Below are 144,179 nucleotides of genomic sequence, written 5' to 3' on the forward strand. Positions count from 1 at the left end.
ATTCCGCAGCGTGCCATGAATAAAAGAATTTGCTTTGACAAATACAATGAATGTGAATGAATGAAATAGTTGAAGACACTAAGCCATAAACATATCCATGTTTCTCACGTTCCTATCAAAGAAGAAATCCCTTGTTACCGTAAAAATTTAAATCTACGCTTCATGGCAGGAATGCCTCAGCCCATTGCATCAAGCATCTATTCAGTTTGAGACACAAAGACAGGAGCAGTGGGATGTTGTCAAAACGCCACATAAGCTCTTAGAGAACATACAGAGCATGGGGTAACAGTGTTAGTTCAGAAAACACTCACGGAAGCAGTTTTTTGATACATTTTCTTAGTGCTGACAAATGACCAGTCATGGCACAAGAGCATGTCAGACACTATAAAACAAGCCCAGTAACTGCACTCGCAGCCTTCATGCAATGAGCTCGTGGTGTTTGTTTATTCGTTGTTCTGATGTTTCATTAATGCAAGTGATGAAAATATAAATGATGTAAAGCTGTGAAAGGAAAGAAAAATTCCTTAGAGCTCAAACAAAAGGGAAGAGGGATTTTTTTTTTTCCACTGAAAGGCAAACAGCGCAGCGCTGTTAGACTTTACACCGCTGTTCAAATAAGATTTATTATTTATTGCTCCTGTAATCTCAAAGCGCAATCCAAAATGAAAAAGAAAGCGCATTTGTGACCAGTGTCACTTCACTTGCATACACTCTCAGAAATAGGGGTACCAAAGTGTACCAAAAAGGGTACATATGCTTGTCGCTGGGGGTGTTCCTTTTTGAAGGACATTTCTGTACCCTTTAGGCTTGGTACATTTTTGTACCTTATGAAATTGTACCATCTGAAGTACAATCATGTACTTTCCTAAGACATAAATGTACCTTGAAACTATAGTACAGAAATGTTCCCTTGAAAAGGGTACAATAGGGTACCTATGAGGGTACCCCCCCAGCGACAACCTATTTCGTACCTAAAGAGACAAAAATGTACCCCCAATAGTCCAAAATATTTGGTTATTTAACCATTTATTTTCGATAATACAATCACATCAAAGCATTTAAACAACCACAGAAATACATCCTTGATTACATTCGTATATTGCCATAGGACATGTCAAGAAAAATACATTCATTTAAAAAAAAAAAAAAAAAAGTAAACAATCACATAAAGACATTAAACACCTGAACACAATGGAAAATGTGCTTGCAATCACGTCACACAGAATACCTCAAGGACACAAACAGTCTATCATCAACTAAATACGTGTCTAGAGCTTGAAAGTCTAATTCATTTCCTGGATTGAACAGGATCCAGTCATTGTCAACTGCCACTTGGTAAGCATGGAAATGACATTCATAAGTGCAAGGAAGTAACAGTTTCCCACACAATACCCAACAAGTATCAACATTCAAAATATACTTGATTTTAAGGAATATAGGTATGGCTTTAGTGTGTACATGGCCAACTACAAAAACATCCTCAAGTTCATATTTGACACTGCTGACAGATATAGCAGACACACACTGAAGCACTTTATCCTGAAAATGCACATCTGTAAAACTTTTGTTCATTTCCAGAGCATTCTGTAAGTCACCTGGCAGAGATGAAAATGGCACACTGACACTTGTGCTGAGTGAATGTTCAAAGTCAACAAGCAACCTACCTGAAGAAAACTCCCAGCACTGTTTCATTTGATGACGATTGTTAAGAGTTGCAGTGATGTTTACAAAGTTTTTGCATTTACTCGCTAGATTTTTGAAATATTGATGCTTGCTTTCATATCCCATACACCACAAAGGGCGAAGAGGACCATGCATCAAAATCAGCCTTGGGTAGTGAATAAGGTAGTGACACTTGGGTGGGGGCATATTTAATAGAGTTGGTTAAGTACCCTGGTGACACTTACTGGCAGGGGTTTGTCTCCCTGGTCTCCTATGTTGACAATGCAGTTCTGAAGAAAGACAAGTGTTTTCTTGAAGTATGCAGGGTAGGTCATGTTGAACACGAAGAAGGTGGAGAATGCTGAGATGTAGGCCTCATCCAGCGAGCGGCACGAGCAAACATCCACTCCTTCAACTGTTACAACACAGCGACACTGTCTTAAGAGGGCAGTTGTCCAACTCTTATCCTTCATTCGAATGGTTGGGTATGGACTCGTGGGAGTATTCTGCAGAAGAGGAAGAAAAACATTAGTATACAGTATGTTTAAGCAATATGTGCCAAGTGGATTTTCAACAGATTCCTCAAATTACCTTCTTTATTTGCTGCAAAACAAAACTGTCTATTCTGATAACCTGTAAACATGGCCCCTACTCCAAACAAAAAGCCAATGACTGTTGTGGTAGTGTTTGATAAGCTGCTAAAGTTTGACATAATATTCAAGGGCAAAAGCAATCACCCCTGACAGTGACAGTACCTGTGAAGAAGAATTTTCCTAAGGGGACAATAAAGGTCTATCTATCTATATAAACACCAGACAAAATCCAAGAGCACAGCAGCACTGTGGATTAACAGCAGTGTTTCCCCTACATTAGCTTAGCTGTGATGCTGAACCGCAGCTGAATTCAGCTCCATGCCAACAAAACACCGAGAATGAAACTTGTGGCCAAAGGCTATGCATCATGCATTTACCTCTCCAAGGATGATGAAATCTTCTATCTTCTCCTTGAAGATGGATGGCAAGAGAAGTGCCCCCTTGAAGTCAATTCCTAGGTCATACAGATGCAAATGCACTTCATTAGATTTTGATAGCATGCAAATTCCCATTAACATGCTCTTCACATGACACTATGGTACATCAATTATCTTTGGAAGAGAGAGCAAATGAATTGTCACAAAATTTACTATTTGTATGAGGTCAAATTAGCACCTGTAATGTCTTCAGCCAGTGCATTCTCTCTTGCCTCCATGTAGACCTTCTTCAGTGGCAAATCCTTGGTCATTTGAAGAACAGCAGTGAAGTTTTTGCTAAAGCGGCGACAGATGTTGTCTTGGCAGGGATGCATTAAATCAACCTCATCACACAACTGGAAATGAAAAGAGCAGAATAGACAAAAGAATGACATTTTACATTGAGGATTTAAACTTTTGACATGTTTAAAGACACAGACTGGAGATAAATGTAAAGTGCTTTAACCCTTGAACAAAAAATTCTAAAGCTAATAAACAGATTGATTAATCAGTTAGTACAGAAAATAATAATAATCAGATTTAGAGACAAAAAAAATCATTAGCTGTTTCCCCAATCATCTTAACAATTCTTGGGTTGCAGACAGTGTCCCTGCACAGAGCTTACAGCTCTCATATTCGAAAATCCCAAATCCCACTAAGTAGGTGAAATGGTACAAATGTGTACCTTCCATTGTTTAAAATCCCTTTGAGCGGGAAACAAGTTAGATGCGATAAATTTTGCTTAGAAAACATTTTTGTTAATAGCTATATTTACATACTAGCATGTTTTGAGAAATTATTGATTTTTTTACATTGTTGTACACGGTTACTGACTATTTATTGATAAAACACTGGAATACGGCGGGCAGACAGACGTTGAACATTCCACCAACAGTCTAAATAGTCCACATTTGTACCTTTCTTTGTTTAAAACTTAGCTAACTGCTAGCATTCACCCATGTTAAAGCTAGCTCTTCGGACTTTTGCTAACTCTACTGTAAAATTACACGTTGTAATTTTTATAAAAACACAAAATCACACCCGACTTACCTCTAAACCTTTGCGCCTCGTCGTCTGACACATCAACGCCTTCTTCCATCAACTTTTTAAGGAGCTCCTCCATCGATAACCCCCTGAGAGTCATTTTCTGTGTCAACGCTAGTCAGCGCGGAGGCGGAGCACTCATCGCTGCTGGCTTTTCAGCCTTTGGGATTAATGCGCGTTGCGAACTTGATACATGGAAATACAACATTGTGGTATTAATGCGCAGTTGTTTAGAAACAGTTATGCTGTCTTGGCGGACTATATTTGTAACTTACAAAATGTAGTCACCGTAACATAAAAATCTGCTTGACATTTTAACTTCCAAAGAACCTCGGTTTAACTTGATGTTGCAAATTCCATAAAAACCTCACAATTAATGAACAATTCTAGGATGTAGTTAAAGCAAAAAAGTAAAGTCCAAACATAACAGTAAAATGATTTCACGTTTTTGAAAGATTTAAAACATTAAAAAATTATAACTGGAACTTAATAAAATGGAAATGGACCAGTTTTTTTTAACATCATTTGGTTGTGCCTGCATGTCATTGTGTGTTTTTTTTTTTAAATATAATTTAACATAACTTACACAAAGGTAGGTTACAGATATTCTTTGCATCATAGGATAATTTACGTACAGAGGAGAGGACCAACAGATTTGATTATAACATGTAGCTTTTATGAGCACACTCACATCTCATATGAATTTTACAATTAACCAGGCCCATCCAGATTTTCCCATGCTGACCCATTACCTCGTTCTGCCACTGTCACTGCAGTACAGGTCAAAATGGTACAGATTTGTACTTTATTTCAAATTGTACCTTTAAAGGGGCATTTCTGGACTTTTAAAGACCAGTATTGTACTTTTAAGGGAACATTTTAAAAAAATGTACCTATAGGTACAAAAATGTTCTTCTCTCGTACCTCTATTTCTGAGAGTGTATCTTATTCATTAAATAGCTTTTTGTTTTGCTCATCAGTGAGAAGACAGTGGGTCATTTGGGCTTTTAATTCACAAAACCTTTTGTAATGCTCGGTGCTTATGAGAATAAAGCATGTGCTCTTTATACCATACACAACCCTACAATAAATGCCCTGCACAGTGTTTCCTCAAGCACCACTCACATGATTTTATATGACAGCGCACATATTTTCCAGTTTTCTATGCTGTATAAAGTGAAAGCAAACAGAACATATGATTCGCAAATTACATGTATTTGTAGCTTTAGTGCAATTTTCTTTAACTATATTTATTCACTGAGTTTCCAGCAAAGTCCAGACTTGGTCAAAAAGAGAGAGCGATCACACAGAATTGGAATTATTTAAACAATAACAATAAAACATCTGTTGTATGTAGGTCAGTTACTGGTGTGTTGATGGATGTAAGTGAAGTGTGAGCAGATATCAAAGGAAAAAGCTAAACCAAGAGTTATATGGTGAGGGTGACAGAGAGCAAGACAGAAAGAGGAGTTGGCATAAATAACCTGATAAAGAGCATTGGTTAACATTGCCGATCCCTACCTGCAGGAAAGAGTGGAGACAACAGGAAGAGCACTGACCCTGTCAGAGGCTTTTAACAAGCCTAGCTCAGTCTCTATCCTGTGTTTTGGGCATCTGCATTACATTTATGGTATATCTGTCCTGCAGGTGTTGTGGATATCCTACATGCTTAGTGAGACAAATGAGTGCATTGCCAAGTTGCAGCTCACTCTGTGTGTACAGGATTGCCCTGCAGTTGCTTTGATGTCACTGACACATGGCTCTGTTCAGCTGTGATTAAATTAGCATATCAGAAACTTTCCTTAGGGTCTTGGAGAGCTCAATAAATCTTTTCTGGGTGTATTTAACAATTCTGTTATTGATTCTGGGCTTTACTGACTGCAATTGCACAAGTAGATAAACTGAGTAAAGCCAGACTGCTCCTTATTACTAATTATACCTTTTTGGCTAATACTTGCATACATGGAAGACTTTATATAACTAAAATATATCCGAGTCTACTCTATTCTTGTGCCAAATAAGACGTTATTTAAAATGTTGAAAATCAGGACGCTTTTGGGTAAATTAAAGACATTATGGATTTCTCCTATATCTTTGTTTTTTTACTGTTGTTGGTTAAATACTTTAGCAGCTTTGGACTTTCGACACATCGAGAAACCTTCACTCAGATGAGATTTGCAGGTAAAGTACAATGCATCAGCCAGTGGTGTTTAACAAGGATGCAGAACAATAAACCAGCACCAGTTTTGTTTCATGCTTGTTTTTTTATACTGGTTTTACTGCTTGTTTCATTAATTTATTAATGTAGCCTAACTGCCTGGTGTTGCAGTCCAGATTTATCACAATAACAGATGCACTTGGGGATCTGCGGGTCATGGTGGAGAGCCTAAACCACCGCAATGCCTAAACCACTTGTCAACATCTTCACGGTTAATGCCTGCAGTTCTTGCTGCAGAGAGGGTTTCGGGAGTCTTCACTCTGAGGTCAGAGTTTCTGTTCATAATTTTTTTAACCGGTAGAACCCAGCTGCTCCTTTCACATCAAAAAACATTCATTTGGTATTAATATATAATTAAATGACAGCTTCTGGATTTTTTTCTTTTATTCTGGAGGGGGTGGGGGATTAAAAGAAAGCCTCTTTGAATATGCCAGAAAATAAGTATGCCACATTGCTTATGCCGAGTTATCTCACACCTGTGAAACAAATTGTTTCATGTAAAGGTCATTTGTAGAGACATTCTAATAAAATGTTTGGCTGCAAGCCCAAGATTTAAAAAAAACATTTGTCTTGGTCCCATTATGACAGATGTACCAAATTACCTGTCTTCACCTTTGTGTATTGGAATCTTGTATGTACATATTTATATATAGGTACGGGGTAGGCTCATATGCATGTATGATTAAAATAATCAATTTTACTGAGATTTTATGGTATTTAAACACTTATGCAAACAGTACAATATGATGGATGATATCAAGCGGTAGTCCCCAAGTGGGGACTATGCTAAATAACTAAATGCTACTAGTCTGGCCTTGACTAAGGTGTACAAACACTTGAATAATCTAGCTTCCACTGGCATCACTAGTGGATGTTACACTAGTCATGTAATGATATTTCTGACAAAGTTGACTGCAGCTATCAGAACACCGACAGTCGACCTGGTAGACTTGCCTTGTTTGTATTAACACAAGATAACAAGCCACCTGGTTAAAGGTCTTAGGCATTGTTAAACGTGTCTGGCATTTCTAAAGTAATTTTTAACCTACAGTTTTATATTGTTTTTGTCAGGTTATTTATTACATAATGGTATGAATGATGGTTGGGGGGTGGCTGTGAATCTTTGACCAGAGCCCCAATAGACTCTAGAATCACCACTGGTGGAAACCTTAGGAGAATAATTATGTGTCTATTAAAAACTAAATAAATAAAAAGTAGAGGAACTGGGGAGAAAATTCTTAAATGTTAAAATATTTCACAATACCAGATTTGGCCTTGAAGAACTTGTCAGAATTAAACAGCAATTTATCTTCGACAAGCTGCTTTCATGTCAGCATCACCTCTGTTATCATCCAGTAATTTAATTCTGCTTATCTGTCTGTTTTGGTTGCATTTAGATCCTCTGTTGAATAGCAAGATAAAACTTTAAAGACGGGGATGTTTTTGTCTTGTGTTACATCCTCTGGAGTCGCTTTGCATTCCTCTGACATCAGCAGGCTATTATAAAGAAATGAAACTCCTCGGTCACAGAGTATAGTTGACAGAGTGAGACCAGCTCCCTTCATCTTTCAGCGTCAAATTGATTTCAGTTATTAATTTCTGACTATTTAGCCGTCAAACAAATTAGTGTTACTTAGTAAAAGGTAATGTGTCCGTGTGTCTTATTAATCTTCCCCCACTCATTTTGTCTGATGCCCTTTCATTAAACAAAAATAAAAAATGATCATAAGAGCTTTAAATATATAAACATAACATCATTTAATTTACTAAATTAACAATAAATAGATAATAAATATATGATATGTAAATAATATATTTACAACTCCATTCAAATCTGCAATACTGCAGAGGCTGAAATTTCTGGTACTATTTTTTTCTTGTTTAACCTGCAATCGTGTCTGTGTGTACACTCCAGCCATTTTCTGTATGGCTGTAGCTTGCTATTCAAAGATGGAAGAAAAAGCAAATTGTGCACGTGCAAGCTGGAAAGATGTTGTTTTGTATGCCCTCCATGAGGGTGCCCTGTTCACCAAAGTATTTTTCAGCTATAAGATGCAATCTGCTTCCCTTTCAACAAGTGCAAAGACGACTTGTTCATTGGCTGAGGACATGCGGAGGGCACCGTGCCACATGGCTTACAGTCGGCTACGTGAAGAGTGTCAGACCACTGTTACCAACCTTGGAGGAGGCAGCTGTCTCCCAGTCACTCAGGGAACAAAAGTTCCTTCCAGATGTTCTGGCGCTTCGAGCTCGGTCTGAATTATAAAATCTGAATATGAATAGGGAAATGAACTGTAAGCTGGTTAATTTCAATAATTGTCACTTGCAGTTTGAAGTATTTGCTTTCAGATCTAAATTGCTGCATAAAAAATAAAAACCTCTGTCAGCCACTCCACGTAAGCTCAATAAATTCATTTTTATGCACTTTAGATTCATGCTATGCTCACGCTGATCTCTATTTATTTTGATTAAAGTGTCACATCACATAGTATCATAATAGCAGACAGCATATTTAATACATTTTACAGCCACTACACACGTGCAGAGGACAGGATACCTGCAGTATGTGAACACTGAGACTAATTTAAGAAATGAAATTGGTCAAGTCAAAGGTAGATGATGAGATCAAATTTCATCAAAGGTGTCATCGTGGTCAAATAATTAAACAGAAGTTAAAGAACAGTACTTAGCCACTTAACTGATCTATGACTCATTCAAGCATAAAAAGGCACCTAACCAGTGTTATGTTCAAACATAACAGACAACTTAGCAAAGAACCAGTTTTAAATAGCATCTTTAGCCACTTTGTTACAAGCAGCATGCCTTAAAAATACATCATTTGTCTCGATGAATTGCTACATCTATTTTCTTTTACCTATCAAAATATAAAGACATGGCTTCAGACTTTTGCAAAGTCCTATGTACCTTAAACAAATTTTGCTCTTGGAGACCAATCTATTTTCTTTTTCTAAGCAAGGGGATGACAGCTATTAATATTAAATTGACATACGCTGCTGCGGTCTGTGGCGGGTTTTTTACTATTATTTTTTATTTACTTGCATTACTACTCTCCCCCCATAATGCCTTTGACAGCCTCCAGTATGGTCACAAACTACAGCACATGGCATCCAGCCATAGGTTAGCTGTGTGGGTTGGAGTTGTAAGAGAGATTGCACAAACACGCTATAACAGAGCAAGAGAGCAAGACTGTTTGCAGTAGGAAGTGCAACTGGGCTTGGAAATCAAGCAGAAAATGAAAAATAGCGTATAATTTACTGGTTTGGCTAATGAAGGAATCTTGTGAGACTCCTGAACATTTGAGCCAATTGTTTTGACAATTACATACATTCTTCTCTTTCATCCTCAAACAGATCATAGAGCACATTTATTTTCATATTCACTTCACACCCACTTTAAAATACACTCTGCAAACATTTACCTACTTTGGCTCAAAAAAAATCTAGTGACCCACAACAAAACAGATCCATAAGCGGCAGTTTATGGTGCTCTACAGTAAATGTTATCAGGCAAGACCTGCACCTTTGGAGGATGCTACAGTTTCAGTGCATTATACATTAATCTGTATGTTTGTATAATGATGGGTGAATCATGAACTAAAAGTATCTGCCCAGCAGGTCATCTGTCAAGGTTCCTGACAGTACCAGCTGGCCCGTTCTGGCTGCCAGGGGCACAGGCAGGTTAGAGGGTGGGCCTCCCACAATCATGGTTCTCCTTTCTATATCAGGGGCTGGAAACACAGCCAAGCCTCAAGTTGTGGTGAGCCTTCCTCCAGAACAACAGCATAACGGATCCAAAAAAAAAACAGAAGGAAAGGAGGAGCAGATTGCCCACGCAGCCATTCATGTCCAGCACATTATTGCAGGTTCTGAGTTCAAACTGGGTCAAGGATGAAATATCAGAATCACTGGGCATACAAGATCAAAGGTGTGCGCAAGTGTGCGTGTGTGCATATTAGCCAGTAATGGTATTTTGTGGGGAGTAAAAATGATAAAAGTGTGAGATGATAAAAAATAAATAAATAAATAAATCAAAGCCTCCTGGATATTACTCGCAGGCAGAAGATGAGCGCGTTTATGGGTTTTGTCTGATTGGTTATCTGTGGCTCTGCCCTTAACTATTTCCTGCTGTCAGCATGTGTGAGACAACAGGGCTATTTGCTGATATGTCAGTGTCAGTATTTATAACAGCTAAATTATGAAAAATTCTCATTTTTTCAAAAGTAAAGTTAAAAGATGTGAAAAACACCCTTCGACCCCTGTTTTATAGTATATATTTACTTGTTTGTTTACTCAGAGTTGCCATAGTTTATCTCATCTCCTTAATGTTTAGAAGGTTTTTCTCTGTTTCAGGATTATTACGGGTCCAAAATGGGCAAAAAGTGGTAAGCAGTCACGTGTCTGCAAAGCCTCTATAGCTCTGATTGCTAAGCACGAGATACAAAAATCACTGACACTGATATGTTTTCTTTTTCCTGCCGCATTTGGCTTGGCTTTCTTTTGTTTATGCTAAGCTAATCTACGAGCTCTTTTGTTGTTCACGCTGCTATTATGCCTCACATCAGTCTTGGAGGGCAATTTTAAACTATTAACTAAGTGTCTACGCTAACTCAAATTCAATAAATACATGTACGCACATTCATCAGTGTAGCAGGGCTTGCAGCGAATAAAATTACTTAAAGTGGATATGTGTGCACCGCAGAATCTATTCTGTTTTGCAGCAATATCAGAAAATATTCCTTTCCTCACTTCAGGAATTAAATCTCATTGTAGTCAGCCAGCCAAGCTAAAACCCCATAAAGTCAAAATTACATCTTAAAAGTAACAGCCACAGCCAAATCCTGCACCTTGAAGGAGGGTATGATTAAGCATGTCCAAAAGTAAGGCTCTAATTTTCCTACAAAATTACCCGCTGTGAGACACTTTCGGAAAGATTTAAGGCCTGGCAATTAACTTTGGTGATGTAACACAGTCTTCATTAGCTTTAGTATCGGAGGATTTTCTCAATAGATACTTTTAAGAAATGGAATAATCATGTCAAGCACTTTCTAAGTAAAATCAAGTGAAATGAGTGAAATCGGTGAGACGGTGAGGGAGGCTGGAGTTTATTTTGGCAGCATATCTGTGCATCCCACCGGCACCGAGGGTGAGAAGCCAAGCAGTTGGCAGTGAGGCTAGCCCAGGTAAAAACTGAGGTTGCATCATTAATTTATCCCAGTTTACATTGTGGCAGATAGTTCAAAACTTGCTTCTTTCTTTTTTTTTCTTTTTTTTTCTTTTTTTTTGGATCTCCTATATGTGTCTTTTCTCTTCCCTCTGGCCCTGACCAGCTTGGCCTTTTGGTCACTGGAGGCAGGTGGAGTAGCAGGTCAGAGTAAGAAGAGAAAGCGGCATAGATCCTGCCAGTCACAAAGGGCCCAGAAGACTGAGTGGCCAGGCCCTGCAGGACAAACTGGCAGATGGCTGCCTCAGGATAATGACCAGGTGACATCTGCAGAGTGAACAAGCCATCAGGCTAACAGACTCACCTTGACCCACCAGGGAAGCCAAGCTGGCCGTTCTCCTCCTCCTCCTCCTCCTGTAATTCCCTCAGGTTACACCCACAGCCCGAGAAGTATAACACAAGTTTATTGATTTACCAAGTTTCACAAGTCCCCCAAAAAAGAGGTGTGAGAATGTCCTGGGAAAAAAAAACATTAACAGATTTTACGTGGGTGTTTGAAGTGAATTTTCTTTTATTCTCTGGAGAGACTGGACTGTGAGTAAATTAGCCTCTGAATCACTTTTTTTCGCACTGTTATTCTAACCCAGAGTCCTTAAACACCAGATTATTGTCAGCTAAACCAGGCTACATGCAAAATAAAACTGCTGTTTTCCCCTCTATTTTGCTTACAGTGTTGCTACTGACAAGTGATTTTTTTAAAAGGCAAAGCTTGCCTTGTCTAAAGACGAAGACATTGACTACGTGAGGCTGTGCACAAAGGTCATCTTTTGACAGCGCTGAGATCGTGAGAAGGTCAGATTCTCTGTGCCATTTAGAAAAGAGGCAGTGTGATACCAACCTGCCAATATAATTCCAGCACGTCTTTTTCATCTCAGCGTTAACACCATACATTGTTTACTGAATAGTTTACTGTGGCTGCATGACTGCTGGCAAACTGAGGTTTGGAATAAAGTTGGGAAAAACTTTTGAAGGGGCTGAAAAAGGAAGGCGCGTGCTCTTGAATGAAAATGAACTGAAAATAGCACCGCGGCTCCGACAGTTGTGTACACAGAGCAGGGGGGGGAAAAAACCTGGAAGACATAGTTTTTGTGTTTTCATATTCAAGTGACAGGAACTTTAGAAGAAAGCCAAAACATTTAAAAGCATTTGGAGAAGACGATGAATAACTTGTAAACACTACAAGACTCCGAGAGTGCCCTTTCGCAACAGCGAATACACCAAAATGAATAGGATAACAATTGTACATGATGACATGCGTTATGGAAATTCTTGACTCTCCACTTCTCATTTGGCAGAATAGAAATGTCAGTTTAGGATCAGATAGTGAGCCAGTTAATTTGCAGGGGTAGTAGATGGAAAGACTATGAGCATTAAGTGTAGTGGAGGAAAATGCTCTGCATACTAAATGCAATAATGACTTGATGCCTGTATCATTTGGAAAATGCATAACATTAAGTGTGGCTAGCGTTCTCTTAACTAAAGAGTAAGAAAGAGGAATGTCTGCGTATTACTTGAAGTAAATGGTAAATGGCCTGTATTTGTATAGCGCTTTACTAGTCCCTAAGGACCCCAAAGCACTTTACATATCCAGTCATCCACCCATTCACACACACATTCACACACTGGTGATGGCAAGCTACATTGTAACCACAGCCACCCTGGGGCACACTGACAGAGGCGAGTGGCCTCATGTGCTCAATATTACATACGGACGTTTTTTTAACCAAGGACCAAGTATGCAAACTTGCTGCTGAAATATAAATATCTATTACTTTTGGAGCCTTTTTTCAGGACCTTGTTATCTTATATAAGTGTAAAGCTACCGTTCCAAATCTTTGCATTAAATTGCTGCCTTTGCTTGTTTTCGCTTAGTTCACTTAGTTGCCTGAGCCAAGCCAGTAGACTGTAGTGAACTCATACATAATATGGAAGAAGCCATCATCTCTCACATATCTCAGCCAATTAAACCTATCTGCAGTCCAAATTGGTGCCAATGAAATCTTGTGACTGCATTCAAATGATGATGGATTGTGTGGCGTTTGCTTGAATCAATTACACAAGAGCCGGGTGAATATAAATGACTTGGTGAATGCAGCGCGTACTGTACTTCGGCGGGGGATAAAGAACTGTGTTAGGAAAGCAATGTATTTATTTGCTCTGTAAATAGCTTATGTGGGTTGCTGTGGACTGTTAAAGTGATCTTTCCCAGATATGCTAATATAGAGGAATCAATAAAGTATACAGAATCTGCCATCCAGTATTTCACAAGTGTTATTTGCTTGGAGCCAACAAAGTTTTGTCAGCATGTGTGTTAAGAATATTTTAATAAATGCTGTTTAAAGTCATAGCTGTGATTCCTCTTGTTAAGCATATGCTCACTTACTAATACTGCTCTCATTGTACATTATTCCTAGCAGCTGATGTGCTGATATTGATCAAATAGCCATGTAATCTGTTTCTGCTCTCCATCCAGTCAGTCGAGAGCTCTGTTCCACACCTCTCCGTTTTTGTGCTGTTCCCTGTCAAACTCTGAAGAGACACCAAATGACTTTCACTCTCAAAGTCTTCCTAGCTTCACTAAGCTCTTCTAGCTTATGCGCACTGCTTAGGATGCATTTTCAAGCAGCTAACCCACTTTCTGCTCTTGCTTGTAGACAAAAGGGACACTTCTGGGGTTTCACTGACTTTTGTATTCAAGTGTGGCATTGCGAGACTCTTTCGAACAGCTTAAAGTCTCAGACAATGAAGTATTATAATGGTATTAACATAAAAATCCATGGTCACCTTTTGAGAATGGCCATGGTGCATAGGGTGTTTTAGTTATGATGGAGCCGCTTCTGGAGATTTCCGCCAGCCGGGGAGAAAGAAAAGCCCGTAAATACAAAATAGAACGTCAAAATAAAGAACAAAGCCCAAGTTTATATTCTCGTAAGGACTGGGTCAGTCCAGTAACACAAATATGCATCCTGTCATTATTGGTTTATACTGCATGCATTTCAATCCTGGGCTCTTTCCCTTTTCTCGTGTAGGATTTGATCCTCCGTCTCAGACAAATAAGCAAGGACCAGCTCTGTCAGTATCTGGATCCCATCCAGACCCATCCAAACAAAAATACTCTCTCATTACCTTCTCTGCAGGGAGGTGCAGAGCGGCACTCTGATCCACTGGCATGCTTAAATCCATCTCTTTCATGTGTCACTGACTTGTTGTTTTGCCTCTCCAGAATTTGAGTAGTAACCCCTTACAAGATTCCTTCAGCCTATTACACAGTGTTTTAGTTTGATGGAAGCACAACAGGTGAATGAGTGACAGGTGTGTCCATGCAGATTTGACAGAATTAGGAGAGTTTCCTCAATCATCAGCTTTAGGGTAAATATCAAGAGTTCTGACGCTACAATCCTGACACTGGTAAACAGGCCTGCCAGTTTACTGAAGAGTCTTCAAACTGATAATTTGAACTGACAGTGTTTATCATCATTTAAAAATTCTCCACAAAATCCAAAGAAACGATATTGATTAATGAATACCACAATCAATACTAAACATACCACAGCTATCAGTATCTGTAAGGAAATCAGACTCTGAAAGGGAAGTGCTTTTAAAGCGTTAAATATATTGCATAAGCTGGCTGATAAATCAACTCTGCTCCCCTCTGTTTTAGGGGAGGAGCTTATAAAAACATGGTGAAACAGAGAGCAAAGCACATGAAAAATAAAACTGCCCAAACAGCAGGGGTGTAAGCTCTGTCTGGTCAAATCCTACCAAATTATCAACAGCAATTCTTAACTTAGTAAGGATTAAAACACTAAACTACACTACCAATAACTACCAATAACACAGGATAAATCCATGGTTTCTGGTAAAGAAAGACCAGACTCTCTGTAAAACAGTATAGTGTTTATCATTAATATTTATTTAGTGCTTTCTAAGTCAGAGCTAATTTAAAGAAGTCATCATGTTGGTTGCAGACTTACAGGTAGCAGTAGACATACCACAGCTATACGTCGTGACTTATGATCTAAAAACTGTCCCAACTTTCATATTAAAGGCTTGAGGCTTTGAGTGTGAACACATCAGAATTGGCATATTTCAATATATTTGGTGTAATAACTGTTTTATAAGAGTATCTGTCGGGCAACGCAGCTACACCGAGACCAAATTGGATGTGAAGTTTCTTCTATGATCCAAATGGAAAAAATTTTTATCGTGATGGGATTTGTGGAATTTATCGCTCGGGTCATAAGATGTGTCTGCATTTCCCTCAATCGTTCTCGTAACGTTGATAGCAGTTGATAGAAATCATCTAAACATGGACAGGTGCACGCTGGTCTGTAGACACATGTTGCTAGGAAACATCGTGTTACAGATGAGGACATGATTGTGTGTGACTTCATTTCACCATTTCAGTTAAGAAAAAAAGACTCCATAGACTTCGACACATGCCTTTGTTCAAGCTTCTATGGCAGCACTCGCTGCAGTAGTAACTTACAAAGAAATTCAACATGTGCGCTTTACGCAAATCAATACTGAATTTCATTAGGAAAATCAAGCAAATGTGCCAGTATTGATTTGATTCCTGACATATTCTATGTATATTTTTAGGTGACAGCTCAGGAGATATCTTAATCTTTGCTCGAGACCTTCAAATGCCAAGATTCATTTCTCTCTGCTCCCTTTGGAATGATGTTATTATGGTTCGAGAGATGACAGTTGTATCAATTATGCAAAAGGTGAGGGTGTAAGGAAGGGATCTATGCAAATCGTGTTCACCCCACAGACGACAGTGAAATAAATGAAAATGCTCATTTCAAAGTGGGGAGTTCAGCTAAGTTCCCATCAGTCAGGCTCCTGCAAAGTCTGTTAGTGTTGACTATCAAGGAAGAAATGGTGAAGAAGACTCTCTATATGTATCTATGAAGGCAGGCTCATAAATATTTCCATACGGATACTGTATGGACACAGGAGGCTTATACTCATATACAGTTGAGAGTATAAGCTCTATATATACAAGCAGAGGAAAGTGGTTTCAGAAGCTGGATGATCCACTGGCATGTTTTTCTTGCGTGTATCCTTCCCTGTTCCTCTATATCCTAATCCTCTCCCTCTTTGTCTGGAAATCTCTGTTATAATCTGGTCCCTTTCTCCTGGCTCACACACTGCGCATTCTCACATCAACAGCTCCACCAACAGGTGAAAACATGCCAGTCTCAGATGAACACTGTCCAAGTCGATGTGCATTTACAGGCAGACTCTGAATTGCAGCAGCCACACATTTTCAGGGTCTATGTTTTAAATTTCCTGTGAACTGTGACATTTTTTAGGGGCTGATCAAGTGGAGGAAGACTATTTATAGTCGTTCAACACGCAGCAATGCCGACTCAACAGCGTCAGGGGATTATGGGACAATGCACTTTGGGACAGAGCTGCTTCAGTCATTGCTTCCATAAGTGAACTGAAATGCTATATGCGGAAGGCTCGGTAAATGAGCTTCTCGACATTTGACTCTTCAGTGGGTATCTCCATACTGGCTTTCATCTTCAGTCCTGCATAGAGCCGCAATTAAAAATAATTGAGACCTTACAAACGCAAATTAAATTTCCCAAATCTTCCACCGGGAGGCAGCAGTGAGACAAAGTGAGTTTATCTTGTGGTGATCTGTGATCTCTCACAACACAGGCAAATTTGAAGGACAGGGTGACATATTTAAAATATTACTGCGCAACATGCGGATGCTTTTATTCTCAGCTTGTAAATGAGATGCACTGGGCATGTCCACATCATAACCTTGGAAATATATCTACGGTGCTGCAAAAAAGTATATTTGCTCCCTTCTTTTGCGCATTTGCCATACTTACATATATCGAACTATCAATCTAATATTAGACATTCCAAGTAAATACAAAGTGCAGTTTTTACGTAATGACCTACAAACCTACTGGCCTTATGTGGATGACCCCTTCTTACATCGTGAATTAACTGTAACCACATTTTTTTAGAAAGCTGATTTCACCTGCCACGCTGAAGCCTGATTACTGCCAGACCTAATGGACCACAAAATCACTTCAGTACAACCTGTCTGACAAACTAAAGCAGGCTAAAAGATCTCAAAAAGCAACACAACATCCCACGATCTAAAGAAACATCCAGAGGTTTACACAGGGCCAGGTTTGGATAGCTTTTTCCCTTAAAAATGAAAATCAACATTTAAAAACAGAATTTTGTGTTTACTCTGATTATCTTTGCCCAATATCAAAAGTAGTTTGATGATCTGGAACATGTAAGTGTGACAAATATTCCTCAAAAAAGAGAAAGAAATCAGGAAGAACACGAATACTTTTTCACCACATCGTAGGTATACATCATCCATGCTAATGGTTAGTAAAAATACTTGCATGAAGCCACTTCATCTTCTTGTGAAAGACCAGATTCAGATCATATGTTTTACTGTTCATAAATGCCTTATCATCCATTTATATTATTTTTGATTTAAGGTTCAGCAAAATAATCATGTGATTACTACAAAACTGCAAAGTATTGGTGATAATTTGTAATCTTCAATAAAATTACAAATAAAATGTATTTGGGCTCATGCTACGCCGCATAACGTTATCTTTTACAATGACTATGTAGTCACTATATAAGCCTTGTTTCACGTCAAGTGGAAGATTAATTTACACTACCTCACTAATGAGAAGAGTTTAGAGACATTATTGCAATTGTTATAGCCTGGTTACAAATGTTTGGCATTAAACTTGACTTGACTTTCATTTCAGTGTGCATAATAGACTGGGATATGAAAATATTTTATCAGGGCTTAATTATATTTGAAGTTTTGTTATGGTCTTGGGATAGAGGGTTTTTTTTGCAAGAGTGAAAAAGTAATTATAGTCCAAGTAATTTTAAGCAGTGAATAGTTTCTGGGTATTTTACATGCAAAGTTACACAAATTATATTGTAAGTACTCTTAAGTAATACATAAGCAGTACATAACTGTGTAATTTGAAGTAGTGTGAAACTTCAGGTATTTTAGTCTAAAGAATAGTGTTTTCCTACTGTAAGTACGCAGTATTTACATTTACTTGTGAACTATTTAAAGCTGATTACAGTATTATTTGTGTCTCCTTTCCTGTAAAATATCAATAATAATAATAATAATAATAATAAACTGTTGGATTGTTGCTCTATATTATAAAGTGCTACTCGCTGTTGAATAAGAAAGAGAAATGAACATCTCTGCTGTCATTTGGCTCTAGCTGTGTGCCCATGCCAAGTATCGCAGCCAGGTGGCGCTGCTTCTTTTTCACCCCAAAGCGCAGCCGGAACACGACGTGGCAGTTTACTTCCTGTGTATTTTTTTAACCGTATTGACATCCGTCTTTCACAGTCGTGTTATATCTTAGGTCTGTTAAATAGACTTCCTCAACCTTTGTAGTAGCTTTTAATCCATTTTCTCCGTACATGAAGAGCGGGCTGTAGGAGCTCAGCAGCCGAGGAAGGAGAGATGATGGCTGTGCTGCTGTTGGCGTTAGTCGGGGGGCTGCTGGAGGTCTGCAGCGGCGTTTCAGCCAACAGAGGAGGCTATCCCTCATTCACAGACGAAATCCCTTTCAAAATCACCTGGCCTGGCGCTGAATTTACGCTGGTATGTCTCCTCTTTTAGTGTCACTAAAGAAACGAATCTGCCCTAACGGGATCGGGAGACGTAAATGTCACTTTGTTTTAGACTTCTTTCTCTTTCTGTCACACAAGACCTGAGTTGAAGTAACAGATGTTTATCTCCCGCCCGCAGCCAACTTCAGGTGCACTTTACAGTGAGGAAGACTTTGTCATCTTGACCACAACAGAGAAGGAGAAGTACAAATGTCTCCTCCCTTCACTGACGGCTGGAGAGGAGGTGAGCACTCCTAACACTTTCTGGGAATGGCACAGCTGTTTATCTAAAGAGTTATGAGAGCTTGCCACTGAACTAGTTTGCACTAGCAGAGCTAGGCACGGAGCAATTTTGTGTTGTTTCTGCACAGGTGATTATAACCTGCCTGCAGATGTGAGGAAAAAAGATAAATTGTGATACAGTTGCGTTAAAAAGTGTGAGTCATTCCACAGAATTCTTCAGGACCTGAAGTTGTTTGATCAATGTGATATGTCCAAACTGTTACATACAACATGTGAACAGCATTGTTTGCTAATAGATTTTTTTTATATTTATCTGTAGTAAATTATCATAAAACAGGCAAAACATCCGAGGTGCGAGAGCTTGCTCCTGTTACTCTGCGTCATTGTTGTCACGTTGGTGCAAACGACAAAAACTGTGACATATCCTGTGTTACCGATTCTCACTGCTGCCTCTGGGAAAGTTTGTGCTGAACGAAAAGAACTCACTGTGGTACTTACTCAATAATAAGGGCTCAAAAAATCTTGAAGGGGGGAAAAAAGGCAATAAAAAGTGCAGCTTGTCCACCGACCCCTTTGTATCTTGAGAGCCTGTGACGCAGAAAATCTTCATGGTGTGAAGACAAAATTTTGCGTGGTTTCATTAAACATACTAAAAGCATTGTGCCAAAAAACCATCTGATTCTAAGGGTTTATGTGGAAAGCACTGACTGTTTTATCTTTTTATATTCGAAACCAGAGACTATGTAACTGTGCCGTGACACAGCAACCCTCATAGAAGAAGCACTATAGAGCTGTGTTAAGCGATAAAAGGTTGCTGAAATATTTGTGTCTGTAATTCTGCCTTGAATGAAGACCAATACAACCTAATAGGAGGGTATGCTAAAACATCAGTTACAAAATGCTAAATAAGCCGTTAATAAAGGTTTCAGTTTCCCTCCTTTCCTAGAGTTAAAAAAAAGCATGTGTTATCTCGTGTCTCTCATCACTCTTGTTGCATTTGTTTGGTGCTGCAGGATGATGAAAAGGAGTACGGCGGGCCCAGTCCAGGTGAACTGCTCGAGTCGCTATTCAAACGAAGCAGCTGCTCCTACAGGGTGAGACTTTTCCTTTTTCATCTCATATTCCTCCACAAAGAGACTGAAACTGCATGCAGTTTAAAGTCACAGTCACACTATAGTAGCAGAGCATGACAAAAATCATGTTGTTTGAGTGTATTGCTGAGCATATATTTATACCAATGTAGATTGAGTCGTACTGGACGTACGAAGTATGCCATGGAAAACATGTAAGGCAGTACCATGAAGAGAAGGAGACTTCTCAGGTCAGTGCTTTGAGTTATTTGAAATATTTTTAGACTGGAATGGAAAATGTGCACTCGTTACGGTTCGCTAAGCTTGCATGTTTCCACAGAAGATCAGTGTACAAGAGTACTTCTTGGGAAATATGGCTCAAAAGAGCCAATCAACAGAGACAGGTAAGTTTCTATATATATGTATATCTTACACTGCTTTTTTTTTTTTTTTTTTTTTTTTTTTTTTTAATTGAACGTTAATCATATTTGGCCTTTCTTTTTTTTTCTTTTTTTTCAGATCAAGCTGAGAAGACAGACGGCGTCAAACCGTCCGAAACCAAAGCAAGTATTCTACTGAGTAACCAAGCAAATCTGCCAGTCTAGTTTTTCAGTCTCACATATCTTTCCTGTTGCCTTCCCCTTTTTCTAACGTCAGGTGCCCACTAAGAACATTGAAGGTCAGCTGACTCCCTACTACTCAGTGGCGATGGGAAACGGGACTCCGTGTTTGCTGAAACAGGACCAGCCTCGTTCCACAGCCGTGCTGTACGTCTGCCATCCGGAGGCCAAGCACGAGATCTTGTCTGTCGCTGAGGTCACCACCTGCGAATATGAGGTGGTGGTGCTGACGCCTCTGCTTTGTGCACACCCAAAATACAGGTAAGATCTGTTAAGATGGTTACACTTTAATAGAGTGCGACACCTGTATTTAGTTTGTTTGTTAGTTTGTCTTATTATATTTAGACGGTGGCCCTGAGAGGTCAAACTCGCTGCAAATTAAGAAAGCACCAGCAAATAGAAAAATGCTTTAATGGCACACAAAACAAAAGAAGAGCTGTTTTGTTATAGCCTTTTATTTGGCTGCTGATGGATCCGCATGTTTTAAATATCATGCAAAATTCTTGCAACAGATGCTGTTTTGATGCAACGTCCCCCGGGATTTGTTTCTCCTCTCGGTCTTTAACTGCAGATGTTTAGCAGTTTAGGTGAATGTGTTAACTATGGGGGCACTGAGCTGTTTAGTTAAAGCCTGTTTTTGGCTGCTGTAAAACAGTAAGGTGTCGCTTGTCTTTTAAAGCAGACTGCAATGATTTGCAGATCATTTTAACCTTATATTTAACTGAAAGTTGTATAAAGACAACATTTTAAAGGAAAAACTCAAACTGAGACTTTTTATTTTTCATATATTTCCCATTAAATACTATAAAATTCACCTGCTCACGTCACTTGTTCGCAGGTTCAAATCCTCCCCGGTGAACGCCATCTTCTGCCAGGCTCTGGCGGGCTCCCCTCTGCGGCCTCAGCGGCTCGCCCAGTTGGACAAAGAACAAGAGGAGCAGCTTAAACCACCTTTCGGTGCCACATCTGAGCCCAGAGAGGTAAGACGTGCAAAGATAAACGGTGATCACCTGAGCACACGAAACGTGGCTTATTTACATTTGTGGTATATCATAGGAGGAGACGTCAGCAGTGAGAGAAGAAGCCTTCACCTCCACCCACAAACCCATGACCGTCGGAGGGCAGTCTCAGGTCACTGTTGGTACCACGCACATCTCTCGCTTGACAGACGAACAGCTAATTAAGGAGTTCCTGAGTGGCTCGTACTGTCTGCACGGGGTGAGGCGCATTTATGTGTTGGAAGCTGAGCACTGATACGTAACCTGCTCAGGGAACACTAATCATCTTAACATGTGCGTTTCAGGGTGTAGGATGGTGGAAATATGAATTCTGTTACGGAAGGCACGTCCATCAGTACCATGAGGTAAGCGAGTGAATTCAAACTTGGAAAAAGTAAATAATCAAATGCACTTCTAGTACCTTTTTAGATTGTACGCTGGCTATAAAGCAGTAAGCGAGAGTATTTTCTGTATCAGCCAGATTATCTTTTCTTTGTGTTGTAGGATAAAGAGCAAGGGAAGAACATTGTAGTGGTGGGGAACTGGAATGCAGATGAACACCTCGACTGGGCCAAGAAGAACGTCGCCCGATCCCTCCAGCTCAGAGAGGACGGAGTGCAGAAAGTCAAGTAGGCCTTTCAGATTTTTGAACACTAATCGCTGTAAACGGGATACAAAAATATCCACCCACTACTTTTTCTTTTCCCCTTTACTCCACAATAGGTTGGTTTCCCACTTCTATGGCCACGGTGATGTGTGTGACCTGACAGGGAAGCCCAGACAGGTCATCGTCAAGCTCAAGTGAGTGAACAGTTACCTAGAACTAGGGGATGAAGAGTGGAGCACATCAGCCTGAGTCCACGGATGAGTAAGACTAAGTTGTCAGTGTTTCCCATTTTGATTCACTCATATCATTTCTCTTCTCGCTGTCAGATGTAAGGAGTCTGAGTCTCCCCATGCTGTCACTGTCTATATGCTGGAGCCTCAGACTTGTCAGTATGTCCTTGGGGTAAGTTTATGTTTCACTCCTGAGTGGCAAAAAAAGAAAACAGTAGAATTTGCTTAGTAACATTATGAATCTTATGTGAAGGTTTAGTCCTTTGTAAAAACACATTTATATCAGTTTTAGGGATAAATATAAAGAAGAAACTGCAGATTGTTTAACTGCATGGATAAATTTGATATACATGAGCCAATCTTGGTGTTATTTTGTTCCCTTCATGCCTTTTCTCTGTGACAAGTTAAAATATATAACTTTTGGTTTAATTAGGAATTATTATAAACATGCCTAGATATTTGCAAATATTTGCAGTACTTCCTGTAGATTTGACAAAGGAAATGACACTGATCTAAACACTGATTTAATTATCTAACTATACTGGCATTGTGCAGGCATATCATCCTAAATGAAAGGCACCATATTGAAGATGGCTTTTTTTTTCTGTAGGTTGAGTCACCGGTCATATGCAGGATTCTTGACACTGCTGATGACTATGGGCTTCTGTCACTCTCCAGTTAAACTGGCGGAGTTTTACTGGAACAGCAGCGGTGCACGGAGGACATAAAGAACGAGGACACTTAGTAAGCAAGATGCCCTTAAGACTGTGCTACAAGCCAAAACTGAGAATAAACTCAATCCTGAGGCTGGACCTCATGTAGCCCAGGGAGAACAGGCCCCGCCCACACTCCCATGACCTGTGCGATGGGTGACGCTACATCAGCCCGACTCTAACTTAAATCAAATTCAGGCAGTGGAGTTATTGCTTGAACTTCATATCTATGCTTCACTTTGTGATGATTGATTGCAAGAAAAGGAGTGACGAATCATCAGGGGAATTAACAATATTCAAAGTGGTTTTGGTGTGTGTGTGTGTGTGTGTGTGTGTGTGTGTGTGTGTGTGTGTGTGTGTGTGTGTGTGTGTGTGTGTGTGTGTGTGTGTGTGTGTGTGTGTGTGTGAGAGAGAGATATGGATTGATTAGCCGCTTGACTGTGGCACTTTTGTACTTGTAGATATGAAAAACATCTGAAAATGCTACACAGCAGGGAGACTGTGTGCTGTGTGAGTGTAACTTATGCATTAGAGATTGCTGTGGAATAACAATAAAAGTGAGTGTAAGGTTGTAGGATGTACAGAGTGTGTGCAGGTTCATTTAAAAGGTTCGTTTTGTGGTTTTATGAAGATGCACACTGGGATCCGACTACTGCTGTATCTCTGGAATAAAAACCAATGCATTTACAGCAAAAAATTAAAAAAATCAAAACATGAAACCTTATTTTAGTTTTCCATTACCACAGAAAAGAGTAGATTTAAGACATTAGGGAAATATGTAGTTCAGGGATATCTAACTCAAACTGCCCGCTTTGATTTTAAGTGGGTTGGACCATTTCAAGACCACATTTAATCCTCAAGGTATCTAAATATAAAAATAAAGTGCAACTTCAACAGAAAGTGTCAGTTTTTTCTACTTGATAAAGAAATTCTACTGTAGTAATTGAATGGCTTGTGCATAAATGTGTTCAACTACAGAAGAAATGCATCCATCTGACCAATTGATACCCAATGTATCCTGTGTATAACACATTTTTATAGTAGATAATGAAAACCGCAGGAAGTTTTCTGTCATTTATTTTTTAATAACCGAATTTGTTTGGTGTAGCTTGAGTGGTTATATGGGAGGTTTTTAAATCAGTAAAAATGAAGCTGTTAAACTTGTGAAAAAACAGCTAAAAGCCCCAAAACTTGTGCCTTTCTCTACATTTTTTCAAATCTGTCCAGTGGGGCTGGATTGGAGTCTTTAGCACGCTGATTCCAGGCCCTGGGCCTGAGGTTTGACACCCCTGATCAAGTAAGTTAAGTGTAGAATTTAGTGTTTTATTTATTCGGCCGCCAGAGGGCGCTGATGCTATGTGTATGTGTAGTAACAGCACAGTAACAGGTGTAGATCTCACAGACATTACATTTGTACTTGCCAGTTATTTATTGTGGGTTGTTTTTTGTTTTTTTTTAATGTATGAGGCTCAGACTCTTTTTTTTCTCTTGAGAAGAGAGTCTATCCAGGTGCAACCACGTACCACTGACAGCCGTATGGGGTTTCATAGTGGCCTGATGCTGAAGAAGCTGGTTTCACTCCTATCTCCAGCCAGAGAGGAACTGGGATTGAAACTAGCAACTGGTGACTTTGGGTTCAGTGAAAACCTCAATAAATCAATTCAATATCAATAAATAACTTGCTGGAACATAAACTTTTATTCTAAATCTGTTTCTCATTTCAGTTTCAAAGGCAAAGTTTATACTGTAATTCTGGTTCTTGTCATTTCTCCAGTCACAAAAATCGCAACATCTTTCTACTGTAGGAGAGAACAAAATGTTAATACTGAGTCCAAAGACATAAAAATAGCCTGTTTACACGTTCCTCCTTTGATTCACATTGGATTTAACGTCATGGAGAGATTGTCCAAAGCTTTCTGTTCTTTGACTATACCGAGGGCACGGGAATCTGGTGCACTGAGGTGCTTTCAAAGTCCTGCAGAGCATCTTGGTGAGTGTGGTAGTGCATGGCTACATAGGACTTGGCAAAGGCAAATGTCTGAGAGCTGATAGGCTGTAGGCTGGTGGGGGAGCTGGGCCCTGCTGAGGGACTGCTGTTGTATATACTGTAGTACGGCTCAATCCGGGTGTTGATGGGTGTAGAGGTGCTCGGGAGGCGAGGTTTGCGTGTACCTGTCGCCCTGGGACTGCCAGCGCAATCCCGGGAATGACTGGGTCCACAAGCCTGGTCTACCAGCCTCTTCTGTGGCTTAGGTGACAGCACGTAGGCCGAGTTGGTCTCGTGATGGGAGGATTTATTGCGATTGACTTCCAGGCTCCCCTTCCCCATTGCGTGCAGGCGTGTCTTTTGCTTGCAGCACAGAAATCCAAGTGCGGCCCACTGAATGCAGCACAGTACGCGGCGGCGGAGGCCTGCACTGTTGCGCGAGTACACAAATGGATTGATGCCTGATTTGAGAAAAATGAGCACAAAGCCACACAGTTCGAACTGGTAATGTGCAAAGCTGCTTTCTGGTGACAAAACATCCTGTGCCAGTGAAACTCCCATCGGCAGACAACAGAGTAACACAGAGAATACTATAACTACACAGGTGACAACTGCCTTGGAGTCTTTGGCTGTGGCTAAGTTGACTGTGGAGACCAGCTGACAGCAGGTGGCTCCTTGGGCGGCCCCTGGAACCACCGGCTGGTTTGTCCTGTTGGTATAGGCGTGCGTTTGTACATTCTGCAGTTTGTTGTAAGTCTGGTTACGGTACAGAGAGGGGCCTTGAACGGCACACTGCATGCTTTCAAAGCCTGCTGCAATGAGAGGTGGTGGGGGTGGAGGGCAGGTGGCATCTACAGTGATGACTGGGCATTTCCTTACTTGTGCGTTCTTCCTCAGGGTCTGAGCAATCATCAGATACGACACAGACACCACAGCAACACAAAAGGCAAAAACTGCCAGGTAGACGTACAACACAACCCTGGCCTGCCCACTCCCCAGGCCAAAGTGGGGCAAGCAGGGTCCATCTTTGCGTGGATATGCACGCATGGTGAGGAGAGCAGCCAATGTGAAGCTGGATGTCCACAGCAAGGCGGTCAGGGCCAGCGTGCAGGGGAAGGAAGCAGTGCGGTTGGGCTGCTGTCCCAAAACCATGCGGAGTCTGTGCAAAGCAATGACAGCCACCGTCTCCAGGGACATGATGATGAAACCCGAACTGGTCAAGTGGAAGGCGAAGCAGAAACTCTTTGACACGCCATCCCCTCCGCCTGCATCCAGGAAGAGCACCAGCGCAAACATGGGAGCGGTCACGCAACAAATGAACAAGTCACAGAAGGACAGGTTGAGGATCATGAAGTCAAAGTTGGTGCGGAACTTGCGAAACGCCGGGTCGAAAAAAGACAGGAACACCACAAGATTCCCATAAGAGCCCAGGAAGAAGATAAAGATGAGGAGGAGGGAACAAAAAGTCAAGGTAGCAGTGTGGATCACGGCCCAGCCCGAGGGGGTCTGGTTACCCAGGGTGCCATTGAAGGTCTGCAGTCTTGGCACATCCACCAGGTCCGAGGGTGTAAGAGTGGTGTTCATTGTACTCTGATGATTTAGAGCGACTCCACATTCATCAATTTCAGTATTATTCCTCTAAGAGGAAGGAGCACATGCTTCCACCATTGCTGCCACCTTGGTAGAAAACGACAAAGAATATAAATACAATCAGCTCTATGGGCTGGTCTTCAATACAGTTATAATGATAATGAGGAGAAATGGATGGATAACTTACAATTTGATCAGAAACGTTAGACACGGGTATAATAGGCTATGCACCACTGCATTTGGCCAATTACCTTACCTCCCCATCATCCCCCTTTAACTCTCTCTCTCTCACACACACAGCAGCGTCTGCTTAATAAAAAAGAAAGAAAGAAAAATCTCTGAATATCAAAACGAATGTTGGTTTTAAGGCTTTAACGGGCTGCACAATCCAGGATTCACTATTGCTTAGAAAATATAGCACACTACCTGTACTAGATCGTGCGATCCTCATTATTTCATACAGCCCATCTTCATCATTTTTAAGGCAGTGCGATAGTGAACGCACCGCTGCTTCGGAAACAAAGAAGGAAAAATGTATTTTAGCAGCTCACCTTAACGCAACAGTCCGTCGGAAAGAATCGATAATCTTCACGTTTCCTTACATGTCTGTGTAAATCAGCGCGAACACGTAGATGGCAGCTTGTTTCTTTTCTTTACGATAAATCCATTCAAATAGAGAAGCGACGGCCACTGGACGTGCACTGAAAAATGAGTATGAAGTCACCGTCTACGTATCCGGGCATGAGCATAACCACTGCATTCAAGTAGTCCGTCCATAGAAACGCTTCCCTCACTGGGAATCAGCTGGCGGAGTTAGAAAGGAGAATTTGCGGGATTTATTTCAAACATTTGAAATTTGACAGAAGCGCCATTATCCGACACGTCAAATATATTACCGCAGCAATTTATTTTATTTTATTTTTTTTTTGCTTTCACCATGGTAACGTATTATAGTTTATGCGAAAAATGGCGCCTCCCTATTTAAACAGTCTCTGCCAAGGACGTGAAAAAACAAAAAAATTATACACATATAAATAACTATTAACTACTATTTATCTTGTATCTATTTAGACTGATTTCAACAAAAACTGTTTAAATTTTTAAAATTTATTACAAAAATGTATATAATTTTTAAAGGTGTCATTCAGCATGATCAATATGACAAATAAAAATATGAGCAGTAATTATTATTTTTCCCGCTTTTCACGGACAATACTTCAAGCAGGGCCACAAACCCCTCTGTAAAGAGCTGAAACACTGAGCAGGGATCAAGTGTTCTGCATGTTGGAACAAACTAGTTCTAAAAATATCAACACTGAAGCTAATGCTGCACACTTTGATTTTTTTTTTTTTTTTTTTTTAATTTTGGTCCAGTATCTGATATAATATCCCAATAAAAATGTGACAAAAAAGAAAACGCTCATATGCAGATTTTTGTTAAAAACATTTTTTCATTTTATTGTCTTTAATTAAGCAAACAGTATATCTAAAAAAAAAAAATAAAAAAAAAAGCAAGAAGAAAAAAGAAAAAAAAAACAGAAGGGAAAGAAAACTCACTGCAGTTTTGGCACTACTCTAGTTAGTGAGGTACTAAAGGCTTCAATGCTGATTTTAAGTCATCAGGGGAAACCATACTGCAAACCAAAGTCATTACTTTATGTTAAAAAGTAAATAGTACCTGTGATAAAAAGGAAAGGGTTATAATTATAGACAGGCAGTTTTTCTTTTTCGTGCACAGAGACACGTCAAAGAGTGATCTCACTGTGCTCCAATCCACACAGCACAGCAGCGGGGAGTTTGTGCTCTCCCTATCTTTGCAGGAGTAGTTGACAACAGGCTCCGTTGCCCACAGCTCAGCCATCTACTTAATTTCAGATATACTCTCTATGAAAAGAAAAAATACAATAATGAAAACTTAGCACTTCAAAAAAAAAAAAAAGGTAAATAAATAAATGTTTGTGCATATTTGCTATACCATGATATACACATACACGATGCATATAACCACATATAGATCAAACAACCACACAAACATTGTGTGTTGCAAGTTGTAAGTCTAAACTAAAGAGACCATTGTTCAGTTCTCTCTGGCTTGCACCAAACACTTCACTGCTGGAAGATAGAGTATGTCCTACACTGGACAATGTGTTGGCTCAGAGCTGATACTTGGGATATAATCCTGAGAAATGTGTGGGACACCGGCTGATGTCTTCAAGCATCCATCAACCTTCACACACACACACACACACGCGCGCGCACACATACGTGGACATGCACGCAAACCACAAAAGAAAAAGAAAACAAAAAATCTGTACAGTAATGTTACAAACTGCAGGCCATTCATCCCTGCTATGATGGATCCTTAAATATTAAGTATAGTAGAAATGCAAATGAGCTAAATACATAAATACACAACATTTTAATCCTTCTGAGTGCCACTCTTCATCTGATGCTGCTGGGATGTTGTGTATTATCTCAGTCAATCACTCAGGTCCTCTCCCCAATGTAGGCTGATGTCTGCACAGACTGGAGCTGTTCCAAACTGTTTCCAATGAAACACAAAAAAAGATTAAATGTAAAAAGTTAGTTAAAATGAAGACAATACAGTCAGGGACAGTAATGACTTGGCAACAGTGTAAAATAATTCTTTACCAGGTTTTAGGCATAATAACAGGGAGAGACCAGCAGATCAGTGAGGACGAGCAGCTGGTCATCTGTGAACTGCTGCTTATGCTGCTGCCAGTTGTCGTGGTGTGTCCGTCGGAAGTTTGACAGGGTTTTCTTTACAGTCATCTAAAAGGAGACGCCACAGAAGTGATGGTTAGCTTTTGGATATGCCATAATAAATGGCGATTAATCGCTGACCACACATACTTCAATGGGTTGTGTGTCATTGAGGTGAGCACTCAGGTCCATCAGCAGCTGGGGCATCCAGGTGGGGACGTCATATGGGCTAGAAAGAATGCAAGCGCTCAACCCGAGAACACCAGCATGGCGGCGCACCAGGTCTGCAAACACACAAGAGTAGCGATTCCATTCAAATGACACTGAAAAAAACCCACACAATCTTTGGTTGGTAGGTAACTCTTAGCAAGTTCCTTACCAGCCGATGGGATGGTGTCCACTATAGAGCCAAGATCTCTCTTCCTCTTCTTAGGCAAGCGAGTCTTGCAGAGAGCCTCAAAATGTGCCTGCATTGGGGCATCCATGGACAGGAAATTGCACTGAAGGAAGCCACTGAGTGTAGTGGCGGCCATTTCTCTTACCTAGAAAACAAAGGCCGAAAATGAGATGGACATAACACCAATTACAAGACACAAAACAATCCAACTGAGGTAACAGATTAAAAAGCTGACGTTTGCTCATAGGTAATGGGTTAGGATTGCATCTGGTAACTGGCCACCGACTGATGCATTTAAAAGGCTTAAGACTCATCATCCAATTATGATAATGCCTGGACCCCTGTGTGTTAATCATTACTGGTGCTCCCAGAGGCATGTGACTCCATCAAAGAATGAATGCTTTTTAAGAATTTCATATTCAAACAACACTGGTTCAAATTCATATTTCCACCCAAAACGATGTTGGCACAGCATAAGTACATTTATGTACTGACACATGAGCTCTGGCACCTCGATGACTACTGTACGGTACCAGGCATGCCATAGCTGCAGTATCGGGGTCAGAAGCAGGGTGGCCCATTAGGAAATACACCGGCTACCTGGACTTAAACAGCCAGCTGGGGACTCAGTGCTTTTCTATAATGGGAGCCAAATGCTTCGTAGCATGTTGTTTTAGCTCTATTCTCAATGGAGTTCTCAGTCTTAGACCGGTGTTTTTCAGTGGACAGGCATCTTTAAATACAACAAGACAAACGTATTGCATCACTAAGGCCGATAAATTAGGCTCAGGGGACTTTAAGTGGCCAAACAAAAATTCCATCCCCCACTTCTTCTTTGTCTCTACTCCATCCTTCTCCCTTTCACTCTCGTTCAATCCGAAACGTTATCTCCATAGCAACAGATTACTGCAGCCTGTGGTTTCCATGGCAACAGCTAAAGGACTGGAAGGGGGAAGAGAGTAGAGAGCCACGAGGAGCGCGCTGAATCACTACAGTGAAGCTGAAAGACAGTGCGAGTGCCTGCTAGCATAAACAAGCACATAGTGGCCAGTTGCTTGGCGAGTGTTACATAATCCGAGAGTCACATGTTTCTTTATCTTCAAGCTAGGTTCCAGCTCCTGCTCATGCCACTCCAGGTACATGTTTCTGCATTCATCTTTACATTTCAAGTTACCTCAAGCTGCTCGTCCTCCAGCAGCTTTATCACCAGCGCCCGCACATCATTCACTGCCTTCTGGTCACTCATGAATGTGAACAGGTTGTAAAAAACCATTATCTGGAGGTATGTGAGCACCGTGTAGCGAGCGTGCCAGGAGCTGCTGCCAGCAATCTGTAACACACAGCAACAGAGCCAGCCTCACATCAGCAACATACTTCAGGTGTACACAATAAGCATGTTTGTCTTTGCAATCCTTTTATTGGAACAATGATGAATACAGTATACCAGGCATGGACAGATAAAGGATTACATAATGTCAAAGAAATTTAAGTATAATCAGATGCCTTTGATTCTTTTGTCTTTCCCACTGAACCTTTCTTTTATGATCAGTGATAATCAGTGAAAACCCCAGTGTTATGTGATGCAGGTAAAAAGCTGAGCGACAGCCACATCGGCCAGGTGACCTACCTCCTGTAGGACACTGAGGACCATGGGGATTTGCTCTGTGTAGAGGAGTCCCTGAGACATCAGAGACAGGCAGGTCTTTGCATCCCTCTTTAATTCATCATAACTGTCATCATTTTCAACCGGCGCAATCTGAAACACGACAGCAACGGGTTAAATGTTATAGTGTATACAACACAAAAAGAAAACTTGAAGGTGGTAGTGACGAAGGTAGCTAAGCTAAGACTGAATGTGAGTATTTCACCTTGAAGAGCAGGGGAAGCAGCTGCAGTTGTTCTGAAACAGCAGTGGAGAAGGAGCGACCAGCACTCGCAATCAGCCACTTTAGCACTGCAGAAATTCACAGGACGAATCATTTCATAAATGCCACAGTCGAGTGTGTCTCACAAAGAAACTGATTTGGTTAGTGACAACAGATCAACCACCCACCTGTTTTGAGTAACTTGATTGCTTGAGTCCTCTCATCCTGCACTCCCACCTCATTCTCCTCAATCACGTGGTTCTGGATTTCCTCATCGCCCTCATTTAAAGGTTTCAGCTGCAACAGAATTCTCTCCGTGAAGTCCGAGATGCGTGGGGAGGTGGTGGGCTGAGTGTATGGCAAGTTGACATCAATCATGAAGATATACGTGAGCACGCTGGAAGGATAGAAAAGTAGAGAGGGAGGATGAAAGAAAAACGATATACAAACGAATTTATAATAACTTGATGACACATTTAAGCTTAATCTGGGTGCGAAAAGCGTCTCACCTGCCAATGCGTTCGCGTACATTCTTGTAAACCTGGGTGAGCTTGGGCTCCAGGTATTGCAGCAACCTGTGGAGTAGCTCAGGTACTCTCCACTCCTGCTGAGCTAGACCACCCTGGAGCACGTATAGACGACTGAAAAGAAAAACCATTACAAGTGTCAGATTGTTAAGTCCCACCGACAACGGCATCAGCATCTCCTCAAAGATGTAACTTTTTACTCACCAGGCATCGACAAAAGAGCCTCCCTCTCCATTGACTGGGGACTCCATTAGCATCTCAAACAACCAGTGAAGCTTGCGTGGATCTCTGCTCTCCTGTCAGCGTGAGAAACAACAATCACTTGGATGGTACGATGACTGACGGAGGTGGAAGGATAGAAAATAATGAACACAAGGCTTACACAGGCTGTAGCGATGCATGTACCCCAGTCTGCATACGTTTCTACTGTGATGTTTGACAGGGCAGTGCGGAGCAATGGGCACAACAGCTCCCAAAGGCTCTCGACCTGTTGAAGAAATGGAATGACCAAGGACAATGTTAACACAGTATAACTAACCTAAACAACCACAATAAGAGTGGTGGTGGTGCGATCACTTAAATGGCCTCCACACGTAGTTTAATGCCAATAACAAAAAAATCTCCACATGTGGATTTCCCCAAAGTTATAGCTTGATAAATACAGAAAGTCTGTAGACCTGAATGATGAGGATCATCTTGTTTTGGAGCTGTACCTTTGAGAAGCTCCAGTGCTTGCTGCCTCTGATCAGTCCAGAGATGATCTCCGCAACACAACGCTGCTTGCTCTCGTGGGAGTCTGCCACTAGACGTTCCATATGTGGCCGAAACAGAGGCAAAAAGTCATCGGAAAAATTACGGAACAATCCCTAGGCGAAAAAGAGAAAGCAAATTAGTTGCATTTATTCACTTCAGCTGTTTTTTCCCCTTGGTTTTGAATCTACTACCTCACCTTAAACAAGCAGAATCTGCGTGGGCTGAACTTGTCTTTGCCCTTACGGTCTTCAAGTGAGAGAAACTCAATGAACTGGTTAATGAACACTGGGTCTGAGAAATGGTCAAAGATGATCTGTTCCCACTGTCAAGAAGAGCGGAAAATAAAAGTTTTGCACTTGCAGTTACCATGATTTCACACCACTGTGTGTGTTATATTTTTCCCAGGCTTGTTTGTATGCACCTCTGTCATTTCCTCTCTGGCCAGGTTTTGCGTGGGCTGCTCCTCCTGTGGCGCATACATCATCAGGTTTCTGGAGAACAATTACAAAGTTAGAAAAGAAGAAGTGTGGAAGAGAATCTCTTGCTAAAGCAGCAGATAGCAAAAGAAATGAATGAATGAAAGCTAAAGAGTCACATAAGGAAAACACAAAGAAATGCAGGCATTATAAAATCATAACCTTGGCCAGCAGTAGTATCCCCAATGGGTTTTCTCCACAAACACACACTGATCCCAGTCCACCTGTGTGCGTGGAAGGGTACTGCTGTTATACTGAAGCCACTGGTTGTCTGTGCGATCCCCTGCTACAGTGCCACTAAGCTGTTTCAAGCCACCTATCAAAGATAAAATCCAGATTTTGAGATGACCTTTAGAAACAGTAAGAATACACAAAAACAGTAGTGGGGGATAAACAAAAACATATGCTTACAGAGCTCCAAAGGGCTCACAGGGACTTTCTTATGCGCCCTCTTTATTTGTTTCATGATGCCAGCCACAGCTGATATCGCCACCTAAAGGACAAAATGTGACACTTCAAGCAAACTCCTTATAGCAATGGCTGTACTACATCTATATGCTGCTGGGAAAAGAAAAGAAATCACAGCTCTGTTCCTACGCGTGTATGCCGCACCTTACGGACATAGAGAGATTCATGGTTGAGGCTTTTCACAAAGAACAAAACAGCAGCTGGAAGGAGTTGGTGGTCATCTCTCAGTAGCAAAGAAAGGAAGCCTATTGCAATGTGTTCAAACTTCCAAGGTCTGGAATGAGAAACAAAACTACAGTGAGAGGCTGTCATAAGTAAACACTGGCACAAATATATGGTATGTGCATTAAAAAAAACCCACGAGTTCCCGTTGCTGAGAGAGTCCAGAAGATCGCCAATGAGCTGCTTGTATCTCCTACAAAAATGTAGAATGTAATTATTTACATGCATTTTGTTGTCGAACCTATGATGCTTACAGTAAGGGTGAATGCAGATTAAAACAGCATTTTAATAGAAAGGTTACACCAGTGTTCAGAAGTTTATGTTGCTGCTCACGTGTTCAACTGCAAGGATGTTGGTATGGTCATCTTCATCTTTTTGTTGATGTAAAACTTACCCGACAGACTCGGAGTTCTTGAGCTCCTGTCTCTTTAGACCTTGTGCTACTTCTTCCTCAGAGGGAACATCTTCCTTAGGTAAAGGATTCCCAGTAGTCATAATCTGTTTAGCCACATCACAGCACTCACCGGGGATCTAACAGCATGGAAAAGGATAAAACACAATTTATATATAATTATAATTATAAAAATATTTTGTCCGAACGTGTAAAGGACACGTTTACGGATTACTCCCCATAAGGAGGGAGTAATCCGTAAACTCAGACTAACAGCAGATAAAAGCTCTTGTCTTTGGTATGCATAATGACTGTGTTGGAGTCAGCCTCATAATGACGACAAACAGTAAGTAATTAATTATTATCACAATTGTTTTACCAGACAAGCTTTTAAATTTAAGTGAGACCTTTGTAAGGTCAGTGTAGTTCAAAACTCCTCCAATGCATGGACAAATTCAACATGTGCGTTTATTTCAGAGTTTTGCCTTCTGATCTGATCTTGGATGAGTGACGAAACGATTCTCCCGCAAAACGCTACGTCCAGATGAACAGAATCAACTTTTGGAGACCTTCTGATCTAGTTCAATTAGACCTCATCATGAAACTTTCAGTGTCTTTTACTGTTTGTTAAATTAAAACTTCTAATTCCTTCGACTACCAAACCATGTTAAAGTTATTGTGTCATTAAAAAGGGCTTAAAGTGCAGCTTCTGATGGGGTTGAACCAGTAACTGTTGAGGAATTACATGGGATTGAACAATTCAGTTAAAAGTTTTATGAAAAGTTCTGAGGCTATGACTGGCATCTGCATTGGAAAATTGTTGCTGTGAACCCAAAACGTATAGCCAAATTCAAGTGCACCATGCTACATTAAATACAAAACAAATCCACCAGATACATAAGTGGGAACCAGTACATGTAAAAAGACTCAGATGACCACAGATCATCATTGTTTTTGATGTCTGCCAGATTATTCCCATGATAAAGAAAATTCTTGTCAGGATATACAGTCCAAGAATCCAGACTTCATTAGAGCAAATTGAAAGGTTTTTTCTTCTTACATGGAGCAATCAGTCTCAAGAACACAAAGGGCAGATTAGATAGATTAGAAACAGCTTAAAAAGGCTAGACCAGCTCTGGAACAGCATTCTTTGAAAAGAGAAACCTAAGCTCAACCGGAACTATAATAACAAGACTGTATTGAGAAGACTTGGAATAGCTCATCATGGGAAGGGCACGATATGTATAACTTCCAATTAATAATTATGTGAAAAAAGACAGAAACAGACTGAGATATATACATTGTGCTTAGATTCAGCCAAATGGAGCAAAGTTGATTGGACAGTGCCTTACAGTGCAAATAGATCCAAAGCATGCTGCAAAAGCAACTTAGGACTTTTAAAGGTAAGGACGTGGCATGTTCTGTAACATTCGAGTCAGTCACCTGATCTCAGCGCAACTGAAGTGCATTTCACATGCTGCACTGAAAATGAAGTGAAAGGCCTGGCAAAGCATAAAAAGGAAGAAGAGCCTCTTTTTTTAGTGGGGCCCTTGTGTCACATATCAGGAAGTCACTGCCCACGAAGATTCTTGACAAAAATGTAAAAATGTCATCAGTATGTTAATTTGCCCAATTAAGTTTGAGCTCTGAAAATATGAAAGTGTGTTTAAAATGGATGGAATTCCTCAATGGTTTGGTCAGTTTTCCAACTAAAAGCTAAGAGTCAGCACTTTAAGCCTATGTTAATCATATAACTCTAACCTTTTGCATTTTTTCCCAAACATAAATATAACACATTTTTGTAAAAGATCTGATCTGTGTTCAAGATGGGAACTTTTGAGCTATTGTGCTTTTACCACTATATGAAGGCAAATACCTCATTTCATGATTCACTTTTGAAAGCATTCTTAACACTCAACTCACAGAGAAGTCAATGCCGATGGTCTCATACTGCCGATGGATTTTGTCTGCAAGATCGTCAAAGAGCCGCACAATTGAGGGCTTCTCCAGAGACATGGCTGAGCTGAGGCCAGACCGTACGATGGCAGGCCACGTCAGAGCAATACACTCCCAATCATGCAGATTGGCCAGGCACACGCCGCTGTGATTCCCCAGAAGACAGTACAAGGCACCCTGGAGAAATACAGATACAGTATTAAAATAAATCTACAAATATAAATAACTGTTCAAGAATTTTTAGTGCAAAGCTGACTGCCATACTTTGAATTGCTGCTGAGTAACAGCGCTGTTGTCTGGGTTGAGAAACTCGAGGACATGGGGGATGAGGTCTCTGCAGCAGAAATTGTAGGTTCCCAGTGCAGTGAACAACACATTCTGAGCTTTGCTGCGTACCTGGAAGGCAACAAGTCTCAATTATTAATCATTTACAAAACACTACTCAAATCTTAGTAAGCTAGTAAATCACACTGGCAATGTATTAACAAAATGTAAACTATGCTTTTCCTGAAGGGTGCCGTGCAGAACTCACTTGACTGTAGGTGCTTGTGGAAAGCCTCAACAGATCTCTCATCAGTTCCTGGTGAATGCTCCTGTACTGACATCCTTCCACCGTCAGCTTTCGCAGCTGATAAGGACAAAATCAAAGTCAGAAATGCAAAAACGCCAAAGCTAACCTACAATGCCGTTACTCTATGAATGACTTACTTCATGCTGAAGCATGACCCTGTCTATTAAAAGAGCTCTGATGTGTTGCTTTCTGCCATGAAGCTGTAAATGCAAAGGGTGAGGTCACTACAGTCACTAGTGCATCTTCTGTAACTTTTGAAAATGTGCTTTTTTTTTTATGACTTCTTCCAGGATAACAGCAGTACAAATATACAAGAGCAGTCTTACTCTGTTCTCCATTGATTTCTTCACAAGGTTGAAACTCTTCCAGCGGGAGTCAAACTCGTGCTTGTGAGAACCTTTGAAGTGTAAAAGGTCGCTGATAATCTAAAACGTCACAGACAAAAATACTGATTTGTGTTCGGCGAGACAGGAACCATGATAGTCGATGCCCACACATTATCCCACACCTAACAACTCAGACATGCTGCACTGTGGCTTTCCAAACAGATATAATGCAAGTATTTTCTATTTTGGCTGTTACTTTACTGGCTGCCCACCTTGATGATGGAGAAAAGAGACTTTGTGTCATCCTCTGAGTGCTCCAGGATATATTCTGCAGGAAGACAAAACAGAAGTCAGATGGTGGAACAGTGAAGTTATGGATGTCGCTGTAGAATAAAGAGGGATCACAAGCCTACGAGGGGGTATAAGTGGGTGAAAACGTACGTAGCAGCTGTTTCATCACACTACAGATAGCATCTCTGTAGTTCTCTCTGGACTTATCTGTGGGTCGAGATAATAATACAGTGTAAGTTTATATTTCAACAAACCCTTTAATTTATATCTAATGTGAGAAGAAAAAAACTTCTTCCGATAGGTCTTAAGAAGAGATTAACACACCATACTCCATTCCTGTATAGAGGGTGGTCTCATCTAGATTCACCATGCTATGAACCCTGGGAGAAAAAAAACAAAAAAACAGAACTGTTTAACATTTAAAATTAAGCAGATAAAGTGAGGATTTCTCTGATCCCTGTATCCCCTGTATTTTATTGACTATCACTGATGTGTTTATCTGGTTTTCTTGATCATATCAAAGCAATTACAGCTCAGGGATAGGCTCTCCTTTCAGTGGAGGCATCAGACCCCCGGCTCCTAGGAGACAGTGCTGAACAATGGTGAGGCTCTGTAGGACATCATCTCTGAAAGTACAAATTAACAAACACAAATCTATCACAAACAGAATCCACCAAAATAAACAAAAAAAAAAAATGCAGTTTACAGCTAGTGACCTCTGGCAGCAGAGCAGTTCCTTACCTGCTCATGTCCTGTTCGCCTTCTGCAAATCTCTTAAGGCGCTGAAGTTCAGGCTGAAGAATAAGGTCCAGTAAATAAAACGCTAACGAGATCTCCTCAACACTGGGTACATGCCACTGGATTTCCAAATTCCACAAGTCCCCAGGTCGACCCCAGTCCTGCACGACATTAACATCAAACAAGTTATTATTTAATCTAACAAAAACCCACCCTATGGCCCTGCGGTGCTTTATCAAGAAAATTCTGCTGCAGATACAAATATTGATGACATTTAAGTTACGTAAGGTTAACATGCATCAGCGGGGGAATGATGAACATGAAAAAGTCAAAATATCGAATTTAATATTTGCTCTATATGTGATGATGGTCATGTGAGATTGGTACACCTGTAAAGGAGGACATAAGGTACATAGAGACATATATACATACACTACCATCATTATATTAAGAAAGATAAATCACAGGAATTTCATATTTTCTATTCTGGTTTGGGCCATGTGTAGCTACAACAACTTAAGGTGCTATTTGCAAATGCAACTTTGGTCTAAAGACAAAAAAAATTAATTTTTCAAGAAAAAAAAACTTTAATTTACATACATTAAATCTTCTTTTATTTCTTGGATGTTCACAACAACATCTAATCATTCTTTAGAAGACTGACTGACCCAAAAACTGATATCCCTAATTGTGTGTTTAGTGGATAAACAGAAAAGCTGACATCAGTATGTGATTTCTTTATTACTGGTTAAAACAGATGCACACAGCACATTTCACTTGACAACTGCTCTTAACTTGGTAACCACATAAGAGTCATTTTATTTCCTCTATGGTCCAAGACACTAATCCAGCCAAACGATCTACTACCCCTGCCTCTACAGAGGAAGAGACTTAATAGGATCAAAGGACTAAACAAAGTAGTAGACAATTAATCAACTGATTTTGACCTTGACTCAATGGTTGAGTATAGTAGTAGTCTTTGAAGCCAGTTTCTGACAGTAAATGCACTTGACAAAAAGACTAATGTGTATTATATATAAAGCATATTTGGTATTTGTACCTTAATGGGTAGGTAGTCACCAGTTGGTTGATGGAAACCTCCTGGCACACTGCAGTACTCTGTGGGGTAGATGAGGGCTGTTGAGCGAAGAATGTGGTGCAGCAGGTTGCAAGCCAGAGTGTAGCCCTGTTTACACTTGAGGTGGAGTGTCAACTGCAAAATCTGAACCAGCTCAGAGCGATAGGGCAGGATCTTATCGCCATCCACACGAGACACCTGCAGGTGCAAACAGCAAGAAGGTAAAATAAATGTTAAGGCAAAGAATTATTTAAGTAAGGAATTGGCAAACAGATAAGTTAACTGGAATTATAAAGAAGTCAATTCACCTCAGAGAGCAGCTGGAGATTCCACAGAAATTCCTTGTCAAGCTCCTCTTCATTCAACACTTCCTCATCTGTTCAAAAAAAAAAAAAAAAAAAAAAAAAAAAAAAAAGGGGGGTGCATCAGGTAAATAATATCAATTCAGGGAGGGAAAACCAGATTCAGGTATTTGGAAATATCAACTACATATGGCTATTCCTGTGTGAGCATTACTTACTGACAGCAATTTGATTTATTGCATTGCAGCAGTGTGGTACAAACACCTTGAGTGACTCTGCAGGGTGACACTGAAAACAGAAGCAGAATGAAAATGAAACATAAATTAAGGAGCTCCACGAGGAGTTTGAGTGAATGATATTTACCTTAGCTGCAGCTCTACACATGTCAGCAACCATTCTGCCGGCTACACGAGTCTCAAAGATGTTCGTGGTTGCAAAGTTGAACACCTTTTCTAGAGCCACCTATTAAAACAAAGTGACAAATGTGTTCATATGTATAAATACTGTAAAAACACGTAACATATTTTCATTAATAATAAAAGATACCAAAACAGTCAATTAGAAGCAGAGATGCACCAATAGTGAATTTCTGGGGCAGATATCAATGTTCTAAACAACAATGCCTCCATTAGCTGAATGATGATTTTTTTTTTCTTCCCCTCACCTTTGAGGAAAATGAAAGTAACGAAACTTAAAGCCATAATTAAACCGTCTTTGAAGATTCAGCCCTGAGCAAAGCTTCAAAGATTTGCTATTGCCCACTAACATCAGTCACTGTCATTGTTTAATAGCAAGAATCAGTTAATAAGTCAGATATCAGCCACCTCTCAGATGATGTCTAGGGTGTAGTTAACTATAACATATGACAGCTGGCCCTCAGCTTACCTTCTAAGGAGCATAAAAAGAAGCCCCTGAATAAAAATGTGTTGGTTTAAAGCAAGACAAACTTGCATTGCTATATTTTGTTATATACTTAGATATTTCCAAATAACATGCCAGGTACATTTAAGTGGGCCAAACTGACAAAATAAGGCTGCTTAATTCATTCATTCAGATCCTCGTCACTATGTCATCCTTCCCATCCAGATGTTGTTGTACGTGGTAAGCTTGTAAATGCTTCACAATAAAAGCTCAATTAAAAACTAAGAAAAACAAAACAAACAAAGGATGCCTCTGAACTCAAATCAGAGAAGGTATTTAATTTGAAATAATTATAGGATGGGCTGAGTATAATGCATCAACTTTAATAGGAGATATAGGGGCATCTTTCTTCCAGAAATTTGATCAATCATAGTTTTAAATCAAATATAAATATGCTTTTAAAACAAATACTTGTTGCCTTCTTGCAGTTGAGGTAAACGCAAACCTCAATTCACTATAAATGACTGAATTCTTATTCACCAAACAATGCCCCAAAATCCATTATCCAACTTGACAATGACCCAAAACATGCTCTCAGACATCTCACACTCACGTCATTATTTAGAAAGCATTTTGTTCAATATTAGACTTTTCTATAGTACTGTTTATGTACAAGTAACAGCATGAAAAGACGAGACTGAGTCTTAACCTTGAAGATGTCCAGGGAGCACTGTGTGAGGATGGTGCTAAAGGTTGAAGACAGTCCGAGCTCTACCAGGCTCTCCAGATGAGTCATTTTCTCAGTTTCTGTTTCCTCTCGGGTCTGTTCCAGAGTGCTGCTGTCTATCAGGGCAAAGCATCTATGCAGGGGAAAATGAGAAAAAAGAAAAAAAATGTTTAAATAGATACTGAATATAGAAAATAATAATAATAATAATAATAATAATAATGGATACTTTATTGATCCCCATGGGGAAATTACTTGTTTTTCTCTGCATTTGACCCATTCACTCAGTGAAGCAGTGGGCAGCCCACTAAGCAGGCGCCCGGGGAGCAGTGTGTAGGGACGGTACCTTGCTCAGGGGTACCTCAGGGTAGCCGTTAAGTGGATTCGAACCGCCGACCTTCCGATCATGGGGCGACCACTTTACCTACTGAGCTATCCCTGCCCAAATACTCCTGGTGTATATAGATAAATCAGTTATAAAGAGTAAGTATATCTAGTTATTTGTTAAGAAAAGAGGAAAATAATTTTTCTAATTTGTTACCACACTCATTTTAACTTCCTCTGCCATGATATGAAACTAAATTTTGACTACAAGAATACCGAATGGGAACTATGACCCAACAATGGAGAATTGTACTGCTGCTGAACAGTTTCTCTCCTTTAATGTAGACAGTTTTGTATTAATGTTGCACATACCGGTCCATGAACTGAAGCACAAAGTCTTCGAATTCAGCTGAGGCTGAGCACAACTCTCTCTCCACCTTAAAGGTGCCAAAAAAAAGGAACAGAAGTCATACGTAAGGATGATGTAACACTTTTGATTTAAATGCAGAAAGATGGAGAAAAAAAACAAAACAGAAATTCACCTCTGTCAAGTCTGTTCGTTCATGCAGGGCAGACGAACAGTCCACCAAAGGCACAAGAGTCACAAACGTAGCAATAAACTGGAATGTGATCTGTAGGAACACGAATGAAGTTTGTGTCAGTTTTAGGAAGTTCAGCAATAACAGAGATGAACATCAGTGGTGCCCACCATGCACTTGCTGAAGTCATTTGGGTCGACGCCAGGCAGAGCCCTCATGAGCAGGGGTAGCATGTGAGTGGGCCCCTCAGGAAAGCGCTGCCCACCTGACACTAGGCTCCGTGCCACACCAATCATGCAGCTCAAAGTAGCAGTCAGCTGGTGGGGCTCTGTTAGAGTCTCTAAAGCAGGGTATGTTCTGTGGCAAAGCGAGGGAACAATCAGTCTTTTGTTTTCATCACAAAATGTAGTCTATTTTTTTTAATAGATTACTCTGAAGCACAATCAGGGCCAAATTTTCGTTTTGGATTCTCTACTTCAGTACAAACTTACTTCTCTAGCACAGGGGGGATGACCAACTCGGGCCTCATTAACGCTAAGTTCTGCAGGGCCTGGGCTGCATCGAGACTGCCCGTCTTGCTAAACATGGCCAGCAGAACTGGCTGCATCATACTCTCCACAAAGTCTGTGATATCCTCCTCTGTCAGCTTGTGACTGTCTGGTATTGGTGTAAGCCATGTGGGCTTTTTATAGCGCTCTCGGTGAAGCCGCCGAACCACGCTGGCTGGGAGACGTTGGAGCAGTTTCATGAGCTTCATCTGCGCATGCAAACAGAGGGGGAGAAAGATAGATGCATGACAAAGAGATGACACTGGGGGGCTTCCATGTACTCTGGACAAATTGAAAGGTAGAAGGTGCTGTTAGAAGATGACATCATGAACATACCAGCTGAGGATTTATTGATCATGATAGCTTTTTGGCTCACAGCAATGCTGCCATTATGATTTTTCCATCTTATATGTTATATACAATATAATACTAAAACACTTTTATATGTTTGTACATGAGCTCAGGTCCATAAAAATCAGAAGAGTATAAGTGAAATTTCACAAAAACAACAACAACAACAAAGTACAGTCATGTGATTGTCAAACTTTTCAACTCTCGGTCTCCCATCCCACCAGATCGTCAGCTGATTCACGCTGCTACTCTTTTTTTAGTTGATTGCAAAACAGTGTTTACGTGTAATAAAACAACATCTCACATCTATGCAATCAGCACCCTTAAATACACATACTCATGCCCTAAACAAAACAAAGGTTTGTGTACCAGGACATGTTGCTACCTGCCGTGATTAAAGACAGGATCCTCAAAACAGAAAGGCATGTGACCCGGGTGCCAGTGACCTTTAATAGTATCACAGCTATCTCATTCACGTGTCCTGCTGTTATTTCTGAACTAGAGTCTGACATAATCCATAAAAAGATTCAGGGGGCTTCCTGGAAAAAGATATGCAACTATTCCCCCTGTCCCTGTTAATTTGACGCTGGAATTATAGTTGGACCAAGCTGGATGAGTGATGTAATCACACTCACTGAAGGAAATCAAAACAACATGACTCAAGATTTCTTTTGATTTAGTATGATAGATGTTATACAACAGCTTTAACTCACTTATTAAGACAAGAAGTTAAAGAATGTCTTAATTTGTTTTTAACCATCAACAGTTCAACACACTTTCAGACTGTCTGTATTGAAAACGTGGATTTTTTCTTATCCTGCATTACCATCAATGGTAAAATAATACAAAAAGTATGGAGTTTGCAGACTCTGAATTGAACTAGTAATTTAAGTTAGTGTGTGGCAGAATGTAAACACAAAAGTTCTGCAAGCTTAGGTCGTTTACTGGGACAGATTTCTGTATTTAGTGGTCCATGTGTGCCACCAGGTAGTTTGTAGTAACAAGGTTTCAGTTATAAAAACATGGTGTCGTGTATTTGCATGTACCAATCTGAGCCGAGCAAAATGTTGTGGGGTTATTTTTTGTTGCCATTTATACTAAACTAAGCTGAACTAAGTTCTAACGAAGGAGAGTTTCTCAATTTGAGAGCACAACTCTTAATATTTCATTACTAAAAGGTTTTTAACTGTAGCAGTAGTTTATTTATATATATTATATATAAAATATATTATATATTTTTATATTCTCCATTTACAAGCTAGTTTGAGCCGTTGATATAATGAGCTAGTCTACATTTATGGTTTGTTTAGTTCCAGTCATCCAAAAGTACGAAGAAATGACTCACCAACCACCGGCCATGATTTGACGGGTGAAAGAAGGATGTAATACTGTTGAAAAGGCCACTGAGCTGAGCTTGAGCTTGCTTGCTGGGTCCTCCCTGAAATTGGTACAGTGAATATCACTGAGAATATCACATATGCCTAATTGCAAACTGTACAGTAAATTATATGGTATATTGTAACATAATATGATTTATGGTCTACAAACTAACCAGGAGGGCTGACACCCAAAGCACCACATGGCTGATGTCGTAGGCATTGGTGACGTATCGTGGTACAATCATCTGACTGGTCCCAACAGGAAGATTCAAGCTCCTCAAAATTCTTGTGAAAATCTGCAATGTGACAAACAAAATTAGCAGGGATATTGTTTGTGTGTTTACCTGGATATTGACAAGTTCTTTGAATGTTTATCTGTGACAGATACTGGTATCACTTCGGGGAAATACGCAAACATGATGCAAGAAGGAAAGCAAGCTCAACAAAGAAACCTGATAGTTTGTTTGCTTGATAACCAGCAATAGACATGACATACAAACCCAGAGAACATAGGAGCATGTGCCAAAATCCTCAAAAACAAGCAAGTGCTAAGTTGTGTAATGTGCAGTGGGAAGGAGCAACAAACCTTAGGAATATAAGGGTCCCAGTCAATGTAGCCAATGTTGTCATTGGCCAAGCGGGCAAAGAGATTAACCAGATGCTGCAAAGACGTATGACGACATGTTAAATAAGAAAGGTTAAAAAAAAAAAAAAAAATGTTGTACATATGGAAAAAAAAAAATTATACATTCATCCACTTACAACTTCCCAGCTCGGAAGATTTTGCACAGATACCCATAAGCTGACCAACTCGTCGAACCACAACCTGTCAGAAAAGCAAAATCAGGAAATAAATCTTTCAAGTTCATAACACACGTGTGACATTTAACCGACCAATGAAAGTATGCTTCAGGCAGAGGGAGAGGAGCACTGGTTAAACATGATGTGAATCCCTTACTATAAGCAGAAAACAATGTAGGGTAGTGTTTTATCTTCTAACTCTATAATCTTGAATTATTTATAACTGTCCTACAAAGAGCTTTGTAATTTGGTGAGCATTAATAATTTAAAACTCATTTCCATGTTTGGGTCAGTCAATCTACTGCACAGCTGTTCAAATTAAATTTGATTACAGGTTTAAAAATATACATTTATGTCAATTCACAAATGTTGGAAACAGCAAAAGTAACATAACTCCCCATGGCAAAGACAGAATGAATTAACCATTTCTCAATCCACTGGTTCGAAAATATTATTGTAGCAGTTAGAAGCACCCATGAGTTTGCACTTAGTAACTGCTCCTCTTTGAAGATGTCAGAGTTTAAGCACACAGCAAGTTTGAGATCTACCCCACCGTTTCAAATATTTTTAAGTCAAGAGGCTGTGAAGGCCAAAAGCTTTAATATGTGGCTCTGACAAGAGTTCCTGGTGGATTTTTAGGCCTTCTTTAGATCATTGTCCCTGTTGTATCAGACAGTTTTTCAGCTCTTGACCAACTGACATCTGAATTCAGAGGGAGCTAACTTAAGTGGACTCCGTTTTTCCTTTTATGAAACCCAGCACCACAAATCTGTGTACTCCTAGTGCTGGAGTACTCCTAGTGCTCCCAAGCCCGGATAAATGATGAGGATTGCACCAGGAAGGGCGTCTGGTGTAAAATCTTTGCCAAATTAAACATGTGGATCATCATCCTTTTATCTGTGGCTGTCACACAAACCTCAGGAGATCACTCCCACCACTAGTTACAATATTACAGTCACTTTCTGCTGATCTATTTGCAGTCCTACTTTGTCTCTCTGATTAGCAAATGAGCAATTTAATCCTCAGTTTTCCAGGTCTTCTTTTGACTTACATAGTTTATGTTAACCAACATTTCTTCATTTAAAGGAGTCCACTGTTTTAATTAAGACAAAACAAGGCTTTACAAGTAAAAGGGCACTAAAGAATACTGCCGAACCAAACAGCGTTTAATGCTGTGTATAAGGGGCAATAATGCAGTAAAAGCTACTCAGTACCCATGAAACAGAAGGTTGACATCTTGATGGTGTTATAGCTGGTGTATGCAAAAACAAAGTTTTACTTCTTTGCTAAAGCTAAAGCTTTAGTAAAGCTCATTAGCGTTATTATCTTGCTTCAGGCTGCCCAAACTTATGCTGTGCATGAATGATAAATTTTCCTAATATAAATTAAAACATTAATAGTATGTTCAAGGATATTTTATTGCCCTGGTAGAAGTGCAGCACGCTTTAGACGAACAGATGGCATCTCCTCAGCACTCTTAAACATTGTTATTTAAAAGTCAGGATAATAGTCAGTAATGGTTACTGCTGGTGAAAAATCTTTACACTTCTTTAATTAAACTGGATTCTGATTTCACTGAAACATTTTAAAGGTTTGCCTAACTGAAACTACTCTTTAACATGTTTTTCTTCATTTGCATCTATAATGTGCGCTTTTATCGTATTAATTTTTGTTTTTGTACACATCTGCTTAAAAAAAAGTTCTAAATCTCAATGAGATTTATCATTTATTATAATAATAATAAAAATAATGTGCAAGGACAGGACATGGCTAATATAGTAATGAACTGAAAAAAAATCCTTTTTAAACAAGCATTAAAAATACAGAGTATTAAAAAAGAGTCGATATGTCTCACTGCAGTTGGTTAGGATAGAAAAAAAACTGTGCCTCTGTTCTCTTTTATAGCACTTGTTTCTATGTCTCACTATGGGAAACGCCCCTTGCATATCACAGTCACTTATTCCATTATGCCTGCCAGTTCTGAGTGGCAGTCATGACATCTGTATCGGGACCCTCTACTTTTGCAGAAGGCTGACTCTGTCTTTCCATTCATCTCTTCTTTATTCAGAAGAAAAGCTTTTTTCCTCCCCTCACATACAAAGGCTGATTCTTCATAAAGTCAAGCAGCTAAAGTTGAAAGAAGAGTGCAAATCTTTCCTTATCAACACAAGGACTGCCAGCGTAACTGGTGACGTTTTTTAATAAATTGAATTACGTAACACAATCTGCCACTGGAACACATGACTGTGTAGGCCTGTGTAGACATACTGCTAAATATCATAGCTCATTTTTGATTACTTTCTCTTTGATGTCGCATCAAACTTTGAATAGCAGTGTACATGTAAGAGAATAAAAGAGGTTTCATACTTGAAGCCCCTGTGATGCAGATCTGGAGGCAGAGTTGTTGGTAGAAAGAGCTCAAAGTAGCTGATTGCTCGTTGCATGGTGACATCAAAGGGACAAAGGAGTGGTCTCCACTCATCCAGCATCTCCTGAGTAGCCGCCTCTGAAAAGTACCTGCACAAAGGTAGAGAGAGAAACAAAATCAGAGTTTTGCTTTTTTTATTTTTTTATTTTATTATTATTATATACACATGGTGACAATACCACCAACATTTACATGATTGCTCATAAAAATACACTACCATCCACTTTATTGGAGAAATGTTTAATATGCAATCCAAAAACACAACAAGTTCAACTAGAACCAACAAACTTTTACATTTTCAGTTTTCGGCCAGTCACAGTTGTACCTAATAAAATGGCCAGTCACTGTATATGAACAGATGAAACATCTCAACCTTCAAAGGAGCTTAAAGTGTGGTTCAAAGATGGACAACCTGAACGTGTACATCAGGTTTGGAGACTGACAACTTCTAAGGAGTACTTAAAACCAGCAATGAAACAAAGCCTGGGTCAGAATTACTTAAGACTAGACTAAGTAGGAACATGTTGTTGGTCTCAAAGGTACGGTTTTATCTTGGTTTAAATCCTATCTCTCAGAGAGGTCGTTCTCTGTTGCTATTGGGCAACACTCCTCGGCTTCTGCCCCTATTTATTGTGGTGTGCCTCAAGGGTCCGTGCTCGGTCCTGCTCTTTTCTCTTTGTACATGTTGCCCTTGGGATAATTTTTTAGTAAATACAACATCTCCTTTCACTGTTATGCCGATGATATCCAGATTTATTTACCTTTGAAATCCAATGAGACTGCTTCTTTGCAACCTCTGTTCAACTGTTTGCATGAAGTTAAAATTTGGTTATCACATAATTTTCTTACATTGAACGAGAATAAGACCGAAATCATAGTCTTTGGTAGTCACACTCCACTAGACCAGTTAGCTGATGCCCTAGGCCCTCTCGCTAGCCATCTTTCGTCCACTGTAAGAAACCTCGGAGTGTTCCTGGATGGCTCTTTTAAACTCGAGAAACAGGTGTCCACTGTGGTAAAAAACAGCTTTTACCAGTTGCGTCAGATTTCCAAAGAAAGCCGTTCCTTCCTTTAAAGGACCTTGAAAAGCTTATCCACGCATTTATTACATCCAGATTGGACTACTGTAACTCCCTCTACTCGGGCCTCCAACACTCCTCTCTTTGCCGGCTCCAGTTAATTCAAAATGCAGCTGCGCGTCTTTTAACAGGTACGAGAATTCATGAACACATAACTCCAATTTTAGCCAAATTACATTGGCTCCCTGTTAAATATCGTATAGATTTTAAAATTCCTTTGTTCACTTTTAATATTTTGAATAATTTAGCGCCCAGTTATCTTTCTGATTTACTCCATTCATACAATCCCAACAGAGCACTTAGATCGTCCAACCACAGGCTCCTAGCACAACCTAGGACTCGAATGAAGTCGAGAGGCGACCGGGCCTTTGCATCCGTGGCACCCAGACTCTGGAATAACCTCCCCGTTCATATTCGCACTGCCGAGTCTATCCAGTCTTTTAAATTACGTCTTAAAACTTATTTTTTTACTTTGGCTTTTGATTCTGTGTAGTTGGCTGTTTTAGCTTGTTGCGTTGTTACCTATTGTTTGTTGTCCTCTTTTATTGTTTGTTTTAACTGTCTCATGTTTTTATTGACTGTGAAGCACTATGGTCAACACTGTTGTTTTAATATGTGCTATATAAATACATTTTGATTGATTGATTGATTGATTGATTGATAATAATAACCTTCAACACTGCTGATTCTACTTAAGCGAATTCAGATGCATCTATTATGAAATTATCAACATTATAAATAACAGTTTGCCTGATGCTGAATATGATTTCTTATTTCTAATTGCTGAATACATTTTATTACGTTGTAATGTAAGAAAAGAATTCTAATCTGTAGTAAGGTTCAGACATTTGCCTCTCATTCATTTTTGCTAATACAAATCCAGACAGGACAGGAGCAGATTGATGATAACCACACAAACACAGATACACAGGCTACTCTTGGGAACAGCGGAGAAGAGAATTAAACATTCATAGGTGTGGTCAAGTCACACGATTTGATACTGACAATGCACATTACAGCAACTTTAAGGAGTCATTTTTGCATGTAAGGGTGACCATTTATCACAAGTTCTGCCTGAAATGGTCAAAGTATTCTCTGAATTATCGATCAGAAAATCAAATTTAAGAGTACAGGGGCCGAACTGGTAATTTGGGAAATCCAGGCAAACTCTTTGTTTTGTTTTCTGGGGGTTTTCTGTAGCAATACTGCCATTTGTAGAAGCACACAAAGTACTTTTCTTCATTAAAACAGAAAATATCACGTTGTAAAAATACTGCCAGGGAAAAAAAATCCTGCATTCAATATTTTTTTTTCTTTACATGAGAGCAATATGCCTACATGTGAAAAATAAATCAATATAAATTTTATTTCCTCATTATTCTAACTATTCAGAATACCATTAGAGTACCGAATAAGACTTTATATGGCTTCAGAGCAAAAGCATTCAACTGTGAACCATTATCTTCATTTGAGTATCTATTCGTTGACATCATCTGCCATGTTTGTGCTCACATTACAGACAAGTGACTCAAGTACACACAAGCAGCAGCTACTGAAATTCCAGTGTTAGAGCACAATGTCCCACAGATGGGAGATTACAAGTCATACACCTGGCACATTTTTAGCTATTAGGATAAATCCTACGGTTCCACAGGGGTCAAAGACCCGAGAGGATTTTCATGGTCTGTTTTGCGTTTATTTAAACTCTGCAGGTTATTTCAGGTCACCTAGCCATCTCTGTGATTTTGTATTCACTGGTGATCCTGGGGGAAAATAAATTAATAAAACAAAACCAAGTGTCCTTCCCTCTCCCTCAGTGCTGATCCACAGCGTCTCAGCAGCAAACCACAAATCATTCTCGCTTCTCACACTAAGAGGAAACTCTCACACAAGACAGAATTAGATAAGATAATAGGATTATCTGCCTAAGTGCAAACTTAAGGACGAATCCTAGTGCTCACCTAAGATACCTGCAAGTGTACTATTTTGGTGAACCTGAAGCTTTGCAATAATAAAATGACACAACATAGAGCTTCTTTGCCCAACTTTTAAATAAAGGGTTAAGAAACGCAATATGCATATAAACAAGAGATTCTCTGACTGACACGCAGTTATTAAACCAAACATCTGCAGTACTATTAAACTCCTGAATCCAAAGACAAGGTAAAATGAGGACATTCATGAATTGATATATTAAGGTGTACTTACGGTCTGCAGCTTTTCACAAGTGTTTTCAACACGCTTTCCACAGAGCTGTAATGAAAAAAGGAGTGAAAAGTTTTTTATTAGGCTGTCAGTAAAAGACTGATGTTGGTTACAGTTAATCAGCTTTCACATCAGTGCAATCTCAGTTTAATTGCATGCACACAGAAACTTCTTGACACATCTGACTAACGTGCTGTGAAAAAGGAAAGTTTACAGGTCGGTGTATAGTGACAATACAAGCAGAGTAAATGTTACCTGTACTGTCTGAGCTTACTAACTGGGTTCAAGCCAAAATAAAGATGTACATGTTAATCTGTTTCTAACTGACACCACCATAACTCTTACATAACAGAGTTACAAATATGATACATTAGCGTAGTTTACGAATTTTCCACTAGTTTAAAAAATAATAATTAAAAACTCCTGACTTGATTACCTTTACATAAAGACTGAATGACAGAGAGTGCTATAACCAGAGTTCTTAGGCTCCTTTCTACAATCCCATCTATTTACTGACATGCAAAGTCAAACCATGCCTGGTTGAAAAATACCACTCAACAGCTTGTTATCCGTCTTTGCATCACTCGAGTCTTTAGATAGCTGTAGCTGACAGATTTAATTCTTAATCGATAGCCGCATTTATGAGTGATGCTGTGCAAGCCAAACTGCAACCTACTGATCTACTGTTTACACTGTAAGCCCACAACACACCAGCTAAAAACCCCAAAATATGCAAATCCAACAGCAGAAAAATGTGAGTGAGCGCACTCTGTGGTAAGGACCACGCTATATAACCTACAAATACTAGAAAAAATGTTTATAGTTTTAAAAACAAAATTATAAGAACTTGGGCTCCTAAACGTCTAGACTCTTGAAAATGCTGCTCAGTAAACCAAGGACTTCAAAACAGGTTAGAGTGGGGATGTGTAACAAGAAAAACAACAAAAAGCTAGACAGCTTATGAGTTAATGAAACTAAAGTCAAGCATAAAACATAATGAATGCTTCACAATGTGTCATAAATACTGTAAACTGTACTACATCTTAATATGGTCATCAAAGTCTGATGCCATCATAACATAACATGAAAGATTAGAAGCATTTAAGAAAACATGTTAAATAAAAGAATCATCTATTAATATGAGCTAATGGTTGCTATCGGGAAGAGTAGAATGATACAAAAATTTGTTAGCTGCAGTGCGACAGTCTCCAATATGGGTGAAATGTTAACATTGATTAACTCCTGATTTTTTTTTTCCTTCTCTCACAAGCTGCATATGGGGTGTCCAGTTTTTACTTTCACATGCAACATGGTGTCTCAAAGGATGAATTCAAAGTAAAAACAAAACAAAACAAAAAACACAAAGAGAAATGTTTATCCTTACCACCTCTGAACCAATTTTATCATTACGTGTTTAGAGGATGAACGAGGCCGTAGATAACTGAATGTAAAAGGAGACAAAGGCATAAAAAAAAACATTCAGCACACAAGAGTGCCTATTACTTGTGCAGCAACTTATACAACATATTATCTTTTGTGTGCATTAATATGGGCTGGACAAGGATTAGCTGACCAACCAAAGCAGCTTGCTTACATTGGCTCAATATGAAAGCATTTTGCTAGCAAAGTAGCAATGTTCCCATAGCACCCTAAAAGAGCACCTCGCACTGCTTGCTAAGAACTTCACAAGGAACGTCTTGCACAGGACAGACCAACATTGTAAAATCTCTAAAGTCATGCTAAACTGTAAAAATCATAGCGGCTATAGTTCCTGGTAAAAACAAACATTACGTGGTATAAAACATGACAAGCTTGTCACCTGAGGTATAACAAACCGAGTCTGTTTGAAAATAACCAGGCCATAATTTGAATTAAACAGCAACTATCACAAGGGATCCCTTTTAATTTGAATTGAGAAAAATAAATAAATGGATGTCAACACCAGGGAAACAGTCTACTGAAGTTATGAAATGAAAAAAGTAAAAATTTGACTTCTAACGGCCAGTTTGTGATGTCGCGGAGCAAGCTTTTTTCTTTTTAAGACATCCTTCCATTTGACAATGTCACTGGCAGGCAGAGTGAAGAGTTGGCCAACTTAGAGAAAGATGAGAAATGAGTCATTTTAAAACAATAAATATGATAATGCACATTTCAGGACATTCTTTTTCTGAGACAGCGTTGCTGCGCACACAAAAACTGCAACAAAAAGTTGGCTAACAAATAGCAGGAGAGTTGGAGGGAATCAGACTTCCTCCAATCTCCACATAGCTGGTCAAGTGCTGTGTTAAAGAGGTTGTGAATAGGAAATAGTTGCTTTTTTTACAAAGAAGGATTAATAAAGATGATTGCATCACATATTTTAAAACAATGTAGAGGTGAAGGAGCTGTTCAGTGCAATTTGACTATAAATAATAATTAAATAATTAAATAATTAAATAATTTCCCCCAGGGATCAATAAAGTATTCTGATTCTGATTCTATCATATGTGCAGTTCAGACTAACCGTGAAATAAATGTTGCCTAAAGCACATTTTCTGCTGCTTTTAAAAAAAACATCCCACCTAATTTGTGAAATCTGACTCGACAGCTAAACCAAAAAGTATACCTCATTTCTAAGTTTAAGCACAGTTTTCATTTGTTTTTATTTCTTTGTTTTTTAATAACAACATTTGCAGGCTTCACTTAAAACCACAGGCATACTTGGGAAACCAGTTGAGGCCGAGATGCTCCGTCTTTGAGAAAAGAATCCTGTCGTATAGCTCATACAGCGGTCTCCATGGCAACTCAAGGTCCTCCCTTGACAGGAGTTCTCGTTTCCTGTTAAGATGAAGATGACATATGTATAGAAATTGAGAAACACGCAAAAGCTACCTGATCATGCAGTCTTCACCAGACAAATCATCACTGGTGAGCATACGGCATGTTTAAATGTAACTTCACTCTTGGAGAAACCAAAAACACATCTGTACAAGTTGTTGAGTAAACCAGACAGGAACCAATCTTACTTGAGGAGGTTAATAAGAAGCCGAGCAAGGCCCTGCATCATGCTGATCTCCAGTTTGGGTATCATCACTAGCTCGTAGAGCAACTTGATAAACAGCACATGGTCTTCTTTGCTGAATTTGCGCCCATACAGTCTCATGTACCTTAAGGAGAAGAGAATGTGGGAAAATGACTCCAGTTTCAGGACAGATAATAAGAGGTCAAAAGTGTTTACATGCATAAGACACAGGAATGTAATGAACTTGGTAATCAATATAATCAATATAATTTAAGAAAAGTCATATTTAAAATAAATACTACACTTGAATAAAGCTTGTAGACAATTTAAAATGAAAATGTTTTTTTAATCAATCTTTAAGTGCAAAAATACTGGTAAACCGAATCTGGGTCAGCATAACAGTCAACTTTCCGTTTGCCTGATCCGGCAGTGAGTCACTCCTGAAAAGTGCAATGAGCCAGCTTTTGGGACTGAAATGGATTAAAGCAGGCCTGCAACCACGTACAACAACATCAAACAGCATAATGTAATCAACTATCCATACCGACAATATTTTTTTGCTGGTGAAATCTGGGGGTTAAATGTTAAATGTCATGTTTATGCACTGTACTGAGTTAAGCAAGACCATATATGTCCTCACCTGAAGAGCTTGGCACAAACATTCAACAGAAAGCCACGTGGACCACTGAAACATGATCTGAAACTATTATAATGCATATCAAAAGGTGGTTATGCACAAGGGCCGCCTTTGAGGCAGCTTGACAGGAAACCATAAAATTTAAATTTTGCGATATCTGGTGAGCCGTCATCTGACTCGCTGCTTCAAAATAAAAATGTCAGCTGCAGAACAGCAATTAAATGACCCACTACTGTGCCGCTCTGTCTGGGTCAGGTTGTGTATTTGACACTGGCCTGATTATGAAACCCGTAGCGTCCCTAATCAGATGCCCGACAGACTGTAGCTACCGGGCATTTAAAGCTGTGTAGCGTTTTATAAGTAATTAAGCACAGCAGGCCGTGAGGAAACGACCGTGTTTCGTAAAACAAGCAAAACAAATCTAAGTTTTCGGTTTGACTGATCAGTGTGCGCACAGTTCCTACAAAACACTTCGGCGTATTATATAATAAACACACCGCATTTTACACTTTACGAGTTACAGTGGTAAAATATATGTTGTTTGCGTTACTTCTCAATAGGCTCAATGTTGCAAACATTACCAAGTGAGCAACAACTGTTACATTAGGACATTAGAGATTAGTGTTACTTACGTGGAAAGTTTCCTCGTCCAAAACAGGACACCGGGCCATATCTCTCGAAGCTGAACAGCTCGGCCCAAGTTTCCTTTTATCTTACTCAAAATATCATTGGATTCAGCGTCTAGCCTGTCCGCGTACGGCAGAAGTTTGTTGTATACGATGTCTTTTTGAGGAATAAAATCCAATGTGTCAAGCTGTGTCTTTTTCATTCTACGGGTTAAAACTAGCTAGCTTCACTAGCACTACTTTAACTTCGTTTCGATTTTCACTTCACGCTGTAATGCTACCCGGCTAATACAACGGCTAGTTAGCTACACTCTCCAATGAATAAGGTTATTATGGCCCGCACAGTGACTAAGTTATAACATTCACAAGTTGATGACACGGTAGCTAGCCATCTAGCTTAAGTTAAATTAGCTTCCTTTAGCCGAAAACATCATCAGCGTCATCTTATAAAGATATTAAGGCGGACGAATTGTACAACTTTGTTCAAAAATGCCTTGGCACTGGAAATTCTCTCTTTCGGCTAACGCACTCCTAAAGACCTGACAGCCAGCTAACGGTCTAGCTAAAGTTAGCGGCGTACTACAAAAGCACTGTCATATCCCATTGACTGTCAACGTCGACTGATTCATCCAACTACAGCAAAGGAGACTGCGGACGACACCCAGCTACCCACTGCACAACACATGCGTCATATCCGCTACCTCAAAGGGAGAACTACGATTCCCAGCAACCCCCATTTCCGTTAGAATTAGAATTCAACTTTATTGTCATTGCACATGCACAGGTACAGGGCAACGAAATGCAGTTTGCATCCATCCAGAAGTGCTTTAGTGATATAGATATATTACAATATATATTAGCAATAATATAGATATGTGAGTATATTACAGAAATGGGTCTATTATGGTATGTTATAATGTACACGGTATGAAGTATGTTGTGAATATTCTATAACTATAAGTATGTACAGGCTGTAGTGAGTACAAGCTATGTACAGGATATGAACAGGATATAAATATGAAAAACTATACAGAATATGAAATAAATAACTTTACAGAATCTGAGATATACAGCTATACAGAAATGGGAACTATGCAAGTTGTAAACAGTTGTAGGATTAAAGATTATCGAATGTACAGAATGATTATTTACACAGAGCTATACAGTAGTGCAGTTAAGATAAGTGAGGGTGTAGATAGTTTCTACAGAGGCTATATAAAGTGCTAGTGGTTGTGAGTGGTGGTTCAGTCCATGTTATTATTGTGTGTTTGAGGGTACAGTTGTCCATTGTGGGTGTGTGTATGTTCAGTCCATGAGTTTAATGTTGGTCAGGAGGCAGAGTTCAGGAGTCTGACAGCTGTGGGGAAGAAGCTGTTCCGGTACCTGGTGGTCTTAGTCCGGAGGCTCCTGTAGCGCCTCCCAGAGGGCAGGAGGGTGAAGAGTCCATGTGATGGGTGACTGGGGTCTTTGATGATTTTCCCAGTCCTTTTCAGACACCGCTTCCTGTAGATGTCTTTTATGGCAGGAAGTGGTGCTCCGGCGATGCGCTGGGCAGTTTTCACGACCCTCTGCAACGCCTTCCGGTCCGAGGCAGAGCAGTTCCCGTACCAGACTGTTATACAGTTGGTCAGGATGCTCTCAATGGTGCAGCGATAGAAGTTCACCAAGATGTCTGAGGACAGGTGGTTCTTCCTCAGAGTCCTCAAGAAGAAGAGGCGCTGGTGAGCCTTCTTGACCAGCTTGGAGCAGTTGGTCGTCCAGGTGAGATCCTCGGAGATGTGGACTCCCAGGAACTTGAAGCTGCTCACACGCTCCACAGCCGTCCCCTTAATGTGGATGGGTGGATGTGGGTCAGCATTCCTCCTGTAGTCCACGATGAGCTCCTTGGTCTTCTCGGTGTTAAGCAGCAGGTTGTTTCTGTCGCACCACTCAGCCAGACGATCCACCTCCTCCCTGTAGGCGGCCTCATCGTTGTCACTGATGAGGCCAATCACCGTGGTGTCATCTGCAAACTTTTTTTTTTTTTTTTTTTTTTTTTTTTTTTTTGGCCTGTCCCGTTTGGCTCTTTTGCCATCAGAATTGTTGTCTAAAGGCAAAGAAAGATGCCCAACGGATTTACTTTACCAAACTGACCATCCCAGCCTTGCCATAATGGTCCATTTGATTCACCTTTTATTGTTTATTTTATTTTCACTTACTGAATACGGGACAGACTTGACTGGGGGAAAGAAGGGGAGAAAGAAAGAGGGAAAGAGAAACAGCTGAGAAGAGGGACGGGGGAGAAGGGCAAAAAACAAAAACCAACAGAACGGGCAGAGAAAAAAAAATGCATATATCAATCACCTGGATCACCTGCTGAGAAAGAAAAAAGAAAGCAAGCAGAAGAGAACAAGAGTAATAGAATAAACAACATCACAATGATATATGGGAATATGACAGTAAATACTAAATGTTAAACATTATTGTGCAGCACATAAGATCAACAGAACACAGTGTGCTTTGAGGTAGGAGCCAAAAAGGGTGTAGTTTGTGGGTGTGATCACCCGTGTGTACACCTGTGAGCATGGACGCGCTTGTTTTTTGTTTTTTAAAAGGTTCCTTCATGTAATAATCTGCTAGAGGGTGTGGGGGGGCCACAGTCCCGTCCTCCAGGGCGTGAAGCAGGTGTGGAGGAGATCAAAACTCCAGACATCCAGAGGCCCCCAGAACACAAGAGACCAAGGAAGACCAACAGAGGGGCAGCTGCGCCACTGTCCCGGAAAGAGCTGAGGAGAGTCCCAGATGAGGGCTCACTCAGCAGCCGCGGAGCAGAAGCCAGGGGGAGTTGCAGTGACGCGCCCGTGAGCTCCGCCGGCAGCCAGCTGCGCCTGAGTGACCGAGCCCCAGGCCGAGAGGCCGGGGGCACCCCACCTCCGAAGTGGCCCGAGCGAGCCCCAGGCTCCAGGCCCCGATAAGCGGCCGCCAAGGAGTGAGCCGGTGTGTACCTGGACGCCCATCCCCGGACACAAAGAACCACCAACGCACCGATGTCTGAGGGGGTCCGCCACTGGCAGGGGAAGTGGTGGTAGGGGGAGATAGGCCTCCAAACCTTGGAGGGCCTGAGATGTCCCCAGAGAGGTGGCGCCTGACACCCAACCTGACATATAGACACAGACATACAGGCACACACAGATACAAACATCCATTCCCACCCTCATGCTCTCATATGCACTTACTCCACACTCAACCAACGTGGAGACAGACATAAAGAGACGTTGTACACACGATCACACTCCCCAAGCGTACTCTACAAACCGGGTCTAGGTGCCCCCGCCCCTGGAGGGGGGAACTGCACCCAGACCCAGGTGGTGTTTCCCTTTTCCCTGCGGTGGGGGGAGGCAGACCGCCCCGACTCCGCAGCAGCAGGAAGGCTCCACACTCCAGACCGCAGTCGGACGGCCAACTCCTCCTCCTAGTCCTAGCCCCCCTGCTCCAGCAGGTCGCAGAGAATGGGGGTGAGAGAAGACTCCAAACCTCCCTCCACCCGCTCATTGTAATGTTGATGCATGTGTGTTCTAAGGTGCATTTAAAACACAGGAGGGCTTGGAGCTACCTGCCAGAGAGCAGCAGGTAAGCGCATGGTCCCTCCTGCTAGCCCTCAATGTCTACGTGTATTTAAAATTGAGAGGTGGGCAACGATGCCAGGGGTGGGGTGTACACCCTGATGGTACTTTGGACTCCGTGTATCGTGCCCACCCCCAAGATCCTATATGTATGTGTAATGAGAGTGTGAGTAATGTGAATGTCTAAGTTGTGGGATAAAATTGAGGCAGAGGCAGCCAGAAGGGGACAGAGGGGGGGGGGTAGCCTCCTCTGCACCCTGGTGACATACCCCTACTCCAAGGCCCTGCATGTGTGGGTGGTTGTGGTGGAGCAGGAAGAGGGAGGCAGCTGGAGATGGGGAGGGAAGGAAGGGAGGGGCAAGTGACCCCTCCCTGGGGCCAGCTCCCCCGCTGACCCCAGTAGGCACCCCCATACTCCGCGACCCGCCAGGGAAAGGGGGCCCAGGCCCATCCAGACCGGGCCCAGTGCAGCAGCGCCGCCCGGCCCCACAGAGCCCGGGACAGTCCACCCAACCCCACCACAGAGAAAACTGCACCCACCCCACCATCCACTCATCTTCCAGACTACATAAGACAATAAACACCCAGGCTGAGATCTTCCTCCACCTCTCCTGTATCTCCCCCTCCTGCAGAGGGAGCTCCTGAGGAGAGGAAAGCTCCTGCAAGATGTGACAATCTCCCCCACCAGTTGAAGAGCCCCCCAGGTGGCTCGACGCACCGGCGGCACCCTGCTCCAGGGCTGGGCCCCCATGCACCCACCCGCCCACAACCCCGGCAACACACCAACCAGGACCCAAGCCCCCGAGGCCCGGTCCGGGTCCCAGCCCAGAGACGGAGTGCCCCCAGAACCTCACGCCCATCCCGGACCCACCCAGGGGCAGCCAGGCTACCAGGTCAGTAACCCACGCCCGTCAGCACAGACCCTCCCCTAGCCCCGCTGCACGCAACCGCGAGGAAACAGTCACCTGAGAGCCAACAGAGCCCCTAACCGGACATGACCGCTACCCCGGGTTGAGCCCCCCAAGGAAGATGCCTCCGGGGAACCCCCCGACGCCCTAAGCCTGTCATCTGCAAACTTAATGATGGTGTTGGAACCATCAGCAGGTCTGCAGTCGTGGGTGAAGAGGGAGTAGAGGAAAGGGCTCATCACACAGCCTTGTGGTACACCGGTGTTCATTGTGATGGTAGATGAGCAGTGGTTATCCAGCCGGACGTGTTGGGGGCGGTTGGTCAGGAAGTCCAGTAACCATTTGCAGATGAGGGAGCTGATGCCCAGGTCTGTCAGTTTCCTGATGAGTTGTGAGGGGTGGATTGTATTGAATGCTGAACTGAAGTCTATAAACAGCATTCTGGCGTAGGTGTTGTTGTTGTCCAGGTGTGAGAGGACAGAGTGCATTGCGATGGAGACTGCATCCTCTGTGCTCCTGTTCTGGCGGTATGTGAATTGGTGGGGGTCCAGGGTGGGGGGGAGACAGGATTTGAAGTGTGCTAGGACCAGTCGCTCTAAGCACTTAGTGATGATGGGGGTGAGTGCTACTGGGCGGTAATCATTGAGGCAAGATGGGTTGGAGTTTTTGGGTATCGGGACGATGGAGGTGGATTTGAAGCAGGCCGGTACCACAGCGTGGGCCAAGGACAGATTGAATATGTCTGTGAGCACTCCTGCAAGCTCCCCAGACATATTCATCCTGTTAGCAAACAGGATGACTCGAAATCCACTTAAGACTTCTTGTCCTCTGATGTCTTCTATTGGTTCTTCGTTTCGCCATGAAGAACTTTCTTTTTACAGAACACTTTAGGCACAAGGCTGCAATGTGAAGTCCAACAAAAGCATTAATAAAAGTGATATTATTATTATTATTATTATTATTATTATTATTATTATTATTATGTATGCTTTTATTTTGCTTTAAAAATGCTTAAAGTGAACTTACTTAAGCAGACTGAATATGCCACTGAGCATAGTGTCACTGTTTATCAGTTTATCATTGGCTAACTTGCTTTCTTTGCAAAGTTGAATTTGTAACGAGCTTATTTACAGGTGTAATCGGACTGTGTTTTTATTGTATTTTTTTATGCAATTAGCTTGAACATCTTTTTTTTCTCTCTGATGGAATCATTTTTTCTGTGGGTCCCCAGCAACTTGAAATCCTTGTAAAAACTTATAATAAAATAAAATCCTGCGCATACTACTACTAATACTACAACTAACAATAATATAAAAATATTTAATATAAAATTATTTATAGCTTAATGATGATGAGCAACATTAACAATATAAACACAAGCTCAAAATAACCTTGTAATCAATAATGCCACCTAAGTTTTCATATTTAAATTTAATTAAGTAACTCTGTTGTATAAATATATGTTAGATTGTGACTCAAATCACTCTCTATTTTTTTAAACAGAAAGAAGCACACAATCTAACGGGGACTACCATCTTGCGGTCAAATGGTGAAGTACAAGTACGGATGGTTTATTGTAGAAGCTCCACTCTAACCCTAATTCCAAATACTTCTGGAGTTGGATGCAAAAGCTACATAAACTGGGCAAAGCGTACAGTTTTGATGATCGAAATGTTGCGTGAAGACATTTTTAAAACAACAAACGTGATTAAAGCACGTGAGAGAACAGTGCGTGTTTGCGTGCCTAGCATTAGTATTACGACTTGAGTGAAGCGCTGCCACATAGACGATCTGTCGTGGCGGAAATTTGTTCGGTGTCATAGCAACGATCAACATTTCTAAAGCGATTAAAGTGTCGACGAGCACGGACAGTTAATAATAACGACAGGAACTGTATGAGTACGCACACACAGTTACTAATGACGCTCCACGTACTTCTTCCAGGAGATAATTAGCGTTACGATCGTAACACAGCAGGCGGAGGGTCGTGTCACGGTGTTAGCCTGTGACAGATGGCAAAGATGCTGACTGAAAAGCTCAGTTTGACTTGTGACAGACTCCTGTCACACCGGCAGCTCGCATGCTGTTACTCTTATTTTAGCATACCACAGCACGGCAAGGAAGTGCTCGTTTACAGCACAAGGGACGGACAGCAGAAGGTTTGTTAAGTAATTTGTTCGTGTCTGCACCATGGTCCGCACTCTGGCTACAGAGCGTCAGAACAATTTAATACATCTGAAAAAATCATATATATACAAAAATGTCATTAAAAAGTATTTGTTTGAATGTTTGACCCACAGACATGGATTCCTACTGAAATGCTGCAGCGAAGTTTACAATAAATACCAGATTTGCACGTTAGATTTAGCATATCATGGCAAACTAAACAAACAGTTCATCTGCATTCAGACAACTTTCTTTTTCGTTTCTTAATTCACTCGTGCCATGACCGCGAAACAAGCCACGCGTGGACAGATTGCTCTTCCTCTTACATGACGGACTTTATTGTCATTTTGCCAGCCAGTTTGTTTCAAGGTGAACTAATCTGGAAGAAACAGTGTCACTAACCTAAAAAGGCCAGCAGGTGGCTGTTTAACCTCTCTTTCTTACACATTTACTAGCCCTGGGCCAGATTATGTGGATTCCAGCATAGTACATTTAAAAATGGCAAAACCGGTGAAACCTTTATGCACAGACAGGCAAACAAACTTTTATACATTATCCACTCATCTTTTATATATTTTAATGTTGCATTTAGTCACAATCACAAATGGCCTGGTGTTTTTGTCAGACAGTAGGGAACCTACTAAATAGATCTTTGTTTAAAATTGTGCTAGAGTCAAGGTCATGTTTGTCACTTTACAGGCGATTAGCTGTGAATTGTAATGGATTGTGAGATACATGAGCTGCTATGTCATTGACCTTCTTGACCATTGACCATTCATGCTTTACTAAAGTATTTTTTTTCATAGCCCCTCATACTAACTGGTCACCATGGTGACATCAGTGCCCTTACTTTTGGAAAAAGAAGCAGTCCTGTTATCCTCTGCTCCGCCTCTGCTGATTACGTCATTGTCTGGGATATTGAATTGTGCCAGAAGAGAACACAGGAGGGTAAAGATACATAGTTCTGTGTGTTTGACCCTGAATTGTTGCATGCTGTGAGCAGTGCTCTGCAGTAAAGCGTTTCTCCATCCCAAATCACACACATTTTTCCCCATTATAGAGCTCTGTTTTGCAATGTTGCGGAGCCACTTTAGCACACGCTTCATATCACGTGATGTAGTGAAAATGATCATTTTCCTGTTAAGTTTAAATGTAAGCAGACAAACATTTTGGTTTGCAGGTAAAGTTGCAGCTGGAACAGTTATCGGGACTTTGCTGGGGGAGGTTGTTCATCTTTCATTTTGTTTCTCTGATGCACGAGTGGCTGCATGCACGGGAGCAACTGCATGTATTCTCAGCTCAAAGGTACCAGATGATCATGCTGCACGTCTTCCACTTGGTCAATGTATTTAAGCTAAAGGGTTGTAAATGGACTGGTTTTTATACTTTCTACTCTACCTGATCACTCACAGCACTTTTAAAACATGTGCCTCATTCAACAATTCACATTCACATTCATACAACCACTTTTTTCTATGCTCTGTCTAACATTCATACACATTTACACTCTGATGGATGCAGAGAGCAACTTGAGGTTAAGATCTTGCGCAAGGATATTTTGCATGCAAGCTGGAGCAGCCAGGGATTAAACCTGATTTTAAGATTAGTAGATGACCTGCTCTGCCTGCTGAGCTACAGTCACCTCATTGACTTTTAAAAAAATATTTACTACAAGACAGTAATCACCACTTGTTCTTACTCAAGTTTTACGGTTGTTTTTTCCACATCAGAGACCAGAAACTATCCATACCTTGACGGGCCACCTGGGACCTGTAACATCAGCAGAGTTCTGCCCCTGGAATAACGATATCCTCGTCACCACATCAGAAGACCGCACCTTTAGGGTATTACTTTAAATTTTACACTTTTTATTTAGCCACAGTGATGTGTAATGGTTTAGAAAAACAAATTGTGCACACCTTACTTGGACTTTTAGCTTTTTACTTTTGTCTCGTCAGGTGTGGGATTTAAAAACTGAAGCTGTTTTCTTCCAGTCGTTTGTGCTTTCAGGTATGACGTAAATATTTTAAATCATGTTGGTGAAGCGGTAAACATTCATTCTTTTGAGCTTCGCCCCTTTAGCCTGCAATACTCTTATTCACTTTGTACAGTAGAAATGATAACTCTATTTTAAAACAGGACTATAAAAACTGGGATGTCAGATTAGGCTGTTGGTTAAGGATTGGTATCTCTTTCTGGGGTTTTCTCCCTTCTGTACCCAGGGTTCCTGTGATAGAAGCCACTCCATTAGCATAAAGTAAATTAGTTATGATTATTCAACCATAGTTTTCAATTTTCTAAAATTTGAAGGTTTGAAAATATTGAACTTCCTTAATCCTTTAGCCTCTCCACTGCTCACTACATACTTCTTGGAAGAGGACAGGCATCTTATCACCGGTTCAACTGATGGACAGGTTAGTGACTGAGGTACGCGGCAGCTCAAAAGGCTAAGACACTGAAATTCCACGAGCTGAAAGACAACTGTCTGTTTTAGGTGTGGTGCTTTTCTCTCAGTGACGACCACAAGTGTCACCTAGTGACCAAAATGGACCTTGAGAAGATGGAAAAAAGACATCAAATGCACCGAGAGACTGTGAGCCATCAAGCAGGTGACGCGACATGAAACAGATAGTTCTTTAAACTAGTTGGAAAAGTTCACTCAGTTACTTTTATGCTACTTTTGGATGTTTTCTTCCAGGGTGTGTTTTAAAATCGTCTGCTGATAAAGTGGAGACTTCAAAACCTGTTGTCAAAATGGCTTTATGTAGGCCTCTATCAGACATCAATGGTGACCAAGAAAAGTAAGTACAGCTTAGCTGGAATAGGTGCCTTGACCCTTATTATAACTTCCTTTAAACTGGTAAAACTACATAAACTAAACAGTGTGGATGAATGGATTCGTTCACAGAGTTGTAGATGTAGTTTACAATTAGTTTTCAATCATTAGTCACAAGAAAAAACTAGATCTAAGCCTTTCATTTACTCGTTTCCTCCCTCTCAGTGGATCATATTGTTTGATTTTAGCACAAGGAAGATCTGGTTCTCTTCATTTTTGACAGGGAATCTTAATAAAGCACGACTGTCAGCTATATGTATTCTCAAGGGCTCTATTTTGTTTATTATTCCACAAAGTGCAAATGGTATGTCATCCAGGAGAATATTAGCAAAATGATTTAAAACACATATGTCAAATTAAAAAAAAAAAAAAAAAAAAAAGCTGCACATTTTTGCCATTAACACAGTGTCACAAGCTCCTGGAAAAAAAGTCCTTATGACATGCCACATCCGTATGGACTAATTGCTGCACGTGTTCACACACTCACAGGAAACCTGAAGGAAACTTCACACGGCGCGGGAAACTGCTGTCTCGAAGCATAAAGTTTCAGACCGTTGAAACATATTGTTGCTGTGACAGGAGGCAGGCACTTGAAAAACACGCAGACATGACTAGATTTGTATGATTCCTAATTGCTGTAAGGAAAGCTTGTGATCTCAGTGCAGAGCTCAGCGACTTACTGACTTCACACTTTACTGTTAGAGTGAAATACAGAACAAGTGGAAGCAGAGTCAGTGTGTGATCATTTGAAGTCGTTGAAGTTTCTTTGCAAGCCACATATTCATTGTATAAGACAAAGTAATCATTTCTAGTCACTGTTAGCATCAGTGTTTAGACACTATTCAGACAGCACACATTTGAAATAATTGATTTACTACAGCAGTACAGTTTGGCACAACAGAGTTTGGCATCTGGACTTCCAGCTCATCATTCCCTGCGAGTATGTTTCTATAAATTTGGGTACTGATAAATAAATCTTGCTCTGGAGACTTGTGGATGTTGTGTTGGTGGAGGGGTTGAAGGAGCAGTGATGCTGACGTGTCAGAGTGAAAAGCAAAGCTTAAATATATAAATAAATTGGGACACTAGGGAACTAAAGCATGTTATGTATGTTTCTCACAGTGCAGCTTGATGTGCCAAACTAAAGTAGCTCACGGGCTTTGCTCAAGTAAGATTCCACATAGTAGTATGAAAATAATGATGCACAAAAATGTAAAACCTTCCAAACATAAATTGCCCACAAACTCAAAACCTCAACATGCAGCCCAGAGCAGGAAGTGGATAAAAGAGCAGAGCGACTGTGGCTCAGGGGGTTGGGAATCGCATCTGTAACCGGAAGGTCGCCGGTTCGATCCCTGGGCTCTCTGTCCTTGGTCGTTGTGTCCTTGGGCAAGACACTTTACCCTACTTGCCTACTGGTGTTGGCCAGAGGGGCCGATGGCGCGATATGGCAGCCTCGCTTCTGTCATTCTGCCCCAGGGCAGCTGTGGCTACAACTGTAGCTGCCTCCACCAGTGTGTGAATGTGAGAGTGAATGAATAGTGGTGTTGGAAAGCGCTTTGGGTGCCTTGAAAAGCGCTATATAAATCCAATCCATTATTATTAGCTCCTTTCTTCTCTGTGGTATTAGTTTCCAGTGTGCTGAATGTATATAGTTTAGACTGCATGAAGTCAAAGGTAACTTGAATCAAGGCCTATACTTTTATGGTGTACATGTCTTGCCACTTCATCACATCAATATGTTGATCTTTTGTGTCGTTTGTCTGACCCCAAATGAAAAATTCTTTTTGCGAGAAAACCCCTTAACATGGTTTTTCCATATGTTTCTGTTTGGGGGCCCTGCAGTGACAACAGCTGGTTTTGTATTGGAAGCTCTGATGGTCTGTATGTGGTTGATCTGGCTACGTCTGAACTGGTAACAGCGCTATATTTCAAAGGTAGGCTGCTGGGGACATGCCTTCTCCCATCTTTCTGTCTTTCTTTAAGAAACTCTGGTATGCCTCCAATAAAACATGTGGTTTCCCCTGAGAGATTCCACTGGTCATTTCTTTTTTGAATGTGATAGCACATGATGATGAATATGATTTTTGTTCTTGTAGATTACCCTAAGCTGAGCATCACCATGGCTGGCTCATGGACCATCTCTCCAGGGTGTGATAACTCTGTGAGTATTTCCATTAAAATTGCCTTTTCAGCTTGACTTCTATCATTAATACAGTGTTGCTGGTATTGTTTTTAGTATAAAGAGATAGGATTTACTAGTTAGGATAGTGCGATATAATGTTTTTAATGTGTGTTTGTCTGCAAACTGATTTCATTGGTGTCACAACCATGTAACATGCAGTCACTGAACTTTTGAAGGTTCTAAGTAGAAATTAAAATAAAGTGCAGCAGTCTATTTGTAGACAGGCCAGAACAACATCATAGAAAAAAGTAGATTTCCATAGGCTTTTGGATAATTGCCAAATATAATAAACTCTGTAGGAAATAAATGTAAACAGTTACACGTATTCTCAGCAGGAGAATATTAACAAATTAACTTTTATGATTGTTGGAGTGTAAATGCACCCACCACCTCTCCCCATGTCTGGCACTATATCTGGTATGTAAACATACAATATTTTTGAAAATGGCTGCAGCATTAAAACCGATCCCTAAACAGCTTTGCTTTGTTCTTTTCTTAAAACTTCTGCTAAATAACCAAGTTTATGGTTCACCAATGGCTAACTTTTATGTAAAACAGTAGCAATTATTTAATGTTCTCTCAGTCTAACAGCTTAAAACACATGTTTATGTATATATTATTACTACAAGAATAGTGTTTTTTATTTTATTAAAATTTTAATTGATTGAATTTATTTCCCACACAGATGCTGATGTTAGTGAGCTCTTTGTTTACCCCATGTGTGGTCATGTTGGAGGTGCGTCTATATGACCTAGGAAGGCCCTTGGCTTGTGGCAAAGGATTTTCAGTGTTCCCAAGGTAAAGCTGGAGTTAACTGAAAAATATTAGGTAGCAATACAATATTTTAATGATCTACAGTGACAAAACCTTTTTTTCCTACTCACTTCATCTTACTGATCAAAACCAAAATTCAAGTTTAATAGAACTTGATGAGGGACACTGTGGCCTTGTAGTGTAGCTACTTGAGGTCTAAAACTTTGTTTTGCTTTTTATTTTTTATGGGTAATATAATAGCAAGCATTTCAGCTACTTGTTTTGTGAAAAATAAAATAAAAAAAGATTTAAAAAAAGTCTACAAACGACAGACAAAATAAGTATTTTTTAACTATTTGAAATAAGCACAAAACTGCTCTGGCTAGTGAGTGATTGCACTTTATACGATTCTAAACTTTTAAATTTGCATACGTAAGCTAACAGTCACAATAAGATTACTTTTTAAATGCCAAACGTTTTAAATTGTCCTCTGAGAAAGAAGGAACATTCATTCAGCCATTACCCGTAACTCCATAAATGATTACCTAGCAAAGTCCAGCAGCACCAATAAGGACTAATTTCATCAACGTAATGTGCTTTTTGTCTGCTTTAACAAATTTGCTATTTGTGAGCCAAAGCATAATCATTTGGGATAGTTACAACTTGCAAAAACAATGCCTTTATACAGTTTTGTTAGTCTGGTCATTTGAGCTTATATATGATTGTGGGCTGTTTTTTAAAGTTGGCCTCCTGCCTCTAATGCCCTCTGACTCTGACATTTCCATATTAACTTCCTCTATTACAAACATTCATGCCATCTGGTTTTTCATGAGTCAACAATATCATGGCATTGGAAATCAGAGGGGCTAATAATCCATAAGAGTGGAAAATGCTGTGCTCCTCCATTTCCAGTAACTCCCCCAGCCCTCCCCTCCATTTCACCCCTCTCTTGTTTTCAGTTCTCCTCCGCTGCCCAATTCTCCCCTCAATACTGAGCTAAAGAGGAAGGAGCCCAGCCATCCTAAAAAGAAAGGTCAGCATCCCCGAACACTCACCTCTCACTTATACTCATACACACAGAATAAAAAGAAAGCTACTACTATCTGAGGACTTTGAGCTTTAAAAATGTGACCCTTTTTGTGGTTTATTTCATGACTGGCTCATTATCTGTTTTTTGTTTTTTGCTTGACCACATATAAAAGCCACTTTCAACAGCTCCCTTATTCACAAGGGCTTGCCACAGCAGGTAGCACCGCATATTTGATTTGTCAATTTTTTATTTGATTTTATTTAACAGGTCTTTCCTGATGCAATCTCGGGGGATTTGTTCCTCTTAAATTTTACTATTGGGTTAATAAAAGTCTGCTGGGCAATTTCAGGAGTTACTGAGAACATCTTCATTATCTGCAAACATTCACAATTTAAAGATTCCTTCCCCTCATTTTGTTGGGGTTTTATACGACTGTCTGTTTTCATAAACAGGTACTTCAGTTAGAGCAGCACATGCAGACTGATGGTTTCTTTTACATTAACCCATTTTTTTTGACTGGCTGCTTCTTCCTGTTGTGGATTCATAGGTAAAGTGAGCCTGTTTGTGTTTCTCTGGTGGACCATTAGGATCACAGATAAAGTTTATGATTGGGATCTGGCGACTTAGAACTGTTCTCCTGGAGCGACCTACTAAATACTGACATTTACATACATACATCATACAGAGAGGTAGTGCTGAGAGGCAGTATTAGCTGTCTCCTCACAGCTGGAGTTGAGGAATTTGCCAGTGCCAGACTGTGCAGGGGGTGTACTGAAGAGTCTAGAAGTGCCGTGCGGCTGCACTGTCAGACCAAAAACCACAAACGTTTACACACTAACCCAGCATGCTGCTCTCCATGCATTCTGTATTCGTAAAGTTATCTACACAATTGTATACAAATTATGCAATAAACCTCCAAGATCCTTGGAAATAGAATTGTTCTTCCATTGCATGTGTGCAAGACCACTGAAGGTTTCTTACACATGCACTGAAGACTCCTGGCTTTTTGAGATGATTATAATCAGCTGCTGTTACTTTTTGCATGATGTGTACTATAACCCCTGAGTGCTGTTGCTTGAATTAAGTCATTTTATAGAAAGGATTTCAGGGAACTAGTAAAACAGAAGGACTGAATAAATTGCGAGCAATGCACAACACACATTTTCCATAGAGTGATCAGATCAGTATGAAAATACTGCAGATGTGAATCTGATTCATTTAGATTTCTCTGTCAGGGAGAATAGACAGCTTTACTGTTTGACCTGAGGTGTCACAAATTATTAAGAATAAAATGAAATAAAGAAACAAAGAAAGGCAGATGACATGGAGCACAATAGAGTTCCCTCCTTGAAGCACTAGAAGCCATTGGACCCTAAAATTCCCACTAAACTGCAGTGATCTACAGGATCTTCTCTCACAGAATGAACAGAAAATAGTGCAAATAATGAACTGAAAATGATTGGACCCACTGTATGAGTTGTATTTCCCCATAAAACATTGTGATCCAAGCTATATTAATTGCCTCCACTGTTTTGAAGATGTAAAATCTTGGATGGCAGAGAAAAAAAAATGCTGTGAAACCAGATTAAAGAGAGATAGAGAAACTGAGGTTCTCAACGTCACCTTGGTCTATACCTTGTAGTTTTACAAGGTATAAATACAAAAGAACAGTTACCTTGATACAGACCACACACTGTGGCCTTACTTTAGCTTCATGTTTGTAATGTAGTTCTGTGACAGCTTACTAAGGTGCCTCTGATACTTTTAGTTCTACTCACATTGCTGTCTGCTACTGTCTGCTCTTCTCATCACAGGTCAGTACAGCTGTGACACAGCTAATGTAAAATGAGGTTGACTGATTGAGAACATGACTTGGTTGGCTAATTCTTATAAAACAAATAAACAAACAAAAGAGTATCGGATGTTTCAAAGGGGCTCTTGTATGTGCTTTTTTTAAGTTCAGCTAGAATAGCCTTTATCTGTAGCAAGCCATTTTGGCTCCCTTTATGTAATTTTGTTTTTATTTGGCTTCCCTTCATTAACAACAGGTTGGTGGGTGGGCTTCTGTGCTCAGATCCAGAGATCTGTGCTACAAATGACCATATTAGGGATAAACAGAGACGAGCGTGGAACAACTATTAGATTCTGAGTGTTTACAGCCTGAAACCTGGATCATAGGGATTCCTTACATACACATATGCTGACCTCAGTGTTTGAATATTTGAATAATGTCCTATTTAGTAACTCAGGAGGTAAACAGGTAAACACCTGAGGAGAGCATACAGCTGTCTCACTTTGTGAGCAGAAAGTTTTGGGGTGTTGTAGCTGTTCCATCAGACAATGAACATCCTGATGTGCTGAACCAGACTAAAGGATTTGAATATTAAGAAACATCTTTGAATAATTTTTGTCATTAGGCTAATTCATAATGAATGCCGTAAAACAAGCGCACAGCAAACTGCTGTGATTTTACGCACATATGACTTTCCTTGGAAATTTGTCTGAAACTCTCACTTTGCTTCAAATAACTGTCTACTGTAAAGTCAGCGTAAATTATGGGATTTTTACTGCCCCGTAAAACTAAAGCACCATTATATATCAGCAGGAGATCAATAGGGCCATTAAGCAACGCCAAGTGATTGCGTCTCCATTTAATTGGCCTAAAATGCTTACTTTTCAACATGTAATCTGTTCTGGAACAGCAAAAGCTACTTAGTATGCCGTCTCACAACACATTGGAGAAGTGGAAGGTGGTTTTGCATGTAAGCCACCAGTCTCACAGAACTTAAAAGGACTAATGCTTTACCTAACATTTAAATACTACATAACTGTTGTGATACCAGGTGAATTATGCAATTCAGGTTTTGTACACTTAAACATGTTTAAACATACAGTTATGGTCAGAAGTTTCCATCCTATCATCACTGGCACACTTTGGGCACCTTTGTACCAACTGAGCATCATTTAAATGCTACAGTTTGCACATTGGATGGATGCTTCCAGCAGGATAAGCTTGGAGTTCACTGTACTCAAATCAACTCCACAGCCAACAGATCTCAATCGAATAGAGCACCTCTGGGATGTGGTGGGATGGGAGATTTGCTTTATTGATGTGCAGTGCAAAAATCTGCAGCAACTGTGTGATACTGTCATGTCAGCATGAACCAAAATCTCTAAAGAAGTTTTCCATAACCTTGTTGAATCTATATAGTCACAAATTAAGGCAGCTCTGAAGGCAAAAGAGGGTTAGGTCCAGTATCAGCAAGGTGTACCTAACGTGACCAGAGAGTGTGTACGTATATATACGCCTGGCCCTGGAGACTATATGACCTTTTCCTACTTCCCCTTTGTTTGACAGAAGAACAGTTTTTGGAAGTGCTTACAAATTTTAATGGCTGTGGAAAAAGTGAGCTCATAGTGAACCATCACCCTTCATGGCTTTATGGATACACTTAATGCTTACAGCATGGAGTGGTCACCCAGAAATCTTGAATCCTCCTTTTAAAATATGAAACTGCTTCACGATACTGGTAGATATATTGTCATTTTAGCAATATTAAAGAATCTTACCTCATCCTGCCACTGCACCATCTATTGATTCGTGTTTTAGAAATGCAGACATATGTACTCGTTATAATACACACTTCTTCGCTGGTGTCCTAATGAGCATCTTATCTTTCAATGAAGGAGGTGTAAAGGACCAGCCTCTGGTTTTCCACTGTAAAGTGAAGTCATCTGGATATACTAGTGCCCCGAGGTATGATCACAGAATAACTTTTTGCCATATAGATAATCAGATTACAGTTTATTGGTCTGTCCAAAGTTTAAAGCACTTATTCGCTTAATTATTTTTTAATCTCATATTTCCTTTTTGTTAGGTAAAATATAGTTGCTATATGTATATATATATTTTATTTGGTTGTTTGTATATGTTTTTTTTTTTTTAAATTTAGTTTATCTTCTTTTCAGGAGGATCATGTTTTCACCCAAAACAAATGTTCAAAAAAATTCTTCCTCTAGGAAAAAGGCTGATGGAAATACGTAAGCGACCTAAGCTAATTTCATTTAAAAGACAGTGTTAATAAAATGTGAATAGTGAACATACTTTTGCCATTTAGAGGTTCCCTCCTTAAAGATTACCCAGCAGACGGTGTGGCACCGGCTATCCCGTGTGCTGATGTGAGCGTGAAGAAGCATGTCTCATGTCTTCAGTATTCAGGTAGGTTAATATGAGTAATTTTGTCTTTTTGTCTATTATTATTATGTGTTTTTAACTATTATTTAAACAGTTGAAATGCTAAAGGTTGAGGCTATAAGTCAGATTTGGGATTGTATTAGAAACACCTGCCAATGTCGAACCTTTAGTAGATCTAATAACTGTCGACTGCATGGAGTATTGTCCATCCTGTGCTGTAAGGGTGAAGTAAGGTAACAATAATTTATGAAAAATAGCTGGCAGTATATTAGAAACAGTTTCACTGTTGCTGTTTTCTCAAGATGAATGTTCCTCTTTCAAACACAACATTTCACAGTTGTGTCTTAAAGGCTGCTTTACTATTTTTGGCTGTAATAAATCAGCTGCGGACTGAAAAATCCTAATAAAACAATCCCGTGTTTCCTTGTCTCTCCCAAGGTGATGGAAAACAAATCCTGTGTGGTCTTGGAGACAGCACACTGTTACTGTACAAGTCCTGCCTTACTGGCGCTCCAGCTGTCTATATAGGTGTGCGATGCAGAGATGAGTACCTGTACTTTTGTTTGATATTTTTGTGTTTCTCATCAAAAGAGGGGTTTTTTTTATGTTCGACATACAACTTCTTAACTGATTCAAATGATGCTAAGGTTTAAGAGTTGGCACCTCACAGAGATAAGAAGGATGTTAATAATTATAAGTCTGCTCTTGGCTTGGATAACTCATTTGGGCTCTTCTGAATAACCTGAACCTACTCTGAAATGGATGCATGGCTTGACATGAGAGTTTTAAAGAAAATTCTAGTTAACTCACTAAGCTATCACTGTCAAAAACTAAACACTGAGCTCTCTGTTACCAGAATAGTGTGGTTTGCTTATGTTCCAGAGCAATAATTGTTGAAAGGCTCACATTCTCTCCTGAGACCTTTTAGGTTTAAACTAAGCATATGTCGCTATTATATACAGTGTGAAAGATTAAAGCATTTCTGAGACGAGTGGTCCCGGGCAGTAAAATTAACACTGACAGAGAAAGAAAGAATACCCCTGCATGTCAGGCATCACTCGATGGCTGAAGTGCAGCTGGATCACAGGTCTCCAGAAGGGGGCAGCAGAGATAAAAGGAGAGAAGCTGAGGTGACACGTAGGTCACCACAAGCATATTCTCTTCTGTCTGCCTGGCTCTCTTAGCAGTACCATAAAAGTAGATGTTGTAGCCACACTCTGTATTACCAGGTTACTAAAGTCGTGCCTTCTTTTATCTAGGGCATGACAAGCCAATAAGCAGTTTGAGCTGGAGCCTTAGCAGACGGTGGTGGCTGAGTGCGTCAGAAGACCTGTCACTCCAAATCTGGACTCACTGTAACTCAGAGCCTGCCATTATCATGGTAAATCCCCAGTGAATGTGCATACACTTATACCAGTGTCTTATTTTTTTTTTTCTTGCTTTCACTCCCTGTCACCTTAATCTCCCATCACAGCTACATGGCCTACTTTAAGCCTTTATGAAATTTCCCTCATTCCTTGGAAGTCCAAGTTCTAACCATAAAAACCAGTGTAATAAAGACCAGCCAGAGTGACCTCATATTGCAAAAATGTCCTCTCTCCGAAGGTCTAAAAAAAATTAAAATAGATGTAGAAGTTCAATAAAATGACTACAGATAACTAATAGATAGCTCCACACATTTGTCTTGTGTTTTCAAAGATCAGTGTGATTGTTGGAAGGATTTTAGTCCCCTACAGATCTCCTTCTGTCATTCCGATGTGTTAATGGTTAGGTAAAATGTTCAAACTTTTTCCATTTCCATCTGTGGTTCATAAAATTCAGTCATAGCACACCTTTATAATAGGACAATTTCTGTGTAATGATCAGATTGTATCTTGGACATGTTTGTACAGAACTTGCTCAATTCAATGTTTCCACTGCTAATTAGAAAACTAATGGAATTTAAAAACAAGGAGGCCAACACAGAAAGCCAAATTAATGCAATTATGAAATAATGTGTTTCTTGGCGCAGTGATAGCACTTTTGCTATCGAAGCCTCAACTGAAGTTGGAGGATCCAAAACTCTGATCGTATGCAGACCCTCCTTACCTCACTGGGTATCATATTTAATGGGACACTCAGTTGCTTTGTCATGCCAAGTAAAAACAAGGGTCTGTCCTTAAGCTCCAAGGTCTCCCCATATCTGATGCTTATCATCCCTGCTTTGTTTCACTCAGTTAGACAGTTTGGCTGGGTCTACAGCCTTTGACTGCTTGGTATTTTTGTGAAACAGCTTGGCAATGAATACAAGTCGTTTCAGGGACAAGGGCTATGTCTGGGTGAGCCAGGATCACAAACGGCTTCTGAGAGTTGCAGTTGTGAGAAAAAGTTTGTTAAGTTTGTGTTGATGAGATGTGGTCTGGTATACTAGTATAAGTAAGTATAAGTAAGACTGAAGTAAAAACTGAAGTAAAACTGAAGTCTTGCAAATGTTTTAATAATTAAATAAAAAAAATACTATTAAGGCTGATTTTTGTCTCTGCTAGGGTGACAAAATGTTCTCCAAACCCATTAGAGGTGCTCAGTTTTATTATCTCAACAAATTTGTACTTCTGGCATCCGGACCCTCTCTGTACCTGTACCTGTATAACCTGGACATCACACGCGATGACATAAAAAGGTAATTGCAAGTGATTCATACATGTAAATAGATACACAACAGTTTACCATGTGAACCTTATAAATGCTACGTAAACTATTGGTTTATGTATGTATTTTCTTCATTGGTCTTCAGCTGAATTCCTATATAATCTTTTTTGTCATGAAGCTGTATACACATGGATGTATTGTGAAGAAAGTGAGACAAATTCAAGCTTTTTTCTCCTTAGATATCATCAACGGAGTGTCAGCAAATTGGCTGGATGCTTTGCGACAACATCAGCAACAGACATCACTGCCTTGTCTGCGATCAATGATTTTTTCTCCCGTATCCTTCTTCCTGTTGTTACTGTTCGTACAGCAGAGGTGTTTCAGTTCAGACTGCACATACACAGACATTTCCCATGTCATCCACAGCAGTTTGTCTATGGTGTCTTTAGATGTTGCCCCAGGGCTTCCATTGTGGATTCTACCTGTGAATGAATGAGGTTTTCTGTAGTTTATTTAGGAATGTGAGGAATTTGAGGGTTTACAATGCATTTATTTTCCAATAAATCCACTAATAAGAGGTCCTCTCAGGAGCAGTTCTGCTCCACTTTAGTTCACTTTGCCCTACCATGTACAGAACAAAAAGAATATGCATATAGGGTGATGACATATGTAAATATGCAGATATACATATAGTTGGAATTCAATCAAAATGTTTAGTTTATTTATTTTAGTTAATTTAAAAAAAGCAAAAAAATATTGTACTCATAAATTTGCATTGATAATGTATGGCTTACACTATATGTATTCCTTCTCATAAACTTAGAATCAGTCTATTAATAATACGAAAAAAGATACAGTAGGTTTTTTCAAACTACATACGACCATTTCACATTTGTACATGTGCATTTGCATTGTCTCTTTCTAATTATGTCTTCCTTCTTCTCCACCATTGTTCTCTCTTCTCCCTCATTTTCACCTCATCCTCTTCCTCCTCACCTCACCTTATCTCTTGAACCGAAGTCAGGGATCTAACACATGCAAAGATGCATAAACGTGCTTTTTTTATTCCCAGTATTTGTGCAATTAGTTATTGTCAGCAGATAAGACATGCGACCTTCCCGTCTCAGCACAGCTGACAAGCCGGCTAAACAACAATAACAGCTGGTTGTTACAGCATTATGCCAGCAAACATTAGACTTGAGTGTCCTAAAAATCACACTTTCCCTCTGAACAGTTTGCTTACATTCGTGTAAGAGTTTATTCACTTAGTGTCTAAAAGTGTTTGATCTATTTTTAAGAAAGTTTCACTAACAGCAGCATTTATTAACAGAAAAGGTCAGGATATCCTCTTATCAGACTCTTTTCACAGAGTTTTACTGCTTCCTCCATAGTAAATAGACATGGACACATATTGACAGCTGAGGTAAACCGTGAACTGACAGCCAACACTCATTGCAGATGAATGGTAGCCACTGCTATTTGTCCCGAAGTGGCCACTTTAGCAAGGATTATGCACTTGAATTGGGAAGGGTAAGAAAACAGAAAACTGAAGTTTCATTTGCTATCTGAGAGCATTTAGACTCATAAGTGAAAATTGTCACGTATAACCAACAGCATTTGTGAGCTCTTTTTCTTAGTGAAATGGATCAGTTGCATAGACAGAGTAATGTTAAGTTCTTGTGGAAACTGACCAGTCTGTCAGAAATAGCGACTTTGTAATGATAGCTGTGGGATGCAACAGGTTTAAATCATAAAATTGATTGGTCATATAAAATAATGGCAGCCTTCTTAGGTCAAAGTGTTGTTAAGGTTCAAAATTGAGGAGGGAGAGTACAAACCACTCATGGTCCAGAAGGTCTTGGTCAAACAATGATTTTAATGAACACACGTGTGGGAAGACACTCTGTACGCAGACAGCCAGTAGTCCTCGACTTAATCAAAGCATGAACAGATATTTTATAGCATCAGGGTTTGTTTACTGACGCCCCTTCATGCGTCACAGATACATTTTATACATAGATTTATACAAGATGATCTTCTGGCTTTTACCCCAGAAGATCATCTTCTATTTTCATGGCTGGCCCTTCCTGTCTACCTTTCAGTTCTTGTCTTGTTCCTCTTTCTTGCCGAGACAACAAGGAACGGTTCCTCTTTTACCGAGACACTTTTGCAGTTACAGCCAGACATGAGTAACCTCTCTCTCCTCTAAATAAATCTAACTCATGTGTGTGTGTCACGACCTCACATGCTCTTTCTCAATTCACCTGTTGCACTTCTGACCTTTCACCAGGACAGAGGCTCACTGAGACTATGTGTCTGTCTTCTACTAAATAAATGTTTTAACCAAGAACCTCTACTAAAACCTTAATATAAAATGATCTGATATATAAGTGTTTTGTAAGCATGTATTGCAATTCCTTCTATGGCTCCAAGTCACTTGCACAATAGATTGTCCGAACATCGCGCCGAACAAAGCTTCCAACCCCCAATTAATTGACCGAGCTCCAACTCTTTAATAAGCACAGATATGCATTGTGTATAAAATAGTCATAACTGCTTAAGGCCTTCTTAAAGCTATCTGTTACATTGTTAAAGCCTCGTCTTAGCCTGCGGCTCAAAATAACTTCCACTTCTGCATACAACTTCCTGTCAGCCTGCAACTCAGTCTTTCTGAAAGAGACACTGTTTAACCCCTGAATGCAATATAAACTCCAGATTATATTCTTAATGCAATGGTACTGATGACAATTATTTAACAATAGCAGTAAAATAATTTCCCTTCTCCACAGTGTGTATGAAATATTTTGGATTTTTAAAACTGTTACAATATCTCATGAGATTTTAACACTGTTCTTTAGTAGGAGTGTCCGTGTACACCATAATAAGGCCTACAAGGCCTTCTTTTCATTTCTGTCTACTTACATAAAACAGCATGGAATGAATTAAGGTGTCTACAGGAAGGCAAACCATTGTATTCAGTTTTTGACTGAATACATCACACGGCCCTAAAAAGCTACCAAGGTTGTAAATGATAGAAAATAGTTGATTAAATATATGTTATTTTTGTTTGAGGTGCTGGTCCTCTGAGAAAAATGTTAAAACATTACTTAACAAGCTGTTTCAGACATTGTTTTGGTGTGTGGGTCAGATCGGTCTATTCAAGTATTTGACATGAACAAAGGCACAGTTGCCTCAGAGGTGCCTGATGCCCACAGCAGAGCCATCCATTGCATCACACAGAACAAGGTGAGGCGATTCGACTGTTCATGTGAAAAAAAAAACTACCCTTGATGTATATGCATGTATTTGTCTTGTGTAATAGTAATTCCCTTCGATTGTATCTTTGTCTAATACTATTATATATCATCTTGTTAATAGAATAGAATAGAATAGAATAGAATAGAATAGAATAGAATTCAACTTTATTGTCATTGCACATGCACAGGTACAGGGCAACGAAATGCAGTTAATCACTTAATACCCACCAGCTCACCAGTGAACCACTTAGCGGTAAAGTAATATTTTGTCCACATGCTAAACCAGAATTGTTTCAAAAACTGGAAGATGTTGCTTTTTAAATCAAATCTCTTATATGTATTTGGAATTCTGTTAAAATATTTCCATTTGGGTATGCGGTATATTTGAAAATTCAATTTAAAGAAGTAGATGTGAACCCAGCTTTATAACTTCCTGTATGATTATTTCAGCCTTTATGCATGATCGTTTGTAATTGGTTACGTTGTAATGTCAGTCATCACAGTATATATAAGCGACTTACAGTATGAAAGTGTGGAGTTTGTATGTTGTCCCTGTTAATGCATGGACCCTGTCCAGGAACTCCAGCTTCCTCCAATGTTTGTCTCCTTGTGGTGTACTGGTACGTCGTCAAGGGTGTACCCCAACTCTCGCCCTGTGACACCTGGGAAACGCTCCAGGCTCTAAATCAAGTGCTTGAACAATTTATTTCCAATTGCTTCTCATTTTAGCAGATAATGTAAGATAATTTAAGACAAACAGCTTTAGGTGTAAGTGTTGTGTAAGTTTAAGTGTTTAAAAATGTCTAACCAGACAACCCAATCCAAAAAAAGGTTCATTCTGCTCATGTGGACGTAGCTAGCTATTTCGTCACTCATCCAAGTGACTTCCACAGTGTCAGTTGAGGTTTCCCCAACTTTATAAACAGTACATTTGCATAATCATTGACTCTAGCACAACTGACTAATAATGGGCTGACTGCAAATTGTCATGACCATTGGTCACATAAATGGCCTCCTTGACTCCCCGCTCAAACCAGCGTTCTTTTTGGGATGTCCTCACCTTAGATAATTGAGCATGATATCACGGATAGTAACAGATAGTCCACCATCTCCATTTCACACATGAACGCATGCCGACGTTGCAGTAAGTTGCCGTCACGTGCAGTGACAGCCGAGGGAGATATTTTATTCCAAGCAAACATGAAAATATTCACGGGGGAGCGTCTCCCCCTGCTGGTAATGCAACTTCTGCATGTGTGTCCATTTCACGCTTTGCCTAGCCAAAGCGTGAAATGGACACGGTGGACTGGCGTGTTAATTACACGTTTTGTCATGTTACTGGGTTGAACCAGATACTTATTCTTGATGGCATTACCTTGGCCCCCAGTAACACTGTGAGGAATTCTGGAGTCATTTTTGACCATTTTTGTCCTTCAGTGTGTATGTTAAATAAATATGTACGACTACATTCACACAATATTATCTAAAATTAGAAACATCCTGTCTTAGAGTGATGCTGAAAAATAGTCGATGCATTTATTACTTCATTGTTATCAGGGTGTCCTTAAAACCCCCTGAGAAAAGCCTTCAGTTGATCCAAAATTCTGCAGCAAGGGTACTGACAGAGATTAGAAAGAGACAGCATTTTTCTTCCACCCTGGCTTTTCTTAGAATCAAATTTCAGTTCCTTCTCCTCACATACGGGATGTTGAATAATCAGTCCCCAGCTTATCTTAAAGACCTCATAGTACTGTATCACCCCAATAGAGCAGGCTTACTTTCAGGCTCCTTTTCTGTGGAAACAGCTCCTAATTTGGATTTGCAAAACAGACACCATCTCTACTTTTAAGATTAGACTTAAAACTTTCTTTTTTGATAAAGCATATAGTTAGGGCTGGATCAGGTGACCCTAAATTCTCCCTTAGTGCAATAGGCCTAGGCTGCTCTCTGTGTGCTTACACACCTCTCTGCATTTAATCTTTAGTTATTCATTTCTGGCTCTCTTCCACACTATGTCTTTTATCCCGTCTTCCTCCCATCACCCCCAACCTGTCGCAGCATATGGTTCCCCCTGCTTGAACTTGGTTCTGACGGAGTTTTCTTCTTTCCACAGTCGCAAACTTTTTGCTCACAGGTGGTTGTTTGATGTTGAGGGTTTTCTCTCTTGCATTGCAGGGTCTTTAGCTTACAATATAAAGCACCTTGAGATGACTGTTGTGGTGATTTGGCACTATATAATTGAATTCAATCATTGCTTGGCATAAAGGGACAGAACGCTTTACTAAAAAAGATTTTTCACCCTAAACCATAAACATTGCACTTATCCTGATAATGATAGTGTTCTTTAATACAAATGCAATTTTTTTTTGAAGGCACATATTTAAGTTTTGATGTTGCTGAGCGTTGTCAAATCTTTTTCACGTCTTTTCTCATTCATAGTCTGACTAAACCTAGCCTTAACCTCCAATCTTTGATAGAGGCAGAGACATCTCCTCAGTCCATACGCAGATTGGATGACGTTGAGATCTAACCCACAAAGCGAAGAATTTGCTTGACTTGGAACCGATTACTGGTGTGAGCCTCATCTTCCATTTTACCCTTGAAGGGGCTACTATTTGGCAGATGTAATAGTCTTACATAAGGCATCTATGAGTGTTTTGCAAGTTACGTAAGGCACAAGACACGGATCGTTTTTGAGGCAATAAAAGTGTTACGTTTGTGGTGTGAATGAAAAAGGTCATGGTTAAAAACAAAAATCATGGTTATACAAACATTTCCGTGACAGACAGACAGGACATGCCATCATCAGTATCATTCATCTTGAATGTTACTCCGTAGCGCAGGAGGATTAAGACTGCCATAGGGGATGGCAGGAGGATGATGCTGGATGATGGCCTTGGAGTAAAGCTGTTCCATGATGCAGTCTGGGTTTATGTGGCCTTACTTCCACATCAGTGTCTTGAACCAATCTGGACTCAATTTGTTGGTGTCTAATAAGTAGACAGCTTGGGCTGGCGTCCACATCTATTATAGTGCTATGAAAAATATTGCTCACAGTGAAACTATAAAATTCATTTATTCAAGTCTCATTTATTTATTCAGCTTATAGTTAGCATTTTTATTGCCTCACATGTTACAGTGACATGGAGGGACTGGTATCTCTACATACAAGAGTCATAAGAATGCTTGCCAGCTTTGTAACAGCAACAAACCCATTAACTTTTATTATAAAACATATATAAAAATAATTACCTATTGTACAGATGCTCATGTAACTTAGTAGATGCAGAAAAGTATATGTTTTGGTGTGAAGGAGGCTTGTACCCACTGACCCTTAGATACTGACTTTGGTCAGTATCTAACTTGCTTTAGACTCGGGCCAGCCTGGATTAGCTGGATACACTGCACCTTGTGGTATGGATGAAGTGCATTAAAGCATTCAACTGCAATTCACTCTTGCTCACAGCTGACTTTATTCCTTCAGCCCAGAGGTGCTTGTTCTTTGTCACGCTAGCTATTGTGTGCATTACATTGCGGAAAGCCTGTGGTGTGTTGTTTTTAGCTTGGCTATTGATGTCACTGTGGGATTCTCCGCCTGGGGGCCTGAGGGGCCTTTGGGTGCCGTAGGATTAGTAGCATTGCTCCTGCTTGGAGTCTACGCACATTTTTTCCCTTCACTATTGGTTTTCCTCCTGAGGCTCACCAAACATCAGGAACTGCATTTTGAGAAGCAGCTTTTCTTACTTGAAATTTCCATCGCCTTTTTGACAAAATTCACCTGGAACTCATCACAGCGCAGGACTTCTCGGAAAAAAAGAACTGGAAATGCCCTCTCAGGCTGCCGTTCTCACACTTTCAGTGGAAATCTAAACAATCCCCCCCACCGCTTCTTTCTCTCTCTAACTCTTTTTCTCTCCGGCTCTCCCTAAGCTTTTCTCTCTTACACATTTACCTATAGCATTCAATAAGTGGGTCTGAAAGAGCTGTGTGGAATAGATGGATAGATTTGTAGTGGAAGTTCTTTGCTTTTCTATTTAACTAAAAAACAGTGATGACGCTAAGACACTCCCACCTAACCTCACTTTTGCTTCCGTTTTTGTTTTTACAGCCCAGCGTGATTTTTTTTTTTAAATATCACCTTCTGTTTTGAAGTAGTATACATTATACTAATAGTATAATAATAAAAAATTTAGGGAAAAAAAGAAGATTTATATCCATTTTCAGGTAAAGCTTGTGCTGACTAAGCTGTTTTGTTCATTGTGTATCATTAAAGGGATCAGCGTTTAGCTCACAGGCTCCAGATTCATACAACCTCTTCCTGACCAGTGCTGTCACTGATGGTATGAAGATCTGGGACCTTCGAACACTTAGGTCTGTATTATTGTAACATATTCTGTGCAATTTGTATTGAATGTACTTGTAATATGATCATAAGACAAGGAAAATGGTGCTTTATAATCTACTGTAGTCTACTGTAGTCTCTTGCTTCTTAAAGGGAAATCATGTTCAAAACCTATTGTATCAGTAGCTAATGCATTTGCAGTAAATGCATTAGCAATTACTGCAAATGCTGTAAATGCTACTACAACAATCTTATGTAGTAAATGATTTACTACATAAGATTTCTTTTTGCAAAAGTTTTGAGCAAAGTATATAAAAGATCAAGTAACCCTGATGTCACAGATCAGTTTGTCAACTGTTGTTTTGTTTTTTTTGTTTTTTGTTTTTAACATTTTAGTTTTTTTAAATAGGTAAGCATAGCCGACTTTCTAGATGGTATTTCACGGGTGGATCACAATCTGATTGTACTTTTCGGCGTTCATATTTTCAACACCATGAGCACTGTTGTATCAGTAGCTAATGTTCTCATTGTTGTACCTCCTCTGTACACATTGACAACAATTTAAACTAAAAATGTCAAATTTGGAGTCATCAGTATGAAAGAATTCTTTTCAGATGCCTCTTCATCTTTTGTGCTGCACTTGTCTAGTTTCCACAGATGTTTTTTAAGGGCATACTGCACAACATGTACAGACATGCCAAGTTTTCAGCTAATAGCTTTGTTGGAATTACATTGTTAGTACAAAAATACTATTTTAGATCTGCAAAATTCTTTTATCTTTAGCATTTTGATAAAGCCAGATAAAGAAATGGGAAGAAAATGTGTGTCTTTGCAACTGGCTGCTAGTAACAAAGTGCCAAAAGATAAAGATGAAGACACTCCTGGTCATCCCTTGATTTAGTGGCTTTTTTATGCTTAAATGATTCAAAGGTAAAAGTTAAGTGGTTTAACAAACAAACAAAAACAAAAACATTCCTCTGAAGACAGTCTGGTACAAGCATTGGCCTGAAGCCTGGATAACTCTTGCACAAGACTACTTTAAGAAAGGATTAGAATGTCTCCTTTTTAGCAAAATATAAGGAATTGAGGGCTAGCTCAAGATGTTCTCCTAATACTATACATTGAAGGAAGTGATAGTGATCAATATGCTTGGAAATTCTGAAAATGTCTTTTTCATTATGAAATTATTTTGCCAAAATTTGTAACATTCCTATTCAACCTTTATCACCTGTTGACAAACCTGGATGAAGGTTGGCTTCTGAGTCTAGTGTTATTTCACCAAATCCTCCAGATTCTCATAAGTCCAAGAACGTTAGGGAAGAAATCATTTTTATTACACTTCTTTTGTTGAGACTTTAAAGATGACCTTACATTCGACTAACTTCAACATTTTCTTACACAAACATTCCTCAGTGATTTGGATTTTTTTTTTCCTTTCTTCTTTTTTTTTTGGGCCGAGTTGAACGGCATTATTAATTATTTCATTCTTTCATGTCTGAAGCTGCTTCCATGTGTAACTCCTCTTCCGTCCCTCCATCAAATCTTAATGCTATCTGATAAATATTTGTGGCTCGTTTCTAGGTCAACCCCTCATTTTAAGAGGTTTTATCAAACATCCCTCAGTACGCAGAGTTCTTTGGAGGTGAAACATACGCATGGATGAAAACAATTAATGACTATTAACCACAAAACATGGCACCAGGCCACTAAATAAATATTTCAGTCTTGTTTACTGCTAATCAAAGTAATCAAATCAGTGTTAAAAATTGTTTATCAAATATCTTTGCAGGGACCCAAAATTCGAAGTTTACTAAACTTGCGGGGACCAACAAGTCCCTTATGGGGACAAAATCTATCGCCCCATAAGTTTAAAGGCATTTTTGAGACTCAAAATGTGGTTTTAGTGTCAGGGATACAATTAGGTTATGCGTTCGGAATAGGGTAAGGGTTAGGGCTTTGCATTCACTTTTAAAGGTTAGGTTTAATGCAAGTGGCTAGGGAAAACATTTTGTCACTTAGATGTCCGCACAAGGATATGAAAACACGACTGTGTGCGTGTTTGTGTAAGTTTGATGAACTGACCCTTATATGTACCGGGACATTTCAGATATGTGACGCAAATGTTGTCTCTATCCCATGATAATTGTAATGGCGTTAAATTATTTCAATAGAAATGCACAATAGTTAAAATGGAAATGTCTTTTCATCGAAAAATTTTATGCGATGATGCACTGAATTTGTGCTGACAAGCAGAGAATAAGATTACTCAGGAACTCAATCAGACCAGGCATTTTCTTAGAAGGTGCTGATTAAATAAGTGGTCATGTTTCGTTTGACAGCTGCAGGATTGCCAGGACAGCTGTTGTCCATCAGCACGTGATGACCATGGCCACTTTGCCAAACAATTAGTTTAGTATACTGTATAGATCCACTATATTGGTTAAAGTACTTTTAAAGCCATAACCTTTCAGTCACCACTTGTATTTTGATATGTATGCAATGTTCCAGTTGAAGGGTGTACACACCAGCATTAAGCATGATTCAAAATCGATGACATGCCAATTCTAAAAATAGAGAACAGATGGTGATCTGCTTCTCTTTCCATAATTTAATCCGTCTGAATATATGTGAAGAAATACATAAACAATGTATTTACATGAAGTAATATTAAGAAAAAGCCAGCTCTTATCTGATATGCTCTGGGGCAGTTAAATATTCTGAAATTCATTGGCAGAATATAATGAGCTAGGATTACCCTGCTGATTACCTTGATGATTACACCGAATACCCAAGTGGATTCAATAACTGTATTGGCTCTCACTCAAGAGGATCATACCCTCTGGTGTAGTGATCTGCAAAATGCCAGATAGTTATCACTTACACAACATAGAGTGTGTATGTGTGTAACTCATCTTCCCTTCTTCAGTCAAAACATTCGCTTTCACGCTCTGGCCTAGAAAACCAGATGAGTGCTTACTGTGAACTGCTAAAGTGTTTTTTAAAGTGCAGTAGTGACAATTTGTGTAAGCACTGTTGCAGCGCAGAAATGTTAAGATGTAGAAATGTTGCCCTAGAAATCAGAACAGGTAATTCCCAGTTATCTCGCTGTTCATCTAAATAACTTGTATGTGCTACAGTATTGTTTGGCCTGTTTGTGCTGTTGAAATTCAAATTATGTTTCTATGAGGTATTTTCTACGAAAGAGGATTAGGGCCACTGAAAAAAAAAGTGGGCAAGTCTTTTTTTTTTCTTCTTTTACAGAATTCTGAGAAAAAAGTCAGAATTAGGAGAAAAAAGTCAGAATTCTGACTTTAATCTCAAAATTCTGGGGAAAAAAGTCAGGATTCTGAGAAAAAAGTCAGAATTCTGAGAAATAATCATTCAGAGGAAAAAGTCAGAATTCCGAGAAAAAAGTCAGTCTGGAAAAGAAGAAAATAAAAACGTGACCACTTTTTTCCCCCAGTGGCCCTAATCCTCTTTAATAATTTTCAGTGCATAAATACAAAAATTGGTTTTGTTGCTAGGTTGCTGCTATAGGCAACACTATATAGTTTTAGTGTATGATTTTAAAAATAGCTTTTGTGGATATAAATAAGACTTTATTGTCATAAATTTAAATTGATAAAACACTTTTATATGGTGAAGATGCACCTGTAACCATTGCTGATATAGATAAGAACCTTCATGGGCCTAAAATGTACCTGCATGTCAAGTTTGGCTGCTAAACTCCTGATCTTGTAGGAGTTGATGAAAAATGAAGCAAACACAGACAGAAAGTTTGTGTATTATAAAAGAAAAGAAGTTTTTTTGTGACGAAAAAGTTCAATATTTAAGAAATAACTCTTCGAAATCTTTCCAAAATCTGAAGAGCAAAACCTATGGACTGTCCCATCTTGTTGCCTCTGTTCTGTCATATGGCCTTTTTATTGAGGGCTACATGAGCAAATGTCATAGTCAGCTGACAATGTCGTCATCCTGAAAAAAAGAGATAATTAAGTAATCCCATTGAATACGAGAGAAGAGCAATGAAAGTAAGCATGCCATTAAACTGAATCAACAGTTTTCTGGCACAGTCTTAGCACCAACTCAACATTATAAGTTCCATAAAGTTCTGGTACTGGGTATATCAGATTTCTTTATGGTCGGTGAATATGCCCTACTTTTAGCCCAACTTAATGACATTAGCATGTGAATGTCAAAGACATGCTCTCACCAGATGCTGTCAAAGGACTGGCCTGCCAGTATGCCAGCCCATATAGAGGCACTAGCTTAGTTACCTGTTAGTGGCATTGCAAAGACATTACATGCCTTTGCAAACCAAATGAAACAGCACAGAAGTTGCATGAGGGAAACATTTTTCATTAACGAAGTCTCTTTCCTGTGTTTTCCTTGAGTCATGCTCAACTCCCTGTGCTCAGCTGGTTCAGTTGTTTGTAAAGCAGTCCATGGAGTGCCGTTCTCCTTCTGTTCCATATATTTTGCACCTTCAGCTCAACGCTTCAGCATCGTAATGTGTGCACTGTGAAATAGCATGCATAGCAAAGATATCCCAGTTCCCAAACATTTATTTTAAGTTTACTAGACCCAGTAAAACCTTTTAGATAGCCTTATAACATACAAACTAATATAAAGGATCACTGGTCACGCATCAAGTCTGTCCGTCACATAAAGTTGTTTGAATTTATTAACATCAGTGATTTCTTACCACTGTGTGCTTCTTCTCACCAGGTGTGTACGGCGTTATGAGAACCATGTAAATCGCTGCCAGCCCTGCTCTTCAGCCGTTTCGCCATGTGGACGCTTCATTGCCACAGGCTCTGAGGATAACTGTGTAAGCAGTCTCACTGGGTCCATCAAAGCCACCTGTATACATTGCAAACAGATAAAAAAAAATCATCATAGGGATTAAAACATTATAAAGTGAAACAGAAAAGTTTTGACCTTTTGCAATATCTAGGCTGTTCTTCATCTTGTTTTTTCCTATAAAAGTTCAATTCAGGTTTATTTATATTGCACCAACAACAGTTGCCTCAAGGTGCTTTATAATGTAAGGTAAAGATTGTACAATAACTGAAAACCCCACAAGTCAAACAACCCACTACAAGCATCCATTTGGCAACAGTGGGAAGGAAAAGCTCCCTTTTAACAGGAAGAAATGTCTGGCAGAACCAGGCTCAGGGATGGGCAGCCTGGTTGAGAGTGAGGTCAAAGTATCAGACGGTTTGTTTGATTTATTTATTGATTGATAAAGTCTACATAGGTTATGCAGAACTAACGTAAAAAGCACTTAAAAGCAGAGTTGGCTTTCTGATGTCATCGGACACACTGATCAAGTGCATCTCATGTCCTTAAGAAACAGGAATAATCCAGCAAAGACCTGACACAGCACCTGAGAGATGGCCAAATATTTTAGACATAATATAGACATAAAATAGATATACATGTCCTGGTTGTAAAACATTTATGTTACATGATCCTGCTTGGCGAAATGCCCATGGCACAGGTATTCAGAATGGCTTTTGGAGGAGTTGGTAGAAATGGAAATTTAAATTGTACCATTACAGGACACTACAGGTAAGATCACTCAAACTGGTGTTAAGAAGGAAAGCAAACCAAACACGTGACTTGTGCACTGTAGAACCAAGTGGTTCAGTTCGGGACAAAGAAAAAAAGCTATGGCCTTGGTTTGGCAAAATGTGATGGCTTCAACAAGACTGATTCTAAATCCACTAATTATATAATACCTCTACTCATCGCAAAATCACTGAGACCTACAAGATTAACTTTAAAAATTAATTCCCAAACCCTAACCTTTTCATATCTCCCAAGATGCCGTATCTCCTCACCGCCTGCTCCCCCGATCCTCCTTCCTATAGATTCACTTTCAGTCTCAGACTTGCTCGCATGGATGCCAGAGCTGTCTCACATGTGGCACCCTAGTTTTAGAGTTCTCTACCTGCTAATGTTTGGCTAATAAATGTTGTCACCCAAGTTAAAACTACAACATAACTGACCTTAGGAAGGTAAAAATAGCAGCAAAAATGATTAATATCTTTATCAGTTTTACCTCCATTTAAGGAAAGGACTGTTTGTGCTTGACTCAGAGATTTTTATTTGGATTCAACCCTTTTTCCAAAGAAGTCAACATTCATGTTGAAGCACAACTGTTTAATTGCTTTTCCAGAGCTTGCCTGACTTTCAAGACGTTTCCAGAAGACAGCCTCCCTTTTCCTTATCCATCTCTCTGTTCTTCTCGTATACGTGCTTGTTGAAAGCAGTGGAATAATATATGCATGCTGCTGATTCTTATTAATTATGGGGACTCAGCACAGCACAGACTTTTGCATCTCTGTTGAGATCGGTCATTTCCAGCGTTTCTTGGAAACCGGGAGAGTATACGGTAGTGAGCTACATCGTATTTATTTGTAGCTGCCTTGAGACTTATATGAGCCAGACACATTTGTACTTGTCTTAATATATCAAAAAGCAATCATGGAAAAAAAAGGAACCTGAATAGTCTAAAAAAGACTCCCTAGATCATATTACACATTTTCCAAAAAACTTAGCCCAAAAGTAACCGAAGTGGAATATCATTTTAGCATGGCTGATATTTAGCTTTTCTATATACAGATGAAATATGTATTATTTCTTATCATGAAACTGTGACTTAATTATCAATTTATTAATCAGAATATATGCTCAGTGATATATTGCAAACCCTCCTGACCCTGGGCTCTGCTCCGTTTCAGTTACTATTGACATAAACTAATACATCATGTGATCCATGTGATATTAAAACATTCCTAAGATAACTTTTTTCTTCCATATACCTAAATCCCTTTCAGGCATCACACACTTCATAAGCCTTAGACAGGAGTCACTCTTTTGACAGGATTCATTTGAAGCAGGGTTTTTTTTTTTCTTTTTTTTCGGGGAAACATGATACAAAACAGCTGCAGGAATTTGATGAATCTTCATCTTGTAGCAGACATCCCCACATCTGTTTTTATCTGTCCTTATGGCACTGAGGTTAATGCATTTTTCTAAAAACTTACTGATTATATTTAGAAAAAGCATACAATAACAAACTTTCTGTTCTAAGGTCTCAAATGAAACAGATGGAGACATTCAGTACGCTAACGATTTTGGGGGTTTTTCTTTTTTAAATCAACGAGAGGAAGTATAAAATCCACAACTCCCACAGGGGTGATTAACAATTCCTAACTACCTCAAAGCAAAATACACTAGTAACACGCAGTATCTGCAAGGCTTTGTTATAACTGGTAATGGCAGCTTGATTTTGAGATGTTCACTATTTTGACATCTGTCTGTGCAACAAACTTCAGTATGAGTATTTATGCTTTAACATTAAAATTTACACTTACACAGTTTTTAAAGCTGAAAATCAGCATCCAACACTCAGGTGTTTAAATTGACCTTCTTCATCACTGTTTACCATTATTTATATCACAGGTTATCCGAGCACTCAGGAATCAGGAAACTACTCAGTAAATATAAGAAGAAGCATAGGACACAAAAAGAATGCAAACCGTGTTTTGATAAATTACAGATTTTGTTAATTACTGAAAAACTGCTAAAATACCCTGTTTATTTACTCTATTGAACTTCAGTTATTTTGAGATTAGTCCAGCACAAAGGATGATTGACTTTGGCGTGACTTTTAGTGTCTGCTACATGTCTGATTTCTGGACAAGCTTTAATCGCTTTAATACTCCTGTTTACAAGAAATTTGGGCTTTGGACATTTACCCCTAGCAATCAATCTTGGCTGGACATTTTACTATATACATGCACTGTATATTAAATGTCATTTGTGTCTGGAAGTACAAAAAAAGATAAACATTTACCCTTGAAGCTGAAATGATACTCAAGTTGATCTGCATTATCATCATGCTCGTCAGAACATAATTGTGTGTTGTAAGTACAATGGTACACACTAAGCTTCTGTATACATTCATTGTGTCCTTAATTGCAGGCCTATGTGTATGACATCCGTAGCAGCAACTATCTCCACAGATTACAAAACCACTCAGACACTGTGCTTAATGTGGCCTTCAACCCTGCTACACCACAGGTAAGACTCTGATTACTGTTTGTTTTTGTGTATAGATAAATATGCAATGATGTGCCTCAAAAAAATATCTTTGCTTCATATTCCAATGAAAACTGAATGATCTCCTCTGGGACGACTTATTAAGGTGTCTTTGTCTGTACTCACTGCGTAGTATAGTCAACACAATACTTTAAATGTGACAAATGATTTACTTGATGCCACCTATCAGTTTGTGGATTGAACTGAGTTTAACATTTTAGCAATATTCACCTTTTTTTTGTAGGGAGCTAACCCTAGCTAGGTTAGTGAGCAAGGTAGCCTATGTAACTATGCAGTCTATAGTGCGATATCTACAATACTATACAAAAATCTTGAGGTACTGTTCATTTCTTTACATTATGCTATGAAAATAAGAAATAGGTGCAGCATTTTCTTTTTTGAAACATGTGAATTCATGCAAGCCAAAAGTACAGATTCTATAATTCCAGTGATGAAAGTCAATTTTTGGTATGACAATCATTATTCTTCAACACATCTTGAACTCCTCTTTATGTAGTCTTCAGGAATAGTTCTCCAGGCTTCTTAAAAACATCCAAAGCTCTTCTTCTTTGGATGTTGGCTTCCTTTGATTCCGCAAAGATGGACGCAAACTGCTTCAATAATGTGGAGGTCCAAGCTCTGGGAAAGCCTATTCATGACTGAAAGTGTTCAATTGATGGTAATTCTCTACATCCATAATTCCATCAGTTTTGACAATATCCCTAATGCTACTGGCTGAAATCCAGCACCGAGCCATGACAGAGCCTTCTGTGTCTTACAGATGGCTGTACCTCTCTCTTTACCTCCTTCATACATAGAACAACAAATCATTGGGGTGCCAGTTTAGCTCAGTAAGTTCAGCAAGCCTCCCATATATTATAAGGCTAATGTAGAGGTCTGGTTTCAAATTTGCCCCAAGGCCATTTTATGCATTCTTCCCCTAGTCTTTCACTCAGCTTTCCTGTCTTTTCTGCACTTTCCTATCACAATAAAGGCTAAAAAGCCCCCATAAAAATATTGGATTTATCATTCCACAAGACCTGTTGGCACTGATTTTTAGTCCAGTTCTTTTGTAAGTTGGCATAACTCATCCTTTTCTCCCTGATTCTCTGTGACTGGTAGCAAAGTTTAAAACTGGTTCCAGTTAAATTGTCTGTGATGCATAGATACAGCACTGGTTCATCCCTTGAGTTTGGTATTTCTTTGCTTAAATGATTCATAGGCCTGTGTTAAGTTGCTTAACAAACAAAGAAAAAACATTCCTCTGGTGGTTAGGTTCAAGGGCTTTCAGGACTGAAGATGAATGAAAATGAGCCAACGAAAGACTACACACAGCAGGGAACCAAAACACTGCAGCCATCAGACCTAAATAAGCAAAAGCAAACAAGCTGGTTTCCGAGCTGGTTGATTGCTGTACACAACGTAACACATCAAGACAGATTGCTACAGGATCTTTTGTCATTCGTTTTTTTTATCTTTGCTTCCGGTAGCCACATTTTCATGTCTGATACATCTAAGTGTTCAGTCTGGATTCTAGTACCACACCGGAGACTGGAATTACTATAATGGCACTTCAGCCAGTTTTATTATTGGGGCTTCTCCCATTGAAGCGATCATAAGTCAGCAAAACTCTGAAACTAGAACTTCCTGATCCTGCACTTGTTTGACTAGGATAAAACCTTACAGAATCCAATCCTTGGAGCCAGGGCATAGGTGCATATGCATGCAGGAATCTTCAGATCATAGACACTGTGAGCTCTGTACTCAATAGCGTGAATCGTTTAATGCTAAGTTACATCACCCACGGTCAAAATGCCTCAGTAATGAAAAATCATGTGACCTGTGATATCTTTACTCACCTGTGACTCAAAGCTGCTTTCAATTAAAAACAATTATTGAAAGGGTTTAGTTTGTGCTGTCATCCATCCATCTTCTTTTGCTAATGGTTAGGCTGGAGCTTATCAAAGCTATCACGGATCGAGATGCAGAGTACACCCTACCCAGGTTGCCAATCTGTTGCAGGGGTTGTTCTGTGATCTATGAATTATTAAAAGTTATCCACAAGGATTTAAAACTGTTTATCTTTGCCTGGCCTGCCATCAATCTAGAAGAAAACAATTCATGGAATGTGGGGAGTTGCACCAAAGAAAACAGAAAAGATATGTGTTTACTTTGAATTGCCATTACAGTGCTGCTTTATACCAACATGCTTTTAGTGACTAACAACATATATAGTGCCTTTTTAATAAAGCAACGCATTCCTTTGAAAATATCCAAAGCAAGAATACTTATAAAAAATAAAATCTAAAATATAGATTCTATGTTATAATATCACAGCCTTTGCTGAACATCTTTTAAGATTTGTTGACTGTGTTGTCAACTCAAGGCACATGTTTTAAATCTGCATGTCCATTTTTGTAACTCAATTCAGCGAAACTTTGGAGCACAATGATACATTCAGATTTCCCAGCTTGAAAGTGGAAAGCTTGGTTCATAGCCATTATCTGGCTGAAGTACAGTGATCTGCAGAGTTTGAAGACACACTTCATCAGTCAGGGCGTGCTTGCTCAACATTAGTACTTCTGTACATTTTGTTTTACTTGATGGGACAAATCAGAAATTCAGAAACAAGACATGTTGAATCAATAGACTTTATCTTACTTTCCACCACACGTGTCGGGTTGTAGATTGAAATAGTGATATATATCTTATCAGAAAGTAAATATATATAATGTAATAATGATGAACATATACTCTAGTAGTATTTACATTCTCACATTCATGTAACAGGCCTTTGCATACAGAATACATTATAAAAAATGAGGGTTTTGCTGTAAAAACCAGTACAGCCTTGCCACAAACTAGGTCAAACTAGGCTGAAAGTTGATATAAGAATTATGTTGATGTTAAGACGTACAGGCATCTAAATGTTTAGTTAGGTAATTTATCTGAGTCTTGTGGATTAGTCAAGTCATTTTTGCCTGTTTTGTTGAATTTTAGTGGACGTCACAAGTTTAGCTTACTGGTAAATTGTCCTCTGCATTTTGTCAACCAATTATCTGATTGCGGTTAGTACACAGCTGGGCACAGTTGCATGCATCCACCACAGATCGCTGTTCCCAAAATGATTTCAGGGTGGTTTGACAAAACCCGTTTAGGGAGGCAGTTTTGCTCAGTTGTCATTGGAGATGGGTCTGATGACATAAAAGCTCAGTAAATGTTATGATTCCATCCATAGCACTGGTATGACTTTATTTACTGGTTCTCTAATTTTTCCTCAGTTTCTCCAAAAGTTCAGTAACTCCCTTTGTCCATAATTTTGCCAGATGTGATCATTAGCAAATCTTGTTTGCTTACTTGTGAAGCAGATAGTTTCTTTTAACCCTGCAGAAGTGCCTGTTCACCTGGTGCTAACTTATACTTTGCTCAGATTACCTATCTGTGGTTTAATTTTTGTGAGCCAAAAGCAATAAGTCAAAAGTCATTTTAAGTTCAAGAAGTCCTGAGAAATGGCCGGTTAGTTCTAAAGTTAACCATGTGATATATTGGAAATATGCTATGCTCATGCTTTCTCCTAAGACAAAGTGCTGGCAAAAAATGTCCCTAACCTGTGTTCATCTTGCTGTTGATCTACATTTGAGGGCCAGATGTTCTCCATATTTACAGCTGTGAGAAACCTCTGATGGGAGACACAGACAGATAAGGCAATGCATATTTTCCACTCATTTATCACTCATGTTTTCCACCTGAATACTTAAAAGAGAATCAAGCAGACAGATCCACCTCAGGGTTTATTCCCTTAGGTTTATTCCTGTACTTTAGTTTGTAATTAGGGATTTTAGCTTTTATTGTCACTTCACAATGCTGTCTTATAAAATCGTGTGGGAGTTGCATTGTATGCAGCTGTAAATTTGTTTGCAATTTGTTTGCTTTCTCGTGTTGAACCTTAATGTGCTATTGTGTAAATTAGAGCAGAAGGATTTTCACATGCAACAGGGGTGTTCTTGTCATTCCTTGCATATAATACAAAATAGGATGTTCTTTTTTTCTTTTTTGAGATTACAATTTAGTAGTGCCTTTAAACAAGGCAGTCATGCTACTGTATCCACAGGTACTTTTTCCATTGAATTTGGAATTTTGGATTCATGTGTAAAGAAAAATGTTTTAGCCAGAAGTGAAGAAACGGGTTACTGGGTCAGATGAGGGGCACAGATTTCATGGCGCTGCACACTGTTTGGATTACTCATATTTCTGTTCTGTGTCATCCTGACCTGCTGATAGCTTGACTATCAGCAGGTCAGGACTGCTGATAGCTTGACTATCAGCAGTTCACTTCAAAAGAGGGTTCATTATTGGTGTGGAGCTGTTCTCATCGAGACGACCCCTCCTAACTACAGTTTTATCAGTGAGGCCAGGGTGAGCAGGAGAGGAGGAGGGGTCGCTGTCTTATTTAATGAATCATTTCAATGTAAGCAGCTATCTCCTGGAAGTTTTCAGTCTTTTGAATATGTGGCTTTACAGCTGAAGGCCCCATCCAAAGTTGTGTTTCTTAATGTTTACAGGCCTCCCAAATACTGCACAGACTTTTTTAATGACCTCAGTGAACTGCTGTCTGTGATCTGTGTTGATTTCGACTGTGTAATTATTGTTGGGGATTTTAACATCCATGTGGACAACCCTCAGGACAAAGGGACTAAAGACCTGAGTAACACTCTGGGCAACTTTGGGCTGACTCAGCATGTAACAGAGGCCACACATAATAGAGGACACACTCTCGACCTACTGATCTCCAAAGGCCTGAGCATTTCAAACATTACTGTGTCTGATGTGGGCTTATCTGATCTTTACTGTGTTTTCTTTGAAAGTAAAATCTCAGCCCACACAAATATATCAACAGCAGTGATCACAAAACGGTGTATAACTGAAGACAGTAGTGAGATCTTTAACCAGGTCTTCCCATTAACACCTGACCTGTCCAAAGGTTCAGTCAATGAGCTCGTCAATAGCTTTAATGCAAAAATGTTAAATGTAATGGACACTATTGCCCCCATTAAGGTGAAGGTTATCTCTGGAAGGAAAAAGTCTCCATGGAGAAACTCCACACTAGTGAAAAATGAAAAAAGAGAGTGTAGGAAAGCTGAGCGCAGATGGAGAAAAACAAACCTCCAGGTTCATTATGACATCTATAAAGAGAAACTTCACAATTATAATTTACAACTGAGGAGTGCAAGAAGGTCCTACTTCTCTGACATCATCACTAAAAACAGCCATAATGCTCGGGTCTTATTTTCTACAGTTGACAGGCTAACAAACCCTCCTGTGTCAGTGGCAGCTGAACTTCATTCAACCATGGCCTGCAATGACTTTGCCAAATTCTTCACAGACAAAATCCAAAAGATTAGACAAGCAGTTGGAACATCAACAGCAGATCCAGGATATGTACTGTGTCCACCGAAAAGCTGTTTAAACACCATCAAACAGTTTCACCCTGTTAACAGCAAAGACCTGGAGGACATCTTAGGTCAACTGAACTCCTCCTCCTGCTGTTTAGATGTCCTGCCAACAAGTTTTTTCAAAAAGGTCTCAAAGACTTTAGAGTCAGACCTGTTACAGATCGTCAACTTTTCCTTAATGTCAGGTGTGTTTCCAGAACCACTAAAAACTGCTGTAATCAAACCTATACTGAAAAAGGACAATCTTGACAAGACACAAATGAACAACTACAGGCCGATCTCAAATCTCCCATTTTTAAGTAAGATCATTGAAAAAGCAGTTTCTCAACAGCTCAATTACTTCTTAACACAGAATAACTGCTACGATGCCTTCCAGTCAGGTTTTAGACAGAACCACAGCACTGAAACCGCTCTGACAAAAGTGTTTAATGACATATGTCTGAATACAGACAGTGGAAAAATGTCAGTCCTAGTTTTACTGGATCTCAGTGCAGCATTTGATACAGTTGACCACAACATATTACTCAAACGACTGGAGAACTGGGCAGGTCTTTCAGGAACTGTACTAAACTGGTTCAAAACATACTTAGAAAACAGGAAATACTTTGTATCAATAGGTAACTTCACATCTGAGCAGACAAGTATCACATGTGGAGTTCCCCAAGGTTCCATCTTGGGACCCCCTCTGTTTAACATTTACATGCTCCCACTGGCACAGATTATAAAGAACAACAAAATAAACTACCACAGCTATGCAGATGACACACAAGTATATATCACAATGTCACCAGGAGACCGAGGCCCTGTACAGGCTCTTGGTAAATGCATTGAGGAAATCAATGACTGGTTGTGCCACAATTTTCTCCAACTAAACAAAAACAAAACTGAAGTAATAGTCTTTGGCGCCAAAGAAAAACGATTACAGGTCACCAGAGAACTTCAATCTATACATCTAAAAACCACAAACCAGGCGAGAAATTTGGGTGTAGTGATGGATGCAGACCTAAACTTAGAAAAACACATTAAGACAATAACAAAGTCAGCTTACTATCACCTCAAGAATATTTCAAGGATAAAAGATCTGATGTCTCAACAGGACCTGGAAAAACTAGTCCATGCATTCATTTTTAGTAGGCTTGATTACTGTAACAGCATCTTTACAGGTCTACCTAAAAAATCAGTCAGACAACTACAGCTCATTCAGAACTCTGCTGCTCGAGTCCTCACTAAGACCAAAAAAGTGGACCACATCAGTCCAGCTCTGAGGTCTTTACACTGGCTACCTGTCCGTCAGAGGATAGACTTTAAAGTTCTGATGCTGGCCTATAAAGCTCTGAATGGTTTAGGACCAAAATACATCAATGACCTCCTGACCCAGTATGAACCTTCCAGATCCCTCAGGTCATCTGGATCCGGTCTTTTATCAGTTCCCAGAGTCAGAACCAGACACGGAGAAGCTGCATTCAGCTTTTATGCTCCTTATATCTGGAACAAACTCCCAGAAAGCCTCAGATCAGCTGAAACACTCAGTTTATTTAAATCCAGGTTGAAGACTCACCTATTCTCAGCTGCATTTGAATAAAGCACCAAATCCACACTTTTAAGCTTAAATTTCAAAACTTACACTAACTACTGATCTTATCTATTTCTGATTTTATCTGTTTTGGTTTTATATACTGTTTTGTTTGTTTGTTAAGCTTAAATTTCAAAACTTACATTAACTACTGATTTTATCTACTGTTCTGATTTTATCTGTTTTGATTTTATATACTGTTTTGTTTGTTTGTTTGTTAAGTGGGTTTAGAGCTCTGGGTAGCTCCCCAGCTGGGTCTAGACTGGGTCTAGAGAGTATTTTAAATTCAGGGAATTTAAAATAGAAAGTAGCTCGTCCACAGAAGGACTGGTAGCTCCCCTTACGATAAGGGTTCAGATCGCGCGAACAGGTGTGGGATTAGAGCTCTGGGTAGCTCCCCAACTGGGTCTAGACTGGGTCTAGAGAGTATTTTAAATTCAGGGAATTTAAAATAGAAAGTAGCTCGTCCACAGAAGGACTGGTAGCTCCCCTTACGATAAGGGTTCAGATCGCGCGAACAGGTGTGGGATTAGAGCTCTGGGTAGCTCCCCAACTGGGTCTAGACTGGGTCTAGAGATTTTAAATTCAGGGAATTTAAAATAGAAAGTAGCTCGTCCACAGAAGGACTGGTAGCTCCCCTTACGATAAGGGTTCAGATCGCGCGAACAGGTGTGAAATGTGTGTGTTTAGTTAGTTTGTTTGTTTGCTTGTTTTAATCAATTTTAAATCATGCTTTTTATTTGTTTTTGTTTCTAATGTCTCTGTAAAGCACTTTGAATCACCTTGTTGTTGAATTGTGCTATACAAATAAATTTGCCTTGCCTTGCCTTGCCTAGATGAGCTCTTCTAAGCATCTGTTGAACCAGTTGTTACTCTCTTTGTGAAAATATCCCTCTTCTTTGTCTAAAGAGCTTGGAAAGAAAATGGTTCATCTTCTTCAGTTTTTAGAACTGAAGAAGCTTCTCGGATGAGAGGTGAAACATCTTCAAGAAACTTAAAGAAGTCCAGACGCTTTTCGTTCCAAGCTCTTTAGACCACGATGACCTGGATGACTGAGAACCTTTACAGACATGTCCCTCTTCTTTCTGACACTTGATCTTTAAGTTAAGGACCTTGTTCATCTAAACCTCAGTGAGTAATTTAGCAAACAAACTGAAGCCAGCTGATGCTTAAAGTGTTTTTGTTTGTGTTGCTTTTTTGCCTACTGATGCCTTATCAGTAATTTGGTTTAGCACATTGGAATTTTTTTCCTATAAAAGTTGTTAGTAAAGCGGCGGGGCCAGACGGTATCACCGGCCGTCTGCTGCGCTGCTGTGCTGACCAGCTAGCAGGTGTGTTCACTTACATCTTCAACGAGTCCCTGGCGAAGTCTGTGGTCCCCACATGCTTCAAAAGATCCACCATCATCCCTGTGCCCAAGAACAGCAAACCCTCATCCCTGAACGATTACCGGCCAGTTGCACTGACCTCGGTAGTAATGAAGGTGTTTGAGAGGCTGCTGAAGAACATCATCTCCTCCTCCATCCCAGACACCACAGATCCGCTGCAGTTCGCCTACAGATCCAACAGATCCACAGAGGATGCCATCGCCCACGTCCTACACACCACTCTCAGCCACGTGGACAAGAAACAGGGTAACTATGTGCGAATGCTGTTTGTTGATTACAGTTCAGCGTTTAACACAATAGTGCCCTGCAGACTGTTCACAAAGCTGAGGGATCTGGGACTTAACAGCCGTCTGTGTGCATGGGTGTTGGACTTCCTCACTGGCAGAACTCAGGTGGTGAGGGTGGGCAGGTGCTTCTCCAACAGCATCACCATCAACACAGGAGCCCCTCAGGGATGTGTCCTCTCGCCACTGCTCTACTCCCTCTACACTTCAGACTGTGTGGCCACCCATGGCTCCAACACCATTGTGAAGTTTGCTGACGACACAGTGGTGTTGGGTGCCATCTCCAACAACGATGAGGCGGCCTACATGGATGAAGTGAAGAATCTGGCATCGTGGTGCCAGGACAACCACCTCCAGCTGAACGTCAGCAAGACCAAGGAGCTGGTGGTGGACTTCAGAAGGGGTCAGCACAGAGACTACAAGCCCATTATCATCAATGGAGCTCCAGTGGAGAGGGTGCAGTCCTTCAAGTATCTTGGTGTCCACATCTCCTCAGACCTGACATGGGCTGCCCACATTCAGGTCCAGACCAAAAAGGCTAGGCAGCGCCTGTATCACCTACGACAACTGAGGAAGTTCAGGGTCTCTCCAAAGATCCTCAGGATTTTCTATTCAGGTGCTGTGGAGAGCATCCTCACACAGAACATGACATCGTGGTTCAGGAACAGCTGTGTGAAGGACCAAAAAGCTCTCCAGAGAGTGATCCGTACAGCAGAACGCTGCTGCAGGATTGCTCTCCCCCCGCTTCAGGACACCTACACCAGGAGATGCCGGACTAGAGCAGCGCAGATACTGAAGGACCCGTCCCATCCTGGCAACAAACTGTTCCAACTTCTGCAATCTGGTAGAAGGTTCCGCATCTTCCGAGCTTCTATCCCCAAGCCATCCGTGCCCTAAACACACACACCCGCCCTCTCACATCATCTATAATTGACTGAGACAGGACTCTTCCAGACACTAAACCAAGGCACAATGTACATTTCAATTCCTTTAATTTTAAATATGTTTATATTGTCTATCCTGTAAAATAGTCAGATATCTATTCATATTAATGTACAGAATTCACCTGCTTGCTGCTACTACTGCACATTCACCCAGTGTATATACTATATGTGTATATATATATATATATATATATAATGTTCTTCCTCTACACCCCCCCCCCCCCCCCCCCCAATTTTTGCACATGTCGAGGAGCGTGTCAGGCTACATTTCACTGTGTGTTATACTTGTATAACTATGCATGTGACAAATAATAAAGAACCTAGAACCTAGAACCTAGTATCAGTTGTAGATAATTTTGTTTCTGTAGACATAAAATTTTCATTTTAATTACGAAAATTAAAGTTCCCCTAGTCCCCAGTCCCCCCTTCAGAAGGCATGTCAGTGGGTTTAGGGAGGTCCTAAAAGTATTCCCTGACTGCCTGACTATATCCTCAGTTGAATTCAGCAGCACCACACTTACACTGTACACCCTGTGAGGGGAGCTTCGGCTGCCAGTACCCATCAGCTGCCTCCAAAGTCCCACAGGCTAACCAAGCCCGATAGGACTCCGTCTTCAGCTTGATTACTGTGTCCACCATCAGGTTCAGGGATTTTCACCATGACACCTTGCGACCAAAACTCCTTGCAGCTGCCTCGGCAATGGAGGCGCAGAACATGATCCATTTGGACTGAATGTCCCCAGCCTCCCTCGGAATGCTGTCGAAGTTCTGCCAGAGATGGGAGTTAAAGATCTCCCAGACCAAGGCCTTTCCCAGACGTTTCCAGCTCACTGTTAGTATATATTTAGGTGTGCCAGGTCTTTCCAGCATCCACCCCTAACCCTCGATAGGTGATCATCAGTTGACAGCTCAGCTCCTCCCTTCACCCAAGTGTCCAGAACATATGGCTATGTATGATGCCATTACATAATCAATCACTGGCTTGATGCCACATGCACTTAAGGACATATTTATGTGCAAACATGGTGTTTATTTTGGACAAACTATGAGTTCCACAGAAGTCTAATAGTAAAACACCACCTGGGTTCAGATCAGAAAGGCCATTCCTCCCTTACACCCCTTCAGGTATCACTGTCATTGCCCACATGAGCATTGAAGTCTCCCAGAAGAATGACGGTGTGAAGGCGGACCCTCAAGAACCTCACCCAGTGACCCCAAAAAGTTAGTAAGTAAGCTGAGGGGATATAAGAATACCCTCCTCTGCCGCCAATTCTCAATGAAGGCAATTCCAAAGGCTTGCATTGAGGTGAACCCAACTATAACTCAACCACACACACCATCTTAGGGTCTTTCCCCACCAGTGAGGTGACGTTCTATTTCTCAATAGCCAGCCTTGACAGTTGGGGATCAGATCGTCACGGGCCTCTGCCCCTGACTGCTGCTCGGCACACATTGCACCCGACCCATATGGAGCCTCCTGCAGGTGCTGGGCCTACAGGAGGGTGGGCCCAATTTGCTCCTTCGGGCTGCACCCGGCCAGACCCCAAGGCTCCTACAGCTCAGTCATTGGATGCTCCCCCTCTGGCTCCCTCCCCAGGCCTGGCTCCAGCTTAATATTAGACGAAAATACAAACGTTTTTAAATGATGATTTCATTTATCAAGGGAAAAATCAGCCACCAACCTGTCTCGTCGTATGTAAAATAATAAGTGGCCCTTTACAGGTATGGACTGAGACAAAAAAATCAGCCCTAGCATCTTTGGTCCAAGCAGGCCACCATGATTGGTCGCAAATGGTCCAGTTAAATATATGCACATAAAAATATTTGAAACTATCATTATGTGTATCAGTTGGTCTGGTTGGTACAGTCGTTGGATTAGCACATCTTAGCTGATACTAGTTAAATAAAAAGTGTAGCTTTTAGTGCAACTGTATGTATATATAATAATCATACGCATACTGTATTTTGTTTCAATTTCAATTTGTTGGATTATTGATATTGAAAGTTTTTCTTTTCTATCAGGTTGTAAAGCTGTTGTTGGATTCGGACATCTTAGTAGCAGTGCATGCATGTGACAATAAAAAACTACTCTTTAACCGTTAGTCAAAGCGGTTATTAGCGGGAGACAGATCGATCAAAATATTGATAGTATTGATGCTCGCACTGGGATTGGATCTCTTTTGTTCTGTTAGGTAACTATTGTGAAAGGTAAAAATCACAGTGATTTTGTGGTCATTAATATGTGTTCAGAATATGCATTTCATGATGATTCATCTCATAATTCATGACATATTGCACTCCTCTACATAGGCTGTCTTCATAGGTTAAGTATTTATATCAGTATTAGTATTGGCAAAAGTGATCCTGTATTTACTTGGAATCGTACTGAAAATTGTGGTTTCACACATCACTAGAAGTCATTAATTTTACTTTAAAATTTGAATCTCTACTTTCCAACCATTTTCTTATCATGTTATTTAGAACTTCCTCCATCTCTTTCTCACTCTGTTGTTGAGACTGCTATCCCTTCTCCTGCACTTCTCTGTTTAGCGCCTCTTGTGACTACGAGGGGGTTGTTGCTGGTACTATTGCTGCTTATATGATTAATTTAATTTACTTAATTTGACATATATTGCACCATTTCACTTTTGTTTGTCCATCATTATCAGCGTCTTCAACAATAAACTCTACAAGGTGCATGAGTGCAATAGGGGCCAGATTTGATTGGGCAATCCAGTGTCACTAATGAACAAATGTGCTTCTGTTAGTGCTTGCATGGCCGGGGTGCAGCAGCCCCACAAGCCGGCCTGTAGCCTGTATAATTATCAACAAAGAAAAAAGAAATATTGACCCATCAGCCCACAAGTACGTTGGCCCACCAGGCAAATGCGTAGTATGCTAGATTACCAGTCCAGCCCTGCCCCCTAAACATAATAACTGGTTAACCACTTTGGCAGCAAAAACTGTAATCAAGCATTTGCAATAGCTGGCAATGAGTCTTTCACATCACTGTGGAGGAATTTTGGCCCACTCTTCTTTGCCAAATTGTTTTTATTCAGTGCAATTCAGTTATTAGATTTAGGGGTCGATTACTTTTCCACATATAGCCAGGTAGATTTGGATAGCTTTTTTCTTTAGTAAATAAAACCATAATTTAAAATTTTAAATGTATCTAATTTTACACTTTGTTTGATGATCTGAAACATTTAAGTGTAACAAATGTGCAAAAAAACTAAAAAATCACTAATGGCTCAAATACTTTTTCACACCACTGTATCTTACTGTAAGTTACTGGACCTCCTCGCTACACGTCTGGTCAGTTTCTGAGTCATACATCTGTTTTTGTTTTGTTTTTTGTTATAATCTACTGTCTTCTTTTAGAGTCTTTGGACTAAGTGAATGTTTTTGAACTCTGAGGTACTTGGTTCTCATTTGCACTTAGTGTGTTGGAGGTAGCGCAGAACCATGACCACTTGCTGACACAATCAGTTGTCTGCAAAACTTTAACACGTACGATCATCCAAACTAAGATGAACAAAGAGTGAGTCATATCTGTGACTTTTCATGCTAAGTGCTTTTCTTGTCTCTCTATGTCAGCTTTTATCATCTTTACTTTTTGCAGCCGGGCAAAAAAACCCCAGCTGTTGTCCCAGTAGACATTTTTACTGTATCATTTTTAATTTGTGGCCATTTGGCAGCTGTTACTCACACAGCAGGGATGGACTAGGATATAAAAGGATCCCTGGAGTTTTTCCCTGAGATGCAGCACAGTACGATCAGCACAATTACAGCTGTAATGAATAGCAATTCAATTTTATATCTTCGTGGTTGCAACTGCTGGTTGGAAAAAGTAGCACATTTGAGGACTCCAGTGAAATAAGATGCACTTTCTGATGCTGTTACATTATTATTTTATTAGTTTACAATGGTTTTTAGGTTATTTAACAGTAAGAATCATTGGTTGTTACTACCTATTTTACCTAACAGCACCACACAAACCAATATATGAGTAATTTTGGTGTGTCACAAATACCAATGATGTCAGCGCAACACTTTGATTCATGTACATTGTACACTCACAGCCACTTTATTAGGCACACTCTTCTAGCAGTGGGTTGACCATTATTTTGCTGTTAGAACTACTGCAGGCAGATTAAACAAGATGCTGGAAACTTTCCTGGGAGATTGACACGATAGCACAGTTGCTGTAGATTTGCCAGCTGCATATCCATATGCAAATCTCCCGTTCTGTCACATTCCAAAGGTACTCTGTTGGATGAAGTTTGTTTGAAGCTTCGTGATATGGTGCATAATTCTGCTGGAAGCAACCATCATAAGATGAGTACACTGAGATCATAAAAGAGATGACACAGGTGGAATGGAGCCTTCCTTTCATGTTGTTTACTTCAAATTTTGACCCAACCATTCAAACCTTGCAGCATAAATTGAGGAAGCAACATTTTTACAGTCTCCCCAGTTTTTGTGAGCCTGTGTGTCGCCTCAGCTTCCTATTGTTAGCTGACACAAGTGCGGTCTGGGTGTGGTATTCAGCAGTTTCTCAAATACTCAGACCAAAGCATCTGGCACCAACAACCATGCCTCATTCAAGTAGACATGTTCAAGTCAACTTTAAGGTTGTGTTGTTTCTACTTGCCCATTGAGCTGCCCATTTGATTGGCTGATTACGGATGGATGGATGGATGGATGGATGGATGGATATGTTTCCTCTTGACCTCAGACATTACCCCCTTCGTACTGTCGCAGCCAGAGAATAAATACAGAGGTGGACTGCTGTCTACTCCAGAATGTCACATTACAGTGAGACACAGACTGAGCTGAGACAGCCTGGCCTGTGTTCAGCACAGCTGGAACTGCAATGAACAGGAAGTTTCAAAGTCACAAGAGACATTTTTAAGTATCGAAACCTTTCACATGCATTAGACAGAACTTCTTCAGTTGGCTGTGGTCTTAGGTAATAATGGTGAACTTCCTTTGTCCCAGTACTCAAAATGTTAAGTTCAGATCTGTGAGTACAATCGGATTTCTCAATTTTTTCTATTTTCTCATTTTATGCAATTTTAATGTTTTAAAGATACACAGATATAAAGATTTACATTTAAAAAATATAAGGGTAAGCGGAGGATATAAAACATTATATTTTATATAACTACTTTCTTATATTCACCCAGATGGTATTGTCTGTTGTCTAATGTCTAAAAGGTTCTGAGTGTGAATATATCCATAAGTTACCAACTATTTATCACCACGAGCAACAGGCTATACATTTCTTTTATTGATCCCATGTCTATGTAAAGTCAAGACTGAGATAACCGTGGTGACCATCTGCCCCTTTTTCCATCTGTCATCTGGATCCTCCTTCAACTCTCAGCATGGTCACTACAGAACATCTTGCTATTTTGGCGTTTGTGAAATTTGTGCTTCACAGCTGATGAATGGCATCCTCTGGGAGGGGAAAACACATTGTTCGCCATATTATCAAATCCTTAGCATTTGTTCATACCGGTTTCTATAGACATATACTTTCTGTCATCCAGAGTGCCAAAATTTGACTCACCATTGAAAATCTAATCCACATTGCTTTCTCAATCGGCATTTTTATTCTGGCTTTGAACTGTTGATTTGTGGTTTCTTTTCCGTGGTGTTGAGCCAGTTGCTAACAATAAATTATGCAACATGCGTGACAAACCATGCAATGGATTTTCTGATCTTACTCAGAATTCCTAAAAAGTTTGGACTTGGACTTTGTTCAACCAAACCTCAAAACAAATGAACAAAACTCTCAAATGGAGCCTCAGGTTATGTGCGTAAGGTTATCTAAAATTCCACAGAAATCAAACTTGATGAAAACTGTGTCTGTCTTGAAAATGAAGCTGTAATGTCAGCCAAATCTGTCATGACCCACAATGACTCCTTTCTGTGTTTCTATAGTAAGTCAGTATTTTTAACAAAAACATCTGATACCAAAGGTCACATAAAACCTTCAGTTACCCTTATTATGTGGGCTTGTTTGGGGCAAAATAAAAGTTTAAGGTTGCAAAGATGTAATGTGTTGGATTCCTTTGGACTTTTCTGTGTTTATCTCTTAACACTACATGCTTACATTGGTGTATTATCACAGTAACAGTGGTTTTGGATCAGAGTTGATCCAAAACCATGGTTGCTACTGTAGCTGTCGTCTAACTCTCATAAGTTTTAGGTCAAGAATGTCAAACTCATTTTACATTGTGGACTGTATACAGCCCACTTAGCTCTTAAGTGGGCTGGAACAATATAACTCCCCTTTCTGTTAGTGTAAAAAAACCTAACTACACATTTAATCCCTAAGAAAATTAAAATGAAGTGCAATTTTAACAATAAGTCTCAGTTTTTCTATATAATTACAAAATCTTGCCTAATTGTGCCACAAATCTGCCATATTAAAGAAATATGTCAGAAATAAATGTGTAAAATGGCAGTAAATGTTCTAGTTGTTCATTCCTCAGTTAAGTCCTGTAATAATAAAGTAGAAAGTTGTTAACTGACTTTTTTAACTTTAACTGTTAACTGTGACCCAACTGGAAAAGTTGGAAATGTCTACAGTTGTGAACAAAAAATGAAAATCAGGAATTCTTCTTTCTTTTTTTTGCTTTACTTTGGTGCAATATGAATGGCCATGGTGGAGGGTTGTTTTTTTTTTTTTTAGGAAAAGCTATAAAACCTATAAAAATACAGTTCACATTTTCCAAAGCCTTCCAGTGGGCCAGATTGGAGTCTTTCCTGGGCTGATTCTGGCCCCCGGGACTTATGTTTGACATCCCTGTTTTAGGCTTTTCAGCTGCCTGGGAGCAAGAACCAGACAGCCTGGCTGTTGTTGATTAAGGTCACTGAGGTGGACGTCATGGTGTACAAAGACTCACGATCACATACTATGCATATTTAGATGTAATATGTTTGTGCTCACTGGGTTGCCTTTATGAGGAAGTTAACTTGTCTCTGGGATTCACACTCGCCAGGAATTCTTTAATGTGTCTATAGAAGAGAAACTGCAACTTTCACCCTTCAAAGGAAGAATGCATCCAGCCCAGTTTAGTGTGTTTGAGTCATCCTCAGACCTCAGCTATTGTGACTCCCTTTCCCAGCACAGGCATCTGTTTGCTGGTAAAGGATTATTTCTCCTGCATAAAACCTTTTTAGTACAAGGGAAAAAATGTTGGACCATTGTTGTACCAAATGTGTTTTTTATCACAACTTGGCAAATCATTGTTTGCCAAGATTCCTGATGTTATCATGCTTTTAAAAAAGATGCTGTCTTTACAGCCATCTCAGGTCTAGATATTCACCATAGGTAAAACTCCCTGATGGAGTATTCCCATTTTGTAAAATGTTGGGTTTTTTTGATTGGTTCTTTGTTTTTCTCCACTTACCTACAAAGGTGTCATATAGAAGATGGACATACTGTGACATCATCCATTGGTTAGGGATGGACCTAACCAATGTTTTTAGTGTCATCATTGAGGTTTTTGAAACATGGAAAGTAACTGGTGGATCTTACTGGACACACTCACTGGTCGCTATTTGTCAATCACATATGAGTCATTATTATCTTGTTGCCCTTTAAGACTCTAGAGGACACCATAATTTACTAAATTAACACCAAGGTCAGAAAGAACTGAACTAAAAAATGAAAGAGAACTGAACAATTAAGAACATCAACTCATCATGTAGATGTTTACTGAGGGTGAAAGGTCAATGTGAGCCTAAGGTTTGTTTTACCCCTGACTTCTATACAACAAGATCTCTTTCTTTTCTTTTCTTTTTGTCAAGCCAGAGGCGTCAGGCACCTTAGCATTCACTTTCACTTTTCAGGCCCCGGAGGCCGTGACTTTATATAAAGACTATGCTCACTTGTCCTTTAAGACTGGGTGGTAAAAATAAACTTGGGTTGAAGTGGCATGAAATAGAGGTTATAACAGCTGTTTGTGAGTTATCTTGAGTTATTTTTCCATAATATGGTATACTTTTAAATTCTGAACAATTGCACATGTAAAAATGTGCTATAGGTCTCACTGCAAAGCCCACATAGAAGGTTTCCCACTGCTTCTGACGAACTGTCAGAGTGCTGAGGTAATGCTTCCTCAGCCTCATCTGCTCTCTTGGCTGATAGAGACATATGATTCACTGTGTACGTCTCACTAAAAATTGTAGTCAAGCATTGATCGTCTGTATTTGTGCTTGTCTGTGTGCAGCCTGCACATGTCATTAAGTGTGTAGTGTGTGCGTGTGTGTTTGCCTACAGGGTGTGGATTAATGCTAGTTTATTGTTGTGTGGGTGCCTTATTAATCTCCAAATGTTTGACTCACTGAGAGTATTGCTGGCAGGAACCTCAATCTCCTTGTTTGAATAAACGAAGTTATATAACAGAGTTAAGGCCTGGCAACATGATGTTTTGTTTTGTTTTGTTTTTTTTGGGGGGGGGGGGGGGGTAAATGGCAAGTATGGAAAATCAAGAATTTTGGTGGGGAACACAGAATGGTCTTGACCTCAATGGTGCTCTTCTTCTTCGGGGATCTAGGTGTGCCGTTATGAAACTCTGTATTCTAAATAGAGAGGTGGTAAAAAGAAGAGTGATGTCTGACACGGTTTTAGAAAAAAAGTGTGCAAAAATAAAAGCGTAATATGATGTCATGCTTTTTCTCTTTTCTTCACAGCTGCTAACTGGGACCCTGGATGGGAAGCTCAGGCTGTTTAAGTCTAGCAGTGGCTCTTCTTTGTCCTGTGACACCAGCGCTGCCGTGCACAGTGTCCTCAACAAGACTGTGTAATTACAGCTGGCCCCTGCAGAACCCATGCAGGTTTTATTAATGCAGTCCCAAGTGGGATTTTCATTGGGAAAGAAGAATTTAAACGTTTTCTTTTTTTGCTCTTGGTTTAATGAAAAACAGGTAGAGTTATATAAAAATGTTCTCTTGTGTGTTCTTCCTCGGTGCTTAAAATTGTCAGTAGAAACCAGCCATTTCAGATCATTCGTCTTTGTTAAACTTCCTGCCCATGCTTCCAGCGCATTTCTTATTTAAAGGGAGCACGCTGCTTTCTTTGAACTCATTTAGCTGCATTTTTGTGATGTACGATTTAGTCAATTAAACATAATATCGCTAAATTTGCCAAAAACAATTATTATTAGCAGTTTTTCACATCTGTTGCACATTCTGAATGGTCAAGCATAACGTTTAGTTTGTTCAGTATGTGGAACAGATGTACTTCTTATATCGCTGGCTGTGACCTCCACTTAGCAGATCAGCACGTAGAGCTATGACATCAACTGGGTGCAACCACTTTGGCTGCCAGACACACAGATGCTCCTACTGTTCATACTGATGCACCCATCTCCATTGTTTGTGCTGGATGTTTAGTCCTTTCTACCTTAGTTACAACAAACTGTCAGGTACTCTAATACATAGTAGAGGATATAAAGGCTCAATGTGAAATTTGTTCAAAAATTGTTGAATTTGTTGAAAAATTGGTTTGCAACAACACTATTTACAAAAAAGCTGGCAAGCTTAAATTTCTAAGGTTTCCCATTTGATGCAAGATTCCAGTTTATTTTCTGTGAGCTTTTTAAAAACACATTTGTGATGTTACAGTCTTGTGCCAAAATAGATTCAATTCATTCTTCACCTCAAAATTCTACAAAACAATTTAAATCTATTAAAAATATATTAAAATATAACATGTATATTCTGAGCCTTTGCCATGACACTCTGAACTGAACTCAGGGGCATCCTGTTTCTGCTGATCAGCTTGATTGGAGTCCACCTGTGGTAAATTAATTTGATTCAACATGAAGGTACGCACCTGTCTACATAAGGTCCCATAGTTGACAGTGCATGTCAGAGCACTAACCAAGCCATGACGTTTAAGGAATTTTCTGTAGACAGAGGAGAAGGTCCAGAAGGACAACCATTTCTGCAGCACTCCAGTAATCAGACCTGTGTGGCAGAACAGCCAAACAAAAGCCCCACCTCGGTAAAAGGCACATGACAGCCAAAAAGTCTGCCCAAAAGCACCCTAAGGACTCTCAGATCAGAGAAACAAAATTCTCTGAAACAAAGATTAAACCCTTCGGCTTGAATGCCAAACATCATGTCGGGAGGAAACCAGCCACTACTGATCCCTTGGCCAATACCATCCCTACAGCAGAGCATGGTGGTGGCAGCATCATGCTGTGGGGATGTTTTTCAGCAGCAGGAACTGGGAGACCAGTCAAGATCAAGGGAACGATGAATGCAGCAATGTACAGAGACATCCTTGATGATAACCTGCTCCAGAGCGCTCTGGACCTCAGACTTGGCTGAAGGTTCAGCTCCAAACAGGACAACAAACCTAAGCACACAGTCAATATAACAAAGTAGTGGCTTCAGGACCACTCTGTGAATGTCCTTAAATGGCCCAGCCAGACCCCACTAAGTCTCTATTCTTTTGTGTCATTCTTATATCTCCAAACAAGGTGACAGATTAATATGTTTTCTCTTACATTTCAGTATTTCAGTATTTATTTATTTATTGTCATTGTCAAGAACAATGAAATTGCGTTTGGGGCTTCCATACAACCCAAAAAAAAAAAAAGAAAATAATAAATACCCCTTAAAACCCAAGTGTACATATTTAACCCAGTGTGACTCCAATGCAATAAGACAATCCTTAGCAATAATGTTCGTAGAAATTCAGACAAAGACCTGAGAAACATGACAAAATACAACAATGCAACCCATTCAATATTATTGTACTGTGAGATATGATATCAGATATGATAGTTATCTATTTAAGAAAGAGGGGGGGGGGGGGGGGGCAGGAGGGGGAAGAGAATAAAGATATGATGCACCAATGCAGACCAGTTCATTGCTATTAATTGATTTGGAAATAAAATCAAAAATAATTTTTGAAGTCACAAAGTCATCAATCCTATATCGCATGTCCTCTTAGGTTCAACATTAAGATATTCTTTCTATCTCAAGTTTAATACCACAGTTTATTGCTAAGTAACGTTTCCTGGTGATGTTTAATTTTCTTTGGAAAAACAGTCTCCTGCTCTGCTGCTCCTGTCACCTCCACCATATTATAAGCCTTAACTCAGTCTTCAGACAGAAAGGAGGAATGCTCATCCCCCATCTGCAGGGGGACATAATTTCAAGCATCACTCATCCCCTGTCCATTAGGAAAAGATATCAGAGTTGATGCATTATGTGATGGCGCTAAATCCACTGATAGTATGCTCAGTCTTAACTTCCTCAGACTGTTTTCCAAAAACTGCTCATCTGTGTCTTGTCCCCTGTCCAGTATTCTGTATTTGATTTACTCTGCCCTTTTTGGACTGCTTACTTTAATTGATACCAAGGCAGGCTGTCTGTGAGGATGTGCAGTGCGATCCTCAGCTAGATCATGAAGTATAGCTTTGAAGTTGCACAGTATCAGCTGCCAGATATGGATAGGATTTATAGGGTGGTACCTCTTGCTTTGTCATGCATTACATTATGTATGTACTGTGTGTGTGTGTGTGTGTGTGTAGGTGCGTGTGTTTATGCCACAAAGATAGGTATGTACTGGCAACGCTGCATTTTCCCTGTCACGGTGAGCTTTAGTGTTCCTGCAAGTAGGAGACACTTTTTATCGGAGCAGAACGATAAATTGTCTTTGGGGTAAATTTACGCAGCCATGTTCTTTCTCTATTTTCGTCCTGGAATGTGTGTATTCAGTGTCTTTCCTTGAATTAATTAACCTGAATTCAGTGAGCATGTGCTCTCAAAACAAAGTAATATATTGCCATATGTGCAAATCCTTTGTCTGTGTGAGGTCATTTTGGGTCCACTCCCTTCATCGAGCTCACCACTAAAGAATGAAGTACACTTGAAAATAAAAAGGACTTCAATAATATCCACACCCAAACATTATGAGTGTCCAACATTCAATCTCTCACAGTCTTTTGTCATTGAAACTGACAGAAAGAAGAACTTTGTCTCCAGCTTTGGAATTATTAGATGCTGGATATGACAGCACTGAACATGGTGTAACGCTGGAGGAAGATATGCAGAGCCCTCAGCATAATATACAAATGTGTAGGTGTCGTTCCCCGCTATGTGGTTTGGTGGTCTTTTGGCTCGCTGGTCACAGTCTCATCAGCACTCTGAACACATTTCCCTTGGGTCATAATGAGGCACGTGAACTTTACTGATGATCTACAGACTCGTGAGGATTTCTGCTCTTTTGTTCTCAAGAGTTCAAAGCTAAGGGAGTGGACACGTGTCAAAAACTGCTGTTCTGCTCTCTCAGTTCATTCCAGTATAAGCAAAGCTAACGGAACAACGTATAATGTTCTATAAATTGTGCCAAAGAAATCCAAACTGATGATATCTGTAATGATTTATATTCTATACGTAAATTACAGGAAAAATAACTGAGATTCAGCTCATACGCAATCTATTTAATGAGAGTCTTCAAATGTTCAGACACTAATGATGGTATCAGTCATCGAGCATCAGTGTGCTACAGTGGAAGCAACGATACAACCATAAGCTGTACATAAAAGATGGAAGTAGCTAACGTGACCTTTATGCATTATGTTAGCTACTTCCATCTTAGTTTGTTCCACCTGATAATGGCATTTTGGCATCTTCTTGAAACCAGAGGTGGCTCAGACTGAGAAGCCAGCAACAGAGGATTCTCATACGGAAGCAATTTGGGAATCACAAATAGCTACGTCTGGAAACATAACCCAATTTATCTTGTAGTTTACTCTGTGTGATTATAATTTACAAAATGAACATAATTCTCAATAATTCTCAATAAGATCAACAACTCACTGGGAAAATATTTACTGAGGAGATAAATCAAGCAAGAAGTAGGGTCAGTTTCTCATACAATTCTTTTCAAGTAGACCTCTTTTTCACCTGCTGTTGACCATTATAAGGACAAGCAGGTTTGTGACACTTATGGATTGACTATACTTGGACCAGCATGTTACTTCCATTGCTTTTTAGCCTGTGGGGACAACATCCATACATCCATTTTTCCTACTTATGTGGGTCCAGATCACCATGGCAACAGCCTAAGCAGAAATGCCTAGACCTCACTCCTCCCGGCTATCTCACCAGCAGTTCTGGTGGGACACCCAGAACACCAAGGTGTTCCCAAGCTAGTCAACAGTCGTAACTTCACCAGCGTGTCCTTGGTCTCCTTCTGCTAGGACATAATTGAAACACTTGAAACACAAGGTGCCCAGGAGTCATCTGACAGATGCCCAAACCATCTCAACTGGCTCCTTTCCTTGTGGAGGAGTTGCAGCTCTGATCTGACACTCTCCAAAATGGCCAAACTTCTCATCCTTCCTCTAAGGGAGACCTCAGACTAGCACGGCGTAACCTATTTGTGAGTCACCCCACCACATTGAGAAACTCTGAAGTCTTATCAAAGTGAACCAATCAATGCTCATTAACATGGGGGAGGGAAAAGAGGGAAGATTATTGCTAATGGTGTCAATGCTAGAAGGCTTGTTTTTGATCACCCGTGTACGGTACTTTACGTCGTTTGTGTAAAACAACAAGCTATGGCTGTTCGGAGTCCAGTTCACATTAAATCTGTCACTCAGCCAAGTCAAGAACATTTTTGACTTTGACAACACCCTTCCTGAAAACCATCTAGTATGAGGCCCTGAGTACATACATTAGTTCATGCATCAGATATAACATGCTGTGTAGTCGCTGCGCTCTGCTTCTTCTTTTGTGGTCCACAAATTACAGATTCTATTTTGAACGGTGCAGCGCATGTCCCAGCCTAACCCCTTCTGACTGCAACATTCAAGGTAACTGTAAATAACGACCATGAAAGATAAGGTTTAAAGTCACTAATAAATATTGGTGAAATATCCCGATGGAGCCACACAGGAAGACAGACAAGCAATTAGCGTCTTTACTGTACTTGACTCTGTCCTGAGCAGCTCTGGGCTGCGTTGTGCAGACAACAACGGAAATACAGATTATTACCAGATCGTGTCATCCAAGGTGCGAGGCATAAACATTGAAACCCTTAACACTCTGATAAATCAACACGAGACCCTTGCGGAGTTAGCGGGATAAATGGGAAAAACAGGAGCACGTAACACAGGATTCCAGATCCGTGAACAAACCCTGTTGAGGTAAAATGCATTCAAATACTGTTGATCGTTATGAACATGAAATCCAGAGGTGTCATAATGGCCTTAAAACAAGAACCTCCTCGCTGAGCGCACAGTATTTATAAGGTTAAGGCACTTCGTCAGCTCCATTAAGCCGAGGCGCAAGGGTGAGATAAGATGATAGTTTGGCAAGTAAGTATAAACCATCAAGTCTCTGCCCATTTCTCAGGTTCATCAAACTAAACTCTAACCTTTCGCTGAACAAAGATAGCATTTGAACATTAACCTCTACCATTAGTGAATTCCTTTGTTTTTATGGCTGAATTTATTTCCTTAAAGAGGCAATTTTATGTTTTCCTCTTTAATCATGTTTAAGTAAGCTGGGAAATTACCAGCACATGTGCTTGAGCTCCATTTCAGTGCATGTGTCTCTATGTAGCCTGTTAATCTGTCATTTTTTTTAATATTACTATTGTTACATAACATTATGCTCTGGTTCTTAGAGTTTTACTCTTGCCATAAAACAAACAATGGGAAAGCTTTGAAGAGGAAGATGTGATCAATATTTCTGCTCCAATTTAATGTGCCGGCAGTGTTTGAAAACACATCAAAGTAAGAGATATTAAAAAACACACATACATACATCATGTGTCATCCTTGCGAGCCTAGTTTTAAGCTTATGTGGTTGCCAACTAGCCGTGGCTTTCACCTGTCCGGGTAACTTAAATCTGTGGAAGAAAGTAAGTATATGGCAGAATTTCCATTTCATAAGGTGCAAGTTTTCATACCCTCGAATGAACTCTGGTTCAGCAGAAGTGAAAACATCTCAGAACTGAATTTTAGATGGTTTTTGAAGGAAACTGTAGCTGCGTCACACTAACTCACCTCAAATGTTTAAAGCTTTCGGTGTACAGACAGAGTCAGGTTGCCAGCGATGAAACCTGGAGTCAATAATGAGCAGGAAATTCTCTTCTGGAACATTCCTTCTAACTGCACCGACCCTCGGTGTATGATTCAGTGATTTTTTTTTTTTCTGTTATATCAAAAACCAGCATGCAGCACATTCTCCCCTCCACTTGACGGATTTGTTGCTTTCAAATTAGGTGTTAAAACAATGAAGTTATTGTTTAAAACCACATACGTTTGTTGCCTTTTTCATAAATCGAATTTATCTCCGTGTTTCTTCGCTCAAATACCAAATAGATTTATTACCTGTGGCTCATAAAGCAATTCACAATATATGCAAGTTTTCCATACCTTTCAAACATCTTTGTTGGTGAACTCGGGCCTTGACATTGCTCGCAATTCCTCATTTTTACACGCAGCACACAACAGGTAATAGCATGAGATACAGTTTCATTCCTGGAAGTAGTCCCTCTGGTTTAGGTGAGGATGCTGCCTCATCACAGCGTGCAGGAGTCAGGACTCACAGCGCTGTTGATGTTCCTACATTTTGCCCGGTCACATAAAGCATGTTCCCGTAATGTCTGAAAAAACTGACTGTTTGTAAAAGATGACTTGACTGGAGCATTTTCAGTGCTGCCCTCTTGATGAAAAACCAAGGACAATTAATGCTCATAAGACTGTCACAAGGAGGCCTCCTGTGAACCACTTTGTTGTCTGTATTATAAAACCACTATCTAAATAAATGGATAGAAACTGCATGAACTGCTTCTCAAATCCATCAAGTTTGGCAACGTGGGCCAAAGTAAGCTTTAAAAGGCTCATATTTCCTCCACAAGTACACTACTTCTACTACACATGCGCAAAGGTACACACAGGCCAGTTAGGAGTGCAACCACAATCAATATGTTTGGCTCATTCCAGCAGAGCACTTAAAGACTGCCATCCTAATTCACCCCATGTATATGGTATGCCAAGAGAAGGTATGAAGTACAGTTACAACTTCTGAAGTCTCTGCAAATCTCTGCTGCATGCACGTATTAGTGCAAACAACATGGTCGACTAATAAGTTTCCTGTTCCAGCAGTTTATTTGCTCCTTGGTGACAGGAGTGTGACAATCGTCAGTTTTTAGCATTTGGGGATTTTTTTCTGTAGATTTACATTCAGAATTCTGGTTATAATGTCTCCGGTTGGCTTCAATTGTCAGATCTGGAAGATGAACGCATCTTTTTGGATATAGCCTGAAGTCTAGAGAGGTTCAAGGCTGCTGTGCATGTGTGAAAATGGCTACTGAAAGAAGAACAGTGGTGAGCAGTGACCTGTACTGTAACAACCAAAAAAGACAATAAAACCCTGCGTGGTGCTCATGTTCCTGTTTTTCTGTGTGGCATGTTTACCATCCTCCTTTGCAAAAATATCGTGTAGTCCAGTTTTTGATTACTCAAACTTTTAAATTACTGGTCAAGGGGTGGATTTTTTTAAAATTGTAGTTATTAAATGTTCCGTGGGTACATAAAAGCAGGTTTCTTTTTTGTGTCATGAAACTGTAACTGTCAAAGCATCAAAATGAAAAGTATAATATGAAACTTTTAAACTGTAAGGAAGTAAAACCATGGAGCGATATAAATGAAAAATGGAAGCCATGAAATATTGTGCTATCTACTCTCCAACACTTCTACAGGATGCCTTGTTGTGATGTATGTACTTTACAGTACTCAAAAACTCAAACCTTTACCTACATTTTACGTCCCTGAGCAACTAAAATGCAGGATGAGTTTGTATCGGCACTGAAGCTTCAGCTATGCTGCAGCACCTTCTGTGCCCAGGGACCCAAGGCCAAAGCTCCTCCTCCTTTCCTCTCCGCTGAAGAGATCTCACTCTCACTTTGTTCACTCTCTCACACAAAACTCCTCTTAGTTCTTGCATTAGCTGTCCATACCTACAATCTTTTTTGTTGTTGTAGGTTTTACATTGCTGCTCCCTGTAGATTTCTTAGTCACTCTTGCACAAGTCTTCTGTAAAAAGAACTCATAATTCTCACAGTTCTTAGGCTCTCATAAATTTCCAGTAAGAGATCTTACTGTTCTGCTATAACTCCACACATCCCATCAGCTCAAAGAGGAAAATGGGAATCTGGAAGTCATTACCAAATGATTGCATCTAAGTAATGAAAATGCATTTGTGAGAAAAGAGAGTGAAAGCAAAATGGGGATTGTTCTTGTAATCACTCGATTATTAACCTAAATGTAGGGAAGTGTGAGTCAAAGTAAATTTAGGGAAACACTGCTATTACTTTCTCTTTCCCCCCCCTTTTTTCTTTCATTCTTTGAAAGGATGTCATGTTTATTTGAAGTTCAGTACTCAATGCCAAACTTGTATTTGAGACCTGCAATTTGGGGACGTTTTGCCTGCGTTCGAGTCCAATGGTTCAAATACACATCTGGGAATAAGTCTTAACCCGCTGAGTTGACCGAGGCCGGGTTACATCACTGCGACAAGCAACGCTGCATAAAGCTGGCAGCGCTGGGCGCTCGCTAAACATGAGCAACCAACAGGCGATTAATGGGGCCGTCACAGCCTGCCATCCTTCAACGGTCCTGCAGGCAACAAAGGAAGTAAACAAGATTCCCTCTGTTCATCCTTCCGCTTAGGATGTTGGCTGAGCACACAAACAAAGGCCAGAACCATCTGATTTTGCTCTTATTGTTTCAATACAATTTAAAAGTTGCCCGGATCCACTTATGATCCCAAGCATAATATCATGCAGGAAACATTCTGTTGTGCAGGATTTACAAATCGTGTGTCAACAAATCCCACCCACACAGGTCACACGTAAACCTTTGGGAGGAGAACAAGTCAAACACTGGCTATCTCACTTTGATGCAATGTCTGCTCTAAGCCAAGGTATGTGAGCCATTCTTACTTGAAAACTGGCTATTAAAATGCTTTGAAAGCAAACTTGTGGTGTCACGTAATGAAACCAACTCTGTTTTTGTCTTGTCATGTCAGATTCTTTGCAGCTGCTGGCCTTTCAAGCGATGACTGCATAAGCCATGCTCGTTATAGTATCAGTCCCTGTTTGCTCAGAGATACAGGGTGACCAGCAGGCAGCATTAGCATGTCACTGCACAGTTCGAATTTCCCTCAAAGCCCAAAAGTCAAAACTGGAAGTCTTGTGACGTTATAATACAGTGATTAATGGTGTGCACACACGTCTTTGAGTGTTTTCCACAGTCTTCTTGCTCTCCTGTTGACTTCTCAATTGCTTCACAAAACCTATGAGAACAATTCATAGAGCTCTGTTTTGTTGCCCAAATCCCTGTTGGGCAACTCAAACGTTGTAAATTACTACATGTTAAAATTCATCTCAGTGTGAGAAAAAACTTTTTTCTTTTCCTTTAGGGATGAGATCTGAAGCGAGGACATTTTTAGAAACCCAAAAGTTTATCATTTTTAAGAGTTAGGATCTATTTCTGTACAAGACCTGCATTTTCCATAGCTTTTCTGTTGCCCAGATGTTTGATTGGTGGGTTGCTGTGTTGTGGCCCTATACGTCGCCAACGGTGTAAACCGTAAAGCTTTTCATCAGGTCAAGTAGGAAGACACGTTTTGTCTAAAGTGTAAGGAAAGAAAATAAAGCAGAGCTCACAAATGTTTATACGGGCAAAAAACAAATGAAGTCAGTGACAGTCACTGAACCGTGTTTGGCACAGAAAGCAAGACTGGAAACTGCTATTGTGTGAACTCTTGAAGAAAACAAATGCAACTGCACATTTACGCTGTGCCGCTGAATTGCTTTGAGCAGCGATATTAGCGCTTTTGGCTAAATACTAACATCCTCCCAGTCACACCACTTATATCCTGATCTTAAACTACAGCCTCTTCCTGAAGTGCAGTCAGCAGACAGTGTAGTCAGACAGTGTAGTCAGACAGTATAATTGTGTACACCTGCATATTTATGACTGGATCATGCTTGCCACTCAGTTGTGACTGAGCCAGATAAAGCTAATTAGCCTATAAAAGCGCAACTTCCAAGCTCTGCCTGAACTCGCTTCATTTTAAGGTAAATGTGGTTTTCCAGCTTGTTTCACTAAGAAGGGCGTGTGCTATCTGTCCTGCACTAAATCTGTTTGATTCTATATTTAAGTATAAAGTTTCATTCAAGAGTCTGCAGCTGAAATGCAGCTCTAGATCAGGCATACCTTACTGGAGATGTGTGCAGCCCCAACTATAGAAATCTGTGAAGTGCACATTAAATGCATAATAATGATAGTAGCATCTCACACACCCCCCCATCTCTCAGATATTGAAAGACACACTATACATTATAGTGCAACTGTCATGCAAACAGAGCCCTCATTGCATTTGGGAGATTATGCAACCTTATTTTACAATGCCAGTCATTCCGGCCAAATGTGTTTCATTGGGATTACTCAGCTTTTTGGCGCGATTGTGCTAAAGGGGATATTTAAAGTAAATCTTATGAAGAATAAAAGGGCGCAATCTACCTTCAGCATTCCTAAAACTGTTGTATTTTACAGAAATTTTGAGATTTGCATGTTACATGTGTCACTCTCTCCAGTTCTCAGTACTTTAAACATTTTGGGTGCCAGATTTCCTTTTAAGACTACGATCCTGAGTCACACTGAACTTTTTTCTTTCTTTCTTTCTTTTTTTAAAACCTCCACGGTGAAGTCACAGCTTGGAGAAGAGAACTGGAAACTATTGTTGTTTATCAGCCTAACTGACATCCATCACCTTCATTTCTTCTTTCCTTCCAGATCTTTGGTGTTTATAGCCTTAATAGACGAATCTGCATTAACGTTTGATCTCTGTTGTTTACTAGGTAAGCACTGGATGTTAATGCGGTCCAACTGACCCAGAAAATGATGCAAAAATGTTGAAAAAAGAACCACTGATGAAAAACCTCTCACCCTTCTTTTTCTTCGTTTCTTTCTTCATGCCAATTTCGTCCAAACAAATATGGCATGGATACAGACACGCTACCTATTCTTCTCTTCTCCCTTGTGAATACAGAATTTTGAAATTTAATTTCCGCTGTTTAAATCTGCCCTGCAGTAGCTCCGTACTTATTAAAGAGATGCCTAGAATGCCAGTAAACTGTTTTTGTGCCATTTCCCACCACCCTAGTAAAACCTCATTACTTTTAAGCCTACTACCAATAAAAGAGGGAATCCAGGTTTTAGAAATTAAAGGTGGTATCACTTAGAAAAGTAAATGGAATAAAATGTTTAGCAATTTAGATACAGCTTCAGTAGAACTAACTATATATTTCTCCACAGAAGACACTAAAACATTTTTTGAACCACAATTAATAAGTCTGTGGTGTATTTTCTGCTCCTAAGAGGTTTCTTCTGGTCACTTCATCCACCATCCTTACCATGCTCTTGAGTGTCTGACTCGGAGCTGCAGTTTCTAATATCTTTCAGGTCAAGTGAATCCATGTTGTTGAAAGGCAGTGATTCCATGTGGTATGAAACTTTGTGTTCTTCAGCCCTGAACGGAATGCGCGTCTCCAACTCCAAAACCAAATGCCCCAGTTGTGTCTTTTTGGTACACAAAGGTCTACCCACAAGACCCCTCTAAAGCCTCCAGGAATGAGCCGTTGTATCAGCGTTTCTCTCCCGGACACAGAGGGGGAAGCTTTGGCAATACCAGATAATTTCCAGACGCAAGCCATTGCTCGCCAGCTAAAATTGAAGCTTCCAGGGAATCTGTTGTATTAAAGGGTCATTTTCATTTTCTTTTTGTCTCACATTGCAGACATAGCTGGGATTCTCAATTTGAATTATTGACATTTGGCAAGCGTTGAGGTTTTCACACTTGAAAGGCAGAAATGAGGCATACCTTTAAGTTTATGAGTGTGGATGAAAAGGTGTTTTAAAATCTACCACAGATCAGTATTATTGAGGAAAGTGCGCAACGGCTTTCCACCTCACGACTGAATTCCAATTCTGCTCTCCTTAACTGCACATTAATACACTTATCAAGTCCACCTGCTGTTAGTGCAGCCATTTAATGAAGCTTTGGTGTCTCGTCCCTCTAGAGGAAAACAGCCCACATCCCTGCGTGTGTTACCCTGAGAAAGCCCGCACCGGACACAGTGGGAAGGTGGGTTTGTTAGGGAGGGAGGGGCTCGCGGGCATCTCGGCGAAAAACGGGAGGGGAGGGGTCACGAATCCCCCTAGCAGCCTCCGCGTGTGATCGCGGCTAAGAAAATTACGCAATCGGAAGATAATTATGTAATTGTGTCTCTTAAACAGCCGACCTCAAACTTGCTCAGACCCGAAACACTTGATTGACAGACTTTGTGCGAGCCCCTATATAAGAGGAGGGAGGAGGGCGCCTCGGTCACTGTTGTGCCTCAGGTCCTCCAGACTGTGGATGTAGTGAACCAAAGTGGACTGTACACTTTTGTTTTCTTTTTTTTCTTTTTTTTCTTTACGGGCATTTACAGGCGATACCACTGCTCATTCATTTTTACCCTCGGCTCTTTTTGTTTTTACTCTTGTCGCTGGATCTCTGACGGATTTCTTTTTTTTAAGATACTGAATTCGTCAGGTAAGTAAGTAGGTTAGGAATGCATACACTGCTTATCGTTGAAATGTTATGTGAGGAGAAATCAGTACAGGGCAAGTTTACCAGGGCTGCTGTAAGTGATTCATTACCTGCAGAGTGCAAACAGATAAATAAATGTGAAAAACTTGCTGGACTGCTGAAAGACTCTTTCCTGCATAACAGGGTATAAAATTTGATGTGCAATGTTGCAAAGTTTAATAAGCTGTAAACTGTGTAACAACTCGTTGGCCGGAGTTATTGTTATTATCATTTTATTCCTGTATTTGCATGTGGCTTTTTCTCTTCTTTTTTTCCAGTCATTCTGTGACTGAGAGACTTGAGTGCAGCATTTGAGACCAAGGATGGGGAAAAAAGACAAAAGAGGCACAAATCTAACAAAAACTATGTCTTTGTTTTTGAAGCAGATATGATACTCAGGAGAAGTCTCTTCTTGTTGCTGTTGTCATTTAATTACCTTCAAGCTTTAACTGAAGGTGAGTTGTAAATGGATTGATTGTGGTATTGCTGTCTAATAATTATTATTATTCCATTTGAGTCACCAATTCCAGTGTTTTGTTTTTTGTTTTAGCGAAAACTCTGCCAGTTGCTCCCATTCTGCTTTTAAGTTCATGAACTCTTCTTCTAGCTTTCCAGTTACATTTCCTCTTGTCTGATGTATAGATGGCGAGCAGGAGGATGAGACATCATTCGACTTGTTTGAAATCAGCGACATCACACGCAGGACACTGGGGGCCAAACAGTTCAGGGGCCAGAACTTAGATGCCCCTGCCTACCGCTTCATCCGCTTCGACCACCTGCCCCCAGTTAGCCCACCCATACTGAAGCAAATGCTGCATCAGATCCAAAACAATGAGGGCTTTGTGTTTGTGGCCAGCATACGCCAGGACCGTTCCTCACGAGGCACCCTGATTGGTTTGGAGGGTCCCGATGGCCGGCGCCAGTTTGAGATCGTGTCCAACGGACGCGCCAACACTCTGGACCTGGTCTACTGGGCAGACGGCTCGCAGAACGTGGTTTCATTCGAGGACGTGGACCTGTCCGACTCGCAGTGGAAGAACATCACCCTTCACGTTCATGGGGAGAACGCCAACCTGTTTGTCGGCTGCAGCCTCATAGACAGCTTCATCCTGGATGAGCCATTTTACGAGCACCTGAAGGCCGAGGGGAGCCGCATGTATGTGGCAAAGGGATCCATTCGAGAGAACCACTTTAGGGTAAGACAGCGGATGTGGATTTGAACGATTTCCCAGGATCTAGGAACTCCTTACTTGTCCAGCATTTGTCAACCCTCGCAGTGTCCAAGAAACAAAATTGTGGTCTTCACTAACCCTGCAATAAAAGTTTAAACAACTGTTTCCAAAAATACAGACTGACATATTCCCTGTGTTGCCCTGGTTTCTCTGTGTGGAAAGGACTCTAAATTTAGACTTAAAATTTACCCCTTGTGTGTAGAAATGAGGGGGAACGTATGTTATTAGGTAAAAAGCGAGTTTCCATGAAATGTTTGCTCCAATTCCCATCTCATGCTTGCACTAGGTATAGAAAATGTCCTGCCTGAAATATGTCAAAGTGATTGAGACACATATTTTCTCACCAAACAGGGCCTTCTCCAGAGTGTGCGCTTCATCTTTGACACCTCAATAGAAGACATCCTGCTGAGTAGAGACTGTGAGATTACCAAGCAAGGTAAGAATGTGTCTGTTTTAGTTTTTAAGGTCTATAAAGGCCCTGCTATCCAGGATGAATGACAAACCCTTTCTCTTTTGTGTGATTTTTTTTTTCATAACCCAACAGATGAGTCAAAATAATTATATTTGCAAAGTGTTTGATGCCTGATACCTAGCAGATGTCATCTAAAAGCTCTTTCACATGCAACTCTCCTACACCCAGTATCTGTATTTTGTTAAGCTTCGACCACGGCAAACAGTTTAGCATTCTCTGTCAACTCCATTTGCATGAATTCATCTCCTTTTTAATGGATCAAAAAGCTTACAAATGTGGCAAGATATCCCAGTATTACTTCATGTTTACAGCAACAGGCTTTTCACTGCAGTGGCTTGAGGTTGAGCAGCGTGCAGGGTGAACAAAAGGAGATACAGATGCTTACATTTGTTTCCATTGGCAGTGGATTTGGGATAATACCCTGGGAAAGAAAACAGAAAAGACAAAGTGAATGTTATACTGCAAAGTGGGGAGCTTCCACCTCCAGCTGCACACACACAGACGTACACACAAACATACAGGATGAAGTCACGAATTGGCTGATTGGGTTGCTTTTCTCAGCTGAAGGACCTCGCAATCCTCAGCGGGGCTCACACAAAAGACTGGCTTCAGCTCAAAAGATAGAGATCCCGAAGAACCACTAGATCTGGAAACTGAGCCTTTTGGTTTTGCTGTGACAGAGAAAATCACCATGCGGTATGCAGTTGATGCTTTTCTGTCACCACATGCACTGTTGAATTCCAGCTGAATGAGTTTATTTGTTTAACAAATGTCACCAGCGCCTGGAAGTTTTCCGCTGGTTGGCTGGTACCAGAGAGGGTTCGGCACCATTAGGAAAATTCATGCCGAAAGTCACCCATAAATCCAGGCAACCCTATAACTTGGACAGTATTAAAATTGCCCCAGTTTTTGCTCTTCGTTTTTTTTTTTTTTTAAACCGATTTCCTCTTTCTACTCTGACAAAATCGAGAGCGTCCATCGGGGAGAGAAGAATGTGTAACTGCTTTCACAGACGAGCTTTCACGCATTCTCACGCGCACACAGTGTGAAGCCCTCCTGAGATTTGAATGAATCCAGCAGACTGAAGAGGAAAGAAAACATTGCGTTGGCTACAGTAGGACACCACCGGGTAATTTGGATGACTTCTTGATTTAGAGTCCCCGCTCTGCTATTAATCTTCGCCAATTTACATAGCGTGATCCAAACCAGTTGCAGATACGCGCCTTGGCTGAAGGACAGGCGTTCTGCGGAGCTTCCATTTGTCTCTCGTGTGTTTGTTTTGGGCATCGAATATTCGTATAGCTAGCTGTGATGTGATTAAAGTTCAGTAGGGTTTTCTGACTACCGAGATCACAGCAGTCAGATGTAGACTGCAAAAGAACTTCACATTTGGCCTCATTATGTTCTTCTAATAGCACTGCAGTTTAAAGTTAGGTCCCTTTCTCAATATCTCAACATACACTTGGTTTTATTACAAAGTCCTCAGCCTTAATAATGACTGATAAATGCTGCAGCCCACATACTTCTTCACATAATTCTTTTGTGCTGATATCAAGACAAGAGTATAACAAGTATAAATCTGTGTGGCCACCCCCAGCCTCTTAAGTACATATCACAAGTGGTTACATATTTGAAAGGTTAGCGAGGTTTATGGTCCACAATATGGTTTTTGCATCACACGGGGAACTCCAGAGATTTCTGCTCTGCAGTGCCATCCTGTCCTGTTCTCCCACAGCCAGCTCTGCCGTCATCTCGGGCTGACAGATTTACCATCACCATTTCAAACAGACACACTTTATTTTTTTTGTTTTCCAAATTGAACGACACTAACTGGACATCTGGTTTTAGGAACATAATAAACATTTCAATTACGCCATTGTTGTGATCTTTTGGCCAGCTACAGAAAAACAGGAAATCGTTTGAGTCCTTGCGTTTCAACCGTGATATCTCTCAAACATGTTTTCCATCAACAGCCTGCGTTATTTTTCCTCCATTTGCCCTGGTATCTGCTATTTGCTCTTCCAGATGATGCCAATATTGTGAGTGAGAGCGGGGAAATTGTGGACGTGAGTCCTTCCATCACTACAAACGTTATAGGTCAGAAGACGGATGATGTGGGCGCAGAAATGTGTGAACGCTCCTGTGAGGAGCTCAGCACCATGTTCCAGGAGCTCAAAGGCCTGCGCATTGTCGTCAGCAACCTTATTGACGGATTGCAAAAAGTGGTGAGTTAAATCACATAAATCAACCCTAGCCAACACTTTCATTTGTCTTAGAGAGGGTTACTGTCTGTTTTGTTGAACTTTACAGGCCAGTAAATGTAAAATTGGTGGCTCTGGTGTGATGGAAGAAATATTTAACTCTTTAAAAAAAACAACATTTTAGGAAAACAGATGACTCAGCCCTCCGCGTGTTAGCCTGAAGGTAAAGAGGCCTGAATTAGGTTACTAGGTAACCCACATTGGTTTTAAAGTAAACAGTGAGTAGCCACAGGAGTGTTTATAGAGTCGCCTGTGACAGCTGAACCCATATGACTCCTCCTATCTGAGGCAGCGTGAGTCAGACAGATTTTATGACATGTTACATGTGGATATAGGAAGTGTTCCCCTGGCAGTGATGGGGTCCGGTCTAATGTCTGGCTTTGTTTAAACAGCTCATGTGTTTCCTCTGGGAGCCTCCCAGCAATAAGAGAGTCTGGGCATGAACCTTGAGGGGGAAAAAAGAAACGGCTGGTATGAGAAGGGTCCCCGAGGCTCTTCCAGACCGAGTGGTGTCTTAGATTCTAGTGCTACACACTGCTTACTCCCCTTTTCCAAGAGGAGGATGAACACACACATACGCACTCATATCCCCCCGAAAATCTTTGGCAGTACTTTATCCACTGATAGTTCCCAAGTGTTGAGGAGCTCAGCCTGGTCTCCAATTGGATAGGAGGTAATGTGCGTAACTAAGCAGCACTTTTCAGTAAGCTGTTTTCAAAGAAGTAGTGAGCATGTAAAGAAGTTCAGAGTTTTATAATCTGCAGCAACAAGGGAAAAATTGAGTAGATTCTTTAAGTGGGTGTAACTTTTTAGTCTTTTTCTGTTGTTTCTCATCCATTTAAGTTATCAGATTTTTTTTCAATGACTAGTTGAAGTAAAGTAAAGCATCTAAGCATGAGCTGAGCTGGACGGGGAAATAGCTTGGTACAAAGGATTCCAAGAAAAGTTACAAGGTTGCTACATTTGGTGCTGATTTTGTTTTTATTAGCGCAGTGTTGTTTTATCTCAAAAAGAAATGGTTCTGATCAAGCTTGATTTTAAACAAATGTCATCTTTTTTTATTAGAATAACATTTGCAAAAGCAACACACGCGTTTCTTCTTCCCACCTGGTGAAACTAACCTCAAACACGCTATTTTCAATGAATCAGCTCATCAGCAGGACTATCTTTCCCCCAGTCAGTGGCTTTGCACCTTTGATCTTGAGTGTGCCTTAAAGATTTCTGACTGTTCTTTTCTCACTTGTTGTATGTTCAGACAGAAGAAAACTCAGTGATGAAAGAGGCCCTTGGGAGGATGAAGAACTCCTCAGAGAAAAACATGTGCTGGCAGGATGGCCGCCTGTTTGACGATAAGGAAGACTGGGTTGTAGACAGCTGCACCAAATGCACCTGTCAGGTAGTGCCAAGTCATCTGGAATTATATGCAGATTTACTGCGGATGTTTAAGAGCCTGACATATCATTAATGTTCAATTGTGGCAGGAATCCAAGATCGTGTGCCACCAAATCACCTGTCCTCCGGTGGCCTGTGCCAGCCCGTCCTTTATCGATGGCGAGTGTTGCCCCGCCTGTTTGCGTAAGTAGGCAGGACCTTTCACAACATAAACACACAATTTTATACACGCTATTCTAAATTAATGGTGCAATGTGCTATAAACACAGCATTTCATGCATATTAAAGTTTAATACTACAGGACTATTGCAGCCAGTATGTCTTTGGAGGCGAACCACATATTTATTAGCAGACACTCAAAATGTCTAGTGTGGGTTCTTCAGATGATGTCATGTGATAAACGAGTTGATATAAAGAATAAAAGCTACAGTTATGAACTTTTCACAGTCTTTTCTACTGTTCTGTGCAAAAAGATGGAGCATAAAAATGTTGCATTTACATGTTCCAGCTATGGACAGTGACGATGGATGGTCCCCGTGGTCAGAGTGGACAGAGTGCACAGTGACCTGTGGGATAGGAACTCAACAGAGGGGCCGTTCTTGCGACGCAACCAGCAATCCTTGCACGGGACCTTCTATCCAGACCCGCAAGTGCAGTCTGGGCAAATGCGACAGCCGTGGTGAGGATTTGTTCTTTCTTCTTTTTTCAACGCTTTGTCTTGACTCACTCAGTTTTTATTTGAACTGTGGCATCCAGTAGTAACTGTTGCACCGATATTATCTCAACCACAGTATGCACCACTGGCAGTAATCTAAAACAAATAGCGTTATGATAAGTGAGAGGAGTGGGGGGGGGGGGGGGGGAGAGAGAGATGATGAAACTGTGGAAAAACCGAGCAGTGAGTTAAATATGAGATGAGAGCCTCAGAATTGCAAAAGTTTTCTCCTTCATAAATCTGGATCCGTCTTTGAGTGGATGAATCTAAGTGAAGAGCTGGATCTCACGGTTGGGCTGCAGGGTGTGCCCAGTCACAGTTAACTCCAAATAAATCACTGGCTAAAAGGGTGTTCCACAGTGCAGTGACTCACCGCAGCTTTCCATGCAATATTATAAAATATTAATGAATCTGATAATTAATGTCCTATTAAGTGAGGTGTGGTGATTTTGGTAGATTTGTGCTGGAAACAAAAACTGCTGAATGGGTTTTTTTGTGTTGTGGGTTTTTTTTTTTTTTGAGAAGTTATAGAATCAGCATGTGTCATTGCTTGAAGCTAGCAGTACACTCCATCTGTGTGAGTGACTGAATCAGCCTAACCACTGGAAGATAGTTTACCCACAATGACAAAAATACTGGCTCAAGCGTCTTAGAACATCTTTGAAAGTGAGCCATCATCGCCAGCATCGCATAATGTTTACTTGTAGAAAATATGGTGCTCTTTTCTCTCCTTTTTTCCTAACTCTGGCAAATTATACATGTCTGTAAGTACTATAATGGAAATCTGGAGGATAACGCAACACATATGTGTTTGACTGCTGCGTGACATGTCTGATTGTTGATGCCCAGTTCGCCAGGACGGAGGGTGGAGTTTGTGGTCCCCGTGGTCGTCGTGCTCGGTGACCTGTGGCGAGGGGCAGATCACGAGAATACGACACTGCAATGCTCCTGTGCCACAGCTGGGAGGCAGAGACTGTGAGGGCAGTGGAAGAGAGACCCAGGGCTGCACTGCCAAGCCATGTCCCAGTGAGTATTTCATCTTGTGAAGGGAAACACTCAAAAGCAGCATCTCCGTTACAGTGGCTAGCATATGTGCCCAGCAGCCGGACTTCCCTCGTGCCTTGTGGTTCCCCTAAGGCAACATTCCCCATGTGTTTCAGACTGTCATCATGTCAGTCTTGGTGCAAACGTTGGTCCAGATCGGTTCAGTATGTTCGCTCATGCAGTATTAAGTTCCAGGCTTCTGAACTTTTTATTTCTTGTTTAGAAACAACAGAATAAAAATGTGGCATGAATAAAACACTTTATGTCAAAGTGACTTGCTGCTATGCATCTGTCTCCCCTGTTTTTTTAGTTGATGGTGGCTGGGGACCGTGGTCTCCATGGGCAACCTGTTCAGCGACCTGCGGAGGGGGGCACAAAAGTCGTTCCCGTGAGTGCAACAGCCCTGAACCTCAATACGGCGGCAAGAAATGTTTTGGAGAAGCGGTCGACAGAGACAGCTGTAACAAGAATGACTGCCCTATTGGTGAGCATTAGTCACTCTGCATTATGGTTTTAGCTACTTAGGTGACTGGGTTCACAGATCCACTGGCCCACGCTGAAACATTTTTATGTAGCAGAGGGATTGCACTGACATATGTTCTGGCATTTGTAGTGATTTTAGGATTTCTCCTGTAATGCAAACAGTCAGCTGAGGTACTTGGAATGTGTACTAATGTGTACTGTGCAAGTTGCTGTCAGCTGTTGACTGTAATGATCAGCTTGATTGTTTTAGTCTTTATGATGGAAAAAACATCCAAACATCTGTTTTGCACAGCCATTTTCTTGTGCTGCCATATGTGTCTTTATAATTAGATAGATTTTTTTTCTGAGCTTGTTTAACGATGTGACTTCACCTGTAAACAATGACTGGCAGATGGAAGAGGAAATCTGGGTTCTGCCAGCTACACTGGGGGAAAAAAAGATTACCTTACTAGTAATAATTCTGTGTTAACAATAACCAGCACCACGCTGATTACCTCGGCTGCATTAAAGTGAAAAATCTGGCAAAAAAACCTCAAAAACCTTTCCCTTATTTTAATATAAAAGGAAAGTTTTTGTGAGTTGGTTTCAAAACCTGCATAAAACCAGAATATAGTTTCCAGTTCAGAAAAATGAAGCCAATGTGGAAGCGCTTTGAACCTCCATTCTACCTGAAAGCCACCAGATGGCAGTAGCTGTGGTTGCAAAAGAAACTTCTGATCCAATAGACGTATATGGGAAGATTGACCTCAGTGAAAACTTTCCTGGTGAGTTTATGGTCTCACTTTGGGTCATATTAAAAAAAATTGACTCTTATTTTGTAAATCGTGATATTATTATAGTTCAAATATGATGATTAACCATAGATGATTAGTTAATGGCTTAGTTAGACACGCCCATGCCTTCAGAAACCAATGGATGATGTCACGGTTGCTACTTCCAATTTTTATACTGTCTGTGTTGCTACTGTAGATTTTGGAAAGGTGATTAAGCATTAACTTAAGATAAGCATTACAAATTAAAAGTAAAAATTAAAAGTTTTCCCTTGTATGTATCCATTCTCATCATCTAAACCTCTTGCAGATGGCTGTCTGTCCAACCCATGTTTTGCGGGAGTGGACTGCAGCAGCTCTGCCGATGGCTCGTGGGAGTGTGGCCCGTGCCCTGCTGGATTTCGTGGAAATGGTACCTACTGTGAAGACATTAATGAGGTAAAAGTTACTATTTTTCATAAGCTAGCTGTACTTTATTCATAAAAAGACCTGCTTGTATTTTGCTGATGATTTTTTTTCTCTCCTCTAGTGTGACATGGTGTCTGATGTTTGCTACAAAGTGAATGGAATGCAGCGTTGTGTCAACACTGATCCAGGTTTCCATTGCTTGCCCTGTCCAAAGCGCTACAAGGGCACCCAGCCTTTTGGTATGGGTGTGGAGGCTGCCAAGAAGAACAAACAAGTGAGTTGATGTTAGCTTTTTTTTTTCAGTGCTCTTAATAGACCACTGGTATGAAACCACTCAAACAACAATAAAGCATATAATGTGGATTTAGCTCCAGGGAGATTTGGATAAGCATATGTGTGGATTTCTGGATGTCACATTTATAAATGACTGGAGCAGCACTTCAGGGGATTTAAAAGCCTTATTTTTAGAGAGAGTTTGTGTATATAGGAATGAATGAATGGGGTTGACCTTGACCCACTATTTGTAAGTCAAATGACAGCGTGAGTAGCTTTAAACTTTTAAAATGAGAGGTGGATATGAATGGTTATTTTTCCTTCCTTGTACTGTATCAGTTCACTGTCATAAAGCTATGTTTTTCTTTTGTCTCTGTGGCCCACATCTCTCTCTTTCCAACCCTGTCAAAACTACTAAAAGTTTTAATATGACTTGTCAAATATGCCACATTAACTACTTTATTGGAACACAACGGTTTTCATCTCTTTTCTGATCAATGAGTCCCTGGAAAACTGAAAAACGTGTCACTTTGACCACTACTTGCATAACATCCCTCATGGGGCAGTTTGTCACTTCTTGGCCTCTGTAGCTGCCTGTCTTTGATTTGATGCCCCAATTGACAGTAATTGATTTGGGAAAAGGGGAATTGTCTCATTGCTGGCATTAAGAGGCTCCATTTCACAGTTCTGATCAAAGGCCTCCCTGTCTCTTTTGGCTCTATGAGCTCATGCAGTGGCATTCAAACTTTAGGTTCATCATCTGGTAATAAGTGGCAGCTGTGAATAGTTTGTGAAGAAAAAATGGAGAACAGTAGGTTGTTTTGGAATATATGCTGTACCCATGTCATAAAATCACAAGTGCTCCACACTTTTTTGAAAAATGTTTTTCTTTAACCAGTCACCTCAGTTTGAGGTGTCCCTGTTTGGAGGGCTAGTCCCCAAAACAAGCTGCCAGGAATAGTGGTAAAATAAATACTCTTCACATTTAAAAAACAGCAAAATGGAAAATATGTAAGAAAACTGTGTCTTGTAAGAAATTCCATCTAACTTCTCTGTTTTTCTTAATCTAGGTATGTGAGCCTGAGAACCCATGTAAGGACAGGACGCACAACTGTCACAAATATGCCGAATGCATCTACATCAGCCACTTCAGTGATCCAATGTACAAGTGTGAGTGTAGGACGGGTTACGCTGGAGATGGCTTCATTTGTGGTGAAGACTCTGATTTGGATGGCTGGCCCAATCAGAACCTTGTGTGTGGTGCTAATGCCACTTACCATTGCAAGAAGGTATTTCACTGAATATTGCCACATTCAATCCAGTGATGCCAAACTGAACTGCAAAAGTCAACCGTTTACTGCCACTATTTCAGGATAACTGCCCTAGCCTCCCCAACTCTGGACAAGAAGACTTTGACAGAGACGGTCAAGGAGATGCTTGTGACAAGGATGATGATAATGATGGAATTCTGGATGAAAGGGTATGAGATCTTTTCATTTTTACAAACTGGTGAGCAGCATCCTAAAAAAGTGGAGAGACTTTAAAAAATCAATAATTGGATATGATTTGTCTAAAACAAACAAATTTTTTTCGACATGGTAAACCCAATCCATCCATCCACCCACGGAGAGCATGATTGGGGGGAATGTCGTACCACTCGAGTGATATCCTGTTATTGAACTTTTGTGCCAACTGCAGCCCACAACGGACATCATGTTCAAACATAAGGATGAACACAATTCAGTAATAAGCATATAACTTACAGGACAGACTGGAGATTTGATGCTTAATAGCAAAGTAAACCTTAGTGAAATTATTGGACTAATTAAACTGGACATAAGTGAAGAGCCTATAATGTTATTTTTTTCATCAGTGCATTAAAAAGGAAAAGTCTAGAGGTTTTATATCACTATTTTTAAAGTAACAAATTTCTTCAAAGCAAATCTTTAAGGCATACTTTTAGAGGCTAGAACAATATAAAGACAGTCGTCTATTCTAAACATAAAAAAATTAAATATTTAAAAATAATAAACTTTGAAATACTATTAGTGCAACAGTCAGAATACCCAATAACCTTGGGCAATACTAAATAACTCTAGGTTACATACAATATTGAGTTGAACTCAAATACTAATTAGAGTATTGTCAAACCACTTTTTTGTTTCCTCTCCAAATAAAAATGAGACTTAATATGAATCAGATTTATAGTGAGTGTCTGGTTGGCCTTGACATAAGGCAACACGTCTCATTAAAGTCTGAAAATAAAAATATGGCCAAGTTCTACCTAATAAATGTGCAGTTTGCTAGTTAATTAATGTGTTACGCCATTTCCATTGCGCAAACAACATATACAGCCTTTGTAGAAATCCATAAACATTATAGGAAACATATTCTACGGATAAATTTGAAAACATAAAGAAAAGCTACAAACCACCAAATCCTATAGCAAGGGGACTTTTGCTAGCATAGTTTGCTAGTAGCATAGTTAACTGGCTTTGAGACCAGGAGGAGACACACACCCAGTTTGAGCAGCTTGTCTGCTCCTTTTGCTGGTCACAAGGCTGGATAAGTGTGGGGTTTGTGTCATGAAGGACATTTGGTGTAAAAAAAAAAACTGTGCCAAAGTATGTAGAACCATCTGCTGTGGAAGTAAGGAGCACCTGAAAGTTCAGCCACTTTGCTAACATAAGGGTTTGTCACTGCAACCTTTTGAGTGGTCAGCATTATCTCATGATGAAATATTTTCTATAAGCCAAAAAGGGTTACTTACTGGCTTGATGAATAAGTGAAAATGATGTGATTCATATGTTATGACATCTCAACCCAGCAGAGATGCAGTGAGATGAGAACTAATGTTACTGACCAAATCAGAAACGAACTTTATGCAAATCCAAATACGTTCTCATCAGTGCACTCATTATGATTCGGCTCATGACTGTCAAAACATTACTTAGCTAGCATGTGCTTTCTTCGACAGGACAACTGTCCCCTGCTTTACAATCCTCGCCAGTTTGACTTTGACAAGGACGAAGTTGGTGACCGCTGTGACAACTGCCCCTATGAACACAACCCTGCTCAAATTGACACCGACCACAATGGAGAAGGGGATGCCTGTGCAGTGGACATCGATGGAGATGGTAAAATAGCTAAAAATGTAGACGACATGTTGTATTCAGTCTACTATAATTAACTATAGCAACTTTAAATTTGTTTTTTTTTCTCAGGAATTCTTAATGAGAATGATAACTGCCCCTATGTGTACAACACTGACCAGAAGGACACTGATATGGATGGTGTCGGCGACCAGTGTGACAATTGCCCTTTGCTACACAATCCTGACCAGGTAAACTATACACACTGTAAATTATGGCTTTTTCCAATACAGTCAATAGATGTTGCATTAACATTCTGATCCTTGTATTCATCCAACAGACAGACCTAGACAATGACCTGGTTGGAGATCAGTGCGACAACAGCCAGGACATTGACGAAGACGGGCATCAGAACAATCTAGACAACTGTCCTTATGTGGCCAACTCAAACCAGGCTGACCACGATAAGGACGGCAAAGGAGACGCATGCGACTACGATGACGATAACGACGGTATACCTGACGACAGAGACAACTGCAGGCTAACACCCAACGAAGACCAGGAGGACTCTGATGGTGAGGATGGTGCATGTATTAGTCTTAAAGGCAGCAGTGTCACATCCATACAAGAAGTTGAAACATGAGTGATATCAACTATTTTTAGCATGGATTTATAGCATAAATATTCAATGGTGTACTTCTTTTAGTAGCATTCTTAAGATTTATATTAACAAAAGTCTGTTAAAATTTTGAGACTACTTGCTTAAATAGTATCTCTATGCGCTCAGACTTATTTCACATTTCTTCTTCCCTATGCCCTCTACCAGCTGCTTTTAGAGTTAGCGGTTACTTTCACTGCAGCAGGTGTGAAATTTGGTAGTTGTGGAAAGAGTCAGTGACCGGCTTGGCACGGATGATGTCATTCTCCATGACTTCAGTGAGCTGCCTTGGAGGGCACCATCAGGCTGTGAAGTTTTTATTCCATTTAGCCTTAGCCTGTGATTAGTCCACAGTGCCCAATTTAAGCAGGGTTACCTGGAGTTTGTGCAGCTGTCTGTAACTGAAAACAGACTGCAGAGGAGAAAGCCCCTGATGCTTTCACACCCTTTGCCGTTTGTCAAATAGTGTTTATTTGATAGAATCGTTTGAGCTTCTTGCTCAATAGCAAAGATGATGACAGAAGACGGCAAGCTACTTCCATGCAGTGGCCCTCATTAGCCACTGGCATCCTTTCCCTCATGAGTTCCCAGCCTGGCTCTAATAGACTTCAGGCTTCAGATACTAAGAAGTTTCAGTGGAAGTTGTCACAGCATGAGAAGATGGCTGATTTGCTTCATCAGACTTGGCAGTGGTACTTGGGACAGTTTTCTGGGAAGAACTGCTATACTTCCATTCATTTTTAATATTTAGTTGGAGGACCTCCTCAACAGTCACTGCAGTGGGAGTGTTATGATCCTCGCATTAGCTGCCGTAGATATTTTTCCAACCTATTCAATAGTTTGTTTCAGATATGATTTAAATTAGGTGAAACATTTTAAAATGATTTTAATATAATTTTATATTCTTCTCCTTTATTAGGTGATGGAAGAGGGGATGCATGCAAAGATGACTTTGACAATGACAGTATCCCAGATATCCTCGATGTGTGTCCTGAGAACAATGCCATCAGTGTGACAGACTTCAGGAAATTCCAGATGGTGCATCTGGATCCTAAAGGAACCACACAAATTGATCCCAACTGGGTGGTCAGACATCAGGGCAAGGAGTTAGTTCAGACTGCTAACTCTGACCCAGGCATTGCAGTAGGTGAGCAGTGCACATATGTTTCCCTTTGCTTTTTAAAATATTTGAAACTCCATTTAAGTGTGCAGAGCTCTGTGAGTGTAACACTTGCTCACCTCATCACAGGTTTTGATGAGTTCAGCGCTGTGGATTTCAGTGGAACGATGTACGTGAACACCGACAGAGATGACGACTATGCAGGCTTTGTTTTTGGTTACCAGTCGAGTGGGCGCTTTTACGTTGTGATGTGGAAGCAGATCACACAGACCTATTGGGAGGACAAACCATCCAAGGCGTTTGGCATCTCTGGGGTTTCACTCAAAGTTGTGAACTCGACCACTGGCACTGGAGAATACCTCAGGAATGCTTTGTGGCACACGGGCAACACTCCAGGACAGGTGGGCTGCGATCTAAATGCAAAGTGGTGTGTTACAATGCCTGTATCAGTATTGATTTTAGTGTTGTTAACTATTTTAAGGTGCGGACCCTGTGGCATGACCCCAAAAACATTGGTTGGAAGGATTACACAGCTTACAGGTGGCATCTCATCCACAGACCAAAGACCGGGTTTATAAGGTATGAAGTACAGCTGATCACAACAGGAAAGCCCATGTTTTTCTGTCTCTGATTACAGGCCTCCTTTAAGTCACTTGATGACATGCAGCTTTTTAGTCTCAAGACATTAAAACATGGAAGTTTTTCTTGTGTTTTCCAGGGTAGTGGTCTATGAAGGCAAACAGATTATGGCTGACTCGGGACCGATTTATGATAAGACCTTTGCCGGAGGAAGATTAGGCTTGTTTGTCTTCTCACAAGAGCTGGTGTTCTTCTCTGACCTCAAGTATGAGTGCAGAGGTAAGCACAATTACTTAAAATTATAACCACAAATGTTTCTGTTTTGTTATAAATTACCCATGGATATGTGTGAGCAACTCAAGTGTTGCATAAAGCTGAAATCAGTTCATCAAGAATGCTAGTTGAGTGAAAATAGCAGCTATATTGATATTAAGAGTGGAAAGCAAGGGTGCCAGAAGTGGGGCCCTTCCCCATTTCACTGTAAATAATTACATAAACTAAAGTAAGCAAACATTAAATGGAGAAAATTTGTAATATTTTAAGTTTGTTTTAAACAAAATAAGCTAAGCTAACTGAATCTGTTTATTAGATTTATTTATTAGCTCACAACTCTATCTAAAGTTTATGCCACAGCTGCCCTAAATTAACAATACTGGTTATTACCCAAATCACTTTTTCAATATATTGGTAATCCACCAGTACGTACAAGCTCTTTAATCGAAATTATATTTTTAAAGCCAAAATATAATTATTGTTTTTTGTTCGTGAAGTTTTACATTTCCTTTTTTTTTCTTTTTTTTTTACAAAAAAGAAAAAAATAGTAAAGCACTTTATCATTTTTTGATTAAGATTACAAATATGACTGTTATTTGGTGGCTGATTTAAGTCCAATTTGGGTCTAAAAACATGAGTTTGTTATTTACCTAATGAAAAACAATATCATTTTAATTTCTAAAAAAGTTTTTTACAAATTTTGAAATTTGTGCTCCATTGCCAATGACAATGTGTTATTTGACAGTCCTAGGATGCCACTGATTTTAAGCTTTAATGTGTTCTGTCCCTAAAACGTATTTAACAGATCATGTTAAATTGTAGAAATTTTGTATTAATAACATTGGCTTAGGTGTTAAACACCAAACGCCTACATAAAAATTACATAGTTTATTATAGCAGTGTGGTCATTTGAATAACATAAATGCAACTGAAGAGTTAAAAATGTAGAACTCTTTCAACCAACCACATCTTGTTTCAAACCCCAGATAAGCCGGAGTTGCCAACCGTGCTCACAAGGTAATGGTGAGAGGGTTTCTGTGCTGTGTTGTTTGCTGTCACGCTATATTTCTGCTTGCCACCCTGCCCATGAACAATGCCCCAGAAGCATTGTGAAAATCCTTGTGTGTTCATCCAAGGACTTCAGATCTTCTACTTAGCGCTAAACTGTGGAAAATGAGTCTGCAGCTTTTTTTCTTCTTCTCACAATCACAGCCACATTTACTGGAGACACGCTTTTTTGACGCACACAATGCTAATGTTGTTGCTGCACTCTGGCACTTTGACTCAGGGGCTCATTGAGTTTTAATTGTAAATGTGGCAGTAATGGAAGATATTTTTCCATCTTTCTACAGATAACTGAATCAAGTAGAAACAGAAAAAAAGAAAACATCTGATGGCAAAAGACAAGAATCTCTCCGAGTAAACATCACGTCATCGCTGAATCCATGTCAATGTAAATCAGACTTCGCATACTTCCATGTTTTCGCCTTGATTCATCCACTGGAGGAGAAACAGTGGCACATTTCAGTTTTGCCGAAGCTGAGAAAGGAAAAAAAACTGATCAACATGTGTTTTTTTTGTTTATTTGTTTTTAAAAAAGCCTCTACCGAATATCTAATTAAAACTATTGTACCTATTCTACATCTTTAAATTCATTGTACAACCTCTTAGATGCTGTTTGTGATTTCCTACAGCTTGATGTGAGTGACTCGGCTGTTCTCTGCCTTTATTCTTCTTTTTTTTTTGCTGAACTGATCATACAGTGTTTGACAAACATAAACTGTAATCAAATCATAATCATTTACCCGCCTTAACTCCATTATAGCTTCTCCTTATTCTTTTCATCCTAAATGTGCTTTTCATGTACAACTTGAGTGAACGACGAGTAAGTGCCAAAGATGTTTATACTAAGTCTGTACTATAATTCCTTTTGTAAATTATTTATGCTCTGCTTGTTTTGTTCGTTGGCATTTTTTTTCCTAGTTTTGTAAATAATTATTTATTTGTTTACACTGACAAAACGTATAATTGAATACCACAGACGTCAAGATAAAACATATTAGCGTTGCCAGATTTTTTTAGTGTCTTCATGCACTTCCTGTACTTGTTAGTTTTTCAAATTTGTCAGTCATTGATTTTTTTTTTTCAAGTGTGTCAGTTAAGTAACTGTAGCATAAAGATAAATACCAGCTGCTTTTCAATAATCACGAAAATAAACACGAAGCAGATGTTTATGTAGGTCACGGTAGCTGCCAAAGAGAGTTAATTCTGGTAGTTTATTTACTTAGCTGTCCAGACAGCCTCGCTGTCCTCAAATGGATTTAACACATTACTGCAAATTTTTTATCTTTTAAATAGTCTCTCACCAAAAATCAGAATCATCAGAATCAGAATCAGAATACTTTATTGATCCCTGAGGGAAATTATTTTTTGTTACAGTGCTCCATTTTAAACCAACATTAAGACAAGACAGACAATACACTAACTAAGTAGCTGCTAATTAGGCTACTGGCACCATCGCAGAAACGCCTTTCTGACTCGATTTGGAAACTTTTATGCGCAACACAAAGCAAAGAAAGTAGACTGAAATAGTGACATTGCTCAAAAATATTGTAATGAAATGACTGATATTAAATCAAATGTGTAACATTAACATTTGAGAGTTGGAGATCTGGAAATAAGCCACTTTGAACGGTTGATTCGTGAAGATCAACTACAGTGAAAGCATTTTGTACAAACTACATTTTCATTTCTACATTAGTCATAAATATCGCTTATGGATCTTGTGAAACATCATAGTGTTGATTGAAAAGGAATCCAGATGAAGGTCTCTAAAAGTGTGACTGCGTGATTGTGTGGATTAAGGATGTGTTTGCATACAACTTCGCTGTCGTCAGTCTGAACAGCATTCATGTTCTCCATGTTTGGTTTCCATCCTGTTCATTTTTTTTATTTGCAATGCACAAACTGTAAATGTGTTTTTTTTTTTTTGTATACTTGTGTTGTTAGATATACGTTTTCTACAAACAATAGTGTAAGATTGTTCTGTTTCTTAATAAAACACTTTTACACCATGTTGTTTATCATGACAATTGACAGGATTAGAAATACTGTCATAGCTGGGCATTGTTGTGAGGAATTGGTCATTTCTTGGGAATTATTTTTGTGCAACAGAATAAGGCATGTAAATTCATGGCAGCAGGTGTTTGTGACATTGCCGATGCCTGTGTGTGTGTTAATGAAGAAACATATTACCCAGTACAACAGTGTGGTTTATTCATGTGGTTTTGAATCATACCAAAGAAAAATATCAGAATCAGAAAGAAATACATCTGGAAGCTGGCCGAGCAGGGCACGGTTGTCATGCCAACTCGTTTTGACCATGTATCTATAAGTGTAGTTAGGAAAGAACTTTTTCTTCCTATTGCAAGAAGAAGTCTAAGCAAAAAACAGTTTATAAAGCTGTATTAGGGTCGTGGGGAGAGGACGACCCCAATGTAGTAAATGGAGGCAGATGAAATAATGAAAAGTGAGCCTTGCTCTTCCAAAAGGAAAAACCAAACAGGAATCCAGAAAAACAAACCGTCAAAGTAAAACTGAAACATGAGAACTAACACTAAACATAAAGAAACTAAAAGTCAAAGTGACACAACAAAACCAACAGAATACCAGGACCACAACAAGACCCTGTGGGAGAGATCTGTTGAGTTTTTTTCTCCAGAACTGTATTTTTATTTCTAATTAAATAAAAATAAAGAATAAAAATATAATAATAATAACATACATGAATGTAATTATATATAATGTAATAATAATAGCATATAATAATATTAGCAATAAATAAATAAATAATAAAAATGATTCAAATTGATTTTTCTTTCTTTCTATTTTTATTTCTAAATAAAAATAGAAAGAAAGAAACATCCATTTGAATTATTGTCAATTCAAATTTTTACCTGTCTCCTTTTTTGCTCTTAAACATGGGATTTGTTTATGGGAAAACCTGGTACCTGGTCTATCTAATATCCTTGTATTGGTGTTGTTCTCGGATCAACATTGCATTTGACCAATCACGTTGTTATGATGTCATAGCTTGGTAACTTGGAAAAAAAACCTGTCAATGTCCACTCTGGAAAAAAGTGGGCGGTTAGGATTGGAGGTTAGGATGTGATTATGGTCAGGGTTAGGGTTATGGGGCTATAGTTAGGGTTAAGGCCTTTACCTGGACAAAAATTAGTTTTGTTCATCCAGTAACAACATCAACACGATGGTATCAGCTCGAGCCTGGCTACCTGTCCAGTTTTGCCCCAAAATATATCAATCCTTGGATAGGCGTAAAACGGTGTAAATACAGTGAATTCATGGCTAGTTTTAGTGTTTTCATGTAACTTATTGACAACAGGAAAAATAAAACACATCACCAGATTTATTAACTCACATAAGACATAATTTTGAAGTCCATTGTTTTGTTCATCTTAGCGCTAAATTATTTGTAAGAAAAAAACAGGCCTTCTGTTAGTATGTTATATAAAAGGGCCCATCACAGATACCAGAACTGTATTGTAACGATGGTTAAGTGTTACTGGACAGTGACATGTTGGTTTTCTCTGCACACTGTTGTTGTTCCTTTAAGATTCATGTTTGGTTGGGCTGCAGGAAGTAGTGAGAGTGGTGTACAGGAAGGGGTGGGGGGACCTGGTTGTTCTGTGTGTGTGCCAGGCTGAAGAGAGGTGTAGTTCGAGAGCGCTTCCCCCTGAGTTAACAACCCGCTGGCTTATGTGCCGAATAAACGGACAAACTGAGACCCCAACCGTCTGGTTCTTGTGAACGTTACATTGGTGTCAGAAGTGAAGAAAGAAAAAAGAACCCCAGAACGCCCGAGACCCTGTTGCCGGCGACGCTTGCCGTTACGAGACGAGGATGTTGCCGGGCAGGATTAAGAAGGAGACGGAGGAGAGGGAGGTTCGTCCGCGCTCGCCCGCCCATGGAGTGAGGGAAACGGCGCTGCGGCTGTCTGCAGAGGCTGGATTTTCTCCAGGTTTGACTAGGCTCGGGAACTGTTCGCACAGCGGCCGCGATTCCGGCGGGAAGGAGTCGACCTCGCTTGGCGCGCCGTCACGTGATGTAAACAAACATGGCGGCGCCCAGCAAGCTGCAGCGAATATAAAAACGCCTAAGTTCAGCGGCAAGACGCCATGGGAAGTGTTTATCGCACAGTTCGAGCTGTTAGCTGTTGCAGCTGGCTGGTCTGAGGAACATAAAGCTCTCCAATTGGCTTTGTGCCTGTGTGAGGATGCAGCTGCATGCCTGCTGCTGCTGACCGAGGAGCAGAGGGGAGATTATAATGCTCTGGTCGGAGCACTTCAGAGGCGCTTCGGGCAGTATAACCAACCAGTGCTGCTGAGGTCGGAGTTCCACAACAGACGCAGATTGCCAGGTGAGCCCCTCCGCATTTTGGCCCATGAAGTCGAGTGCCTTTGCCGGAGGGCGTATGACAGCATGCCACCATCAGTGCAGGCGGAGTTAGCTCGGGACCAGTTCCTGCAGGCCCTGAGCCCTAAAGAGCTCCGCATGCAAACTCAGCTTGCTCGGCCGGCCACACTCAGTGCAGCCCTGGAGCTAGCGTTGGAGAGGGAGATGCTTGCAGGATCCTCTGGGGGCGCTGACGACGCACACGTGGTGAGGGCTGTGTCAGCACCTGTGGAACAGATGGAGACGCCAGCGGGCCTGTGCAGTTTGGTGCAGACAGCTTCGCTGCAGTCGCCTTCCCCTCGGGCTGGCCCACACCGCCGACCTCAGAGCTGCTGGGGATGTGGACAAGTCGGACACCTCATCAGGCAGTGCCCCAAGCTTGCAGCGGTTCAGGGAAACGCCCACGGGCCCGTGTAGGCGGGAGTACACGGGCCTGGGAGAACGACATCCCCACACCACCGCCACCTCCACCCGGTGCGGCCATCGCTGTGGGCTGGACCCAGGTTGGCGGCTTTTGCCATGTTCCAGTGACGATTGCGGGGGTGTCCTGTACGGCCCTGCTGGACACGGGATCCAATGCAACGCTGGTCCGACCCGATATTGTCCCAACCGGAGCTGCTGTACAACCGACTAACGTGCAACTTAAGACTGTGACCGGTGATCTGGCCCCAATGAGAGGGAAGGGAGTGTTCCAGTTCAAGGTGGGGGACCTCGGTGTGTCTTATGCTGCCTGGGTGGCTGACGTGCAGGACGCCTGCATCCTTGGGCTGGATTTTTTACGAGCCATTGGTGGTGTACTGGACTTAGGCAAAGGCCTCCTCGTACTCCCTGATGGGAAGAAGGTGCCGCTTATTCCTCCCCCGGTCTGCACAGCATCTGCCGCGGCGTCCACCTCCACCGCAGAGACCCCTGCAGACCCGCCAGCAGAACAGCGAGCGGAGGAGGAGGAGGAGGAGAGGCTCTCAGCAGTGAGGAGTATCTGGTCAAAGAACTGTGAGGGGCTGACTCCACAGCAGCAAGAGAGTCTATGGCAGGTACTAAAAGAGTTTAGTGACATTTTTGCCCTGAAAGAAAGTGATGTTGGCTTGACACACTTGGTAGAGCACGTCATTGAGACCG

General features: G+C 40.3%; 6 protein-coding genes across 13 annotated transcripts; 3 read left to right on the forward strand and 3 right to left on the reverse strand.

The window, feature by feature from the left end:
* Positions 1–1,672: 1,672 nt before the first annotated feature.
* LOC308388039 (uncharacterized protein) lies at positions 1,673–3,938 on the reverse strand. Its single transcript, XM_080868488.1, has 4 exons — positions 3,722–3,938; positions 2,871–3,027; positions 2,633–2,709; positions 1,673–2,168 (listed from the first exon to the last, which is right to left on the reverse strand). Exons 1-4 carry the CDS (start codon positions 3,752–3,754, stop codon positions 1,872–1,874), a joined length of 564 nt encoding a protein of 187 aa, XP_080724614.1. The 5' UTR covers positions 3,755–3,938; the 3' UTR covers positions 1,673–1,871.
* A 14,570-nt stretch (positions 3,939–18,508) lies between these two features.
* Positions 18,509–23,719, forward strand: erlec1 (endoplasmic reticulum lectin 1). 2 transcript variants are annotated; one of them, XM_080869085.1, is made up of 14 exons: positions 18,509–18,816; positions 18,964–19,068; positions 20,081–20,161; positions 20,311–20,388; positions 20,481–20,541; positions 20,657–20,700; positions 20,795–21,018; positions 21,596–21,737; positions 21,814–21,975; positions 22,061–22,120; positions 22,260–22,384; positions 22,479–22,556; positions 22,689–22,764; positions 23,203–23,719. In XM_080869085.1, exons 1-14 carry the CDS (start codon positions 18,676–18,678, stop codon positions 23,272–23,274), a joined length of 1,449 nt encoding a protein of 482 aa, XP_080725211.1. In that variant the 5' UTR covers positions 18,509–18,675; the 3' UTR covers positions 23,275–23,719. The 2 variants fall into 2 exon arrangements, with proteins under 2 accessions (XP_080725211.1, XP_080725210.1); XM_080869084.1 differs by having other exon boundaries at positions 18,510–18,816; positions 20,478–20,541.
* Positions 23,611–27,621, reverse strand: gpr75 (G protein-coupled receptor 75). 5 transcript variants are annotated; one of them, XM_080869081.1, is made up of 4 exons: positions 27,485–27,621; positions 27,309–27,389; positions 27,070–27,188; positions 23,611–26,969 (listed from the first exon to the last, which is right to left on the reverse strand). In XM_080869081.1, the coding sequence occupies exon 4, from the start codon at positions 26,874–26,876 to the stop codon at positions 25,233–25,235; it is 1,644 nt and encodes a 547-aa protein (XP_080725207.1). In that variant the 5' UTR covers positions 26,877–26,969; positions 27,070–27,188; positions 27,309–27,389; positions 27,485–27,621; the 3' UTR covers positions 23,611–25,232. The 5 variants fall into 5 exon arrangements, with proteins under 5 accessions (XP_080725207.1, XP_080725205.1, XP_080725206.1 ...); XM_080869079.1 differs by having other exon boundaries at positions 27,070–27,191; XM_080869080.1 differs by lacking the exon at positions 27,309–27,389 and having other exon boundaries at positions 27,434–27,621.
* A 705-nt stretch (positions 27,622–28,326) lies between these two features.
* On the reverse strand, positions 28,327–56,091 carry psme4a (proteasome activator subunit 4a). The gene is made up of 47 exons (XM_080869768.1): positions 55,480–56,091; positions 54,215–54,355; positions 53,910–54,026; positions 51,213–51,257; positions 47,865–48,014; positions 45,459–45,522; positions 45,283–45,357; positions 44,870–44,992; positions 44,663–44,755; positions 42,910–43,175; positions 42,589–42,775; positions 42,422–42,511; positions 42,252–42,316; positions 41,538–41,688; positions 40,331–40,429; positions 40,186–40,255; positions 39,974–40,041; positions 39,648–39,863; positions 38,591–38,748; positions 38,380–38,475; positions 38,174–38,229; positions 38,000–38,056; positions 37,831–37,886; positions 37,559–37,657; positions 37,370–37,432; positions 37,194–37,289; positions 36,926–37,057; positions 36,629–36,838; positions 34,709–34,845; positions 34,454–34,507; positions 34,237–34,366; positions 34,036–34,117; positions 33,787–33,940; positions 33,570–33,639; positions 33,345–33,470; positions 33,109–33,261; positions 32,778–32,882; positions 32,600–32,691; positions 32,378–32,509; positions 32,057–32,265; positions 31,872–31,957; positions 31,631–31,759; positions 31,178–31,333; positions 29,986–30,148; positions 29,757–29,890; positions 29,535–29,675; positions 28,327–29,424 (listed from the first exon to the last, which is right to left on the reverse strand). The coding sequence occupies exons 1-46, from the start codon at positions 55,674–55,676 to the stop codon at positions 29,541–29,543; spliced, it is 5,487 nt and encodes a 1,828-aa protein (XP_080725894.1). The 5' UTR covers positions 55,677–56,091; the 3' UTR covers positions 28,327–29,424; positions 29,535–29,540.
* Positions 56,092–59,852: 3,761 nt separating this feature from the next.
* wdr27 (WD repeat domain 27) lies at positions 59,853–112,939 on the forward strand. Of its 2 annotated transcripts, none has more exons than XM_080869844.1 (24): positions 59,853–62,142; positions 62,956–63,097; positions 63,330–63,454; positions 63,880–63,993; positions 64,108–64,159; positions 64,493–64,563; positions 64,644–64,758; positions 64,848–64,950; positions 66,831–66,922; positions 67,085–67,149; positions 67,856–67,968; positions 68,883–68,956; positions 72,641–72,710; positions 72,923–72,994; positions 73,072–73,172; positions 73,587–73,676; positions 74,408–74,529; positions 75,674–75,807; positions 76,016–76,113; positions 78,901–79,022; positions 83,307–83,404; positions 88,104–88,206; positions 91,371–91,469; positions 109,839–112,939. In XM_080869844.1, the coding sequence occupies exons 1-24, from the start codon at positions 61,996–61,998 to the stop codon at positions 109,950–109,952; spliced, it is 2,436 nt and encodes an 811-aa protein (XP_080725970.1). In that variant the 5' UTR covers positions 59,853–61,995; the 3' UTR covers positions 109,953–112,939. The 2 variants fall into 2 exon arrangements, with proteins under 2 accessions (XP_080725970.1, XP_080725971.1); XM_080869845.1 differs by having other exon boundaries at positions 63,330–63,373.
* A 9,440-nt stretch (positions 112,940–122,379) lies between these two features.
* Positions 122,380–140,762, forward strand: thbs2a (thrombospondin 2a). Of its 2 annotated transcripts, none has more exons than XM_080868264.1 (22): positions 122,380–122,780; positions 123,200–123,271; positions 123,459–124,012; positions 124,400–124,484; positions 126,546–126,745; positions 128,037–128,177; positions 128,263–128,356; positions 128,682–128,852; positions 129,738–129,914; positions 130,243–130,416; positions 131,496–131,623; positions 131,715–131,867; positions 132,937–133,155; positions 133,239–133,346; positions 134,844–135,003; positions 135,091–135,209; positions 135,299–135,533; positions 136,536–136,763; positions 136,866–137,137; positions 137,218–137,315; positions 137,455–137,594; positions 138,941–140,762. In XM_080868264.1, the coding sequence occupies exons 2-22, from the start codon at positions 123,205–123,207 to the stop codon at positions 138,946–138,948; spliced, it is 3,531 nt and encodes a 1,176-aa protein (XP_080724390.1). In that variant the 5' UTR covers positions 122,380–122,780; positions 123,200–123,204; the 3' UTR covers positions 138,949–140,762. The 2 variants fall into 2 exon arrangements, with proteins under 2 accessions (XP_080724390.1, XP_080724389.1); XM_080868263.1 differs by having other exon boundaries at positions 123,203–123,271.
* The last annotated feature ends 3,417 nt before the right edge of the window (positions 140,763–144,179 follow it).

The sequence above is a fragment of the Rhamphochromis sp. 'chilingali' genome, assembly GCF_963969265.1.
Source record: "Rhamphochromis sp. 'chilingali' genome assembly, chromosome: 20".
Taxonomy (NCBI): Eukaryota; Metazoa; Chordata; class Actinopteri; order Cichliformes; family Cichlidae; genus Rhamphochromis; species Rhamphochromis sp. 'chilingali'.

Coding starts and splice junctions, on each gene's coding strand:
- erlec1 (XM_080869084.1), top strand. CDS start 18,676: ATGATGGCTGTGCTGCTGTTGGCGTTAGTCGGGGGGCTGCTGGAGGTC. Junction 21,019..21,595: donor TGTGCACACCCAAAATACAG/GTAAGATCTGTT, acceptor ACTTGTTCGCAG/GTTCAAATCCTCCCCGGTGA. Junction 22,557..22,688: donor CAGGTCATCGTCAAGCTCAA/GTGAGTGAACAG, acceptor TCTCGCTGTCAG/ATGTAAGGAGTCTGAGTCTC.
- psme4a (XM_080869768.1), bottom strand. CDS start 55,676: ATGAAAAAGACACAGCTTGACACATTGGATTTTATTCCTCAAAAAGAC. Junction 51,258..53,909: donor GGCCTCAACTGGTTTCCCAA/GTATGCCTGTGG, acceptor TTTTCATTACAG/CTCTGTGGAAAGCGTGTTGA. Junction 33,471..33,569: donor CCAGAGAGGAAATGACAGAG/GTGCATACAAAC, acceptor TCTTCTTGACAG/TGGGAACAGATCATCTTTGA.
- thbs2a (XM_080868264.1), top strand. CDS start 123,205: ATGATACTCAGGAGAAGTCTCTTCTTGTTGCTGTTGTCATTTAATTAC. Junction 126,746..128,036: donor TTGACGGATTGCAAAAAGTG/GTGAGTTAAATC, acceptor TTGTATGTTCAG/ACAGAAGAAAACTCAGTGAT. Junction 130,417..131,495: donor CAAGAATGACTGCCCTATTG/GTGAGCATTAGT, acceptor AACCTCTTGCAG/ATGGCTGTCTGTCCAACCCA.
- LOC308388039 (XM_080868488.1), bottom strand. CDS start 3,754: ATGTGTCAGACGACGAGGCGCAAAGGTTTAGAG. Junction 2,710..2,870: donor ACTGGCTGAAGACATTACAG/GTGCTAATTTGA, acceptor TGTATGACCTAG/GAATTGACTTCAAGGGGGCA. Junction 2,169..2,632: donor ATTTCATCATCCTTGGAGAG/GTAAATGCATGA, acceptor CCTCTTCTGCAG/AATACTCCCACGAGTCCATA.
- gpr75 (XM_080869081.1), bottom strand. CDS start 26,876: ATGAACACCACTCTTACACCCTCGGACCTGGTGGATGTGCCAAGACTG.
- wdr27 (XM_080869844.1), top strand. CDS start 61,996: ATGGCAAAGATGCTGACTGAAAAGCTCAGTTTGACTTGTGACAGACTC. Junction 64,951..66,830: donor ATCAATGGTGACCAAGAAAA/GTAAGTACAGCT, acceptor GGGGCCCTGCAG/TGACAACAGCTGGTTTTGTA. Junction 73,677..74,407: donor CGCTCCAGCTGTCTATATAG/GTGTGCGATGCA, acceptor TCTTTTATCTAG/GGCATGACAAGCCAATAAGC.